We start from the raw sequence: 144179 nt of genomic DNA on the forward strand, positions 1-144179 counted from the left end.
GTGTAGGGTCACATATGAGGGAGTGGGAGTATTGAGAGTGACAGTAGGTTACACTGGGAAGACATCAGGTGACGTACAAAATGTTATGGGTATTATTTGCTATAATATTTGTGGCCTATTCTTGAATTCATCATGCATCAAGAAACACTTTTTCACTGTGAGGGTGATCAAGCACTGGTACAGGTTGCCCAGAGAGGTTGTCGAGTCTCCATCCTTGGAGATATTCAAAAGCCATCTGGACATGGTCCTGGGCAACTTGCTCTAGGTGGCACTGCTTGAGCAGGGGAGTTGAACAAGATGACCTCCAGAGGTCCTTTCCAACCTCAACCATTCTGTGATTCTGTGATCTCTGGTGTAGGCTGGCAAAGCTTCATCTCTGAAATATGTCTTATTGACTCTCCTTATGAAAACCTAGCCACTTCATGAACCCACTTCATGACTCATTGTGCAGTCTTCAGATTAACATTTCACTCAGTGAAGACAGACTATGTAAGAGCCTTCTGAACCACTTTAATGAAAGTTCTTAAATTGGTCTGAAGTAATGCACATGGATATGTATTTCTTTTATGCTAGGAGTGACATCTTGCCTTGGACAAAGGGCCAGCCTAAGAGTTTGTGCATCACTGAAACCTCATTTAAAACTTCAAGATAGGACTTGAACAAAACTTGAATATTAGTGGGTAATAAATGGCATGCACCATCAGGAAATATGTTCTAGTTTTAGACTTCAAGTGCTTTATTTAAAATATCCTGTTTACTTTAAAAAAATACCAGATCTGGAAGAAAAATATATCTCTATGTGCAATGTTTGACTATATTCAACTGTGGGATACCAATTTGGTATTAAACATACTAAAGGAACAAAACCGAACTAAAATAAAGCAAACAAAAATCCAGACAGCAGTGGGTATTGTTCATTGTCTCTTTAAAACAGCAAAATATATTCCATAGTCCACATGTGTTTTTCTACTTTTTCTACTGAAGTACCATACCTATGTGTTTTAGCTGCAGCTAGGAAGCTGGTATCACTTTCAAACATTGAGGGTCACATGTGTGGTGGTGCATTCCCCCCCCTCTGCCTTGCCTTGCACCTGGGCTGCTCTACAACCTGAGTAATTCAGTTGCCTGACAAGCCTTGGCCTCCAAACAAAGAGTTTGGTGGTTGAGAGCCCCTCAACCATACCAGCCTTACCACCTTGTAACCCTTTAGTATCAACCGGACTGCTCATGCAGTGATTTATAGATTGGAGCCACAGGCTAGGGCCCTGGGATGCATTTGAACCAGTCACCACCAAATGAAAAAGGCTTCTTGTGAAAAAGCACTCTTGTGTAGCTAAGGAGGGGAATGGCACCGACTGTATCAAGAACATGGTGACCAAAACAAGGTAAGGAACAAGAACAGGGCTAATCAATTACCTCCTGACAATGCCGGAATGACCGGTAGCAGTGCTACTAGAAACTTGAGAAATCACCTGCCTGGATTGTGGTCAGGATGGAAACTCACTGATGCCTAAAGTCAGTCATCTCCCAATCCTATAAATAGCGGTCCCCAGCGAGACCCTTTGAGCTCCTCTGGACTGCAGCGGACTGTGACCAGTACCTCCCTCTGAGTGGGATGCCTCTCAGAGTTCGTGAACCCTCAAGTTCGCGATCAACTCAGAGGCCGGCACAAACCTGTGCTGAAACCCCTGTTGAAGCTCAACTCTTCACCCATTGACAGATGCAAAGCATTTTATATGAGTATTTCACTGAATTCAAGGGGAACTTTTAATAGGTACCTTTGTACATATATATATATTTCTCTATATATCTATCTCTTTCCTTGCATCTCTTTATATGTCTCTATCTCTATATCTACACCTGTGTGTATGCGTGATTAAGAGAATCTTAGTAAGTTTTTAGATTGATTATGCTGCTAAGCTTTATTTAGGAAATAGTACAATTTAATACTGTGATTTACCTCAATACTGTTAGTGAATTTAATTGCTGCTATTTTGTATTAGACTGTTGCCATCCTAAAATTACACCAAGCACAAAATCATAGACTATATCACCACACCAGAATCCCCGATACTCTCTTCCTTTATTCATAAACTGTTGACCAAGTCTGGGACTAGGAGTGGATTCAGACACACCTAGACTCCTCTCTGAGGAGTTTAGAGAGCAAGGGGGTCTACCCTGAACCTCGTGACTCAATGGGAGGGCATTCCTTTACTTTCCTTACCTAATCTTAGTCATAAACCGTTGACAAAGTCTGGAACTAGGGGTGGATTTCGGTCCACTCTGAACCTCATGACTCAACAGGAGGGTCTCCCTTACTTTATCTTCTCAATCTACTCATAAGTCACTCAATCTACTCATAAGTCCTGAGGAGGAAGGAGCAGCAGAAACAACATGTGATAAACTGACCACAATCCCCATTCCCCGTCCCCCTGCACCACTTGGGGGAAGGAGGTAGAGAAAATCGGGAGTGAAGTTGAGCCTGGGAAGAAGGGAGGGGTGGGGGGAAGGTGTTTTAAGATTTGGTCTTACTCCTCATTATACTCCTCTGATTTTGATTGGCAATAAATTAAATTAATTTCCCCAAGTCAAGTCTGTTGTGCCCGTGACGGTAATTGGTGAATGATCTCTCCGTCCTTATCTCAACCCACAAGCTTTTTGTTATATTTTCTCTCCCCTGTCCAGCTGAGGAGGGGAGTGACAGAGACGCTTTGGTGGGCACCTGGCTTCTAGCCAAGGTCAACCCACCACAGACTCCAACAAGGCAAGTTACAGTGTGAACACTGACCATGGAGCTGGGAACCTGCAGCTTTTTCAGACACATCCATGAGGTTAAAGCATCTTTTCTTGTCTGACTTCCATCTCAGATGAAGCAGCATATGCTTGCAAGTACATGAGGGCAGAGGTCTGCATCCCTTAAAGAGTTTAGTGCAAGACCATTTTCTTCCAAAGGCAACCTCTTGTCCTTAGGGTTTTAATGTGTGAAACATCTCCCATCACAATACAGTTTGATTTTAACTGTTCACCTTTTATCATATCATGTTCTAGCTGTGTATTCTTTTACAGAGCAATACAAAATAGAGGACTACCTCAGCAGGCTATTTCAAATATATCTGTAATCCTACCTGTATGTAAGCACTTTCTTCTTTGACACAATACGTTCATTTCACCTTTTACTTTTCAAATCCACAGGCAATTTTCCAGGTATGTATGTATCCATTTTTTCTTAAAATAAGAAAGTGCTAAAAAGCACATATAATGCATTTTGTATACTGTCATGCATTTCTCAGAGTAATGCATTTAACCTGCTGTGCTTGTGAGACAAGTCATTGTTTTACCTTTATGTCTGGGAACCACTACCAGTCTATTCTGCAACCAGTTAGCAAGTCCCCTTGGAAAGCCCCTTTCACACTCCAGAGACCAGATGCTCTTGTTGGTAACTGAAATAAAGGCATATCCCAAAGCTATGTATTGCAGCGGGAGAAGTCAGAAGCTGGCTTCCTCCAGTGGGCACCATGTGGCAAGTCTTGAGGGTATCTATAAATAGAATGCAGATTATTAGGGTGGGGGTCATATAGGACATGGCCACAGAGGAGTGGACATTATTTCTAGGTAGACACTATCTCATGGAAACTGCCAGGCTCAACAAAGAAACACCAAAGTCATAGCTGGGCTCAAACAAATGGGTGTTCCCGAAGAGCAACATTGTACACATGAATACCTTGCCAACTTTAGAACTGCTACTAGTCCTTCTGCATCTATGCCATTGCATTTGTTTTATTAGCAGTGTCAGCTCTAGTGAAGAATGAGCACCACTGCTCTTTATCAGTGTGTCATCTCAGCCACCTGACCTGGCCGTAAAAATGCTTGTCTGCAGTCTACAACCTTCAGTGTAATGGCAGCTCAGAAAAATAGTCTATTTTGGATGCAACATCCAAGCACATCACACCATGTTAGTTAAGGCTCTCAATGCTGTATTTATGCAGAGGAACTATTCATATTAAAAACACTAGGTGCTATAGGCAGATATAACATTATATAACATTAACCAGCACCTACAACAACAGGGTTTCAATCTTTGTGGATTCCTCTAGGCAAATAAGACATGTTAATTAGAATGAGTCTAGTATGCCCTGAAGCAAAGTACATATTCTAAGAAAACAGGATTGATGTATTGGTTCATCCAGGCAAGTACTCTGTGTTTCTGAGGAGCAGGCAGGGAATTTGAGCAGTCAGTACTGGAAGGAGCTGCACACAGAGGAAGTATCTTCTCAGTCAGGGACCTGAGGTTATCTTAAAAACCAGACTGTAAAAGTTTATATCCTTTCCTAGGTCACAGTGAGATTTCTCCCACATCACTTTAGCCATATAAACAAAGATGCTTGGTGTAAACCAGTGCCTGGCTTCTGTCAGTAAAGTGAGAGGAACATCTTAGAGAGGCTGATTTATCTCAGACTGCTCTATCCCATTTTAGGGGAGGATAAAACACTTTTAGGAGGTGACTTAATTTCTCTCTTGAGTGGGTCTCTGAGTACTGGGGAGCAGACATCTAACTTTTATGTGGTAATCAAGAGGAATCAAGCCTTTGTTTTGGTAATTGTAGATGTTTTCTGATACCATTGCTCCCTGGAGTTGCTTGAGCCTGGTCAAAATTAGTTACCCAAAGCCCTTTGAACTTCTGAAGCCTTCAGAGTATGGGTTTTAGCAGATTGTCCAGAACAGTGCTTTTCTGGGGTAGGTCGTATATCCATGGGTCTTGAATATGTGCAGAAAACCTATGTTTGAAGTATCTTATTAAGTGAACTGCTTTCAAACAAAAAAAAAAGGTAACAAGAATATTTAGGTTGCCAGTTGGGGGGGGGAGGATATGGCTCAAATTTTGCTGCAGTGCTACAGCGAGATGCATGACACTGGACTCTTGGCCTTGGACAGTGGAGCTGCTTTTTTCATCCAGCATCAAGGTTGCAGCTGGAGCCCTGATGCTGGATTTCCCAGATGAGCTCACCAGTCACCTGCAGCTCTTCATAGCACGGCCACCGTGCTTCAAGGCTGAGACCCTAGGAGAGCCTCGGGGAGTGGGAGATGGCCAAGCCAGCAGTGAGGCGCTGGGGGAGCAAGGTACATTGGATGACCAAACCAGCAGGGTAAGACAGCAGGAGGGCACAGGGGAAGGGTGTGTGTGTCAGGTACGCGGGACCTGCGCCGCCGGCGGCCCCTAGGGACATTGTTCGCACCCCGCGTCCTTTCTACTTCCGGGAGCCGCCGCGGGGAGGATTTGCAGCAGATGACATCAGCTGTGGATGCTGGAAAAGTGGCAGTGCGGGGATGCGCTGGCTCCCCCCCCTTCTTCTTCTCCTCCTCCTTGCCGGGTCCCTGCCCTGCACCGTCTCCGTATAAAAGCGCCTCCGCCTCCCCGCCCGCCCTCACTCCCTGCCTCCTGCGGAGCTGCCGCCGAGCGGTCCTTCCCCCAGCGCCCCGGAGCAGGGCTGGGCGCCCGTCATGGCCACCATGGTGGTGGTGGAAGTGGATTCGGAGCCCTCCTGTAGCATCCCCAACCCCACCTCCCTCTCGCCCAGCCTTTCGCACCGCTTCCTGGACAGCAATTTTTACCTGCTGGTGGTCATCGGCGAGGTGGTGACCGAGGAGCACCTGCGGCGGGCTATCGCCAACATCGAGCGAGGTGAGGCGGCGGGGAGCGGGGCCGCCGCAGGCAGCGCCGCAGCCCCCCGGAGCCCCCACCCCGCCGACGCCTTCCCCTCGAAAGCTGCGGAGGGCAGGCAACCGCTCCCCATTTTCTTCCCCTCACGCGCGGGGCGAGCGAGGGCGCTGCATGGGTTCGGCCGGCGGGGCGGGGGGCCGGCCGCCCCTTGCTCATGGTCGGGGCGACACACACACACACGGCACAGACACATGAGCTGCGAAGTCGTGGTCTCTGGTTTCTTTTTATTTCACGAGGGGCTCGTCGTCCCGTCTGCGCGCACGCCCCTCCCTCCCCACCGGACTCGGAGCCCCTCCGTCGGGTGCGAGCCCCTGCTGCTGTCCGCGGAGATCCGCAGTCGGCTCGGCGCGTACTGCGCCCCGCTGTCCGTTCCCAGGAGCGCCTGCCCCGCCGCTAGCAGCGGGCGAAGGGGGCAAGCCCCCTCCTCACCATTGTTGGGGCGGAGGGGCTGCGACAGGAGCCAAGCACTCGTAGCGCTGCCGAGACCGTCTGCCCGGAGACAGTGGCGGGTGGGCGTGGCGCAGTCCGCACTGCGGTCCCTATGGCAGCCTGGAGCGGACAAAGGGCGTCCGCGCCGCCGAAAAAAACCCCGCGTCTGGAGCTGGGGCGGCTGTTCGGCGTTTCCCTCGGTTCCCCAGTGAACCCCTGTCCCCCACCACGAAACCAAACCAACGGGATTCGGGGCATTTTCCTTCTCAGTGGCAAAGACTCCCTGAGCAGGAATGCAGCTGTGCTTATTGTGTCTAACTTTCGGCAACAAGACTTTTCTCTTGGCTGGAGAATTTTTCAGGACCTAAGCTTTATATGCACATATATATTTCAATAAAGATATGTGTAATAAGGCTGAGTGATCAGCCTCATTATGTCCAGCTACGCGATGCTATGACTCACTGTTTATTTGTCCTTTTCTTAAGACAGCAATACAGGAAAGTATCGCAAATGAAATGTCAGTTTTATAAGTTCTCGATGTGGTTTCTGATACAATAGATTGCACTGTACATGGAGAGGGGGAAAAAGCCCCGTTGCCATAGTAGTGGCATGAAGCACAAAGAAAATTATTGGTGGACCCTATAGTTTGTTAAACTCAACTGATACATGATTTTGTAACGTATTTTTGTTCTGAGGTGGTGAAAGCAGAAATATCAGAAACCTGCCATTGTTAGAAGGGAGAATGAGACCTTGGAAAGGGGAATTGGTAGCAGCCTTGCCATGTAGGTGTGGTTCAGCAGTCTAGCTAGGACTTCACTTGTCTCTATTGTTTTCTCAACTATTGTTGCTTTAGTTGGCTATTTCTCTTGATTCTTTTTTCATGACTGTTTGTGGTAAAGGGCTGCCTCATCACAGCTAACCAGCTTCACCACGACCTGTTCATCTTTATTGATACCATTGTCTCTGAGGGAGAAATACTGAGGCAGATGCTTTGTCATTCAGAGCCTCTTCAGCATTGCACTTTCCTAATGCTATCTAATTTTTTGTTGTCAGAAGTGTCTGCATTTAATTAAATTATTAAAATTTATAGAGCAAATGGATAAAGCTTATGCCCTCTATTTGATGTCATCTTTCCTCTGAAGAAATGCTCTTGTCTCTTCTTGAAGCTTCTATTGTACAGTTGCTGCTGCATAGCTCTGTTGCTGCTACCTCTTGCCACTAAGCATAACACCCACTTACAGTTTTAGATGTTCAGAGGGAATGCTTTGGCCCTTTTATTCATCATTTTGGATTAGAAGTCACCTCACTGCTCCTGGTGTCAGATGATCTGATTGGGATTTTGCCTCGTAGGAAAAAACCTTGATCAAATTTTGAGGTGCATTGTTCTGGATGAGTATGCTGGGAGTCTGAAGCTCTATATGTGAGGAAAATATGGGCTTGACTAATCTCTTACTAATTTGAAAGTATGCTGTAGTCTGGAAAAAACAGCTTCTTTCAACCTTTATTCTCAACAGAGCCTTAAATGCGTTTAGGGTTCTTGATAACTCTGCCTCACTGTCTTCTCTGATACATCTCCTAAGTACCATCACTGAAAAGTGAGGATTCATGTGCTGAATTGCAGCACAACATGTCAAAGAAAACATCTGCTGATAACACATCAGTGGTGTGATGCTATACAACCTGGTGGAATGCAGAGTCACTTCTTAATATATCATGAAGAGGGAATGGTGTAGCAAGCTGCATTTTCAATAATTACATTTAGGATGTCACTGCTAAGGGGGAAATCCTTCAACCCACCATACACCAAAAAAGGAGGGCGTGAAGAGAAAGATTTTTCCACTGATTTGGCAGATGCCACTGAGTGTGCCCCGTCTGCTGTCTGATAAGTCCTGTGTCTAGAGGCATTGCACTCCTAAGCCTGCAGAAAGAAAGAAATAGCTTCAGTTCAGTCATACTTCCAGTAGTTACTTCCATGCTGTTAATAATGTACATCACTGGATTGACCTTGGTTTTTAGTTCCAGAATTACCTCCATTCTACCCAAACCTGATTCGGTTATATAATGTATATAATACTTTATACTACGTTATAATGTATATGTATAATTTTTGCATCCAGAATGCTGAATCATGCAGCTTCTAGGACTACTGTGTGCATGGTATGTCTAGGCTTTTTTTTTTTTTTTTTTTTTTTTGTTATTTCACATTGAGCCCTGTATTTTGGACATTGCCTGGCTCAGCAGGCTGACTATGTCTAATCAGAATCTTATCCCTATTGCAAATTTGGATTCACGACAAAAGCAGCTAGGGATGGATCGTGGACAGATCCTGTCATTAGCAGCATCACTGAATCATAGTCCACATTGCTTATTTGACCTCCAGAAAGCTTTGTAGTCTCCCCACACAAGCTTGCTGTCTGAGGCCAGCAAGCTGTTTATCTTCTAGCTTCTTGAAGTTCAGCACTCATTCATTCAGCATACTTCAGATTTGTGATCAATGTCAGTTCACTAGTGATAGTTTTCATATGAGCTATACGTGTGGTATTATATAATCTTTACTTTCTTCCTCTCAAATATTCCAACACCTGGAAAACGTTAAAGACTGCTGAGCTGTATTTGTCTGCCAAAACTATACTCCAAAAATGCACCATATGACCAAGAGATTTTTGAGAAATGAAAATAAGGAGACTTACAGAAGAGACTCCCTGCTTATGCCTCTGAACAATGATGCATAATTCAAGAAGTGGAGGTGGCTGGCTATAGTTCAGTTATTTTTCCCTTGAGTGGTTATGAAATACACAGATGATACTGTATTTCCAAATTTATTTAGTTTCAAATGGCAACTACTTAATAGCTGGTAGCATATCCCAGTAAGAAGCATGCTCCTACCTTGACTGGGATGCTGACAAGGAAAAGCCCTGGATGAATTCTCCCTGAAGAGGCTTCAGGCTGTTGAAATGCAGATGAGCCAAGTCCCTCCCACTGTAAGAGCAGATCAGGTTCGAGACCACCTGAGGAACCTGAACATGCACAAGTCCATGGGACCTGACGAGATGCATCCCAGAGTCCTGAGGGAATTGGCTGATGTAGTTGCCAAGCCACTCCCCATGATATTTGAAAAGTCCTGGCAGTCAGGTGAAGTCCCTGGAGACTGGAAAAAGGGAAACATTGCACCCATTTTTAAGAAGGGGAGCAAGGAGGACCCTGGGAACTACCGATCCGTCAGCCTCACCTCTGTGCCTGGGAAGATCATGGAACAGATCCTCCTAGCAGCTATGTTAAGGCACATGGAGAACAGGGAGGTGATTTGAGACAGCCAGCATGGCTTCATCAAGGGCAAGTCCTGCTTGACCAACCTAATGGCCTTCTATGATGGAGTGACCATATCATTGGACAAGGCAAGAGCTACGGATGTCGTCTATCTGGACTTCTGTAAGGCCTTTGACACGGTCCCCCACAACATCCTTCTCTCTACATCGGAGAGATATGGATTTGATGGGTGGACTGTTCAGTGGATGAGGAATGGGTTGGATGGTCACATCCAGAGGGTAGTGCTCAATGGCTCGATGTCCACATGGACACTGGTGATGAGTGGTGTCCCTCAGGGGTCCGTACTGGGACCAGTCCTGTTTCATATCTTCATCAATGACATAGTGGGACCGAGTGCACCCTCAGCAAGTTTGCAGATGACACCAAGGTGAGTGATGCAGTTGACATGCCTGAGGGGTGGGATGCCATCCAGAGGGACCTGGACAAGATTGAGGAATGGGCCTGTTTGAACCTCATGAGGTTCAACAAGGCCAAGTGCAGGGTCCTGCACCTGGGTCGGGGCAACCCCTGGTATCAGTACAGGCTGGGGGATGAAGGGATTGAGAGCAGCCCTGCCGAGAAGGACTTGGTGGATGAGAAGCTGGACATGAACCAGTAACGTGCACTTGCAGCCCAGAAGGCCAACCGTATCCTGGGCTGCATTCAAGGAAGCGTGGCCAGCAGGTCAAGGGAGGGGATTCTGCCCCTCTGCTCTGCTCTGATGAGACCCCACCTGGAGTCCAGTGTCCAGCTCTGGAACCCTCAGCACAGGAAAGACACGGACCTGTTGGAGACGGTTCAGAGGAGGGCCACCAAAATGATCAGAGGGATGGAGAACCTCTCCTATGAGGACAGGCTGAGAGAGTTGGGGTTGTTCATCCTGGAGAAGAGAAGGCTCCGGGGAGACCTTACTGCAGCCTTCCAGTACTTAAAGGGGGCTTATGAGAAAGATGGGGACAAACATTTTAGTGTGGCCTTTTGCAATAGGACAAGGGGTAATGGTTTTAAACTAAAAGAGGGTAGATTTAGGCTAGATATAAAGAAGAAATTTTTCACAATGAGTGTGGTGAAACACAGGCACAGGTTGCCCAGAGAGGTGGTAGATGCCCCATCCCTGGAAACATCCCAGGTCCCTTCCAACCCAAAGATTCTATGATTCTGTAATGTTGGTGTTCAAAATCGCAGCAATGCCTGGACTTTTTATGATCATTTATGTGTCACGTTGTTGCGTTAAGAGGCAGAGCAATTTGGCAGAAACTAAACCCCCTTGCTTTCCAGTCGATCCTCAGATATCGGAGGGACTGGGGGCGGCTGAGCTTAGGTTCTGAGTGATGCCCAAAGTCAGCGTTAGTAGTCCGGTCGCGCCCAACACCTTTGTTGGACTATCACGGGTCCGGATGCACTACTAACATCACACTACCTGCTCAGCTGGACACCTCCTGAACTAACACGGCCGCACTCAGAGGTACGGTCGCGTTCAGGGACCACACACGGCTGAGTCAATCAATAGTGCGATTTATTGAACACACGGCTGAGTCAATCAATAGTGCGATTTATTGAAGCAACAGATATACAGGTTCTTTGGATTGCCGGTGATAAATTCACTACCTATAAAGCACGTGCAAATGCTAAAACTACGAGGGACACTACTTGGCTATAAACGCGTTAAAAGATGTAAAGTGACTCTATATAGAGATTTCTAAGTTTCCCGGGAAGGCACTTGGTATGACCAAGGGTTCAAATCTTACCCAACGGCGTCCCGATGGGGGGGAAGAGAGGCTCAGCCCGTCGACTGATCCCAGAAGTTGGAGTGGTACATGACGATGGTATCTTCCCTAACATCCAGCTCTTAAAACATTATTTTATAGTGGTTTACTTCGCAGGTGGAGCTTGAGTGACTCTAGTCATACATACCTTTATCAGGATTGGTGCAGAATTCTCTCGCTTCGCGTTTAAAGGTACAGACTAGGAAAAATTCAGTGCGCACACTCATTGAGGAGGGGTCGCACCTTGGGGGGGTGGTAGCTTTTGAGAGGGGTGTGCGTTTTAGTATTATAATGATATTATAATTAGCAAAGTTCACTCTAAGTACAGCACTTCATCAAAGTTGACAGGTCTTTGGCCCAGGACATTGTAAGCGCAGCTTATCAATGTACATCCTGTGCATCCCTAAACTCCCCTGTTCACAGAGCGTGGCTGCGAGGTCTCCACTCCGCTCCAGCCTCCATGTAATCTCTCCCAGAGTCAGCACACCAGGCGCCCCTGATGTTGCCAACATCCAAGGCTGTTCAGGGAGTCTCCATGGCACAGACCCATTGTACGAGTGCTACGTTCCACCTGGTTTCAAGGCTGTTCTTAGAGGGTAAATTTCCAAAGTACCCCTCAGCGATTACTCCACATTATCCACCCTGTGACTATAGTCACTCAAGCTTCACGATTCTTTTCTTTTAGAATAGATGGGAAGTGTCACATACACTCTTGCTATGAGGATCATCGAGTGCATAGATATTTTCTGGGGATATGGACAAACGTTTCAACATAATCCAAAGTCCAAAATGCAAAACAATTGTTAAAATAAAACACGATGCGGTGAGCATTAATAAGACAACAACAGGGTGAAGCATCTCGTTGAAGATTCCTGTTGTGGTAGGTGACCATCCAAACAAAGTGTCCCACCAGTGGTGTCCTCCATCCCTTCTTACTCTTTCCAACACTTGATGTATTCTCTCTACATCGTGATGGACAGTAATCAGAGTCTTTTGTCCATTTTCCCGAACCTGTTTCAACAACCGCTTCAGGTCTTCATGTTGTAATAGTTTTCTCACCAGGGTAAGATTCATTCCTACAGGGACAGGTAGCAGATCTCGAAATAGAATATAATTTGATTGTACTAGTTGGTAAGATGTAACAGGAGCTGAATAGATAAAGTCACATCCTACAATTTTAGTAAAGTTACAAACGCAAATATTTGAGCGATTGTTAGTATCCACAGTAACATTATCTACAAACACAAAATCACAAGGGGTTCTCATACAAGCACACCCTTTTCCAATATATACAAGCACAGTTTCAAGGGTTTCATTGGGATGTATTTCAAAATGACAAATGTTTCGTTCAGTGTCAAGACAAATGTCTTGGCCTTTGATGATGTTACTTTCACAAATGAATCCCTGTTGTCCCCGTACCACACATGCAGCAACGTCAATAGTTTGCCATCTGTTTTCATTTCGTTGGGCCCATACTCTATGCTCTATAGGATAGAGTATAGTTCCGTTGTGATTTAATCCTAACGCAATGATTGGGTATATGGTATATACCGAAGCATTGCGTATTGTTAAGACAAAAGCAGTGGCTTTGCCATCACTAGGGTTGTAGGTAAAATTGACCAAATACCACCATGATTGGAATTTTCTCTCAAATGTAGTTGCATTATCCCAAACTACCTTTCGAATTTCAGAGGGTAAGATGCCCTCTTCACCTTCTCTTATAATTGCTGCCACCACAGATTGCATCCATAGTTGAGCTTGGATGCAACTGAGAGCTAGAGAAATATTATTTTGGGCTGCACCAAGTGCATCCACAATCAATTGGTGATCCTTTTCGTTTGTTTCTCCCCACTGAGGTAACAAATCTGACACAAGCCATTGGTTAGTTCCCAGTGCTACTAGAGAAGACCGCAATGGGTGTCCTAATTTGCTTAAATCACTTGTTGTTGTGCTCAGTTTATTTATGAGTACTTCAGCCTCTATACTGTTTAAGACTCCCAATCCTGTCCCTATAATACCGGTTGCGTCTCTCCTTGTCCGTCTTGAAGAGATGAGGGTTTGCCCATGTAACCAGGCTAACCACCCTGCATGGGATATATTTAGGAATGGTGAACAGGTTGGTTTAATCGTAGAGATGTTAATTTGCATCAACATCTCCACCTGTTTGAGGGAGTATGACGGATTAAACAGCACTTGTTGCTGACCTGTATATTTGATTATGTAAGGGCCTGTGTTGAAGATGAAGGGAGTTAGACCAATGGGAGGCCGAGTTGGTACATTTTTAGATGTTTGCGGGGGTAAAGGTTTCTTATCCTTTGATGTTGCTGTATCAATCATAAATTCAAATATTAATTCCGTGCCTTCGGAACCCCAAAGGCAGTATACAATTATGGGTTTGGTCAGAGTAAAATTGTACCAACAATCCGAATTTGGTTCGGTTATTTTGTAACACTCAGTGTTGTAGTTCTTTGGTCTGGTAGAGTCGGTATGATATGCTTTGATTTCGGTTGGCCTATGGTAATTAGGTCCGTTAGTTACTCGGCAGCTGATTTGTATTGCCTGTCCTGAAATGGCTTGAAGTTCAGCCATCTGAAGAGAGTCATTCCAACTCCATTCATCCTTCGAAAACACTTCATCTCCATGTATAACTAGAGTAGAGAGATTTAAGTTCCTTTTGTTTTGTAGTGTTCCAACACTTCCACTATATCGTGACAATGCATGGTCCCAAGGGTCATTGCGAGATGTCATAGTGACAATGGCTCTGTATTTCAGGGTGTCAAATGGGGTGTATGGAGTTAGGCCTGGTGGTGTATCTGGGTTAGGTTCAATTATGTCTATTTTGAACCGAAACAACAACCCTGTACAATGTGGTTGTGATGGCCCTAAACCTGTACAGTGTTGTTGCCACTTACAAGTCACAATAGTGGGTTCCACCAGGGTAAAGTTATACCAACAATCCCATTTGTCAGCGACACAAAACTTTGAGGCTACTGGGTTTCCATATATTGCCATTAATGTGGCTTTCTCATGGGTTGATCCATTAATCATCCTACACCCTATCTGGATTCCTTCTCCTGCTTTTCCCTTCAGGATTGGAAGCCATCCGTTATCCCAGCTCCACTCATGTCTTGAAAATACCTCGGCCCCATGCATAACAACAGTAGCTAAGCTTAATTTTTCTTTGACGGCACGTGTTCCTATGACTCCAGTGTGTCCGATATAGGCTTGGGACCACGGCCATCCTGGATCTTTCCAGCTATACATCAAAGGAAGTTGTATTAAAGTCAGAACTAAGCACCACATTTTTCACCAAAGTGGTTCACTTTGCAACCACAGACATCTGCCTCAATTCAGAGCCTTCTTTTCCTGGATTCCTGTGAACACAAAAAGAAATAAACGTGCTCGGTTGTATTCAACCGGCAAGGTTAGAAAGAGGGTGAGATCCACCGGGTACTAATCCGGTGTACTTTTCCTGAGCAATCTTTGGCTTCCTGAATTGGGGATGGTTTGTTTGGCAGAGCCTGGAACAACAGGGTACTATCTATGTCTTTTTGTAGTTTAGATATTTTAATATTACCTTCAGTAATTGGCATAATTTCATTAATGCACTCTAGGTATGCATACCATTTACGAACTGTGGGTTTCTGAGCAATACCAGCAGGTGGTATTGTCCCTTTACGTACTATGTCCAGGAGGCGGAAGGGTCCTCGAATAATCACGCTTTGTTCTCTCCTTATTTGTTCTGTTTGTTTCACTGCTCGCACTACCGACAGTAAACCCTTCTCAAGATCTGAATATCTCCTTTCAGTATCGCTGAAAGAGTGAGATGTAAATTCTAGTGGCCTTTCCGGTCCTTCTGGCCCCTTTTGCCATAGGTTACAATGAGAGCCATGTTCACTGAACCCCCATTCCACATAAATAGGGTCAGTTGGATGTATGGGACCAAGTTGTTGGAATAACCTCAGCTCCTTAATTAGCAACTCTAATGCACTCGTATGTTGTTCAGTCCATTCCCATGATTTTCCTTTTTTGAGCAAACTATATAAAGGACGCGCAATAATAGCAAAACCTGGAATGTGTTTGCGCCAATAACTTAGGGTTCCCAAAACTTGTTGTAATTCCTTTACGCTAGATGGCCTTTGTCCATGCTCTATTTTTTCCAGGGTATCCTGAGGAATAGAAGCAGCTCCATTAACCCACCAGACTCCCAGGAATTTAACTTCCTGTGCAGGTCCCTGACACTTTGTGTCTGGAATTTCTAATCCTAAATCAAGCAGTGTTTTCCGAATGATTTCCATGGTGTCTCTTACACTCTCTTGGCTTTTTCCCCCTATCAGAATGTCATCGATGTACTGATATACTGTGCTATCAGATGAAACAGGAATTTCTGCTAAAATTTTAGCCAAAGCATTGTGGGCAATTGTGGGGGAATGTTTGTATCCTTGTGGAAGCCTGTTAAAAGTGTATTGGATCCCTTTCCATGTGAAAGCAAACTGTGCTTTGTCCTGTTCAAGGAGAGGGATCATGAAAAACATATCTTTGACATCCAAGGCAGCCATCCAAGGATGGGCAACGCCTTGTATCAATGTCACTATTTCTGCCATGTTAGGAACTGCAGCAGTCAAAGGTGCCATATTAGCATTTAACTGGCGGTAATCTACCGTAAAACGCCACTGCCCGGTCGGTTTCTTTACTGGCCACACCGGTGAATTGTATGGCGAATGAGTTCGTTTAATGATGCCTCTTTCTTCTAATTCTGTTACCACCCCGTCAATTCCCATAAGTGCTGCTGCTGGCAAAGGATATTGCTGAACATTAGTGATTTTAGAGGGGGGTAAGGGTATAGATGTTTGTAACAGGCTCAGTTTCACAGTGCCGGGATCCTTTTTATTTCTCGCAAAACTCCACACAGTCCCATCTGGGAGTTTCCACATCCGCCCACGCAATATGTCAAATCCTAAAATATTAGTGTATGCAGCACCAACTAGTACTTCTGCCCGAGTTAATTTACGTTCCTCTGGCAGCCAGAGTGAAATTCTCGCAGTGGGGCCCTCCTTTTCCACACCATCGATTCCGGTGAATTTAACCCTGCGTCGTCCAGGTTTTATGCCCAGGGTTTGTGCTGTTTCATGGGTGATTACTGACATTTGGGCCCCGGTGTCGATGAGAAAGTTTACCAATATTTTCCGGGGTCCAACGGGAATGGCAATTATAGGGTCAGAGTGTTCATTAGAGAGCCATTGAATTGCTAAGACCCGCCGAGCAGGGTGGCTCACTGCCCTCCCCGGGGATAGAAGTTTTTTTGCTGGACTTCTGCCCTGTCAGTTGGATTACATACTGGTGCAGAAGGTACGCTTTCTTTATGGTTTGGGGGTTTCCCAGTGTCCTGGTTTCAGCCAGGATAGAGCTGGTTTTCCTCACAGAAGCTAGTGTGAGACTGTGTTTTGGATTTGGGATGAGGAACTGTTGATAATGTGCTGATGTTTTGGGTTGTTGCTGAGCCGTCAAGGACAGTCCAGCTTCTTGTGCTGGCCTGCCAGCGAGCAGGCTGGGGGTGCACGGGGAGCTGGGAGGGGACACAGCCGGGACAGCTGACCCAGACTGGCCAAAGAGATATTCCCTACCATACGACGTCATGCCCAGTACATAAACTGGAGTTGGCCGGGGGGGCGGAAATCGCTGCTCGGGGACGGGCTGTCGATCACGGGGTGGTGAGCAATTTCTGTATTGGGCATCACTTGTTCTTATACATTCCTTTGTTGGTATTATCATTATTGTTCCCTTCTTTCTTTCTGTCCTATTAAACCGTGTTTATCTCAACCCACGAGGTTTTTCCTAATTCTCTCCCCCGTCCCGCTGTGGGAGGGAGAGTGAGCGAGCGGCTGCGTGGTGCTTAGCTGCCGGCTGGGGCTAAACCACGACAGTCCTTTTTGGCGCCCAACGTGGGGCCCGAGGCTTGAGATAATAACGGTTGCAGGTCACAATATCAGTTTGATTTGCATCATGCTCTCGTCTTTGCTGTACATGTTAAGGATCGGTGTTGGTTTCTGCGGGCTGCTGTACTCTGCAATGATTAGTAATGTCTCGCCTGTGAATTTTGTTTTTAGAGCAGTGACCTTGAGCTTAATGTGGTATCATCTGAGCTCTGTACTAAAGCCGTTACTGTATTTTGGCTACAGTCTTGTGGAGACGATTAGCAATTATACTTCTGCCTCTGAAAGGTTTTTTATGGAGGAAATGCAGAATGGTACCTTTGATACCCTCTATCATAACATTTCCTCCTTCATCACAAGCACGGAAGAGGGAAGAGAGCGAGTCATCGCTTGAAGAGGAGGAAGAGGAAGAACTTATAAAAGAGACGGTAACTACCCGATCTCTATCCCTGAGTGAATTGCGAGATATGCGAAAGGATTTCAGCCGTCGTCCAGGTGAGCACATTGTCACCTGGCTGCTCCAATGCTGGGATAATGGGGCCAGTAGCCTGGAATTAGAGGGTAGGGAAGCCAAGCAGCTGGGATCCCTTTCTAGGGAAGGGGGCATTGACAAAGCAATTGGAAAAGGTGCACAAGTCCTCAGCCTCTGGAGACGACTCCTGTCGGGTGTGAAGGAAAGGTATCCCTTCAAGGAAGATGTTCTATGTCACCCAGGCAAGTGGACCACCATGGAGAAAGGTATCCAGTACCTGAGGGAGCTAGCGGTGCTGGAAGTGATTTATGGTGACTTGGACAATGGACAATCATCCAAAGATCCAGATGAAGTCAATTGCACGCGACCTATGTGGCGGAAGTTTGTACGGAGTGCACCATCATCATATGCCAACTCATTAGCAGTAATGGCCTGGAAGGACGGAGAGAGACCAACGGTGGATGAATTGGCTGGCCAACTCCGGCAATACGAAGAAAGTCTCTCTTCCTCCCTACGGGCCTGCGTCTCTGCTATAGAGAAACTGTCCCGAGAGTTCCGGCAATTCAAAGAGGATATGCCCTACCCTCCACCCATACGGACCAGTGTCTCAGCCATTAGGAGTAAGCGCTCTTCTGTTCAAGAGAGAAGATATAGAGGATACACACCACGAGCCACCCTGTGGTTTCAATTGCGTGACTACGGAGAGGACATGAGGAGGTGGGATGGAAAACCTACCTCGACCCTAGAGGCACGAGTACGCGAGCTGCAAGGAAAAACAATTACAAAAGGGGGTTCAGGTTCCTCGAGGAAAATCGTCGCTCCACTTTCCAGTGGGCAGCTTCCCAGAAAGAATAGAAGAGCTGATCTCACCTCTGATCCTCTTGAAGGGACTTCTGATTCCTATTTACAAGAAGTGGGTAACGAGTACTATGAGCAGGATTAGAGGGGCCCTGCCTCCAGCCAGGCGGAGGAGAGGGACAACCGAGTTTATTGCACTGTGTGGATTAGATGGCCTGGCACGTCAGACCCACAGGAATATAAGGCTTTAGTGGACACCGGTGCACAATGTACCCTGATGCCATCAAGCCATACAGGGGCAGAACCCATCTGTATTTCTGGAGTGACAGGGGGATCCCAACAGCTGACTGTACTGGAGGCTGAAGTGAGCCTAACTGGGAATGAGTGGCAGAAGCACCCCATTGTGACTGGCCCGGAGGCTCCGTGCATCCTGGGCATAGACTACCTCAGCAGAGGGTATTTCAAGGATCCAAAAGGGTACCGGTGGGCTTTTGGTATAGCTGCCTTGGAGACGGAAGAAATTAAACAGCTGTCCACCTTGCCTGGTCTCTCAGAGGACCCTTCTGTGGTGGGGTTGCTCAGGGTCAAAGAAACACAAGCATTTCTGGGTGTTGTGGGTTTCTGGAGAATGCATATTCCAAATTACAGTCTGATTGTAAGCCCTCTTTATCAAGTGACCCGGAAGAAGAACGATTTTAAATGGGGCCCTGAGCAACGACAAGCCTTCGAACAAATCAAACAGGAGATAGTTCATGCCGTAGCCCTCGGGCCAGTACAGGCAGGACAAGATGTTAAAAATGTGCTCTACACGGCAGCCGGGGAGAATGGCCCTACCTGGAGTCTCTGGCAGAAGGCACCAGGAGAGACTCGAGGTCGACCTCTAGGGTTTTGGAGTCGAGGATATAGGGGATCTGAGTCCCGCTATACTCCAACTGAAAAGGAGATATTGGCGGCATATGAAGGAGTTCGAGCTGCCTCAGAAGTGGTTGGTACTGAAGCACAGCTCCTCCTGGCACCCCGACTGCCGGTGCTGGACTGGATGTTCAAAGGGAGGGTCCCCTCTACACATCATGCGACTGATGCTACGTGGAGTAAGTGGGTCGCGCTTATTACACAGCGGGCTCGAATAGGAAATCTTAATCGCCCGGGAATCTTGGAAGTGATCATGGACTGGCCAGAAGGCAAAGATTTTGGAATATCACCGGAAGAGGAGGTGGCGCGTGCTGAAGAGGCTCCACCATATAATGAACTGCCAGAGAACGAAAGGCAATATGCCCTGTTTACTGATGGGTCCTGTCGTATTGTAGGCAAACATCGAAGGTGGAAAGCTGCTGTATGGAGCCCTATACGACGAGTTGCAGAAGTGGCTGAAGGACAAGGTGAATCAAGTCAGTTTGCGGAGGTGAAAGCCATCCAGCTGGCTTTAGATATTGCTGAACGAGAAAAATGGCCAGTACTCTATCTTTATACTGACTCATGGATGGTAGCAAATGCTCTATGGGGGTGGCTGCAGCAATGGAAGCAGAGCAACTGGCAACGCAGAGGCAAGCCCATCTGGGCTGCTGAATTGTGGCAAGATATTGCTGCCCGACTAGAGAATCTCGTCATAAAAGTACGTCACGTAGATGCTCACGTACCCAAGAGTCGGGCCACCGAAGAACATCAAAACAACCATCAGGTGGATCAGGCTGCTAAGATTGAAGTGGCTCAGGTGGATCTGGACTGGCAACATAAGGGTGAATTATTTATAGCTCGGTGGGCCCATGACACCTCAGGCCATCAGGGAAGAGATGCAACATATAGATGGGCTCGGGATCGAGGGGTGGACCTGACCATGGATGCTATTGCACAGGTTATCCATGAATGTGAAACGTGTGCTGCGATCAAACAAGCCAAGCGGTTAAAGCCTCTCTGGTATGAAGGACGATGGTTGAAATATAAATATGGGGAGGCCTGGCAGATTGACTATATCACACTTCCACAAACTCGCCAAGGCAAGCGCTATGTGCTTACCATGGTGGAAGCAACCACCGGATGGCTGGAAACATACCCTGTGCCCCATGCCACCGCCCGGAACACTATCCTGGGCCTTGAAAAGCAAGTCTTATGGCGACATGGCACCCCCGAAAGAATTGAGTCAGACAATGGGACTCATTTCCGAAACAACCTCATAGACACCTGGGCCAAAGAGCACGGCATTGAGTGGGTGTATCATATCCCCTATCATGCACCAGCTTCCGGAAAAATTGAACGATACAACGGACTGTTAAAGACTACACTGAGAGCAATGGGTGATGGGACATTCAAAAATTGGGATAAACATTTAGCCAAAGCCACCTGGTTAGTCAACACTAGGGGATCTACTAATAGAGCCGGCCCTGCCCAATCAAAACTTCTACGTACTGTAGAAGGGGATAAAGTCCCTGTGGTGCATGTGAGAAACATGCTGGGGAAGACAGTCTGGGTTACTCCTGCATTAGGAAAAGGCAAACCCATTCGTGGGATTGCCTTTGCCCAGGGACCTGGGTGCACTTGGTGGGTAATGCGGAAGGATGGGGAAGTCCGATGTGTACCTCAAGGAAACTTGATTTTGGGTGAAAACAGTCAATGATTTGAATTGTATTATGTTAATTGTTCAGTATGACATTACTACTATGGCTGCTATCTACCATATCAATGGTATTATAGTAAGAATCACCCAGACTGATGAAGAATGAGCTTCACTGAAACCAAGCAACGTGCAGCAGTGATGAAACCAGAACTGGCTTCAGCAGCTTGCGCCCAACAAATCCCTCGAGATCGACACCTTCGACCTGCAGATCATGGACATGGACCGTGCCAGATGACAATCCAACACCACATACCATCTCCCCTGCCCTGAGAGACTGCTATGATGGATGAAGCCCAGAGTCATGGACTGACTGAACTCCATAGACATTTTAAGTGATGGCCCATGGACTAAGAGAGTGATATCTGTGTGTATATATTAAAGGACAGGAAGAGTAATAATGAATAATTGGAATGTATTGAAAAGTATAGGACCTGGGCATGACGTAAATGGTATGGAATAAGGGGTGGATACTGTCCTGGTTTCAGCCAGGATAGAGCTGGTTTTCCTCACAGAAGCTAGTGTGAGACTGTGTTTTGGATTTGGGATGAGGAACTGTTGATAATGTGCTGATGTTTTGGGTTGTTGCTGAGCCGTCAAGGACAGTCCAGCTTCTTGTGCTGGCCTGCCAGCGAGCAGGCTGGGGGTGCACGGGGAGCTGGGAGGGGACACAGCCGGGACAGCTGACCCAGACTGGCCAAAGAGATATTCCCTACCATACGACGTCATGCCCAGTACATAAACTGGAGTTGGCCGGGGGGGCGGAAATCGCTGCTCGGGGACGGGCTGTCGATCACGGGGTGGTGAGCAATTTCTGTATTGGGCATCACTTGTTCTTATACATTCCTTTGTTGGTATTATCATTATTGTTCCCTTCTTTCTTTCTGTCCTATTAAACCGTGTTTATCTCAACCCACGAGGTTTTTCCTAATTCTCTCCCCCGTCCCGCTGTGGGAGGGAGAGTGAGCGAGCGGCTGCGTGGTGCTTAGCTGCCGGCTGGGGCTAAACCACGACACCCAGGAAGGCATTTCTCCCCTGTTGGGTTATTCCTCTTACCCAGGGATTGGACTAATGTACGGAGATCCTCTATAGAGGCGCCCCGCAAGATTTGTCGGGGTACACCCAAATCTATGGCTTTATGCCACAATTCACCCCGTTCTTTACTAGATTTAAATCTCTCTTTGAATTTAGGGTATTTGGGGTTTTGAATGTGGACTTGGCGTACTCGCCGAGCATGATCTGAGGACTTTGTACTGGACGAACCGACCCAGCCCATTCGGCGTCCGTACCTGTCTATGTCTTGTACAAATTCACTCCAGGTGGGTATGGGGGTGTGCCGATTTCGTCCACGACTGCGATTAGCCTTTATACTAGCAGCTTGTATGCGATCCTGGGTATTTGCTACAAACATCTTGAGACAATCAGGGAGGCCACGAATAAGAGAGGTTAATCGGGCTGGATCAATAGGGGCTAGCATCGGGGATTTCCTTAATTCATCTCTCTCATATATTGCCTGAATGCAGGCTGCTTTCTGTACTGCTGTGGCCAGATCGGAATAGCTGGTGGTTTTAATTTCCAGTGGTTCTCCTCTCTCCTGGGGATCTATGCCACCTGCCCAGTATGCAGCTCGTGCAGTTAAGGAGTAACTATGGTCTCCTGGCCTAACAGTTAAAAATACTCCTGGTCCCCAAAAGCCTCCTGCTTCTTCCTCACTTAACATAATTCGGTCTCCTCCTTCAAGAGAAACTCGCCACACATACTCGACTTCTGATTCTCCTGACCGCCTCGAGAATTTCTCTTGTATTTTTATCAGCTCTGCTGGTGACCACGGGATCGTTCGCACAGTAGTGCGGACTTCGTCATTGTCATCAACAACAGTCTCAGTTTTAACCAAAAGTCTCAAAGAAATCAATTGAGATTCAGAATCGGAGGTCTCTTCCTCCTCGTCATCATCACTATCAAACCTAATATCGCCATCCCAATTTTCAGGGTTTGTACTACGCATTAATCTACGAACCTGCCTAACTGGAGCAGAAGGTTGCATTTTATCTAACAGACGATTAACCCTTTCCAGCAATTGTTCTTTAATTTCTAGCATTTGTTTTAGATGATCGTTCTCACTTACAAGTTTATCAACTCTGATTCCCAGTTTTTTTCCTGTCTCCCTCTCAAAGGCTAATGATGACTTTAACACCTCATTTTCCGATTTTAAGGCAGTATATTCTGCATCGGAAACTAGTTTGGGAGCAGGAGTTTCTTTAGCTTCTTGCTGAGCACAAGACAAACAGGCTCCCAACACCGCACAAATCACATCTTTACCCTTTTTTGCTCCAGTCTTTTGCGCAGCCTGACACTGCTCAATACATTCTACCACTTTCTTTTCATCTTTCCAAAACTTTTGAGCCCACTCCTTCCCAGCCTGGGAAGGGGCACATTTGTGGTTTTGCAGCAATTTATCCATGGCAATCCTGTCCGTGACGCCAATTTTTTCTGTTGCGTTAAGAGGCAGAGCAATTTGGCAGAAACTAAACCCCCTTGCTTTCCAGTCGATCCTCAGATATCGGAGGGACTGGGGGCGGCTGAGCTTAGGTTCTGAGTGATGCCCAAAGTCAGCGTTAGTAGTCCGGTCGCGCCCAACACCTTTGTTGGACTATCACGGGTCCGGATGCACTACTAACATCACACTACCTGCTCAGCCGGACACCTCCTGAACTAACACGGCCGCACTCAGAGGTACGGTCGCGTTCAGGGACCACACACGGCTGAGTCAATCAATAGTGCAATTTATTGAACACACGGCTGAGTCAATCAATAGTGCGATTTATTGAAGCAACAGATATACAGGTTCTTTGGATTGCCGGTGATAAATTCACTACCTATAAAGCACGTGCAAATGCTAAAACTACGAGGGACACTACTTGGCTATAAACGCGTTAAAAGATGTAAAGTGACTCTATATAGAGATTTCTAAGTTTCCCGGGAAGGCACTTGGTATGACCAAGGGTTCAAATCTTACCCAACGGCGTCCCGATGGGGGGGAAGAGAGGCTCAGCCCGTCGACTGATCCCAGAAGTTGGAGTGGTACATGACGATGGTATCTTCCCTAACATCCAGCTCTTAAAACATTATTTTATAGTGGTTTACTTCGCAGGTGGAGCTTGAGTGACTCTAGTCATACATACCTTTATCAGGATTGGTGCAGAATTCTCTCGCTTCGCGTTTAAAGGTACAGACTAGGAAAAATTCAGTGCGCACACTCATTGAGGAGGGGTCGCACCTTGGGGGGGTGGTAGCTTTTGAGAGGGGTGTGCGTTTTAGTATTATAATGATATTATAATTAGCAAAGTTCACTCTAAGTACAGCACTTCATCAAAGTTGACAGGTCTTTGGCCCAGGACATTGTAAGCGCAGCTTATCAATGTACATCCTGTGTATCCCTAAACTCCCCTGTTCACAGAGTGTGGCTGCGATGTCTCCACTCCGCTCCACCCTCCATGTAATCTCTCCCAGAGTCAGCACACCAGGCGCCCCTGATGTTGCCAACATCCAAGGCTGTTCAGGGAGTCTCCATGGCACAGACCCGTTGTACATGAGTGCTACGTTCCACCTGGTTTCAAGGCTGTTCTTAGAGGGTAAATTTCCAAAGTACCCCTCAGCAATTACTCCACGCACGTGTCTCACTTTCTAAGTAGCTGGGGGGAAAAATGGTAGGGAATAGAGATGTTATGTTTATTTTTTAAAAGAAAAAAGATCAAGCGTAGCATTTTAAAATCTCAGCACTACAATTTTGGTATTTCATAAATAAAAGATTACTTACATTTTAATTTAAAATATGGAATGCCTCAAAGCTTTTGAATGAATAAGTCAGCAATTTAATACTTTGTATTTAAATATTAATTTGCAACATGCTAGGTGATGCTGTCTCTTTTTTTTTTTCTCGAGGGTGCAAATACAATGGTCTTGCAATAGGGCTGATGTATCCCCTGAATGATTCACTCTTTTCAGTTTTATAAATCAGTTTATTGGTATTTTAAAGTCAATTCTGGGTCATCAATAACTTCTTGTAATGTGGCTGCTAGGATGTGGGAACCAGCATTCCTAAAGCTGGGACCTTAAAGGATTGTTACCTTTTGGAAAGGCAGATTCAAGACGTGGTTTAGGGAACATGGTGGCGCTGGATTGATGGTTGGACTTGATGATCTTGAAGGTCCTTTCCAACCTTAGTGATTCTGTGATTCTGTGATTTCCTCTTGCTTGTGACTGATGCCTGTGCAGAGTGCTGCTTCTGAGCACTCAGCACTTTGCAAAGGATAGCTGCGTGGCTTGAAAGGAAGAGGCTGGTTTTGGAATTTAGAAATATGCAAATAGCAGGAATGTAAATGGAGAAATAATCAATTAAAACATCCAGTGCTCATATATCAAGCTAGATGTGTTTTGCATTTTGAATTTTAGGAATCCGATCATGGGACACAAACTTGATTGAATGCAACTTGGATCAAGAACTGAAACTTTTTGTGTCTCGTCATTCAGCTCGATTCTCTCCTGAAATTCGAGGTGAGTTTTTGGAAGTGTTTGACAAAGTTTTGTTTTGTGTGGGTTTTTTTTATATTAATAAATATACACAGGTATTCGATGGTCCACTTTCATTTGTGATTTTTTACAATGAATACTTTTTTTTTTCTTTTAAAATGTGGCTTGAAAATTATAATTTGTTTTAACTTTCTGAGAACAGGAAATGTCTGAAACTTTAATCAGTCTTTTAGGTTAGCTTCATGTATCTCATCGTGATTACTTTGGCAGTAGATGTTAGTTTTAGGGTCCCATTAAAATTAAGTGAAACTCACTTTTTGACTGAACAGTTTGTTCATGTAGCACCAATCCAGTAGTCCTGGAGACTGAAGCTGTTTCTCACTGTGGTAGGTAGAGCACATACAGAAAATAACCTGAAAGGTTAGGTCTACAGTTTGATAGAGCCAGAAATGGTGTCACAGCTGTTGTATGAGTGTGGCTCAAGCCCCATCTTTGTTCCCAAAAGGCTTGGACTTTTATCTTTCCTGGTATGAAAAAACTGAGGGGTGGAGGGTCTACCTTGACTCACAGGAACTTTCTTTGGTCTGTATAAAGAAATTAGAATTTTACAGGGCTCATGAGACTAAATCTTCTCTTCTGCTGCCTTTTTAAGCCTGTCCTTCCTTTAGAGGATTCATAAAGTAAATAAAAAACCCAACATTTTTGTGAAGTGTAAAATGTTATTTTATTCTAAGTGCATGGGAATCAAGTGTTTGGTAAGTTTTCCAACATCTCATTACTTTAACACAAATGCTGAGTGAGTATGTGTGAAACTAATCTTGGTTTTCGTATAAAAAGCTTTCTTCAAGGAGTATAGGTTGCTTTCATTGGTGAAATTATTGTGGCCATGTGCACATTGACTTGTACAACCTAGTATCGATGAATGTTATAAATTCTGGCTTCAGTAACATCTCTTAAGTATGGTGAAAAGGGCTATGAAATGTATCGTACTATTGCATCACATTCCTAAAGTCAGTCGCTATACACTGTTGTCAAAGAGAACCTGATGTCTTGCTAGCATGACATCACTGACCTGATGGTCTTGAATAATGTACCAAAATGTCTTATGTTACTAATTCTTCCTCTTGCAGCATAGATTACAGCAGATTTTGCCATATCTCTCCATATCTATAGAGAGTAAAACATTGCCAGATTTAAGAAAAAAATATACCTCTCTGATTCTTCCCTTGGTTTGAAAAACAACAGAACCAATACAAGAATACTCAGTGTGAAGATTTAGTGTCAAGGCATATAGTTCCTGAATTACATAGAAGTAAACTCAGGCCTAGAATACATATCTTTCGTTTCAATTTAAATGTCATGAAGCCAGTTCAACTTCTCAGTGACATCAGTTGCCTTGTTTTACAGAGAGGGTATTCTGATAAGTGAAATTAGCAGAATTTATCTTTAAGGAATGCAATATACAGTGCACCTCATTTTTAACATGCATGTGTTTTAAAATAAAACTTCAGGGAAAAAAAAAGATCTTGTGCTTCTTGTTTAGCAAAAATATTCCAGTGTGTCTAGGTTTTTTTTTGCTGTCTTGTTTAGATGATACCTCTTGATAGCATTGCATGAATTAAAATAAAGCAAATACTCTGCTTTCATATGATAAATGAAATAAGATTGTACACCTCTTTTTTTCAACAGAACAATTATAGAATCCTCTAGGAATTTTTCTCTAGGAATTGTATTTTTGGTTGTTTTTTTCTTGTTTGTCTAGACTTGCCTATTTAGTCTGTCATTGTGTTAAATTGCAGCTTAATTGCATGTGACTGGAATTCATCAACATCTCTATGACAAGCAGTGATGAATGTGTTTTTCAGCACTGTTCAATCTTTAAACAATAAGCTGCCAAAATCTATATTGAAAGAGAAATTTTATTTCTCAAATTTTGTGGAGAAGCCTGCTGACACCTTCAGAATCCCACTGCACAGATCAGAGGACAATATTTTAGTCTCTCTAGTCTGTTTGTGGTTCTCTGATGTTGAATCTACATGAGGCTCCTTTGAGTCTTCTCTACTGTTTGATAGGAAGGAGGGTTTTTTCTTGCCATTTGTTAATAAAATTTCAGAATGTTTGATTTATAGATCTATACTTGTGTTGCCTTCCTAGAGAAAGCTGTTTTGGAATTAGCATTGCTACTTGTCACAGGGGAGAAGTATTAAGTGCCTTGTGACTTGCATAAAGGGATCTTCACAGGTTGCCCAGAGAGGTTGTAGCTGGAAACATTCAAGGTCAGGTTGGACGGGGCTCTGAGCAACCTGATCTAGTTGCAGATGTCCCTGCTCACTGCAGGGGGGTTGGACTAGATGGCCTTAAAAGGTCCCTTCCAATGCCAACCATTCTATGATTCTATGATTTCTGTTCAACAAATGTTGAATTTTGAGTGTTTAACCAGGGTAACTGGCAACATTTATACTAAAGAGGATTGTAAGTACATATTCTCTTATGGTCCCAAACTCAGAAATTCTCTGGAATTTGGGTAACTAGGTGACCTCTTGTCCAAGGAAAATATTCATCCAAGATGATGGGGTAGTCTATGGGATTTAATTCAATAGCCTTTTTTTCAATCTTTTGAGACTGAACTTTTTGTGTGACTCAAACGTAGGGACAGTTTACACTTGAGGAAGAGTAGGGTCATTTAGTATGTCTGCACAGCTCTTACTATAGTGAGGTCTGAATATTATCTGAAGACTTTTTGATTATAATGTTTATTATGGTAATTGCAGTGCCAATTCAGTACATGCTTGTATGCTTCTCAAAGCAGCTTGAGTATACATGCAGCAGCAATGTAAAGGGTAGGAGACTTTCTCCAAAAGGAAGCTTTGAGGAAACAGGGCCAACCCTGTCCCCATGCCATATGCCTGCACTGTCGAAGGAGAGACATGCAAGAGAATGTCTGTCAAAGGATTTGTGTGTTTTCACTTGAGGTCTAATCCTTCTCCATGTGTAGTGAATAGCAATGTACATATTGATATTGCAGGGAACATGACCGGATCCCAACACTCTTTTTGTGCTCTTATCAAGGGAATGGATTGTCACAGTGGTATTTGTGCATCATATATTCAGCTGCTGGGCAATTTATGGATGATTTATGATTCCCTGAAAAATAGGATTCAGAATGGAAATGCCAGCAGATCTTTTCTGATACCTTGTAAAGCAGCTGAGTTAGCAGACTCCTTAATAGTAACAAATCTTGCAGAGATGTTGTTGTCAGGTGCTGGTGAAAAATGAGTAACAGAGCTTATTGCCAAGATAACAGGCAACATGACTTAAAATGGGTATTCCAGTGCTTGCCTCTGTTTTCTCTGTCATGTACTGATAACTTCCATTTTATGCTAACTTCACAAGGACAAAAAATTCAAACAATAAGTTGTAACGTGTACGTGCTGGAAAAGGAACTGTGTATCTGGAAGTGAGGCAGAGCAAGGGGAGAGTCTTGGAAAGAGCTCTGTTGAAATTGCAGCTGTTGCTACCAATCTTAATTAAAAAAAAAGTTTCAGCTGCATAAAGCTAAATATCCTGCTTCACAAAAGACAGAGTAAAAGGATTTTGTGTGTGGATGAAGCCATTGAAGGCCCTTCTGCAAGACTTCCACACCTGCTGTTTTGTCCCTCAGCTTCCACCTGGGGACACTTGACTGTTTCATTGGTGTGTATTCAAGTACTTGTATAGATTAAAATCTGTTTTATTTCAATAGCTGTGCAGTAGCTACTCACCCCAAATCTTCTAGGTAATACTGCTCAAGCAATGCACTGTGGCTATGTTGTATTTTGTCCTGTTGTTATGAAGAACATGTATCTGTGGAAGGCACATTTCCTATCTGAGCAGTACCAGAAGGTCTCCTGTTGCCCATAAGTCAGGGGTCGGTGACTGCACTGGCTTAAGTGAGTCCTTCTTCACCTGTGCTCAAGAATTTATTTTCACCAGCCTGCATGTGGCCAGGGAGGACCTTGGCAGAGTGCAAGATGTGTTTGGTGTCCCCTTGGTAGCTGCTTGCCTCAGCAGCAGCAGTGGGCTTGCCTCCTTTGGGCTTCCTAGAGAAGGCTGTCGTTCTTTGAAACTATCATTATCCCAAAAAGCCTTAATAGGTTTATTTCTGAAAATTACCATTTCAAAAGTTACAATTAAGGTTTGTTAGTGTCTGGGAATTTTGGTCATCAATACCCATAATTCCATAGTTTGCCAAAATGGTGTGTAGTCCTATTGCTTTTGTCAAAGCGGATCTACATCCAGTTAATATCATGCATAAAGGGCATGGTTTTAGTGCTATTTTACTGAAAATTACAGTTAATCAAAATTTGTCAAGTAAGAGAACGTAGGTACTTGAGCAAAACTTATCACTTACAATGAAAGACACAAAAAAAGAGCTAAGAAGTCAAGGTCAGATTGCTCAACCAGTATCTGAGCACCATCACTAAGAGCCTAGGAATTAATTCAGCTTAAAAACTCAAGTAGTCCGATATGTACATTTATGGGCAACCATAAATATTATTCTGCAGCTATTAGAGACTATGATAGCTGGAATAGCTATTGAGTGGAGTCATTTATCAGCAGTCCTGGCTAACCAGGGAGGTCCCAGACGACTGGAGACTTGCCAATGTGATGCCCATCTACAAGAAGTGCTGGAAGGAGGATCCCAGGAACTACAGGCCTGTCAGCCTGACCTCCGTACCAGGGAAGATCATGGAGAGGTTCATCCTGAGGGTGCTCACAGGGCATGTGCAGGACAACCAAGGGATCAGGCCCAGACAGCACGGGTTCATGGAAGGCAGGTCCTGCTTGACCAACCTGATCTCCTTCTATGACAACTGGATGAGGGAAAGGCTGTGGATGTTGTCTCCCTGGACTTTAGTAAAGCCTTTGACAGCGTCTCCCACAGCATTCTCCTGGAGAAACTGGCAGCTCGTGGCTTGGACAGGTGTACCTTCACTGGGTAAAGAACTGGCTGGATGGCCAAGCCCAGAGAGTTGTGGTGAACGGAGTTAAATCCAGTCGGCGGCCGGTCACAAGCGGTGTTCCCCAGGGCTCGGTTCTGGGGCCGGTCTTGTTTAATATCTTTATTGATGATCTGGATGAGGGGATCGAGTGCTCCCTCAGTAAGTTTGCAGATGACACCAAGCTGGGTGGGAATGTTGATCTGCTGGAGGGTAGGAGGGCTCTGCAGAGGGATCTGGGCAGGCTGGATCAATGGGCAGAGGTCAGCTGTATGAGGTTTAATAAGGCCAAGTGCTGGGTCCTGCACTTTGGCCACAACAACCCCATGCAACGCTACAGGCTTGGGCAGGAGTAGCTGGAGAGCAGCCTGGCGGAAAGGGACCTGGGGGTGCTGGTTGACAGCCGGCTGAACATGAGCTGGCAGTGTGCCCAGGTGGCCAAGAAGGCCAGCAGCATCCTGGTCTGTATCAGCAATAGTGTGGCCAGCAGGAGTAGGGAAGTGATTGTGCCCCTGTACTCGGCACTGGTGAGGCCGCACCTTGAGTACTGTGTTCACTTTTGGGCCCCTCACTACAAGAAGGACGTTGAGTTCTTGGAGCGTGTCCAGAGAAGAGCAATGAAGCTGGTGAAGGGTCTAGAGAACAAGAATTCTATGAGGAGCGGCTGAGGGAACTAGGGTGGTTTAGTCTGGAGAAAAGGATGCTGAGGGGAGACCTTATCGCTCTCTACAACTACCTGAAAGGAGGTTGTAGTGAGGTGGGTGTTGGTCTCTTTTCCCGGGTAACAAGAGACAGGATAAGAGAAAACAGCCTCAAGTTGCGCCAGGGGAGGTTTAGATTGGATATTAGGAAAAATTTCCTCACGGCAAGGATTGTTAAGCATTGGAACAGACTGCCCAGGGAAGTGGTTGAGTCCCTGGAGGTATTTAAAAGATGTGTGTACGGGGTGCTTAGGGGCATGGTTTAGTGGTGGACTTGGTAGTGTTAGGTTAATGGTTGGGCTCAATGATCTTAAGGCTCTTTTCTGACCGAAATGATTCTGTGATTGTATGATTCTATGATTTTAGCTCATTATATGTTGAGAGAGGTTAATTTTAGTTGGCTACTAGACTTTTTTTATATCTTAAAGTATTTCTGTCTTGGCAGAAAGAAAATGGAGACAGAATAGGACTTGAATAAGGAATTGAGCTGACAGATGCTTCTGCGGCTGTGGTTGGTGTCCCTGCAGGGCATTGCTGCGAGTGGTGCAAGGTTACAGTGGTGGTTCAGCAGCACCAAGGCAGGGGAGCATGTGTGTCCTTGCAAGGACAATTGGCAGGGCAGCACATGTGGCACTCTTATCTACTTGCGAGCTTTTTTTTTTGGGGGGGGGATGCTAGGATTTTTGGTGGCCTATACATTTGGATACATGAATTGTCAAAGCTGTACTTTCTTATTACTAATCAAAATTACAGAGATGTGATAATAAATGACTTTTTTTTTCCAGCTAATGAATTGTTGCACTTCTGTGACAATCATTCCGGCACTGGCTTCCATTTCTGCTTTTTTAGGAATGATCTCAAAGAAAATTAGCATGAATTTACGTTACTGCCAAAACACCAGTACCTGCTGCTGCGAAGCTGTTAGCGTGAATCAGCAAAATGACTCAGAGGTTATTTTTAAATGTCTTGTATCACAAGTACATACAATGAGTTCAGTTTTCTTAGAATAGTCCATATTTTATGGGAACAGGTTTTTGACCTGTGTGAGGCAGTTATCAGAGGCATGGGATTAAGTTAGTGGTGAGTAACAGTAGAATTTTAACTCCATTATGAAATTTGAATCCCCATTCTTCTTTATTTGAAGGATAACACAGCATACCTAATTGTATATCAATGAGGGTTATTTTTTAAGGGCTATTTTACAAATATTTCACAGAATCACAGAATCACTAAGGTTGGAAAGGACCTTCAAGATCATCGAGTCCAACCATTAACTCAACGCCACCATGTCCCCTAAACCATGTCCTGAAGCGCCACATCCACACGTTTTTTGAACACTTCCAGAGATGGCGACTCCACCACCTCCCTGGGCAGCCTGTTCCAATGCCTGACCACCCTCTCAGTGAAGAAATTTTTCCTAATATCCAATCTAAACCTCCCCTGGCGCAACTTGAGGCTATTTCCTCTCGTCCTATCGCTGGTTACTTGGGAGAAGAGACCAGCGCCCTCGTCGCCACAACCCCCTTTCAGGTAGTTGTAGAGAGCGATAAGGTCTCCCCTCAGCCTCCTCTTCTCCAGACTAAACAACCCCAGTTCCCTCAGCCGCTCCTCAGAAGACTTGTGCTCCAGATCCCTCACCAGCCTTGTTGCCCTTCTCTGAACATGCTCCAGCACCTCAGCATCCTTGTCGTAGTGAGGGGCCCAAAAGTGAACACAGTATTCAAGGTGCGGCCTCACCAGTGCCGAGTACAGGGGCACAATCACTTCCCTACTCCTGCTGGCCACACTATTTCTGATACAGGCCAGGATGCTGTTGGCCTTCTTGGCCACCTGGGCACACTGCTGGCTCATATTCAGCCGGCTGTCAACCAGCACCCCCAGGTCCTTTTCCGCCAGGCAGCTCTCCAGCCACTCCTCCCCAAGCCTGTAGCGTTGCATGGGGTTGTTGTGACCCAAGTGCAGGACCCGGCACTTGGCCTTATTAAACCTCATACAGTTGACCTCTGCCCATTGATCCAGCATGTCCAGATCCCTATGCAGAGCCCCCCTACCCTCCAGCAGATCAACACTCCCACCCAACTTGGCGTCATCTGCAAACTTACTGAGGGAGCACTCGATCCCCTCATCCAGATCATCTATAAAGATATTGAACAAGGCCGGCCCCAGAACCGAGCCCTGGGGAACACCGCTTGTGACCGGCCGCCAGCCGGATTTAACGCCATTCACCACAACTCTCTGGGCTCGGCCGTCCAGCCAGTTCTTTACCCAGCGAAGAGTAAACCCGTCCAAGCCATGAGCAGCCAGTTTCTCCAGGAGAATGCTGTGGGAGACGCTGTCAAAGGCTTTACTAAAGTCCAGGGAGACAACATCCACAGTCTTTCCCTCATCCACTAGGCGGGTCACCCGATCATAGAAGGAGATCAGGTTGGTCAAGCAGGACCTGCCTTTCATGAACCCATGCTGGCTGGGCCTGAGCCCTTGGTTGTCCTGCAGGTGCCCTGTGAGCACTCTCAAGACGAACCGCTCCATGATCTTCCCTGGTACGGAGGTCAGGCTGACAGCCCTGTAGTTCCTGGGATCCCCCTTCCAGCACTTCTTGTAGATGGGCATCATACTGACAAGTCTCCAGTCTTCTGGGACCTCCCCTGTTAACCAGGACTGCTGATAAATGATGGAGAGTGGCTCGGCAAGCTCCTCCGCCAGCTCTCTCAGTACTCTTGGGTGGATCCCATCAGGCCCCATAGACTTGTGGGTGTCCACGTGGCTTAACAGGTCCTTGACTGCTTCCTCCTGGATTATGGGTGGGTTATTGTGCTCTCCATCCCCATCTTCCAGCTCAGGGGGCTGAATACCCTGTGGATACCTGGAGTGGCTATTAAAGACTGAGGCAAAGAAGGCATTAAGTACCTCAGCCTTGTCCTCATCCTTGGAGACAATGTTCCCCGCCATATCCAGTAGGGGATGGAGATTCTCCTTGCCTCTCTTTTTGTTGTTAATATATTTGTAGAAGCACTTCTTGTTATCCTTTACAACTCTGGCCAGACTGAGCTCTAGCTGGGCTTTTGCCTTTCTAATTTTGTCCCTGCTTGACCTAACGAGATCCTTGTACTCTTCGTGAGTTGCCTGCCCCTTCTTGCAGAGGTGATAAACTCTCCTCTTTTCCCTGAATCCCAGCAAAATCTCCCTGTTCAGCCAGGCCGGTCGCCTTCCCCGCCAGCTCTTCTTATGGCACATGGGGACCGCCTGCTCCTGCGCCTTTAAGATTTCCTTCCTGAAGACTGTCCAGCCTTCCTGGACCCCTTTGTCCTTCAGGACTGTCTCCCAAGGGACTCTCTCAACCAGTGACCTGAACAGGCCAAAGTCTGCCCTCCGGAAGTCCATGGTAGCAGTTTTGCTGACCCCTCTCCTTACTTCCCTCACAACTGAGAATTCTATCATGTCATGGTCACTAAGCCCAAGACGGCCTCCGACCACCACATCTCCCACCAGTCCTTCTCTATTTGTAAACAGCAGGTCCAGCAAGGCACCTCCCCTGGTGGGCTCACTCACCAGCTGTGTCAGGAAGTTATCCTCCACACACTCCAGGAACCTCCTAGACTGTTTCCTCTCTGCCGTGTTATACTTCCAGCAGATGTCCGGTAGGTTGAAGTCCCCTACAAGAACAAGGGCCAGCGAATGTGAGACTTCTGCCAGTCGCTTACAGAATGTCTCATCCGTCTCTTCGTCCTGGTTGGGTGGTCTGTAACAGACTCCCAGCAAGATATCTGCCTCATTGTCCTTCCCCCTCATCCTTACCCACAAGCACTCTACTTGGTCTTCACAATCATTGATTTCTATGCAATCAAAACACTCCCTAACATACAGGGCCACCCCACCGCCTCTCCTTCCTTGCCTATCCCTTCGGAAGAGCTTATAGCCATCCATTGCAGCACTCCAGTCATAAGAGTCATCCCACCATGTTTCTGTGATGGCAACTACATCATAGCTGCCCTGCTGCACAATGGCTTCCAGCTCCTCCTGTTTGGTGCCCATGCTGCGTGCATTGGTGTAGATGCACCTGAGTTGGGCTATCGATTTCAACTTATTATACTTCTTAATTTGTCCCTTACAAGACTCCTCAGTCTTTCTTTGCTAACATTTTCTCGATGTTGGATGTCTGAAACTGAAGATGTAAACAATATTTTATTTTGACCCTTGCCTAGTATCATTTACAGGTGACCTACCTCTCATCTCTTCCATCATGAATTTATAATAAATGTGTAACTAGAACATAATTGCCATTTTTTTCATCTAGTTTCTGGTTTTCATGGGCAACATTTTTCTCAGATGTCTGTTTTTCTTTCTAAGTTTTATCTTTTTTAATTTTCTGAACTTTTTGTTACTTTCTGGTAGTGTTTATCAATGACTTGAGAGAAATATTAAATGTTTGTAATTGGACTTTATCATGAGAAAAGACTTGATCCAAAGGCCACTGAAATAACTGGACTGGGCTTTGGATAAAGCCTTAAAATTGGAGGAAATATTATCTAGCATTTTTAAGGTAGAACAAGGACCAAATTTTCACATAAAGAGGGGGAAAGGGAAAAATTTAACTTCTATTTCTTGCCAGATAAAAATCATGCTTTATTCACAGTGATTTGCCTGCCATTGTATTCAGTAATAGGACCAGACCCAGCCTTTGCTGGAAAGAAGAGTTTAGATGCTCCTTGTCTCTAGACTGAGTGCAATGGGGAGCATGTGTTCGTCCCTGTTGACAAATGTAGCATGAGAGATGCCACTGTAACTGCTGCCATCAGCCTCACAACAGCATGGGATATTGGATATTAGGAAAAATTTCTTCATCGAGAGGGTGGTCAGTCATTGGAACAGGCTGCCCAGGGAGGTGGTGGAGTCGCCATCTCTGGAAGTGTTCAAAAAACGTGTGGATGTGGCGCTTCAGGACATGGTTTAGGGGGCATGGTGGCGCTGGATTAATGGTTGGACTTGATGATCTTGAAGGTCCTTTCCAACCTAGTGATTCTGTGATTCTGTGAAATGTAAGGACATGACTTTTCTGGTTCCTGGCTGTTCTACTGGTTGGAATTAGTCTGTTTATGATTCAAAACCAGTTGCTGATACAAGACAAAATTAAGTTAAAATTATATAAAAATAATAACTAAGCATTGTATTCAGAAATGAATTTGTGTGAATTTCAGTATTATTTTGATGTTGCAACTTTATGCACTTTGGTACTTGAGAGCTTGTCTATAATGGTGAGATGAGTCATGCTCCTGTGTCCCTATGTTCCTGTCTGCTGCATAGTTGTATGTGGGAGATTCTGCCTATCAGAACTGTGGGAAGCTTAGGGTTTTATTTAAAAAACAAACCAACCCACAAAAAAAAAACCCTAAACAAAAAAAACCCTCCAAGGAGGTAAACCAAGTTCTTAGTGGTATAATCTTGGGCTGTGTAATCTCTGAGTTACTCTAATGAGCTATGGAGACTTTCACCTGGAAGTCAGCTCCCCCTTGCCAAGCTAGGCAGCCTTTGGAAGCTGTCACAATTTTATGGCAGTTCTGTAGCTCTTCTGGTGAAAAGACTGATCCCAGCTTCAGCTCCCATGTCTTGAGTAATAAATAAGCTTTTCTAAGTCATTTAAGTTCTTTGTGGTGGATTGACCCTGGCCAAGCACCTGCACAGCTGCTCGCATCCCCCCCCCCGAGAGACTAGAAAGAGCAAAAGCAAGAAAACTCATGGGTCAAGAGCTCAGATTCTAAAAGGTCTTTAGACTTGGAAGATTTAAATATTTTTCAATACTAATTAGGTTTTTGTACATTTAACATTTCCTAACAACTTTGTAAGTTTTAATCTTTCTGTCCACTTTTTCAATAATTGCATTACAGAATGCCATTCTTCTTATATTTCAATCTACTATATATATAAAAGCTTGAAATGGTCTTTTGTTTGTTTTTTATTGTGCCCTACAATGTGAATTGCTGGATCAAATGAAAATCAAACCACCTTTCAACAGAACACATGGAAGACACATAAGTCACCAAAAAGAAATCCAAATGGAGATGTTGTATTATTTAAGTGACTCTTTAGGAGTAAGGATAGGATCCTTTGATCACAGCACTGTCTCAAGTGCATAGTTTGGCTGCACTGATTGTATTCCTGAAGAGTCCCTAGTGGGAATAGTTGCTCTGCACCTAACAACCCTCTTAAACCTATTAAAGCCTGTAATTACAACAGGAATTAGTTGTGGATGCCCCATCCCTGGAAGTGTTCAAGGCCAGGCTGGATGGGGCTTTGAGCAACCTGGTCTAGTGGAAGGTGTCCCTGCCCATGGCAGGGGGGTTGGAACTAGATGATCTTTAAGGTCCCTTCCAACCCAAACCATTCTATGATTCTCTGATAATTACAATTTGTAAGGGATTATCATGTGGAAGGAGATTTTGCTGACATTCTCATTTCATGTTGAGCAGGAGGATCTGTTTCTATTAATCTGTTAAGAGGAACTGTTGCCTTGCTACAGTGGGGGAAACTCACTGAATGGGCTGTGCTAATGGGTGTGGGTACTCCACAACCATTTATTGACAGTAATCACAGGAAAGAGGACATGCAAAGCATTCCAATTTCCTTAAACAGTATAGACTTCAGTCCATTGAACAGTATAATACAATCATGCTTCAGAGCCGTACTTAGCAAAAAAGGTGTAATTTTGACCTCTGGATTGTCTTATGGCCTGTGCGTTCCCTCTGTAATTAAAATAGTTTAAACTAAAAGCAAATTCCAGGCCAAGGAAACAGTTTCTTGCAGAGAATCTGGAAGAAACTTGGATATTTACTTTGTTTTACAGTTGTCTACTTTTTTTAGTTTCCACAGCATGTTACAGATTTGCAGAGCTGATGTCAGCTGAGGGGAACTGCTCCGGAGCGGGCCTGACACGCAGCAGAGCAGCACATCCTAGTGTACAGGGGGTTTCCTGAGGCAGGGAAACGCCAGGGCAGCAGAGAGACCCGGCAGGAGCTGGCAGCTCTCCTGGGAGACGCTGACAAAGCCTGGGCGTTGCCAGAGCAATGGTGGCCCACCCCCACACCTGTAAAAAGAAGCCTGGGGAACGCTAGAGACCAGAGTGGGCGAACAGAGCATGGTGTGTCAGACAGGGCGTGGTGCAGTAGTTTGCACGGTAGTTTGCGCGGAAGGGCACGCAGGAAGGGTGCGCAAGAAGCGCGTAGTTCCCCTACGAGCTCAAGAGGTGAGTTCAGTTGGTGGTCATCACCCTCTCAGGAGGAGCTTAGCTATGGTAGCCACCCAGCAGAAAGCCCTGTCCTCTGCACTTGCCAGAATGGGTGTGGCAACCCAGACAGAGCTCCCACAGAAACATACAGCCACCCAGGTCTCAGGCTGCAGAGAGTGCCAGAGCCTCTCACTGGTAACCGATGGAACCATGCTCTGCTCTCCCTGAGACAGAAACAGGAACAGCCACCAGAAAAAACCCAAGATCAAGGGGGTCCTGTATCCTCCCCCTGCCAGGCTGAAGGCAGCTTAAAGGAAAGGAGTAAATGGAGGCAAGTCCATGCTCGGGGTGGCAGGCGAACCCCCTCCTTGCCCACCTTGCCTCCCCAAGTGCCTCTATACAACAGGTATGAGGCTCCAGATGTGGAAGGTGAATCCATGGATGATGTGGGCAACAGTCCAGCTACACCAGAGGTGTTGCCAAGGTCAGAAAGGCAGAAAGGCCTCCACCCCACATCACGACCACCCCCCATGAGGAAGATGACAGGTTATAGTTGTAGGTGACCAGGACAGGGATGCAAAGAATAAGAAGGGCTTCTACAGGTGTGTCAGCCAGAAAAGGAAGGTCAAAGAAAGCGTACCCCCCTTGATGAGCAAGACTGGCAAACTGGTAACAAGGGATGAGAAGGCTGAGGTACTCAATGACGTCTATGCCTCAGTCTTCACTGGCAGTGTCTCTTCCCACACCTCTCGAGCAGATAGACTGCAACACGGGAACTGGAGGAGCAAAGTCCCTCCCACTGTAAGAGAAGATGAGGTTTGAGACCACCTGTCCTGGTTTCAGCCAGAATAGAGTTGGTTTTCTTCACATAAGCTAGTGTGAGGCTGTGTTTTGGATTTGGGATGAGAAAATGTTGATAACGTTTGGACAGCTGACCCAGGCTGGCCAAAGAGATATTTCCTACCATACAACGTCATGCCCAGTACATAAACTGGAGTTAGCCGGAGGGCGGGAATCGCTGCTCGGGGATGGGCTGTCGATCGCCGGGTGGTGAGCAATTACTGTATTGGGCATCACTTGTTCTTGTACATTCCTTTGTTGGTATTATTATTGTTGTTATCATTGTTGTTTCCTTCTCTCTTGCTGTCCTGTTAAACTTTTTATCTCAACCCATGAGTTTTTTCCTCAATTCTCTCCCCCGTCCCACTGGGGGAGGGGGAGTGAGCGAGCGGCTGCGTGCTGCTTAGTTGCCGGCTGGGGCTAAACCGCGACAGTCCTTTTTGGCGCCCAACGTGGGGCATAAGGCTTGAGATAATAATGGTTGCAGGTCATGATATCAGTTTATTTGATTTGCATCACGCTCTCGTCTTTGCCGTACATGTTAAGGATCGGTGTTGGTTTCTGCAGGCTGCTGTACTCTGCAATGATTAGTAATGTCTCGCCTGTGAGATTTGTTTTTAGGACACTGACCTTGAGCTTAATGTGGTATCTGAGCTCTGTACTAAAGCCGTTACTGTATTTTGGCTACTATCTTGTGGAGACAATTAGCAATTGCACTTCTTCCTCTGAAAGGCTTTTTATGGAGGAAATGCAGAATGGTACCTTTGCTACCCTCTATCATAATGTTTCCTCCTTCATCACAATAATTTTTCAGTATTTTGAACACCCTTGGTTAGTTAAAATACCTCTATTGCTACTTCTGGGGAACACTGTTTCGGTTTTGTCTAAGGTTAGCAAGCAATTTAAGAATATCACCCGGAGATCTGCCCCAAGGCTGGATAGTTATGACTGGCAGGGTGTGTGGAACAGCATGGGCAAATGCCTGGGGCAGTGGGCACCTCCGGTGTTTTGGAACTTCACTCCTGAACAAGTGCAGAATCCTGATAAACTAGCAGAATATTTGGAAGAAGTATGCTGTCAGCCTGGCAGTTCCAAGGAGACACAAATCATTGCAATGTGCTGGGGCCTGGCCCATGCCTACCGAACCCTATTTAACACTATGCAAAGGGGACAGAGGCTCTCTGGATCTGATGGCAATGTGACAGGCATTGCGACTACTCCAACCCCCGCGATGGGCACTGCGACTACTCCAACCCCTGCAACGGGCACTGTAGCTACTCAGACTGTTGCAGCTGAACCAGAGAACCAGCCCATCCCGGTATCAGTTGCCCCTGTACAAAAGAAGAAATCTTGGAAGCGGAAGTCAGCTCGTTTAGTAAGGGACGAGAAAGATTCTTCTAAGAAGGAGTCAGAGGAAGAGAGTGAGGAGGCAGAGTGCTCCGAAGCAGGGACATCACAAGGATGGAAGAGGGAAGAGAGCGAGTCATTGCTTGAAGAGGAGGAAGAACTCATAAAAGAGACAGTAACTACCCGATCTCTATCCCTGAGTGAATTGCGAGATATGCAAAAGGATTTCAGCCGTCGTCCAGGTGAGCACATTGTCACCTGGCTGCTCCGATGCTGGGATAATGGGGCCAGTAGCCTGGAATTAGAGGGTAGGGAAGCCAAGCAGCTGGGATCCCTTTCTAGGGAAGGGGGCATTGACAAAGCAATTGGAAAAGGTGCACGAGTCCGGGGCCTCTGGAGAGGACTCCTGTCGGGTGTGAAGGAAAGGTATCCCTTCAAGGAAGAGGTTCTATGTCACCCAGGCAAGTGGACCACCATGGAGAAAGGTATCCAGTACCTGAGGGAGCTAGCTGTGCTGGAAGTGATTTATGGTTACTTGGACAATGGACAGTCATCCAAAGACCCAGATGAAGTCAATTGCACGCGACCTATGTGGCGGAAGTTTGTACGGAGTGCACCATCATCATATGCCAACTCATTAGCAGTAATGGCCTGGAAAGACGGAGAGAGACCAACGGTGGATGAATTGACTGGCCAACTCCAGCAATACGAAGAAAGTCTCTCTTCCTCCCTACGGGCCTGCGTCTCTGCTGTAGAGAAACTGTCCCGGGAGTTCCGGCAATTCAAAGAGGATATGCCCTACCCTCCACCCGTACGGACCAGTATCTCAGCCATTAGGAGTAAGCATTTTTATGCTCAGGAGAGAGGGTATAGAGGATACACACCACGAGCCACCCTGTGGTTTCAATTGCGTGACCACAGAGAGGACATGAGGAGGTGGGATGGAAAACCTACCTCGACCCTAGAGGCACGAGTACGCGAGCTGCAAGGAAAAACAATTACAAAAGGGGGTTTGGGTTCCTCCAGAAAAATCGTCGCTCCGATTTCCAGTGGGCAGTTTCCCAGGCAGAATAGAAGGGCTGATCTTATCTCTGATCCTCTTGAAGGGACTTCTGATTCATACTTACAAGAAGTGGGTAACGAGTACTATGACCAGGACTAGAGGGGCCCTGCCTCCAGCCAGACGGAGGAGAGGGACAACCGAGTTTATTGGACTGTGTGGATTAGATGGCCTGGCACATCAGACCCACAGGAATATAAGGCTCTAGTCGACACCGGTGCACAATGTACCCTGATGCCATCAAGCCATATAGGGGCAGAACCCATCTGTATTTCCGGAGTGACAGGGGGATCCCAACAGCTGACTGTACTGGAGGCTGAAGTGAGCCTAACTGGGAATGAGTGGCAGAAGCACCCCATTGTGACTGGCCCAGAGACTCCATGCATCCTGGGAATAGACTGACTCAGGAGAGGGTATTTCAAGGATCCAAAAGGGTACCGGTGGGCTTTTGGTATAGCTGCCTTGGAGACGGAAGAAATTAAACAGCTGTCCACCTTGCCTGGTCTCTCAGAGGACCCTTCTGTGGTGGGGTTGCTCAGGGTCAAAGAACAACAGGTGCCGATCGCTACCACAACAGTGCACCGGCGGCAATATCGCACCAACAGACTCCCTGATCCCCATCCATGAGCTGATTCGTCGGCTGGAGAGCCAAGGAGTGATTAGCAAGACTCGCTCACCCTTTAACAGCCCCATATGGCCAGTGCGAAAGTCTAATGGAGAGTGGAGACTGACAGTAGACTATCGTGGCCTGAATGAAGTCACACCGCCACTGAGTGCTGCCGTGCCAGACATGCTAAAACTTCAATATGAACTGGAGTCAAAGGCAGCCAAGGGGTACGCCACCATTGATATTGCTAACGCGTTTTTCTCAGTCCCTTTGGCGGCAGAGTGCAGGCCACAGTTTGCTTTCACTTGGAGGGGTGTCCAATACACCTGGAATCGACTTCCCCAGGGGTGGAAACACAGCCCTTACCATTTGTCATGGGCTGATCCAGACTGCACTGGAACAGGGTGAAGCTCCAGAGCATCTGCAATACATTGATGACATCATCGTATGGGGTAACACAGCAGAAGAAATTTTTGAGAAAGGGAAGGAAATAATTCAAATCCTTCTGAAAGCCAGTTTTGCCATAAAACAAAGTAAGGTCAAAGGACCTGCACAAGAGATCCAGTTTTTAGGAATAAAATGGCAAGATGGACATTGTCAGATCCCAATGGATGTGATCAACAAAATAACAGCTATGTCTCCCACCAACTAGCAAAAAAGAAACACAAGCATTTTTGGGCATTGTGGGTTTCTGGAGAATGCACATTCCAAATTACAGTCTGATTGTAAGCCCTCTTTATCAAGTGACCCGGAAGAAGAACGATTTTAAATGGGGCCCTGAGCAACGACAAGCCTTCGAACAAATCAAACAGGAGATAGTTCATGCTGTAGCCCTCGGGCCAGTCCGGGCAGGACAAGATGTTAAAAATGTGCTCTAGACGGCAGCCCGGGAGAATGGCCCTACCTGGAGTCTCTGGCAGAAGGCACCAGGAGAGACTCGAGGTCGACCTCTAGGGTTTTGGAGTCGAGGATATAGGGGATCTGAGTCCCGCTATACTCCAACTGAAAAGGAGATATTGGTAGCATATGAAGGAGTTTGAGCTGCCTCAGAAGTGGTTGGTACTGAAGCACAGCTCCTCCTGGCACCCCGACTGCCGGTGCTGGGCTGGATGTTCAAAGGGAGGGTCCCCTCTACACATCATGCGACTGATGCTACGTGGAGTAAGTGGGTCGCGCTTATCACACAGCGGACTCGAATAGGAAACCCCAATTGCCCAGGCATCTTGGAATTGATCATGGACTGGTCAGAAGGCAAAGGTTTTGGAATATCACCAGAAGAGGGGGTGGCGCATGCTGAAGAGGCTCCACCATATAATGAACTGACAGAGAACGAAAGGCAATATGCCCTGTTTACTGATGGGTCCTGTCGTATTGTAGGCAAACATCGGAGGTGGAAAGCTGCTGTATGGAGCCCTATACGACGAGTTGCAGAAGCTGCTGAAGGACAAGGTGAATCAAGTCAGTTTGCGGAGGTGAAAGCCATCCAGCTGGATTTAGATATTGCTGAATGAGAAAAATGGCCAGTACTTTATCTCTGTACTGACTCATGGATGGTGGCAAATGCTCTATGGGGGTGGCTGCAGCAATGGAAGCAGAGCAACTGGCAGTGCAGAGGCAAGCCCATCTGGGCTGCTGAATTGTGGCAAGATATTGCTGCCCGACTAGAGAATCTCGTCATAAAAGTACGCCATGTAGATGCTCACGTACCCAAGAGTCAGGCCGCTGAGGAACATCAAAACAACCATCAGGTGGATCAGGCTGCTAAGATTGAAGTGGCTCAGGTGGATCTGGACTGGCAACATAAGGGTGAATTATTTATAGCTCGGTGGGCCCATGACACCTCAGGCCATCAGGGAAGAGATGCAACATATAGATGGGCTCGGGATCGAGGGGTGGACCTGACCACGGACGCTATTGCACAGATTATCCATGAATGTGAAATGTGCGCTGCGATCAAACAAGCCAAGCAGTTAAAGCCCCTCTGGTATGAAGGACGATGGTTGAAATATAAATATGGGGAGATGTGGCAGATTGACTATATCACACTCCCACAAACTCGCCAAGGCAAGCACTATGTGCTTACCATGGTGGAAGCAACCACCGGATGGCTGGAAACATACCCTGTGCCCCATGCCACCGCCCGGAACACTATCCTGGGCCTTGAAAAGCAAGTCTTATGGCGACATGGCACCCCCGAAAGAATTGAGTCGGACAACGGGACTCATTTCCAAAACAGCCTCATAGACACCTGGGCCAAAGAGCACGGCATTGAGTGTGTGTATCACATCCCCTATCATGCACCAGCTTCCGGAAAAATTGAACGATACAACGGACTGTTAAAGACTACACTGAGAGCAATGGGTGATGGGACATTCAAACATTGGGACAAACATTTAGCAAAATCCACCTGGTTAGTCAACACTAGGGGATCTACTAATAGAGCCAACCCTGCCCAATCAAAACTTTTACGTACTGTAGAAGGGGATAAAGTCCCTGCGGGGCACGTGAGAAATATGCTGGGGAAGACAGTCTGGGTTACTCCTGCCTCAGGCAAAGGCAAACCCGTTCGTGGGATTGCCTTTGCCCAGGGACCTGGGTGCACTTGGTGGATAATGCGGAAGGATGGGGAAGTCCGATGTGTACCTCAAGGAGACTTGATTTTGGGTGAAAATAGTCAATGATTTGAATTGTATTATGTTAATTGCTACACAATACAGTATGACATTACTACGATGGCTGCTGTCTACCATATCAATGGTATTACAGTAAGAATCACCCAGACTGATGAAGAATGAGCTTCACTGAAACCAAGCAACGTGCAGCGGTGATGGAACCAGGACTGGCTTCAGCAGCTTGCGCCCAACAGTTCCCTCGAGACCGACATCTTCGACCTGCAGATCATGGACATGGACCGTGCCAGATGACAATCCAACACCACATACCATCTCCCCTGCCCTGAGAGACTGCTATGATGGATGAAGTCCAGAGTCATGGACTGAATGAACTCCACAGACATTTTAAAGTGATGGCCCATGGACTAAGAGAATGGTATCTGTGTGTATATATTAAAAGACAGGAAGAGTAATACTGAATAATTGGAATGTATAGAAAAGTACAGGACCTGGGCATGACGTAAATGCTATGGAATAAGGGGTGGATACTGTCCTGGTTTCAGCCAGGATAGAGCTGGTTTTCTTCACAGAAGCTAGTGTGAGGCTGTGTTTTGGATTTGGGATGAGGAACTGTTGATAATGTGCTGATGTTTTGTGTTGTTGCTGAGCAGTCAAGGACAGTCCAGCTTCTTGTGCTGGCCTGCCAGCGAGCAGGCTGGGGGTGCACGGGGAGCTGGGAGGGGACACAGCCGGGACAGCTGACCCAGGCTGGCCAAAGAGATATTCCCTACCATACGACGTCATGCCCAGTACATAAACTGGAGTTGGCCGGGGGGGGAAATCGCTGCTCAGGGACGGGCTGTCGATCGCCAGGTGGTGAGCAATTGCTGTATTGGGCATCACTTGTTCTTGTACATTCCTTTGTTGGTATTATCATTGTTGTTTCCTTCTTTCTTTCTGTCCTATTAACTGTGTTTATCTCAACCCATGAGGTTTTTTTTTCCTAATTCTCTCCCCCGTCCCACTGCGGGAGGGGGAGTGAGCGACCGGCTGCGTGGTGCTTAGTTGCCGGCTGGGGCTAAACTACGACACTCCCTTTCTTGGAACTATGCTGCAGCTAACAACAAGATTTTTACTTTTTTGAAGTGATGAGTTTAGAAAAATATGTGGTCAGGGATGTCTTTGCTCCCAAATGATGTTTTATAGTTGTCTACTACTACTGGCTTCCCTCTGCTGTTTGATATGTTGGAAGCTACTTCTGGCACTTCCAACTTTTTTTTTTGGTCTTCCTTTTGAGCAGATTGCTGTTGCTCTGTCAGTGATTGTTACTTTAATTTAGGCAGTGATCAGATTAGATTTAGAGCAAAGTCCTTTCTGAAACCCACCAAATATTACTCCATATCTTTTACTTCCAAAGATGGGACACTCTCAGAGAATATTGGTTCAATATTAGGCCAACTGTTTTTCATTAGATAGCCTAGGTATCCTGGTTGTTGGCTAGGTGTGGACTGGACACAATGAAAAATCTCAATAATTGCAAAAAAAAAAAGTTTTCAAACCAGCAGAGATATAGCTTGAGTGGATCTGCCTTTCTGCCCCGCCGTAGTGCTATGACAACAGTTATTGCTGTGTAAGTGGAGTTAATAGGACAGATATTCTCCGCCAAGGTGACTATTTGTGATCAAATCACAAATTGGTTGTGTAATGCTCAGAATCAGGGTTGCTATAGCTGACAGCACAATAACAAACAGTTTCACTGCTGAGTTTGATGCTTTTGCAGATTTTAGTGTCAAAGGCTTAGACACTAAATATTCTCACCAAATATTTAAAGAAATCTTGAGAGTTAATTTTTGAGATTCTGTGAAATAAGAGGCATCATAGGAAAGTAAAAGGAATCTCAGTCTTGCAGCTCTATTAATATTTTCTCTTTATCTCTGTTGTCTTTTAAATTGTTACTGTTTTCAAACATTATCCTTTTCTGGTACAAAATTATTTTGTAATAATATTAATCAGGTTCAAAACTCATTCCCAACAAAGTTTTTACATAAAATTCAGCATCATATAATGGAGTTACAACTACTTGATTTAAAAAAAAGGTGAAATGAGCAATTTAAAAAAAAAGACAAACACCAAAACCCAACAAACAACCCACATCAACCCACATAATTTTCTTACCCTTTCCCTTTTTTGGAAATAGCCTGCCATGGAATTATGTTCACTTGTGCTTTTTTGCCAGTAGATGGCATTCTCAATGCCCATACTCAATTGCTGTGCAGTAAACAAACACATACTAAAACCAGTATGAATACTTCTCTACTGTTTTTAGGTCATAGTACTTAACATGATACATAGGTTTCTATTTTGCTCTGAGATCTTGCTTGGAGTTTAAATTTCAGACAGTTCAGATCTGTTGACTTGGAAGGATGAATCCTTCAATGTGAAATGAGCTCAGGAAACTTCAGATCTCTTTCCCACAGAAGCAGAATACAGCTCAGGCAGGGAGAGAGCTCTCACAGTTTGAAGACCACAGATAGTGATTATGTATGAAAATGCTTAACATTACATAAACTCTGCAGAGCCAGTAGGGAAAAAAGCAAGACCATTATACATATGGCTATATTTGTGCATAAATTAATGCATGCTGTAGATATATCTGAGGAAACACTTGTAAAATCAGCCTTACAGATCATGCATTCTCTTCGTCATTTCAGCGAAGCCACCGAGGTAAAGGGCTCTGGAGCGGAGGATCGCGCCAGGGGACCCTTCCTGAAGTGGCAAACCCGCGGCAAAACGGCGAAGGCAAAAGCACAGGGAGAGGGAGGGTGCCCCAGCCCCCCCCCCGACCCCAAGCCGGCAGACCGGGCTCCTGATGAGGGGACAAGAGCAGCAGCAGCCAAAGCCCCTCACGTCCAAGAGCAGCCCCAGGGAGCGCGGTGGCCAGGACGCGGCGTGTCAGTTCGCGCAGGCAGGGCAGGTGTGCAGGCAGGGCGCAGTTCCCTCCCGGCTCTAGAGACTCTCTCAATGAATGCTCATTGGCCTCCCAGAAGAGGCCCAGCCATGGTCTCCACTTGGCTGAAAACCGTGGCCAGAAGGAATGTGGCGACTTGGACCGAGCTCCCACTCAAGCACGCAGCTGTCCAGGTGTCCGGCTGCAGGGAGTGCCTGAGCCTGTCACTTGTGCCAGAGACCAGCGGAGACACCACCTGCGTGCGGTGCGACCAGGTGAGCAACCTGCTCAGCCTGGGGGCAGAGCTGAAAGAGGGAGCGGAGAGGCTGAGGAGCATCAGGGAGTGTGAGAGGGAGATGGATTGGTGAAGCCACACCCGGCCATCCCTGAGGCAGGGGCAGCTGGTGGAGGCTCCACAAGCAGCAGGGGATCCCCTGCCCTCTTGCCACCAGGCAGAAGGAGGAGACCTAAGAGATGGGGGAGAATGGAAGCAGGTCCCTGCTCGGGGTGGCAGATGAATCCCCTCCTGGCCTCCCTCACCGTCCCAGCTGCCCTTACACAACAGATATGGGGCTCTGGAACTTGAGGGCCAAGCACGTGAGGACCTTGATGAAAGTCCATCCAGGGGGGTGCCTAGGGTGAGTCAGTCAGCCCCACGCATTATGACTGCCTCCGTTACGGAAAAAAGGAGGGTAATTGTCGTAGGTGCCTCCCTTCTGAGGGCTACAGAGGGCCCAATATGCTGACCAGACCCAACCCACAGGGAAGTCTGCTGCCTCCCTGGGGCCCGGGTGAGAGATGTCACCAGGAAACTCCCTGGTCTGGTTCGGCCCACTGATTACTACCCTCTGTTGGTTATGCAGGTTGGCAGCGACGAGGTTGTGCAAAGAAGTCTAAAAGCGATTAAAAGGGACTTCAGAGCACTGGGGCGACTGGTTGATGGAGCGGGAGCACAGGTAGTGTTTTTGTCAATCCCTTCAGTGACAGGGAGGAACACTGAAAGGAACAGGAAAACACCTGGTTAACACGTGGCTGAGAGGCTGGTGCCATTGGCGGAATTTTGTTTTTTTTGACCATGGAATGGTTTACATGGCACTGGGCCTGCTGGCAGCAGATGGACTTCAACTATCTCCAGCGGGGAAAAGGATTCTCGCTTATGAGTTGGCGGGGCTCATTGAGAGGTCTTTAAACTAGATTTGAAGGGGGGAAGGGAATAAAACCAGGTTCACTAGAGATGAGCCTAGGGGTGGCATGCCGATGTTGGGAGTGAAATCGATAGCCCAGCTCAAGTGCATCTACACCAGTGCACGCAGCACAGGCACCAAACAGGAGGAGCTGGAAGCCATTGTGCAGCGGGACAGCTATGATGTAGTTGCCATCACAGAAACATGGTGGGATGACTCTCATGACAGGAGTGCTGCAATGGATGGCTATAAGCTCTTCCGAAGGGATAGGCAGGGAAGGAGAGGTGGTGGGGTGGCTCTGTATGTTAGGGAGTGTTTTGATTGTATAAAGCTCAACGATTGAGATGACAAAGTCGAGTGCTTATGGGTAAGGATGAGGGGGAAGGCCAATGAGGCAGATATCCTGCTGGGAGTCTGTTATAGACCACCCAACAAGGACGAAGAGGCAGATGAAGCATTCGACAAGCGGCTGGCAGAAGTCTCACTATCACTAGCCCTTGTTCTTGTGGGAAACTTCTACTTACCGGACGTCGGCTGGAATTACAACACAGCAGAGAGGAAACAGTCTAGGAGGTTCCTGGAGTGTGTGGAGGATAACTTCCTGACACAGCTGGTGAGTGAGCCCACCAGGGGGGGTGTCTTGCTTGACCTGCTGTTTAAAAACAGAGAAGGACTGGTGGGAGATGTGGTGGTCGGAGGCCGTCTTGGGCTTAGTGACCATGACATGATAGAATTCTCGATTTGTGGTCAAGTAAGGGCAGAGGGCAGACTTTGGCCTATTCAGCACACTGGTTGAGAGAGTCCCTTGGGAGATAGTCCTGAAGGACAAAGGGGTCCATGAAGGCTGGACATTCTTCAAGAAGAAAGTCTTGAAGGAGCAGAATAAACTCCCCATAATCCAGGAGGAAGCAGTTAAGGACCTGCTATGCCACCTGGACACCAACAAGTCCTGATGGGATCCACCTGAGAGTACTGAGAGAGCTGGCAGAGGAGCTTGCCAAGCCACTCTCCATCATTTATCAGCAGTCCTGGTTAACAGGGGAAGTCCCAGAAGACTGGAGGCTTGTCAGTGTGATGCCCATCTACAAGAAGTGCTGGAAGGAGGATCCCAGGAACTACAGGGCTGTCAGCCTGACCTCGATACAGGGGAAGATGATGTAGAGGTTCATCTTGAGCATGCTCACAGGGCATGTGCAGGACAACCAAGGGATCAGGCCCAGCCAGCATGGGTTCATGAAAGGCAGGTCCTGCTTGACCAACCTGATCTCCTTCCATGACCAGGTGACCCGCCTAGTGGATGAGGGAAAGGCTGTGGATATTGTCTGCCTGGACTTTAGTAAAGCCTTTGACAGCGTCTCCCACAGCATTCTCCTGGAGAAACTGGCGGCTCGTGGCTTAGGTTTACTCTTAGCTGGGTAAAGAACTGGCTGGACAGCCGAGCCCAGAGAGTTGTAGTGAATGGCGTTAAATCCGGCTGGTGGCCGGTCACAAGCGGTGTTCCCCAGGGCTTGGTTTTGGGGCTGGTCTTGTTCAATATCTTTATTGATGACCTGGATGAGGGAATCGAGTGCTCCCTCAGTAAGTTTGCAGATGACACCAAGTTGGGTGGGAGTGTTGATCTGCTGGAGGGTAGGAGGGCTCTGCAGAGGGATCTGGACATGCTGGATCGATGGGCAGAGGCCAACTGTATGAGGTTTAACAAGGCCAAGTGCTGGGTCCTGCACTTTGGTCACAACAACCCCATGCAACGCTACAGGCTTGGGGAGGAGTGGCTGGAAAGCTGCTTGGCGGAAAAGGACGTGGGGGTTTTTGGTCGACGGCTGGCTGAGTATGAGCCAGCAGTGTGCCCAGGTGGGCAAGAAGGCCAAGGGCATCCTGGCTTGTATCAGCAATAGCGTGGCCAGCAGGAGTAGGGAAGTGATCATGCCCATGTACTCGGCACTGGTGAGGCTGCACCTCGCATACTATGTTCTCTTTTGGGTCTCTCACTACAAGAAGGACAGTGAGGTGCTCGAGTGTGTCCAGGGAAGGGCAACGAAGCTGGTGAGGGGTGTGTAGCACAAGTCTTATGAGGAGCGGCTGAGGGAACTGGGCTTGTTCAGTCTGGAGAAGAGGAGGCTGAGGGGAGACCTCATCGCTCTTTACAACTACCTGAAAAGGGGTTGTGGCAATGTGGGTGTTGGTCTCTTCTCCCAAGTAACCAGCGATAGAACGAGAGGAAATGGCATCAAGTTGTGCCAGGGGAGGTTTAGACTAGATATTAGAAAAAAATTCTTTACTGAGAGAGTGGTCAAGCATTGGAACAGGCTGCCCAGGGAGGTGGTGGAGTCACCATTACTGGAGGTGTTAAAAAAAATTGTATACGTGGCACTTTGGGACATGGTTTAGTGGGCATGGTGGTGTTGGGTTGATGGTTGGACTTGATGATCTTAAATGTGTTTTCCAACCTTTATGATTCTGTGGTTCTGTATTGTCAGAATGACTCTAACAGACCTGAGCTTCCCCTGTTTTGAAGTTGCCGTATAATCACACCAAGATGTATAGTAGTGCCTCCTGTCCCTTGCTGAATTTAGAGTACAGCATGAAATAGAAGACCTGAGACCTAAGCATCTAGCCTCTGACTCACTTGTGAAGTTTAGTATATCTCCTTGTTTTCCTCTGTCTCAATCTGTGGTATGACTGTCTTTTGGGAATATAGGAATACAGTAGCATGTAATTTGACAAAGCATTTCAGTATTGTCTACTTAAAAATACTTGTTCATACGAGTTAAATCCCACTGTGGCCTTTTGCCTTTCTTAGGTATGGAAAAAAAAAATCATTACTTTCTAAGTGACTGTAGAACACATGATATATTCTAAATCAAGAGACCTAAAGTTTTTCTTAACTTTGCCCCTCAGCTACATAAAGACTGTCTGTGACTGTCAAACTCAGATGTTGTGGACAGGCCTTGATCTGGATTATTCAGTTTCAGAGATGTAGTGACATTTAATTTTTTTTCCTCTTGCTGCAGTTTTTCATCAAGGACTGCTCTGCCAAGTGTGCCAGTAGGGAATCTGATGTCAGTGATTTATGCAGCGTGGTCTTCATTAGAATTCAAAATGAGGCCACCAACTCTCTTCAAATAAGCTGGCAGCCAGATGTTAGAAAGTAATCACTACAGGGATCACTCAACTGATTTGAAAATAACACAAAAGGTGAAAAGCTGAGATTAGCCATTCGCCAATTTGTATAACTCATTCAGATTTCTGAGTTGTATTAAAAAAAAAGATAAGAAAAAAGTGAGGACCATTTTATGAAACTGAACACCTATATACATCTGCATGGGCAAAACCTTTTGATATACCCCATTATCTATTAGGGCAAAGTTAGAGTGCTGTTGAAGAATTGCAATTTTCTAGATCCTGTCTACAGATAGTTTGAGGGAATTGGTTGTAGTTTGTAACAAGGTTCCACATAAAATGAAATGCAGCACTGCTGAGTTGCTGTGGCACCTTTTGAAATAAATCCCAGCAATTCTCTCGGATGGTTTCCTTGCTAGTTTGGGTGGTGCTGGAGTTGGCTATTAATCAGCTGACTTCCATTAGACCTAAACCCCTGTAGGAAGCTGAGTGTGCACAGCATAAGACAAGCTGGGGAAATATTGTCTGCCATCTCTATCAAAGCTTCATGTCAAGTGTGACTGATATGCTTTTAAGTGCTGCCACGTGTCTGTGGAAATGTGTGCTTTATGATTACTAAAACCTTTTTGCCAGTTCTAAATCCAGAAATACTTACAGGGTAAAAGATAAAATGCCATGGGGAGATGAAATAAATGACATTTTGATTACTCCTCAGAGCTTGGCTTAGTGACTGACACAACCTTCAAATCCTGGGGGAAGAGATGTGGCAAGGAGTAGTCTTTGGCACCTCTGCTATGGCATCCCTGCCTTTGCACAGATGCTTATCTCATGGTGGAGGATTAATTGGAAGACTTTAAGGATGAAGTTGTGGAAGAAAATTGAAATTCCATCTGTATTGTTTATGATCTGGTGGAATTCATTAGCATGCAGACAGAGTTTGAGCGCCTCTCTTCCAAGACACCTGTGACTTCCAGGCATTTTCACACTCTGGCAGATCTGTTGTGCCTTATGGGCTTGGCCTGCATTTTCATATTAGCATAGTTTAATTAGGCAAGGAGTGATTGCTGTGTCTCCAGAATGATCTACTGATATGATAGATCATTATTTATTACAATGATTCTTTCAAGTAAATGTCTGTTCTGTTAGACAGGTTTGCTCATTCAGAGGCCCTAAAGCCATTTAGGAAACAATTCAATCCTCTCTGGTGTGGAACAGAATATTAAAAAGAATTAACACTGACAGACCATGTATTCTCACTAGTTTCCACTATGTTCCTATGCCTTGTTATTCTAATCTGATATGTAGGTTTGATAGAAAGAGTTGTGTTCAGACACTGCTTCCCATTCCTTGCAGCAGCATAAGTGTAAGGGGGGGAAGTAAAATGGGTCAAAACATTGGCTAAAAATGATCAAGCCCAAACAGATATATGCAGCTCTAGAGGAATATACAACTGTTGTGCTGAGAAGAACTTTTGATAGCTTAATTCCATAAATTTATCCTGGTTATCCAAATTTGAAGTGAATGGTGTGTGTGAAGTGGTCCAGTCTTCTAAACACTCATGTGAGTAGCCAGGTTTACAGTGACTGTCCAGTAAATGTCATATAAGGAGAAATTGCATGATCAGGTCATTATTGATGGGGTTTTTTTTCCTGATTTTTTTTTCCCCAAATTAATTTTAGTGTTCTGTGCAAGGGAAGCAGTTTTCCTGTGAGGGAACATGTTGGAACAGTATGCAAAATCTGCTCGTTTGTGAGGATTCACAAAGGACCTAAAGTAGAAGCCATAAATCAAAAACTTTTCAACAGAGAAAGGCAAGGTGAAAGACTTTCTGATGTCAACTAATATGAAATTATTTTATTTGTATAGAAAACAAACATTTTCCTTTCTAAGTTTTGTGCAGTTTGGATTCATTTACATGGCTGAGTTTGCTACTCGTATTATGTATATTCCTTATATATTACTTTATTTTATATGTTTATAATACTATATATTCATATTTCAAAATTTGCACTTTTCAGGTTATGTGTCTTATGAACTACACAGTAATGTAACTTTGTAGTGATGTAGCCATCTGAAAAAATGCAGTAAAGACCACACTCGCCAAGTTAAAAAGTATGCTCAAACTGGCAAATACAGCTGATTTGACTAGTCTGCCATATGTGAACCTGCCTTTTCTTTGCTGGAATCTTCAAATATAAACTGAATTTGTAGCAAGAAAAGTCTTGTATCTGAAATGGCTTCTGTTGGAAATCAGTCAGAATTTTGCTCTTGTGATTCCAGTGAAGGCAGGAGCAGCCCCAACATTATTTATTATTCCTGTTCTCCATAGGAAAGCACTTTTTTTCTTAAGTTAAGAAAGAATCTTCTTGTGCATTTGTACTACTTAGAACTATCATCAGGTGTAGGTCAGTTGGTTAACATCTAATAAAAGTTCTCATTTTAGTGTGATTCCCTTAGAAAATTGTGTGCCAGACTATAGTCACTCAAGCTTCACGATTCTGTTCCTTTAGAATGGATGGGGAGTGTCACATACACTCTTGCTATGAGGATCATCGATCACACAGATATTTCGTGGGGATATGGACAAACGTCCAAAGTCTAAAATGCAAAGCAATTGTTAAAATAAAACACGATGCGGTGAGCATTAATAAGACAACAACAGGGTGAAGCATCTCGTTGAAGATTCCTGTTGTGGTAGGTGACCATCCAAACAAAGTGTCCCACCAGTGGTGTCCTCCATCCCTTTTTACTCTTTCCAACACTTGATGTATTCTCTCTACATCATGATGGACAGTAATCAGAGTCTTTTGTCCATTTTCCCGAACTTGTTTCAACAACCGCTTCAGGTCTTCATGTTGTAGTAGTTTTCTCACCAGGGTAAGATTCATTAGCAGATCTCAAAATAGAATATAATTTGATTGTACTAGTTGGTAAGATGTAACAGGAGCTGAATAGATAAAGTCACATCCTACAATTTTAGTAAAGTTACAAACACAAATATTTGAGCGATTGTTAGTATCCACAGTAACATTATCTACAAACACAAAATCACAAGGGGTTCTCATACAAGCACACCCTTTTCCAATATATACAAGCACAGTTTCAAGGGTTTCATTGGGATGTATTTCAAAATGACAAATGTTTCGTTCAGTGTCAAGACAAATGTCTTGGCCTTTGATAATATTACTTTCACAAATGAATCCCTGTTGTACCCGTACCACACATGCAGCAACATCAATAGTTTGCCATCTGTTTTCATTCCGTTGAGCCCATACTCTATGCTCTATAGGATAGAGTATAGTTCCGTTGTGATTTAATCCTAACGCAATGATTGGGTATATGGTATATACCGAAGCATTGCGTATCATCAGCACAAAAGCTGTGGCTTTGTCATCAGTAGGGCTGTAAGTGAAGTTAACTAGGTACCACCAGGATTGGAATTCTTTCTCAAATGTAGTTGCATTATCCCAAACTACCTTTCGAATTTCAGAGGGTAAGATGCCCTCTTCACCTTCTCTTATAATTGCTGCCACCACAGATTGCATCCATAGTTGAGCTTGGATGCAACTAAGAGCTAGAGAAATATTATTTTGGGCTGCACCAAGTGCATCCACAATCAATTGGTGGTCCTTTTCGTTTGTTTCTCCCCACTGAGGTGACAAATCTGACACAAGCCATTGGTTAGTTCCCAGTGCTACTAGAGAAGACCGCAATGGGTGTCCTAATTTGCTTAAATCACTTGTTGTTGTGCTCAGTTTATTTATGAGTATTTCAGCCTCTATACTGTTTAAGACTCTCAATCCTGTCCCTATAATACCGGTTGCATCTCTCCTTGTCCGTCTTGAAGAGATGAGGGTTCGCCCATGTAACCAGGCTAACCATCCTGCATGGGATATATTTAGGAATGGTGAACAGGTTGGTTTAATTGTAGAGATATTTGTTTGCATTGATAATTCCACTCGCTTGAGGGAATATGATGGATCGAACAACACTTCTTGTTGACCTGTGTATTCTTCTCAATTGGTACAGATGCTTTATCAATCATAAATTCAAATAACAAAAATTGGCACAGATGTTTTATCAATCACAAATTCAAATAACAAGTTTGTATCTTTGTGACAGTATACAATTACAGGTTTAACAAAGGTAAAGTTGTACCAACAATCTGAATTTGGTTTAATTATTTTGTAACACTCGGTGTCACAGTTCTTTGGTTTGGTAGAGTCAGTATGATATGCTTTAATTTCGGTTGGCCTATGGTAATTAGATCCATTAGTTACTCGGCAGCTGATTTGTATTGCCTGTCCTGAAATGGCTTGAAGTTCAGCCATCTGAAGAGAGTCATTCCAACTCCATTCATACTTTGAAAACACTTCATCTCCATGTATAACTAGAGTAGAGAGATTTAAGTTCCTTTTGTTTTGTAGTGTTCCAACACTTCCACGATGTCGTGGCAATGAATGGTCCCAAGGGTCATTACGAGATGTCATGGTGACAATGGGTATGTTCCTAGCTCCATATTTCAGGGTGTCAAATGGGGTGTATGGAGTTAGGCCTGGTGGTGTATCTGGGTTAGGTTCAATTATGTCTATTTTGAACCGAAACAACAACCCTGTACAATGTGGTTGTGACGGCCCTAAACCTGTACAGTGTTGTTGCCACGTACAAGTCACAATAGTGGGTTCCACCAGGGTAAAGTTATACCAACAATCCCATTTGTCAGCGACACAAGACTTTGTGACTACTGGGTTTCCGTATATTGCCATTAATGTGGCTTTCTCATGGGTTGATCCGTTAATCATCCTACACCCTATCTGGATTCCTTCTCCTGCTTTTCCCTTCAGGAGTGGAAGCCATCCGTTATCCCAGCTCCACTCATGTCTTGAAAACACCTTGGCCCCATGCATGACTACAGTAGCTAAAGTTAAATTTTCTGGAATGATCTGTGTTCTCACAATTTCATTATACTTGACATATGTTTGGGACAACGGTTATTTTAGGTATCTATCTCGAATTACAAGTTGAGTGAGACAGCTTACAATCAGACTGTAATTTGGAATATGTCTTCTCCAAAAACCCAGAACACCGAGGAAAGCTTGTGTTTCTTTTTTGCTAGTTGGTGGAGACATAGCTGTTATTTTGTTGATCACATCCGTTGGGGTCTGACGAAGTTCATCTTGCCATTTTGTTCCTAAAAACTGCATGTCCTGTGCAGGCCCCTTGACCTTTGTTTTATGGCAAAACCGGCTTTCAGAAGGATTTGAATTATTTTCTTCCCTTTCTCGAAAATTTCTTCTGCTGTGTTGCCCCATACGATGATGTCATCAATGTATTGCAGATGCTCTGGAGCTTCACCCTGTTCCAGTGCAGTCTGGATCAGCCCATGGCAAATGGTAGGGCTGTGTTTCCACCCCTGGGGCAGTCGATTCCAGGTGTATTGGACACCCCTCCAAGTGAAAGCAAACTGTGGCCTGCACTCCGCCGCCAAAGGGACTGAGAAAAACGCGTTAGCAATATCACTGGTGCCGTACCCCTTGGCTGCCTTTGACTCCAGTTCATATTGAAGTTCTAGCATGTCCGGCACGGCAGCACTCAGTGGCGGTGTGACTTCTTTCAGGCCACAATAGTCTACTGTCAGTCTCCAGCCAAAGAATAACAGGACTAAATGTCTTTTTACTAGTGCGTGCAGTATGAGGAATAAGCAAGAGGAGCTAGAAGCTTTGGCCCTGTCCTATAGCTATTGGCATAAGAAAAATTTTGTGGGATGAGTCCTCTGACTGGTATGTCATGACAGATGGTTTTAGGCTCTTTAGGAGGGATAGGCAGGGCAGCTGAGGTGGGAGGGTGGTGCTGTATGTAAGGGAGGGGTTGAATTTTATGGTGCTTACAGTTGGCGACGACACGGTTGAGAGCCTCTGAGTAAGGATGAAGGGGAGAGCAAATAAAGCGGATGTTGTTGTGGGCGTCTACTATCGACCAGCCAGCCAGGATGACGACAGCGGTGAATTATTCTACAAGGAATTATGGGATATCTGTAGATCAGCTACCCTTGTCCTTATGCGTGATTTTAACTTCCCAGACATCAACTGGGAATATTATACAGCAGACACAAAAAAGTCCACGAAATTCCTGAAGCGCATCAAAGATAACTTCTTGGTGCAGGTACTAAGGGAGCCGAATAGGAAAAGTTCCCTCCTGGATTTATTATTTGTAAACGGAGAGGGACTTGTGGGTGAAGTGGTGATTGGTGGCTGCCTTGGTCACAGTGACCATGAAGTAGTTGAGTTTCAAATCATTGTTGATATTAGAAAAACTGCCAGCAAAACTTCAACCCTGGGTATGGGGAGAACAGACTTCGGGCTGCTGAAGGAGCTAGTTAAGTAAGGCCCCCTGGGAATCTGCTTTTGAAGGTATTGGGGTCCATGAATGCTGGTTGCTTTTTAAGAAGCCATCTCTTAAGAGCGCAGGAGCAGGCAATTCCAAAGTGTCCAAAGTCAAGCAAGTGGGGCAGAAGGCTGACTTGGCTGAGCAGGGATTTTCTAGAACTTAGACGGAAAAGTGTATGGACTTTGGAAGCAAGGAGAGGGAACACGGGAGGACTATAGAGATGCTGTTTGCCATGGTAGGAAGAAAATTCATGTGGCCAAAGCTTGATTAGAGTTCAAGCTGGCCAGCACTGTGAAGGACAACAAAAAGGGCTTTTAAAAATATGTTAACAGCAAAAGGAGGATCAGAGATAACACTGGTCTGTTACTTGATGATTGGTCACCTCACAGATAGGGACGTAGACAAAGCGGAAATGCTTAATGCCTTCTTTGCCTCTGTTTTTAACACTGATGATGGGCTCTGGGACCCCCGGAGCCCTGTGTTGGAAGATCGTGACTGGGGGGGATGATAAACTCCCAGCTGACCCTGAACTTGTTTGAGACTTGCTGCTCCAGCTGGATGTGCATAAATCTATGGGGCCTGATGGGATTCATCCCAGGATACTGATAGAACTGGCCAATGTCATCACGGGATCTCTCTCCACTATTTTTCAATTGTCTTGTGAGTCTGGAGAGGTTCCAGTCAACTGGAAGCTGGCAAATGTTATCCCAATTTTCAAGAAGGGTAAGAAAGGAAGACCCTGGTAATTAATTACAAGTCTATCAGTCTCACTTCAGTGCCTGGTAAAATCACAGAATCATTAAGGTTGGAAAAGACCTTTAAGATCATCAAGTCCAACCATCAACCCAACACCACCATGCCCACTAAACCATGTCCCGATGTGCCACGTCTACATGTTTTTTGAATACTTCCAGTGATGGTGACTCCATCACCTCCCTGGGCAGCCTGTTCCAATGCCTGACCACTCTCTCAGTAAAGAAATTTTTCCTAATATCCAATCTAAACCTCCCCTGGCGCAACTTGAGGCCATTTCCTCTTGTCCTATCACTAGTTACTTGGGAGAAGAGACTGACACCCACGTCACCACAACCCCCTTTCAGGTAGTTGTAGAGAGCGATAAGGTCTCCCCTCAGCCTCCTCTTCTCCAGACTAAACAACCCCAATTTTTCACAAATTATGGAGAAGGTTATTCTGGGAGTTATTGAGAAACTCTTGAGAGACAATGCAGTCATTGGTCATAGCTAACATGGGTTCACGAGGGGAAAGTCCTGCTTAACCAAATTCATTTCCTTTTATGACAAGGTCACCCATCTAGTTGACCAAGGGAAGCCAGGAGATGTGGGATTTTTGGGGATTTTAGCAAGGCTTTTGATACTGTCTCTCACAGTATCCATCTGGACAAAATGTCCAGCACACAGCTAGACAAGTCCATAATACGTTGGGTGAGCAACTGGCTGATGGGTCGGGCTCAGAGAGTTATAGTTAATGGGGTTACATCAGGCTGGCGGCCAGTCACCGGTGGGGTTCCCCAGGGCTCAAGTTTAGGGCCAGCGCTCTTTAATGTTTTTATAAATCATTTGGATTCAGGAATCAAATGTATGTTAAGTTTGATGACGATGCTAAAATAGGAGGAGCTGTGGACTCCCTCGAGGGTAGAGAGGCCTGACAGAGAGATCTGGATAGACTAGAGAGCTGGGCAATCACCAACTGTATGAAATTTAACAAGAGCAAGTGCCAGATTCTCCACCTGGGGCAGGGTAATCCTGGGTATATATAAAAACTGGGGGAGGAGAGGCTGGAGAGCAGCCCCGCAGAAAGAGATCTGGGGGGTTGGGTTGATGGCAAGTCGAATATGAGTCAACAGTGTGCCCTGGCAGCCAAAAGGGACAACCATGTCCTGGAGTGCATCAAGCACAGCATAGCTAGCTGGTCGAGGGAGGTGATTGTCCCACTCTGCACTGCACTGGTGCGGCCCCACCTCAAGTACCGCGTGCAGTCTTGGGCACCTCAATATAAGAAGGACATCAAACTGTTGGAGTGTGTCCAGAGGAGGGCAACCAAGGTGGTGAAAGGTCTCAAGGGCAAGACTTATGAGGAGCGGCTGAGGTCACTTGGCTTGTTCAGCTTGGAGAAGAGAAGGCCAAGGGGTGACCTCAATTGCAGTCTACAATTTCCTCAAGGGGGCCAGAGGAGGGGGAGGTACTGATGTCTGGTCACTAGTGATAGGACACGAGGAAATGGAATGAAGCTGCATCAGGGGAAGGTCAGCTTGGACATTAGGAAAAGGTTCTTCACTGAGAGGGTGGTTGGTCACTGGAACAGGCTCCCCAGGGAAGTGGTCATGGCACCAAGCCTGTCAGAGTTCAAGGAGCATCTGGATGACGCTCTTAGTCATATGATTTAGTGTTAGGTAGTTCTGCAAGGAGCAGGGAGTTGGACTCTGTGATCTTTATGGGTCCCTTCCAACTCAAGATATTCTATGATTCTATGATCCTGTATGAGAGAGGATGAATAATTTATGTCTGAGTTCACAAGAACCAACCCACAGTTAACTTATTCTTGAAGCCATAGGAAAATTCAGGTTGTGGTGCATGGTGAATGTATTAATTCACTGAAAAGCTGTCAATGCAAAGTTTACTTGGGATTACCAGTTAGCAAGTTAAAATATTTTTGATGGTGTGTAAAAACCTTTATTTTCATCTTGTAAAACATATTTTCTAGACTTATTTTTAATTACTCCATCTCTCTAGGTAGCTTATCCAACTGCCACTGAAGTCAGTGGAAAAAGTTCTGTTGTTTGAAGACCAGTTGGATCAGCCCTCACTCTGTGTAACTTAGGATGTTTCTTCCATTTCCAGCATCTGTGATAGGTGGTGCATGAGAAATATAGACAGTAGAATTACCTCCGTACATAAGAACAATATCTTATATTCCGTAGTAGTTCTTTTATTTTTATTACAAATCATGCACAATAGCCAGGACTGGAATGAAGACTTGGTGCACAGCAATTTATAAAATACAAGTATTTCCAAAATGTTCATTAAACAACTTTACAAACATACATACAAAGAGTAAACAGATGTTGCCTTATTTGAAATGCAGATGTGGAGCAAAATGTATGACAACTTCTTCAACAGTACCCAGTAAATTATCACAAAAACCGGCAAATATATTAGCCAGGGAGATACTAGTAGGAATACTAGGTGGAATACAAACTACTTCTAGGTAGGAATTTGGTTGTGACACACAAACTATTCTGCAAGATGCCAAGGGATGCTTTGTGGAGAGGACCTTGGGTTTCCGTCTAGCTGAATCACCACAGCTGCAAATGCATCCTGATATCTACAAAGAGATGAGATGAGTCACTGCAGGATCTAGCTATCCTTTGAACATTCCTCATTGACTGGAAGGCAGAATAGTAACCTCGATTCTGCAACTGCTTTGCAATGATTTGTCTAGGCCTACCTCGACTCTGAAGAGGTGGAAAAAAAGGAAAAAGTTGTGGGAGGACTAATGCCTAACTATTCACGCTGAGGGTACACTGCGTAACCCAGAGGTCCATTAAGAAACAAAGTAGTCTTGTTATTAGTGTCCCAGCCATCAGTTTAAGAGGTCTGATGTCATAGTCACAGGCTCAGTATGGCCATTTCAAATCCCAGTGCTCCCCCAGTGCCCCACTACCCCAGGGAACAGTTTTTTTGCCAGAAATGTTCTTTGGTATTAAGAGGCAATGATGTATATTCTTTGGAGGTACAGCACAGCAGTGATGTGCTGTTTGGAAGTAGGGGGGAGAACAAACAGAATTAAATGACACTCAAGGCTGTTATGAGAAGCGTGACAATGCTGTCTTTACAGTAGGAGTGGCCAGAGTGCTTAGTCATGGTAAAGATGGGAGAGCACTCCTTTATTCTGCTCCCTGCAAAAGATCTGCCCACTTGTGGATGTGCTAGCACAGTAGGAAAACCTTGCAGGTGTGCTACCATGTACAAACTTGACTGTCTTAATGCTACTGAACTTTTGGACTTGACTTTCTTCATTTACTCTGTAGACATCCATTCTTAGACAGCACACAGCATTACACCATCGTGTCTGAATCTGGAAAATGTTTTTCTTCTGATTTTTCCAGTGGTTTTCTTCAAGCTGTATTGGGTTTGCATGGCAAGGTTTTGGTAGCAGTGGGGGTTGCAGGAGTGGCTTCTGTGAGAAGCTGCTAGAAGCTTCCCCTGTGTCCAACAGAGCCAACGCCAGCCGGCTCCAAGATGGACTCGCTGCTGGCCAAGGCCGAGCCCATCAGTGGTAGTGCCTCTGGGATAACATAGTTAAGAAGGGGAAAAAAACAGTAGGCAGCATTTGCAGCTGGAGAGAGGACTGAGAACATGTGAAACAGCTCTGCAGACACCAAGGTCAGTGCAGAAGGAGGGGCAGGAGGTGCTCCAGGCGCCGGAGCAGAGATTCCCCTGCAGCCTGTGGTGAAGCCCATGGTGAGGCAGGCTGTGCCCCTGCAGCCCATGGAGCTCCACGGGGGAGCAGATATTCACCTGCAGCCTATGGAGGACCTCACGCCGGAGCAGGGGGATGCCCAAAGGAGGCTGTGACCCCGTGGGCAGTCCATGCTGGAGCAGGCTCCTGGCAGGGCCTGTGGACCCGTGGGTGACCCAGGCTGGAGCAGCCTGTTCCTGAAGGACGGCACCCGTGGGGGGACCCAGGCTGGAGCAGCTCGTGAAGAACTGCAGCCTGTGGGAAGGACTCACGTTGGAGAAGTTCATGGAGTACTGTCTCCCGTGGGAGGGACCCCACGCTGGAGCAGGGCAGAGGGTGAGGAGTCCTCCCCCTGAGGAGGAAGGATAGGCAGAAACAACATGTGATGAACTGACCACAACCCCCATTCCCCGTCCCCCTGCGCCACTTGGGGGAAGGAGGTAGAGAAAATCGGGAGTGAAGTTGAGCCTGGGAAGAAGGGAGGGGTGGGGGGAAGGTGTTTTAAGATTTGGTCTTATTCCTCATTATCCTGCTCTGATTTTGATTGGCAATAAATTAAATTAATTTCCCCCAAGTCAAGTCTGTTTTGCCTGTGACAGTAGTTGCTCAATGACCTCTCCCTGTCCTTATCTTGACCCACAAGCTTTTTGTTATATTTTCTCTCCCCTGTCCAGCTGAGAAGGGGGAGTGATAGAGCAGCTTTGGTGGGCACCTGGCTTCTAGCCAAGGTCAACCCACCACAAAGCCATTTTGGAATGGGCCTCCTTTTGTGTGTGTGCCTCTCTAAGGGCACACTATTAAAGCTTATGAATATACTCAGGGCGTCTTGCCAAATGCTATAAAATTCCCATTTTTGCAGCTCTAGATTCTGCAGAACTTTTTTGGGGATACCCTGCAGTATTTTTTGAGACTAGCTAGATCAAAATTAAGATGTTGGTTATTGGTGAATGATTTATACTTACAATATTTCAATAAAACTGTCCTTACTCTATCTACTGAATTCACCACACTCCCTTGTTTTCAGCTATGTGAGAGCTGAGATTTCTTTTCCCCCTGTTAATTGGATTTTCTTCATATCACCTTCTTTTACAAAACTCCCAAATTTTCTTACTCTCATATCCCCCAGTTGTTTTCTCCAGGGAAAGAGCATGAAGATAATTTCAACAGTATGACCCTTGGGGCTACAGCTAAGAGCCTCCAGACTTGAGGACTCCTGGAGCATGTTTCCAGGGGCAATCAGTGCACAGAGATAATGGCAAAGCCTGGAGCCTGCTGGGGAGAGGAGCCAGAGACATGGAGGGACCACCTTTATAAATGAGAACGTGGGCTGGCTCTCTTTAAAAATCCAAACTGTTCTAGATCCCCTGTTTTAAACAGAACCTTTACATCTCTAGAATCTACCCAATATTGCTCAAGAGCTATCACTTTAGATAAATTATCAGGGTGAATCGTTATGAAATCCCCAGGTGGAATATGGATACAACACATTTTTAAATCATACAAGATAAAAATACTGTACATTTCTTTCTTCAGTGTTTCCACTTTAACTGGAGCCCTCATTTCTCGATGTCCATAACAACACATCAGCGCTTTTAATAATATTCTGCCAATACATCTCTAGATTTCAGTTTTGACACATTTGTAAGTGCATCTTCCTCTCTAATTATCTTTAAAGTCTTATCTTGGCAATCCATTGCTGGAGGCTACTTGGTGTCAATTGCAAAAAGTAATTAGAAAGATGAAATTTGTTTAAAAAGTTGGTGAGCACCATTCTTCCTGCTTGTACCCTAAAGCATTGCAACTGGATGCAAGCCAGAGGAATTAATTCTAATCCTTAGCCTAATGTGAATGAGTCTCTTAAGTTTAAATTTTGTAAATTTCTAGATTTCAGATAGAGAAATGGAGGTTGCCAATGTTTAATTTTTTTCACAACATGATGAAATTTGTATGATGAAATCTGCTTTAATTACTCAGTTGGTGCCTGAAAATGGTTGATTAGTGATTGGTGGCCTTTCTGTTCAAATCTGCAATAAAACTGTGATTTGTGGTCTAGGTCACTAGCTGGTGTAAGTCGGCATGACTCTGCTGATTGGTATGCACTAAGTTAACCTAGTTAAAAGTATCTCCATATATATTTAATAATAGTATGGATAGCCTCTATAGGCAAGACAATATTGACTGGCAAAAGACACATCTCGTATGGTTTTCAGTGTACTCGTTTCTCTTTTACAGATGTCTGTTTTTATTTTCTGAGATTGCTGCAGCCCTGCAGCAATTTTACTTTTGGAAAGTACTAGGTGAAGCTGATCATGTGATAACTCAAGACGACCAGCCTGTGTGAAGATTGCACTGGAAAACATCATAATATGTTAATTCCTAACTAAACACCTTTGTATTTGAATCCATGATTCCTCAAAAAAAAATTAAAGTAACTGTGTAGTTAAAAATGAATTAAAAATGCTCTATTGTTTAGTTACAAATATTCAAAATGAAAATAAAAACACTTGTTCTCAGTGAGGCAGAAAGTGTTAGGGAATAGATTCATAGCAGCTTATAGATTAATCTCCTAAGCAGAGACTGGTCTGTGCATGTGTTGTGGAAGCAGTGTTCCAGTTACAAGGCACCAGGTGGTCACCTATAGTTGATATAAGAAGCAAACACTGCCAAAAATGATATTAGTACTGTGTAATGAGATTAACTCCCCATAGTACTTGCAATATCCTTGGTTTTTCCTAAAGGAAATAAATAATAAAGAGTTTGATCTTTCATTGTTATATGCACATAACTCTCATTAGCATTAATAGGAGTTAAACATGCACATAAAGGGAAGAATAAACCTTAAAGTTTATGTAATCATGGTATGCTAAAGGTTTCCAACAATTTCACAAAGGACCAGACCGAAATTGTACAACTACTTCCACTGGGTGACATTAAGTATTTTCAGAGATTTGTATTTTTGAGGCATAAAGGGTGATTAGAGGTTCCTAAATAACAATGAAGATTTAGGAAAAGGTAAGAAAATTCAGCTGCAAGACACAGAACCTGATGCAGAGCTCATATTTAATCAAATGTATTTCCTTTCCATGACAGGGTGAGCCTTTGCCTTCCTTCATTTTAAGGTAACTAGTTTTGATGTGTACTGAGCATTGCAGTGGACTTCCTGGGAGTTTGGTGAACATTTATCTCATTAGACATGACACAGTTCTCCGCAGCAGTTCTTGTATGTGTAGGAGGAAACTATTTCACTAGGTGAAAATTCTGTGCCCTCCTGTAAAAGCTTGTTGTGCCTGTGTAAGCAGAAAGTATCCAGCAGCAACAGTAGTCCTCTGTTCCTCAGCTCAGAGGATGTCTGAACTATTTCTAGGGGTATCTGCTTCTTCCTAGGGCGAAGACTGGGAATAAGAAAGGATATGAGAAATGATAACTCAAACACTTGAAGATGAAAGTAGGTGTTTTCAGAACTAGGTGTGTTCCTCACTTTTTCCATACTGAAGTTGCTGCAGGGAGAGTGTACAGGGTCAGAAAATAAAAAAAATAAATCCAAACTAGACTCTTGATTGGCCTCTGGAGTCTGCCCACTTTTATCATATGGATCACCAGCTTTTGCCTTCACATGTAAAGAATCAGAAGATGAAGGTGTTTTGAGGCTTTCAGGTGAGTCTCTCTCCTGGCAGAGCAAGATTTCTTGCCTTCAGGTGGAATAGTTGCTCTGCTCTTTCAGACCAGGAAAGCTTTTGCTGCTAGAATAGGACAGCATATTCAAGTTCAGAAATTGATTAGTAACACTGTTTATCTTCATGACTATATATAAAGCAACATAAAAGCTTTGGGCAAGTTCTCCCATGGAGCTGAGAATCTGGATGGTTTCCAGGGGAAAAGCTTAAACCCAATTCTCATTAAAGGCTTATAAACAAAGCATCTTGTTAGGTTTTGCAGTGATTGCATAGACTCAGGGATATTCCACAGCTGGTAAATTAGTTGATAGCAAGAATACATTTGACAGAATGAGAAGTTTCTAAAGCACACAAAAGTAAACCCAAGTATTCAAAAATATAACTTCTTCACTGTAACATGGCTATTATAATTGTGTGATTTGTTCAGGAAACAGCAATAGAGCTGTGATGTTACTGGTGAAAGAACTTCACAAAACCAGAAAGTCCATTCAAAGAGCACCATTAAGTAAATTATGTTTAAGGGGGTACTTTGGCAAACAACCTGAGATTTTTATTGTACTTAATAAATGTTAGAGTACAAGTATCAGGGGTAGGTTATAAATTGTGGGGGTTTTTTCCAAGAAAATTTACTGATTGCCGGACTGTAGGAAGATTTAACCATAAATAATTTTATATACTGCAAAGTTTAGTGTCTAATGTGGAGTGCAAGGTTTGCTGCAACAGCCCTTAGTACTTGTGAACAGATCTGTCATTCATTATTCATGGACTACTAAACCAATGAAATTCTCTGAATTGAACTAGGAGCTTTGGCTTTGGCTTCAGTTGCCATAGTGATGAAGGTCCATTAGTAAGTAGGCTGTGGCAATTTGGAAATGTTAACAGAGACTTTCTGAAATTATCAAAAATCAGAGACTTCTCCCTGAAAGGAGGGAGTAAAAGACTACAAATGTATTCAGAAAGAGATGTCTGGGAAAAGGAAAGGCAGACTTAAATTATTTTTTTGGGGACATATTCATTTCAGTATTTATCCCTTTGCTGCACATTTTGCATTTATATACTTTGCCCTGATGCTGTTGTGCTCCATTTTCCATATGAAGGTGGGAGTTTCAGTGACATGCAAGGAAGCATCTGCACAGAGTGTTGCAGAGAAAAGGAAAAATTCTGAAGAAACCTCCCTTCCATGGCAGTTGATGGTGAGGGCAGAATGGCACAGCCTGACACTGCAGCGCAGGGAGGTAAATTGGGAGGATGTTAAAAGGAGGTTTTAGCAATGACAGCATTAGAAGAGAGATAAAGTACATTTAACAGATTTTATTATTTTTTTTTAATTCAGGAAGGATCTTAGGTGCTTGCTTAAATTTCATTAAGGAAAAGAATGATGATGACTTTTTCTGTCTTGTTTACAAAAGCAGATATTTATAACCTGAGAATCTTTTCCAGTCCTCATTGAGCTCAGTGGCAATTTTCCTATGGAGTTCACTTGGATTTGAGTTAGACACTGTTATTTAATGCAGAATGGTACAATTGTGCTTTGTTATAAGAAGTCAGTAATATAAATCTGATGTTTCTTTTCCATAAAAATCAGTCCTTGGAAAAAGTCCCAAGCACTTTTACCTTGATGCACAAATTCCATGGGCCACAATGCCTCCAGAGATAAATCTGCTCCAGCGTGGCCTTACCCATAGTTCCAGTCCCTCCAGGAATGTACCTGCACTGTCGAGGGCTTCTCCATGGCCACATGCTTTGAGGTGCTCCAGCATGACCTCATGCACAGCCACAAACGCTTCGAGATGTACCTTCTCCAGCGTGGACTTATCCTTGTGCCACAATCCCATCAGAGTTATACCTGCTGCGGCACAGACACAACCATGGCCACAGATGCTTCGAGATATACCTGCTGTGGCATGGGCTTACGCACGGCCACAGACGCTTCGGGGTGTCCTGCTCCTGCATGGACTCACCCACAGGTCACAGTCCCTTTGACTTGAGTTCACACTGGAGTTCCAGCCTGTCCAGTACAGCAGCACAGAAACAGCAGCGATGCCCCGGCCATCTGCCAGCCCGGGTGCATCGCCTTTGCTGTTATCAAAATCTTCCCAGGCACAGCAGAGTCAGATGATGAGCAGCACAGCAGCACAGCAGCAGCGAAAGCAAAAAGCAGCCACTAACGAGCACTGGACTCTAATATATGCAGGGAAGGCAAACCCATGGCAAGCACAGGGGCCTGGCAATTAGTAGCTAAACAGTAATGAGAGTCATAAATTCTATCATCTAGCACATTCCAATCAAACCTGTCATTATCTCAAACCCTTCGAGCCTCATGTTGGGTGCCAGAAAGGGACTGTCATGGCTTAAGCCCAGCTGGCAACTAAGCATCTGTCGTGGTTTAGCCCCAGCCGGCAACTAAGCACCACGCAGCCGCTCGCTTGCTCCCCGCTCCCCCAGTGGGACAGGGGAGAGAATTGGGAAAAACTCGTGGGTTGAGATAAACACAGTTTAATAGGACAGCAAGAGAGGAGGGAACAACAATGATAGCAACAATAATAATACCGCAAAGGAATGTACAAGAACAAGTGATGCCCAATACAGCAATTGCTCACCACCCGGCGATCGATAGCCCGTCCCCAAACAGCGACTCCTGCCCCCCGGCCAACTCCAGTTTATGTACTGGGCATGACATTATATGGTAGGGAATATCTCTTTGGCCAGTCTGGGTCAGCTGTCCTGGCTGTGTCCCCTCCCAGCTTCTTGTGCACCTCCTCACTGGCAGAGCATGAGAATCTGAAAAGTCCCTGACTTAGTATAAGCACTACAACTACTTAGCCACAACTAAAACTTCACTGTGTTATCAACATCATTCTCACACCAACTCCAAAGCACAGCACTATACCAGCTATCGGGAAGAAAAAAACCAACTCCATCCCATCCGAAACCAGGACAGCACCACACAGCCACTTCATCACTCCCCCCTGGAAGGATGGTGGAGGGAATCTGAAGAGTAAAAGTGAGAAAATTCATGGATTCAGATAAAGATAGTTTAACAGAGAAAGCAAAAGCCGCACACGCAAGCAAAGCAAAGTAAGGAAATTATTCACCACTCCCCATGGGCAGGCAGGTGTTCAGCCATCTCCAGGAAAGCAGGGCTCCATTATGCATAAATGGTTACTTGGGAAGACAAACGCCATAACTCCGAACATCCCCTCCTTCCTTCTTCATCAGACTTGTGCTCCAGACCCCTCACCAGCTTCGTTGCCCTTCTCTGGACATGCTCCAGCAACTCACTGTCCTTCTTTTAGTGAGGGGCCCAACACTGAACACAGGATTCGAGGTGCAGCCTCACCAGTGCCGAGTACAGGAGCGCAATCACTGCCCTACTCCTGCTGGCCACACTATTGCTGATACAGGCCAGGATGCTGTTGGCCTCCTTGGCCACCTGGGCACACTGCCGGCTCATATTCAGCTGGCTGTCAACCAGCACCCCCAGGTCCTTTTCCGCCAGGCAGTTCTCCAGCCACTCCTCCCCAAGCCTGTAGGGTTGCACGGGGTTGTTGTGACCCAAGTTCAGGCCCCAGCACTTAGCCTTGATGTTGTGCAGTTATCTTTCTTTTCCCTGGTTACTAATGCTCCCAAATGCAGGCTCAAAAGGAGGACTTTCAATGACCTTCAGGCGTGATTAGTCAGCTCTGCATCACTGCAGTCTCCTGTCGTGATGCGTGTTGGCTGCCAATATCTATGCAGTACTAGGGCAATGTGCTGTGCAGTTGAAAACTAGAACTCCAGATCCATGAAGCAGTTTTGCAGTGTATGATCTGCCATTGCCATTTTCTATGCATTTAATATTTAAGGACACGAGAGAGATTAGAGTGAGACAATGGAAGGATTACAGCCTAAAAATATAGGGCTGACCGTAGTACATGTGCCATTAATTTATTAACTTGCTGTTAACAGATTTTTAAGATTATTACTTATAATGGAGATGTGTAACTCAAGACAACTGCTTACAGATAATCTTTCATTTGACTACCTGTCTGCCTCAAGTTTATGAAATACAAAAACTAAGAGAGGAAAAGATTCAATTGATTTGCTTACACTAGATAGTCCCGGACAAATTTCTCACTAACTCCAGTGGGTGCTGGTTTCTGTTTTCTGTTGCCGTTTGTAGCTAGAGTTTCAATGTCTAGAGTGATAAAATTATTATTTCTTAAATAATATAGTTATCTTAATAGCCAGGTGAATGGTTTATGGAATTTCAGCTGTGGAAAGTAGTTGAAGGTGACTTAGGGAATCCTTCCATAAAAAAAATCCATTATGCATAGCTTTTTAAGTAGTCAGTATTTTCTAATGCACAACATAGTGATGTACCAAGCAGAACCAAAAGGCACTGTTCAGACTACATCATCATCTTCTGTCTAGCCTTCTATTTTCAGGGCTCTGGTATTACCTGGAGGTATAAACCCAAATGAGATCTGACAGATAAGGACTTATCCAAGAACTAAAATGAAATTATATGCAACTAGTCTTATTTCATTAAATAAATGTGAGCTTAAAAATCCTAAAATACAGTATGATGCAGGACATTGCCTCTCAGGACTTGTAGTTAATAAATTGTTGCAAGTCAGCCTGGAGGCAGTGAATCTATCTTCTGTGACATAAATGGAGTTATGCCTGTGTTATACACTCCCTGTCATGTCCAGCTAGTTACGAGACTGACTGATTAGCCTTTGCACACCCTGGCATCACCTGCAGGGCTTTCAGAGCATGCCTGGAAGGGGCTTTCTGAAGTTCTGCTCTCATAGTCCAGTACCTGGACATTATGCGGCGATTTCTCCTTCAAGTCTGCAAATCATTTTCTTCTCACTTGCAGACAGAGAACTCCAAATTTTTACGACTTCAGAATTTTTCTTTGGCAACTGTAAAACCCACTACCTTGCTTAATGCTGTAAGCTTACCTATTTCTCCAGCTTGCAGTTTAGGTCAGCAGGAAACTTAAAGTGCTTTGGTGGCCTTGTCTCAATGGAGAAAGTAAAGAGGATGGAGTGCTCTATATAATTTATGCAATGTTTCTTCAGATAATTGATATTTGCTGTAAAGGGGGATCTTGATCCTTTCTCCTTGCTCTGGAATCATTGTTGCAATATAGTGCCTCCAGTTTGACAGTAAGGAGGTTTGGGGGCTGGTCACAATTGCAGCATTATTTGACAATTTATGTCCATTGATCATTGTGTTGAAAACAAGGAAAAATAGATTTATTCAGTTAGTATAAGAAATAGCAACCATCAGATGACCAGTCATCCAGAACTCCGAATACCCCTACGAACAACCATGCTGAACACAAGGTTAACACATCCTTTTTGGAAGCCAATTTTGAAATCCATCCTAGAAAAAGAAGGTGAAACAACAAGGAGTTTGAAGTTATTTAAAATGTAAGGGTTTGTTGTGGGTTAACCTTGGCTGGCCTCCAAGTTCCCACCAAGCTACTCTATCACCCCCCTCCTCAGCAGGACAGGGTGGGAGAAAATAAGATAGAAAAAACTCCTGGGTTGAGATAAAGGCAGTTTAATAAAGAAAACCAAAGGCCATGCACAAAAGCAAAGGAAACAAAAAAAAAAAGATTAATTCTCTACTTCCCATAATCAGGCAATGTCCAGCCACTTCCTGGGAAGTAGGACCTCAGTACATGTAGCAGTTCCTTCAGGAGACAAACGTTGTAAATAACGAATGCCCCCCCCTCCTTTCTCTTAGCTTTTCACAGAATCACAGAATCACAGAATGGTAGGGGTTGGAAGGGACCTCTGAAGATCATCTGGTCCAACTCCCCTGCCAAGGCAGGATCACCTAGGGCAGGTAACTATTTGTCCTGGTTTCAGCCAGGATAGAGCTGGTTTTCTTCACAGAAGCTAGTGTGAGACTGTGTTTTGGATTTGGGATGAGGAACTGTTGATAATGTGCTGATGTTTTGGGTTGTTGCTGAGCAGTCAAGGACAGTCCAGCTTCTTGTGCTGGCCTGCCAGCGAGCAGGCTGGGGGTGCACGGGAAGCTGGGAGGGGACACAGCCGGGACAGCTGACCCAGACTGGCCAAAGAGATATTCCCTACCATCCGACGTCATGCCCAGTACATAAACTGGAGTTGGCCGGGGGGCGGAAATCGCTGCTTGAGGACGGGCTGTCAATCGCCGGGTGGTGAGCAATTGCTGTATTGGGCATCACTTGTTCTTGTACATTCCTTTGTTGGTATTATCATTGTTGTTTCCTTCTTTCTTTCTGTCCTATTAAACCGTGTTTATCTCAACCCATGAGTTTTTTTCCTAATTCTCTCCCCCGTCCCACTGCGGGAGGGGGAGTGAGCGAGCGGCTGCGTGGTGCTTAGTTGCCGGCTGGGGCTAAACCATGACATGCTTAATACCTGAGTTTATTAACAATAAATTATTGCTGAGCTGATGTCATATGGTATGGAATATCCCTTTGGTCAGTTTGGGTCAGCTGTCCTGGCTGTGTCCCCTCCCAACCTCTTGCCCACCCCCAGCCTACTGGTCTTTGGGGCAGGAGGGTTGCAGAGCCAGCCTGGATGCTGTGCCAGCACTGCCCAGCAGTAGCCAAAACACTGGTGTGTTATCAACACCTTTCTAGCTACCAGTACAAAGCACAGCACTGAGGGCTGCTATGGGGAAAGTTAACTCCATCTCAGCCAGACCCAATACACATAAACTGCCTGAGATTAGAAGATTATTCTGGAGGACCCCAACTTTCCTTTGGCAGCCAAGCACATTTCAAACCCTCGCCAAAATAAAAACAAAGGCCTGTTGGGAATGGACATTTTGATGCTCCCCTAATGCATTTCACTATTGACCTTTCAGTCTTTTAAAAGCATTTCTGTCCTTTTCTTCATACCTTTACTGCTCATGCAACTCACAGCCCTCCTTAGTGGATCCTAGGTGCTTGCACAGAGCGTTTCAGAAGCACAAAGGGGACTGGGTGAATTCCAGAACTCATCAGTGTTGGGCAGCGGGGACGTGACAGCAGCACCGGGACATCACATGTTACAAAACAGAGGCAAAAACCCATTTTGCTTTTATTTCAACAATTCACTAAACCCTAACCACTCATGTTCTTATGACGCCTCCATTGTTTCCCAGCAACTTAAAGGATGCTCTCACTTTAAGAAATGCATATTCGGCATGCATCTTGTGTTCAGAGCAGAGCAGGGCGAGCTCTGCACCAGTGCCCCGGACAATGGGAAGGGTTTAGCATGCCTGCCAGGAGGAGAATGGAATAGGTATGAGACTGCTTGTGTATGTAAGCCGTTGCTGCAGATATGCCCCTAACAAAAGTCTCTTCACACCCAGACTTGTGATTCAAAGAAATTCAAACTTAAGAAATTTAAACTCAATAACATCAAAGTGTCATTAAGCAGACATCTTTATTGCAGCGCCGGACGCATGGGGGATATCTCCTCCTAACATGCGTGCGCTGAAACAAAAGTTCATCCTTTATATACCTTAAAGACGTGAATACTCACACATTTTCCAAGAAATCACCGCCTCCCTGCTTATCTATTACATTTACGTAATGCTGGCGTTGCAAAACTACACTACGCGTGCGCGGGGGTCTCGGGTGGCCCTCGGGGGTCGTTTGGGGAGTTAACCCCCTCCTCCTTTTTCCCTTTTATGGTCACGGGTCTCCTGAGGATAGTTCCTTCTCCTTGGATGTTTGCTCCTTCTGTTGTCCAGCCAAGCGGCTCCTTCTTATCACCCTTGTTAGAGCATTCCTGCCAGTCTGTCCCTACGCTCAAGGTTAAGATATCTTCTCTGTTCTCCTTAATCTCTCAGTCTGCTCTTAACTCTTCTTTGTTTTAATTTTCATGAGGCCTGCTTTCCTCCTGATTAACCATTTACACATAGGTACAATGTTAGCACTGAGGCAAATACAGCCTAAGGACTATGAGAATGAGCTGTTAAACATAATCACACAGTTATTAGGCTAAAGAATTCTATAGTAAAGTTAAACTAATCATGTAATCAATAACCTTCCAGAAAGTACATATATTAAATTTGCAAAACTTCCAGTTGATTAGTGACACATGCTAAAACCTTATAATTGTTTTGGATCCTTGTTTCACTTGGAGCTAAGCAAGCCCTACCTGAGAGCGACATTTAGGAGACTGTGCAGTTTCCCAGGGTTTTAGGTGGAAGCTGACACTGGATTATGTTATTTGTGGAGAGCAACCACAGGTAAAGTCAATCTTCTGCCTGCTGTCCCCCACCCCACCGGTAACGCTCTGCAAGTGTGCAGTGGCAAGGCCATGTGCAGTTGCTTGCATCAGGGGCCACCGCTGGATATCTTCGCTCCTCTGGGTGCAGCAGAACGGAAACCCTGTGGCAGCTTCCCCTAAATGGGCACAGCCTTCAGAACGGCAAAGAGCTGAAACATGGAAAAAGGGTAATGAGGTCAGTGGAACAGGCCTTCGCTTATTTAACCTGGCTACTGAGCTGGTGCTTATGCTCTCCTACTAGCTATTGACAACTCATATAAGTTCTAATGGCCTTGGCACCAGTCAGAAAAACAACAGCATCTTTACTGAACTTGAAGGCTTGAAGGGCTTTGAGATTCTGGGATAGGTATGTACGGAACATGTTTCTGAAAAAATAAAAATTAAAAATAAAAAAATAATCAACAACCACAGTGAAGAAGTTGACAGTGGCATTTATGTGTGGTCCATACAACTGAGAGTTAAGGTTACATCCCAGTTGTCGTGGTTTAGCCCCAGCCACCAACTATGCACCACGCAGCCGCTCGCTCACTCCCCCACGGTGGCACAGGGGAGAGAATTGGAAGAGTAAAAGTGAGGAAACTCATGGTTTGAGATAAAGACAGTTTAATAAGTAAAGCAAAAGCCGCGCACGCAAGCAAAGCAAAACAAGGAATTTGTCCACCACTCCCCATGGGCAGGCAGGGGTTCAGCCATCTCCAGGGAAGCAGGGCTCCATCACGCGTAATGGTTTCTTGGGAAGACAGATGCCATAACTCCGAACGTCCCTCCACACCTTCCTTCTTCTTTGTCCCAGCTTTATATACTGAGCATGACGTTGTATGGTATGGAATATCTCTTTGGCCAGCCTGGGTCAGCTGTCCCAGCTGTGTCCCCTCCCAGCTTCCAGTGCATCCCCAGCCTGCTCACTGCAGGCCAGCATGAGAAGCTGGACTGTCCTTGAGTACTTAGCAACAACTCAAAACATCAGCACCTTATCAACATTTTCTCATCCCAAATCCAAAACATAGCCTCACGCTAGCTTCTATGAAGAAAATTAACTCTACCCTGGCTGAAACCAGGACATTATCCACCCCTTATTCCATACCATTTACGTTATGCTCAGGTACCACACTATCCAATATAACCTCATTAACCACCACCCCCCTTCCCATCCTTTAATATAATACACAGATTATCATCCCCTTAGTCCATAGACTTCCCTCCAAAATGTCCGTGAAATGTCTGCTGAGTTCATTTAGTCCATGACTTTGGGCTCCATCCCTTATGGTGGTCACTCAGGACAGGTGAGGTGGGGTGTTGCATGGAGTTACTGGGCACCAAAGCCAGCTCAGGTCAGGTCACTGCTGCACTGGCACTGCTTCTTGTAAGGCTTGTCCTCCATTTGATCAGGTGGTTCCTGCTATAGTAGTTCCTATAACATGCAACTCAAATCATGGGTTACAACAGTTTAAAGGTACTTCCATTACAATCTCCACCCCTGGGCCCTTTGAACTGGACCATAGGGTTTAACATTGTCATGAACTCCTCCCCTTGCCCCTGCTCCAGCTTGGACTTATCCACAGACTGCAGTCCCTTCTGTGAGCCACAGTCTCCCCAGGGGTATATCTGCTGCGGCATAGACTTATCCACAGTTGCAGTCACTTCGAGGTGCACCTGCTCCAAAATGGCTGTCTCCACAGGCCACACTACCTCCAGAGATAAATCTGCTCCAACGTGGCCTTACCCATAGTTCCAGTTCCTCCAGCAATATACCTGCACTGTTGAGGGCTTCTCCATGGCCACACACTTTGAGCTGCTCCAAGCATGACCTCATGCACAACCAATAATGCTTCAAGGTGCACCTGCTGCAACATAGACTTATCCACAGCCACAGACGCTTCGAGATGTACCTTCTCCAGCGTGGACTGATCCTTGGGCCACAATCCCATCAGAGGTATACCTGCTGCGGCACAGACATAACCATGGCCACAGATGCTTCGAGATATACCTGCTCCTGGCATGGGCTTATGCACAGCCACAGACGCTTCGGGGTGTCTTGCTCCCACATGGACTCACCCACAGGTCACAGTCCCTTCGACTCAAGTTCACAGTGGAGTTCCAGCCTATTCAGTACAGCAGCACAGGAAAAAAAACCAGCAATACCCCGGCCATCTGCCAGCCCAGGTGCAAGGCCATTGCTGTTATCAGAATCTTCCCAGGCACAGCAGAGTCAGATGACCAGCAGTACAGCAGCAGCGAAAGCAAAAAGCAGCCACTAACGAGCACTGGACTCTAATATATGCAAGGACAAGCACAGGGGCCTGGCAATTAATGGCTAAACAGCAATAACAGCTATAAATTTTATCATCTAGCACATTCCAATCAAACTTGTCATTATCTCAAACCCTTCGAGCCCCACGTTGGGCGCCAAAAAGGACTGTCGTGGTTTAGCCCCAGCCAGCAACTACGCACCATGCAGCCGCTCGCTCACTCCCCCACGGTGGCACGGGGGAGAGAATCGGAAGAGTAAAAGTGAGGAAACTCATGGTTTGAGATAAAGACAGTTTAATAAGTAAAGCAAAAGCCGCGCATGCAAGCAAAGCAAAACAAGGAATTTGTCCACCACTCCCCATGGGCAGGCAGGGGTTCAGCCATCTCCAGGGAAGCAGGGCTCCATCACGCGTAATGGTTTCTTGGGAAGACAGATGCCATAACTCCGAACGTCCCTCCACACCTTCCTTCTTCTTCGTCCCAGCTTTATATACTGAGCATGACGTTATATGGTATGGAATATCTCTTTGGCCAGCCTGGGTCAGCTGTCCCAGCTGTGTCCCCTCCCAGCTCCCCGTGCACCCCCAGCCTGCTCGCTGCAGGCCAGCATGAGAAGCTGGACTGTCCTTGACTACTTAGCAACAACCCAAAACATCAGCACCTTATCAACATTTTCTCATCCCAAATCCAAAACATAGCCTCATGCTAGCTTCTATGAAGAAAATTAACTCTACCCTGGCTGAAACCAGGACACCAGTAAAACATGCAATTCATATTTAGCAGTTTATTGGAGGCTCAGAGCAACACCATTTCATCAAGGTTAAGCTGGGGTGGGGAGACGGAGGAGCATGTGTGTGTCACTTGATTCCACGCCCTTGCTAAGAGATATACAAAATTTAGATGCCCATCATTAGGGATATGAAAGGAAGAGGAAAAACTGAAAATTAAAAGAGAACACTGCTCAACCATTTGTTGATCACACACCATTGTTCAGGCAACACCATCTGGTATGAGATACCATGGAGGTCTACCATAAGTAATCACGATTCCTATACTGGAGTATTCCCCCATTGCAATGCATTTATTTTTATGGCTTCAATATGGCACCATGTTGAAACAAAAAAAGTGAACTAAAAAAATGTATGGAGCCCTCAGGACTCTTCTAGCTTTTTACGTGAGTTCTCATTTGCCTCAGCAGGTTATCATCTCAGACAATGGTCTGATCTAAAACAAACACCACCAAAAAAAAGCCCCACTAAAGCCCCATAATAGACAATTATGATCTAATCTGCCTTAAAGGGACATGTATTCTTACCTCTCAGATCCTGAGATGCAGCCTCGAGGAAGAAGGGCAGTCTGGTAGAGACCTAGACAAGTCACCTAGATGGGCCCATTGGCAAAGAAGGATTGAGATCTCAGAAGCAGACAGGATTTCCGAAATGTGTAAACTGCATGTTTATGAGGAAAATTCATCCTCGGAGCTCAGCTGTGCTATTAGGGCCAATGCTAGTCTTCCATTAGAAAATCATGCAGGTTGTTTGAATTTCCCCTTCAATCTTCAGAGAGAAGGTATTCTCCCTTCGCCCTTTCTGCCAGAATCATCACATCACACCACATCATCTGCTTCCTCTGCAGATTGGTTATTTTGAATTTAATTTGTGTGGGAATGGCATTGATGGGGAGTGAGTGAGTGCTGGTGTCCATCCGGGGTGGCGGGAAGGGCTGATGGGAACCCCTCTGTTGAGTAGCTTGTTGCCTACAGCATACATCCCCATGTGCTGGTGTTGCACAAGCATACCCAGTAAGGAGAAGAGTGTCAGTAGTGATCCTTGGTGAAACAAGACTTGAAGCAGGGCTTGCTTGCTTTCCCTTGCATTTGTAAATGCAAACATTTACATTTTTTTTGCACAAGATTAACTGCAACATAATCACCATAAATAGTGGGCCCCATGATCATGCTTCTTGATTGGCCTAAAAAAATCAACTGTGTAAGTTAGAAACCTGTTGAGTCACTTCTCTAGAAAATGTTACTGACACCATCCCGATCTCAATAATTCTACCATAAATGTAATCACTATTTGTCTGAGTAGGTAAGCAATGGGATTCTATGGCCGTGGGAACTAGGATGATGCATGTGGAAATCACCCTTTAAGCAACTGTCACATGGTGTTTACTTCTTTTCTCTATTGGACTGATTCTGAATCAAGCAGCTGCCAAGAGTCTTTATTCATATCTGGTTTTAATTTGAAGCGTTACTTAATAAAATCAAGGATGACCAGATACTTAGATTTCTTACAAACAGGGTAAATATTTATTTCCAGAAGTCTTTAGATAGGATTTTGACCTACTTTCCAGAAACTAGAAGTGGGTAAAATCTAGCTACCCAACCACTTCTGTGCAACCTGGAAGTTTCTTCCTTTCTTCCTCTGACACGTCACAAAAATATTCTGTCCAATGTGTAGGTATGCTGTAAAAATCTGGTAGAGTTAATTTAAAGCAACCCCAGATCTTCTACACAAGTCTCAGATTCTCCCACTTCATCTGGAGTTTAATGTCGCATTCTCTTGCCAGTTTGTGAAATACGGTTGCTGCTTTCTGCTCCCACACAGTGATACTTCATTACTGTTTGATAAAACTCTTCCCATGGGAGACTTTCCTTCATTCCAGCTGAGCAGCTGAGTATCAACCTGATCAGTAAGTCTGTGTTGCTCTTACAAAATCGTCAACAGTTTTAATAAATGAGGGCTTTTTGTTTGTTTGTTTCTCAAGCAGTTGACATAGGACCATGTTACTGATACCATCAAGTAGAGACCTTTCTGTAGTTTTACATGGGCTGGAAGCCCCCGTAGTGACTCACACCCTACCAGTGCTGGGTCCCCACCCTGTAAGATAAGCAGTAACACTTGTTGATGCCAGGGAGTCGAAGAGGGAGGAAGTCACACATGCAGCACTAGACAGGCACGTGTACATGGTGCAGACCACTACACTTGCCTCTGGAAATCAATCTCAAATTGCATGAAACCATGCAACCACTGGAGCTGGGTGTTTGGCCCACAGGAGCATAGGATGTAAGTAACCACCATTGGTGCTGGTCAACGAGAGTTGCAACTCCACAGGTCAAATCCCTCCCAGCTACACAGATACATGACTTGGAGCAGCTTCAGTAAAGTCCAAAGTTGATGCTTTGAGTCATGTGAACACTATGCATCTTTGTCTAACTGTGCATGTGGATAATTGCATTTCATTTCTATGTTTAATGCATTAATATCTAATCATATATGATGATTAGTGTGTGACAGGGAGCATATATGTGCTGTGCAGGATGGTGCTGGTGGTGGTGGTGAGCTGGGACATCCCTGGGCTCCTTTGTTTGTCTCACAAATTGTGCTTGTTAGCCATGATGGTGTTGTGGTTTAACCCCAGCTGGCAACTAAGCCCCACGCAGACACTCGCTCACTCCCCATTCGGTGGGATGGGGGAGAGAATCAGAAGTATAAAAGTGAGAAAACTCATGGGCTGAGATAAAGACAGTTTAATAGGGAAAGCAAAAGCCGCGCACACAAGCAAAGCAAAACAGGGAATTCATTCACCACTCCCCATGGGCAGGCAGGTGTTCAGCCATCTCCAGGAAAGCAGGGCTCCATCACGCGTAATGGTTTCTTGGGAAGACAGATGCCATAACTCCAAACATCATCCCCTTCCTCCTTCTTCCCCAGCTTTATATGCTGAGCATGACGTTGTATGGTAGGGAATATCCCTTTGGTCAGCTGGGGTCAGCTGTCCCAGCTGTGTCCCCTCCCAACTTCTCGTGCACTCCCAGCCTCCTCGCTGGTGGGGTGGGATGAGAAGCAAAAAAGGCCTTGATGCTGTGTAAGCGCTGCTCAGCAATAACTAAAACATCCTCGTATTATCAACATTGATTCCAGCACAAATCCAAAGCATAGCCCCATACTAGCTACTATGAAGAAAATTAACTCTACCCCAGCCAAAACCAGCACAGATGGGCAGTGTCAGCATACGGCCCAAGTATTCATTTTGCTTCTTGCAGGGGAAATTTGCAACCCATGCTGACTTTCCTCCTGCTGTGGCTAAGCCACCATTAGTTCCTGGAAAAGCTCATTTAAAACCACCTAGGCATGTTACAGGACTGTGTAACCTCAACTGTATCTGTGGTGTAGATACATCCATGAAAATCCAGGGCTCAGCTGGTGACAGTTACTCCGGACCCTGATCCACATCAGCGCAGTAAGACCAAGGTGAGTAACAGGGAAGGGACAGGGCCCAGTGCTGTTGCCAGTTTGTTTTCATTACCTTGATTTTTCTGGAGTGGTGTTTCTGGCCTATAGGACCATGTCATGGGTATTTCTGAAGTCATGAGCCAGCACAGCAGTTGCCCTGGCTGGTGTGCGCTGCCCTGTGTAACCAGAGGACTGTCACACAGTGGAACGTATAACTAGCTCCTCAGGGAAAACACTGGTTTAAACCATGCTGGTTGAATTTAATGTCGTCTTGGGTTTTTTTTTCTCCCTGTGCTTGCAGGTCAGAAGATTCTTCACCACAGAAGTGATGTTTTAGAAACTGTAGTCCTGATCAATCCCTCAGATGAAGCAGTTAGTACTGAGGTAAGTCAGTCAGAAATACTTTATTTTTATGTGTCATAAAAGCTCCATTAAGTGGACAGGTTGAGAGCAGCTCCTAACTGTGGATGAAAGGACATGTTAGGAGCAAATATCATCAAAAGCATCAGCCATCCCTTGATTTTCTTCCTGGTTTCCTGGACTCCTGATGAAGCGTCAAAGGCATAGGACAGAAACACACCACTTATCCTAGCACTCATTTCCTCATAACACACCAAATTCCCTTCTTGATGAAGTGAAGGCAGCTATGGTGAAACTGCATCTGCTTTTGTTCTGCTCCTTCGTTGTTTGGTAGCTCTGGGTGCCTATTTTACATATGAAAAAGTGCCTGAAAAGAAACCAGGTACCCTGAGATAAATTTATGTCTTTGAGAAGAATAACCATCTATGTGGTGGTGACCCTAGGTTGATCTATGTGATCTGTCCTTCAAAAAGCACGTGACATGAATAATGGACTCTGGAGAATGCCCCAGAAGAGGACTGTCAATTCCCCATGAACTCGCTAGAGTAGAGTCAAAAAACTGAGCATGTAGCTCAAAGACAAAACTGACAAACTTAGCTAGTGAGACTGAAGGTTGTAAAAAACAGGGAATTATCCCTATACATTGATAGCCAGTGCTGCAAAGCACCAACATAGTACAAGTTCTTTTGGGAAATGAAGTGGGTCTGCTTGCAGTACTTTGTAAAAAATCTATTTGTTATTAATCTTAAGTGGTATTAAACACAAACAGGAGGAAACACATGAAAACAAATTAAATTTCTGGAGTTTTAAAAGTTTAAAAAAGTAAGTAAGTAACTAGTTAATGGCAGCTCATGCACTAAAAAATTATCTGTGAAAATCTCTTAGATTGTGTTAGAGGTACTTAGTAAGGAACAAGGGTGTCAGCTGGGTAGCAGCTCTTAGGGTTGTCTTTAATACACTCAGACTTTCAGAGTAAAAAGCTATAAAGGATGGGGGAGGGGAAGAGCTGAAGGAACTCACAGAAGTAGGGAAATACTGCTTCTGTCACTGTTGCTTCTCATTGCTTTGATGGATGACCACATGGAAGAACATGGTCTGAGGCCAATTAATGCCTTCTGATCCCTGGCTTTATTCCTTTGGATCTGGATTGGTTTAGAATCTGTTTGGCTAGGTTACTGTTAATTTCCTCTAGCTAGACGGTGAGAGGCAATCTTTTCTTTGCTTTAATCTTGCCAGACTGGTCACAGCCAGAAGTTACAAACTGAGATTTACCTTGGCTGGCTAAGTGAGACTCTCACTGGACATACATAAGCCAGAACAAGATGATAAGAAAGAGGCAGAAGAATTAAATCGGAGGTTGAAATGGATATGTTTTGCCCATTATGGCAAATAGAAAGAGATTTCCAGGTTGCATGTGGGGAGACAGTGATACACCATGGGGCTCTGACTCACCAGAAGAGGAAACTGAATCTGTCAGTTCAGGAAAAACAAAGGCAAAAGATATTAAAACAAATTCCTGCTAATCTGTCTGGTAATAGGCATACTGGTAGTAGTCTGAGCATAGTTCTGCTGAAGATGAGGCCTCGGCATTGCCAGAGCAATGGTGGCCCACCCCCACGCCTATAAAAAGAAGCCTGGAGAGCGCTAGAGACCAGAGGGGGCAAACAGAGCGTGGCACGTCAGCCAGGGCGTGGCGCAGTAGTTCGCATGGTAGTTCATGCGGAAGGGCACGCAGGAAGGGCACACAAGAAGTGCATAGTCGCCCCACCAGCTCAAGAGGTGAGTTCAGTTGGTGGTCATCACCCTCTCAGGAGGAGCTTAGCTATGGTAGCCACCCAGCAGAAAGCCCTGTCCTCTGCACTTGCCAGAATGGATGTGGCAACCCAGACAGAGCTCCCACAGAAACATGCAGCCACCCAGGTCTCAGGCTGCAGAGAGTGCCAGAGCCTCTCACTGGTAACGGATGGCAGTAGTGGGAACAGCTGTGTGAGGTGTGACCAGGTGGATGATCTGCTCAGCCTGGTGGCAGAGCTCCAAGAGGAAGTAAAAAGCTTAAGGAGCATCAGGGAGTTCGAGAAAGAGATGGACTCGTGGAACCATGCTCTGCCCTCCCTGAGTCAGAAGCAGGAACAGCCATCAGAAAAAACTCAAGATCAAGGGGGTCCTGTATCACACACCCTGCCCCCCACCACCAGGCTGAAGGCAGTAGCTTAAAGGGAAGGAGTGAATGGAGGCAAGTCCATGCTCGGGGCGGCAGGTGAACCCCCTCCTTGCCCACCTTGCCTCCCCAGGTGCCTCTGTACAACAGATATAGGGCTCTGGATGTGGAAGGACAGTCCATAGATGATGTGGGCGACAGTCCAGCTACACCAGAGGTGTTGCCAAGGTCAGAAAGTCCTACTGCCCACATCACGACCACCCCCACAAGGAAAAAAGATGGATTATAGTTGTAGGCATCTCCCTTCTGAGGGGAACAGAGGGTCCAATATGCCACACAAATCCTCCTCTTAGGGAAATCTGCTGCCTCCCTGGGGACTGGGTTAAGGACATCACTAGAAACTTCCTAGCCTGGTGAAGCCTTCAAACTATTACCCACTCCTGCTCTTCCATGTGGGTGGCGATGAAGCTGCAACACATAGTCCAAGGGCAATCAAAAGAGACTTCAGGGCCTTGGGATGGTTGGTAAGGGAATTTGGAGCACAGGTTATTTATTTCCTCTCTCCTTCCAGTTGGGGGCAGAGACATAGGAAGAAACAGATGGGCCCAGTCTATTAATACATGGCTCCATGACTGGTGTCACCACCACAATTTCATGTGTTTTGATAATGGGATGGCCTACAGGGCACCTGGCTTGCTGACATCAAATGGGATTAACCTTTCTCAAAGAGGGAAGAAGGTCTTTGCTCGCAAGCTAGTAGGGCTTATTGACAGGGCTTTAAAACAGACTTGAAGAGGGAGGGGGATAATATCAGTCTTACCCATGGCAAGCTGTGGGATGACATGCCAAGGTTAGAGGGACGGGGTGCTAATGAGGCCCCTCAGCCTGTTGCAACAGTGGAAGACCTCAAAGGAACTAAGGGGAGTTCCTCTAAGAGGGTGACATGAATGACAGTCTGGATGAAGTGCCTCTACACGAGTGCACACAGCATGGGCAACGAACAGGAGGAGTGGAAGCCCACCATGCTGTTAAAAAGGTACGACCTGGTTGCCATTGCTGAAACTTGGTGGGACAAATCCCATGACTGGAGCGCAGCTATGGATGGCTACAGGCTGTTCAGAAGGGACAGGAGAGGAAGGAAGGGCAGAGGCGTTGCCCTCTACGTCAAGAAATGGATAGAGGGCTAAGGGCAGTATCTGAGGAATAGCCATGAGCAGGTCAAAAGCTTATGGGTAAGAATCGAGGACCAAGGCAAAAAGGGAACTGTCGTGGTTTAGCCCCAGCCGGCAACTAAGCACCACGCAGCTGCTCACTCACTCCCCCTCCCCCAGTGGGACGGGGGAGAGAATTGGGAAAAAACTCGTGGGTTGAGATAAAAACAGTTTAATAGGACAGCAAGAGAGAAGGAAACAGCAATGATAACAACAATAATAATACCGACAAAGGAATGTACAAGAACAAGTGATGCCCAATACAGCAATTGCTCAGCACCCGGTGATCGATAGCCCGTCCCCCAACAGTGATTCCCGCCCCCGGCTAACTCCAGTTTATGTACTGGGCATGATGTTGTATGGTAGGGAATATCTCTTTGGCCAGTCTGGGTCAGCTGTCCTGGCTGTGTCCCCTCCCAGCTCCCCGTGCACCCCCAGCCTTCTTGCTAGCAGGCCAGCACACATTTCACATTCATGGATAACCTGTGCAATAGTGTCCATGGTCAAGTCCACCCCTCGATCCTGAGCCCATCTGTATGTTGCATCTCTTCCCTGAAGGCCTGAGGTGTCCTGGGCCCACCGAGCTATAAATAGTTCACCCTTATGTGGCCAGTCAGTGGCAATATCTTGCCACAATTCAGCAGCCCAGATGGGCTTGCCTCTGCATTGCCAGTTTCTCTGCTTCCATTGCTGTAGCCACCCCCATAGAGCATTTGCCACCATCCATGAGTCAGTATAGAGTATTGGCCATTTTTCTTGTTCAGCAATACCTAAAGCCAGCTGGATGGCTTTCACCTCCGCAAACTGACTTGATTCACCTTGTCCTTCGGCAGCTTCTGCGACTCGTCATATAGGGTTCCATACAGCAGCTTTCCACCTTCGATGTTTGCCTACAATATGTCAGGACCCATCAGTAAACAGGGCATATTGCCTTTCGTTCTCTGGCAGTTTATTACATGGTGGAGCCTCTTCAGCACGCGCCACCTCCTCTTCTGGTGATATTCCAAAATCTTTGCCTTCTGGCCAGTCCATGATCAATTCCAAGATGCCTGGGCGATTAAGGTTTCCTATTCAAGCCTGCTGTGTGATGTGTGACCCACTTACTCCACGTAGCATTGGTTGCATGATGAGTAGAGGGGATCCTCCCTTTGAACATCCAGCCCAGCACCGGCAGTCGGGGTGCCAGGAGGAGCTGTGCTTCAGTACCAACCACTTCTGAGGCAGCTCGAACTCCTTCATATGCTGCCAATATCTCCTTTTCTGTTGGAGTATAGCGGGACTCAGATCCCCTATATCCTCGACTCCAAAACCCTAGAGGTCGACCTCGAGTCTCTCCTGGTGCCTTCTGCCAGAGACTCCAGGTAGGGCCATTCTCCCCGGCTGCCGTGTAGAGCACATTTTTAACATCTTGTCCTGCCCGGACTGGCCCAAGGGCTACGGCATGAACTATCTCCTGTTTGATTTGTTCGAAGGCTTGTCGTTGCTCAGGGCCCCATTTAAAATCGTTCTTCTTCCGGGTCACTTGATAAAGAGGGCTTACAATCAGACTGTAATTTGGAATATGCATTCTCCAGAAACCCACAATGCCCAGAAATGCTTGTGTTTCTTTTTTGCTAGTTGGTGGGAGACATAGCTGTTATTTTGTTGATCACATCCATTGGGAACTGACGATGTCCATCTTGCCATTTTATTCCTAAAAATTGGATGTCCTGTGCAGGTCCTTTGACCTTACTATGTTTTATGGCAAAACCGGCTTTCAGAAGGATTTGAATTATTTTCTTCCCTTTCTCGAAAACTTCTTCGGATGTGTTGCCCCATACGATGATGTCATCAATGTATTGCAGATGCTCTGGAGCTTCACCCTGTTCCAGTGCAGTCTGGATCAGCCCATGGCAAATGGTAGGGCTGTGTTTCCACCCCTGGGGCAGTCGATTCCAGGTGTATTGGACACCCCTCCAAGTGAAAGCAAACTGTGGCCTGCACTCTGCTGCCAAAGGGATTGAGAAAAACGCGTTAGCAATATCAATGGTGCCGTACCCCTTGGCTGCCTTTGACTCCAGTTCATATTGAAGTTCTAGCATGTCCGGCACGGCAGCGCTCAGTGGCGGCGTGACTTCATTCAGGCCACGATAGTCTACTGTCAGTCTCCACTCTCCATTAGACTTTCGCGCTGGCCATATGGGGCTGTTAAAGGGTGAGCGAGTCTTGCTGATCACTCCTTGGCTCTCCAGCTGAAGAATCAGCTCATGGATGGGGATCAGGGAGTCTCTGTTGGTGCGATATTGCCGCCAGTGCACTGTTGTGGCAGCGATCGGCACCTGTTGTTCTTTGACCCTGAGCAACCCCACCACAGAAGGGTCCTCTGAGAGACCAGGCAAGGTGGACAGCTGCTTAATTTCTTCCGTCTCCAAGGCAGGTACACCAAAAGCCCACCGGTACCCTTTTGGATCCTTGAAATACCCTCTCCTGAGTCAGTCTATGCCCAGGATGCACGGAGCCTCTGGGCCAGTCACAATGGGGTGCTTCTGCCACTCACTCCCAGTTAGGCACACTTCGGCCTCCAGTACAGTCAGCTGCTGGGATCCCCCCATCACTCCAGAAATACAGATGGGTTCTGCCCCTGTATGGCTTGATGGCATCAGGGTACATTGTGCACCGGTGTCCACTGGAGCCTTATATTCCTGTGGGTCTGAAGTGACAGGCCATGTAATCCACACAGTCCAATAAACTCGGTTGTCCCTCTCCTCCGTCTGGCTGGAGGCAGGGCCCATCTAGTCCTGGTCATAGTACTCGTTACCCACTTCTTGTAAATATGAATCAGAAGTCCCTTCAAGAGGATCAGAGATAAGATCAGCCCTTCTATTCTTTCTGGGGAATTGCCCACTGGAAAGTGGAGCAACGATTTTTCTGGAGGAACCCGAACCCCCTTTTATAATTTTTTTTCCTTGCAGCTCGCATACTCGTGCCTCTAGGGTTGAGGTAGGTTTTCCATCCCACCTCCTCATGTCCTCTCCGTAGTCACGCAATTGAAACCACAGGGTGGCTCGCGGTGTGTATCCTCTATGTCTTCTCTCTTGAACAGAAGAGCGCTTACTCCTAATGGCTGAGACACTGGTCCGTACGGGTGGAGGGTAGGGCATATCCTCTTTGAATTGCCGGAACTCCCGGGACAGTTTCTCTACAGCAGAGACACAGGCCCATAGGGAGGAAGAGAGACTTTCTTCGTATTGCCGGAGTTGACCAGCCAATTCATCCACCGTTGGTCTCTCTCCGTCTTTCCAGGCCGTTACTGCTAATGAGTTGGCATATGATGATGGTGCACTCCGTACAAACTTCCGCCACATAGGTCACGTGCAATTGACTTCATCTGGGTCTTTGGGTGATTGTCCATTGTCCAAGTCACCATAAATCACTTCCAGCACATCTAGCTCCCTCAGGTACTGGATCCCTTTCTCCATGGTGGTCCACTTGCCTGGGTGACATAGAACATCTTCCTTGAAGGGATACCTTTCCTTCACACCCGACAGGAGTCGCCTCCAGAGGCTGAGGACTTGTCCCCCTTTTCCAATAGCTTTGTCAATGCTTCCTTCCCTAGAAAGGAATCCCAGCTGATTGGCTTCCCTACCCTCTAATTCCAGGCTACTGGCCCCATTATCCCAGCATCGGAGCAGCCAGGTGACAATGTGCTCACACGGACGACGGCTGAAATCCTTTCGCATATCTCGCAATTCACTCAGGGATAGAGATCGGGTAGTTACCGTCTCTTTTATGAGTTCTTCCTCTTCCTCCTCTTCAAGCAATGACTCGCTCTCTTCCCTCTTCCATCCTTGTGATGGCCCTGCTTCAGAGCACTCTGCCTCCTCACTCTCTTCCTCTGGCTCCTTCTTAAAAGAATCTTCCTCCTCCCTTACTAAACGAGCAGACTTCCGCTTCCAAGATTTCTTCTTTTGTACATGGGCGACTGATACGGGGACGGGCTGGTTCTCTGGTTCAGCTGCAAAGTTTGAGTAGCTACAGTGCCCGTTGCAGGGGCTGGAGTAGTTGCAGTGCCTGCCACATTGCCATCAGACCCAGAGAGCCTCTCTCCCCTTTGCACAGTGTTAAATAGAGCTCGGTAGGCATGGGCCAGGCCCCAGCACATTGCAGTGATTTGTGTCTCCTTGGAGCTGCCAGGCTGACAGCATACTTCTTCCAAATATTCTGCTAGTTTATCAGGATTCTGCACTTGTTCGGGAGTGAAGTTCCAAAACACCGGAGGTGCCCACCGCCCCAGGCATTTGCCCATGCTGTTCCACACACCCTGCCATTCATAACTATCCAGCCTTGGGGCAGATCTCCGGGTGATATTCTTAAATTGCTTGCTGACCTTAGACAAAACCGAAGCAGTGTTCCCCAGAAGTAGCAATAGAGGTATTTTAACTAACCAAGGGCGTTCAAAATACTGAAAAATTATTGTGATGAAGGAGGAAACATTATGATAGAGGGTAGCAAAGGTACCATTCTGCATTTCCTCCATAAAAAGCCTTTCAGAGGCAGAAGTGCAATTGCTAATTGTCTCCACAAGATAGTAGCCGAAATACAGTAACGGCTTTAGTACAGAGCTCAGATACCACATTAAGCTCAAGGTCAGTGTCCTAAAAACAAATCTCGCAGGCGAGACATTACTAATCATTGCAGAGTACAGCAGCCTGCAGAAACCAACACCGATCCTTAACATGTACGGCAAAGATGAGAGCATCATGCAAATCAAATAAACTGATATCATGACCTGCAACCGTTATTATCTCAAGCCTCGAGCCCCACGTTGGGTGCCAAAAAGGACTGTCGTGGTTTAGCCCCAGCTGGCAACTAAGCACCACGCAGTCGCTCACTCACTCCTCCTCCTGCAGTGGGATGGGGGAGAGAATCAGGAAAAACTCGTGGGTTGAGATAAAAACAGTTTAATAGGACAGGAAGAGAGAAGGAAACAGCAATGATAACAACAATAATAATACCGACAAAGGAATGTACAAGAACAAGTGATGCCCAATACAGCAATTGCTCAGCACCCGGTGATCAATAACCCATCCCTGAGCAGTGATTCCCACCCCCCGGCTAACTCCAGTTTATCTACTGGGCATGATGTCATATGGTAGGGAATATCTCTTTGGCCAGCCTGGGTCAGCTGTCCTGGTCGTGTCCCCTCCCAGCTCCCCGTGCACCCCAGCCTTCTTGCTAGCAGGCCAGCACGTGAAGCTGGACTGTCCTTGACTGCTCAGCAACAACTCAAAACATCAGCACGTTATCAGCATTTTCTCATCCCAAATCCAAAACACAGCCTCACACTAGCTTCTGTGAAGAAATCCAACTTTATCCTGGCTGAAAGCAGGGCAGGAACCTTGTGGTTGGTGTCTACTAGAAGCCGCCCAATCCAGGGGAGCCTATTGATGAAGGCTTCACACTCCAGCTACAGGAGACATTGCTCTCACAGGCTCTCGTCCTGCTGGGGGACGTAAACCACCACGGCATCTGCATGGTGAGCTGTAGGTGATTCAAAAACTCAAAGAAATTTAAACTCAACAACATCAAAGTGTCATTAAGCAGACATCTTTATTGCAGCGCCGGACGCATGGGGGATATCTCCTCCTAACATGCGTGCACTGAAACAAAAGTTCATCCTTTATATACCTTAAAGACATGAATATTCACACATTTTCCGAGAAATCACCGCCTCCCTGCTTATCTACTACATTTACGTAATGCTGGCGTTGCAAAACTACACTACGCGTGCGCGGGGGTCTCGGGTGGCCCTCGGGGGTCGTTTGGGGAGGTAGCCCCCTCCTCCTTTTTCCCTTTTACGGTCACAGGTCTCCTGAGGATAGTTTCTTCTCCTTGGATGTTTGCCCCTTCTGTTGTCTAGCCAAGCGGTTCCTTCTTATCATCCTTGTTTGAGCACTCCTGCCAGTCTGTCCCTACGCTCAAGGTTAAGATATCTTCTCTGTTCTCTTTAATCTCTCAGTCCTTGCTCTTAACTCTTCTTTGTTTTAATTTTCATGAGGCCTGCTTTCCTCCTGATTAACTGTTTACACATAGGTACAATGTTAGCATTGAGGCAAATACAGCCTAAGGACTATGAGAATAGGCCGTTAAACATAATCACACAGTTATTAGGCTAAAGAATTCTATACTGAAGTTAAACTAATCATGTAATCAATAACCTTCCATATATTAAGAAATTTGCAAAACTTCCAGTTGATTAGTGACACATGCTAAAACCTTATAATTGTTTTAGATCCTTGTTTCATTCCCCCTTTTCTATTATCCTTGCAAATTCTTTCGCAATCCCTCATAACATACCGTTATCATTTGTCTATCGATTAAAATACCTCCCTGTTGCGACTTCATGTTTGATCTTATTCTTTTTCCAGGTAACTTAATCATCCACATTCTTTTGACAACACCATACTGAACATCAAATCATACAAGTACATAAAACAAATAAGCTATCGACTAATACGAGTACAAACAGCTCTTTCATCCATTTAAAATTTGGTAACCAAGAGGTTAATTTGCTCCAGACTTCTTCAAATCCCCAAGAGGTGTCATCTAAAGTTATTCTTATCATGACTGACTCTGTAGTAGGGGTTATTAAATAGAGAGATGTTAACCAGTACTGGAACTCCTATTAGAGATAATGTCTGGCTAGAATCTCTAGGTATTGGCAATCACTCTTGTTTAGAATTTCCTAATATTATTATGTATTTCTGTAGATTATTTTCGCCTAACTGGGTGAGATCTTCCCCTTGGTATTGGGATCGGTACGGCCGCCCCAACAGAATTCCAAATGGACTTAAATTCTCTTTAGTTCTCGGTTTTACCCTGATTCATAACAGGGCTAGTGGGAGCGCTTGGTACCAATGTAGATTCGCTTCTTGACTGATTTTAGCTAGCTATTGTTTAATTAAGTGGTTCATTTTCTCAGCTTGTCCACTTGCCTGTGGCCGATATGGGGTGTGTAGTTGCCAGTTTGTTCCTAAAATTTTACCAACTTGTTGCACTATTTGCGCACAAAAATGAGTACCCCTATCAGAAGATATTACTGCTGGTATTCCAAATCTGGGAATAATTTCTTTTAAAAGTACTCATGTCACTTCCCTAGCCTTATTAGTCCTACAAGGGAAAGCTGCTGGCCAGCCCAAAAAGGTATCTGGTAATACTAACAAATACCGAAACCCCCCTTTTCTTGGGAGTTCAGAAAAGTCTATTTGCCAATTTTGACCTGGAACTTTCCCTTTATCAATACTTCCAAATTTTACAAGATTTTCTACCTTTGGATCATTCTTTAAGCCTATTTCACATTTATTAACCATGGTTTTTACAGTTTAAAACAAATTCCTGGCTACTATTTGCTTCATAAGGGAATTATACAAGGCTTCAGTTCTCCAATGAGTCTTGTCGTGTTCTGCTTTTACCAGTTTCTATACTATTCTAAAGGGAACTATTATTCTGTTACCTTTTAATTTTGCCCAACCTGATGATTCAACTTCTGCTTCCAAATCTTTAATTAATCTAAGATCCTTCTCATCATAATCAACCAAGTCTGGTAGTGGCAAAGCTTTTTCAGGAATCAAACTTAATACCTCACCTTGTTCCGCAGCTCTCTTTGCCTCATAATCTGCCGATTTATTCCCCCCTTCCTGAGCAGCGTCACCCTTTTGGTGCCCCTTGCGGTGCATAATTGCAACCACCAAAGGCGACTGTACCGCATCCAAAAGTCTTAGGAACATGTCAGCATGCTTAATATGTTTTCCTGGGGCCGTCAAAAGTCCCCGTTCTTTCCAGATAGCCCCATGGGCATGAACTACACCCAAGGCGTATTTTGAATTTGTCCAGGTATTCACTCACAGTCCTTCAACAAGCTCTAATGCTCTCACCAAGGCAATTAATTCGGCTCGTTGTGCAGATGTACCCTTAGGGAGTGACTTTGCTTCCACCACTTGGTCTGTGGTGGTCACAGCATACCCCGCCATTCGAGCTCCATCCTTTACAAAACTACTCCCGTCAGTGTACCGAGTGTGTTCAGCTGCCTCCAGCAGCTCCTCCTTCAGGTCAGGCCTGCTTACGTACACGGTCTCGATGGTTTCTGTGCAGTCATGCACAACAGTCTCCATTTCCTGCTTATCACTGTAGAAAAGAAGCAGGGTTTATAACGGTAGATGTGACAATTTCTACATCATCCTGTTCCATCAGGACTGCTTGATATTTCAGGAACCTTGATGGCGAGAGCTAATGTCCTCCTTTTCGTTCCAAAATGGAAGTTACAGCATGGGAAGTGTGCACAATCATCTTTTGCCCCAAAGTGAATGTTCAGGCTTCTTGAATAATCAAAACAACAGCGGCCACTGCCCGAAGGCATCCTGGCCATCCTTGTCTGACTTCATCCAGTTGTTTGGTAAAGTACGCTGCTGCTCCCTTGTGAGGACCCAGCCTCTGGGCTAGAATTCCCAAAGCCACTCCTTGCCTTTCATAGGAGAACAGCCAGAAGGGCTTCGTTATATCAGGCAGGCCCAGAGTTGGAGCCCTCATTAGCTGCAATTTCAGTTCTTTGAATGCCCTCTTCGCTTCATCAGCCCATATTAATTGTGTCTGGCTATTTTTCAGTAGTTCATACAGATGTTTAACCAGGAGTCCATAATTATAGATCCATAACTGGCACCAACCTGTCATTCCCAAAAAGGTTCGAAGCTCTTTTACCATGGTCGGTTCTGGAGTCCTGCGAATAGCTTCTTTTCGGTCATTCCTGAGCTGTCTCTGTCCCTTAGAAATCACAAATCCCAGGTATATTGCTTCTTTCTTCAAGATCTGGGCATCTCTGTAATGAGACTCGGTAACCACTTAGTCCAAGAAAATCCAACAAACTCACAGTCCATTCTTTACATTCTTCACCCTTTTCTGTGGCTATCAAAATATCATACTGCAAAAGAATCCCATTTCCCAGAGGTCTTTCCCAGGCCTCTAATTCTTTAGCTAATTGATTTCCAAAGATCGTGGGGCTGTTTTTAAATCCTTGGGGTAGCACTGTCCAGGTTAGCTGGGTTTTTCGTCCTGAATCAGGGTTTTCCTATTCAAAGGTGAATAAATTGCAGCTTTCAGGGGCCAAGGTGAGGCAAAAGAATGCATCTTTCAGGTCTAATACTGTGAACCTAAGGACTATGAGAACAGGCCGTTAAACATAATCACACAGTTATTAGGGTAAAGTATTCTATAGTAAAGTTAAACTAATCATGTAATCAATAACCTTCCATATATTAAGAGATTTGCAAAACTTCCAGTTGATTAGTGACACATGCTAAAACCTTATAATTGTTTTAGATCCTTGTTTCATAGGCAATCCAGGAGACTCCTGGAATGCACTCAGGATAACTTCTTAAGCCATGTAATAGACAGCCCTGCCAGAGGGGATGCCATACTGGACCTGTTGGTCACCAATCCAATTGATCTAATGGGTGACGTCAAGACTGGAGGCAGCTTGGGCTGCAGTGACCATGCACTGGTGGAGTTCGCAGTCCTGAGGGATATGGGGCATGTGAAGAGTAAAGTCAGGACCCTGAATTTTAGGAAAACAACCTTCCAGCTCTTCAGGGTGTTAGTCAATAGGACCCCCTGGGAAACTGCCCTCAGGGACAAGGGAGCAGAACAGAGCTGGCAGATCTTTAAGGATGCTTTCCATAGAGCACAAGAGGTCTTAATGCCCAGCTGTAAGAAATCAGGCAAGGAAGGCAAGAGACCAGCATGGCTGAGTGGAGACCTGCTGGGCAAACTAAAGGGCAAGAAGGAAATGCACAGGCACTGGAAGCAGGGACAGGTGTCCTGGGATGAGTACAGGGACGCTGCCCGGTTGTGTAGGGATGGGGTCAGGAAGGCCAAGGTGCGACTGGAGCTGAACTTGGAAAGGGATGCAAAGAATAATAAGAAGGGCTTCTACAGGTATGTCAGCCAGAAAAGGAAGGTCAAAGTGTACCCCCCTTGATGAGCAAGACTGGCAGACTGGTAACAACAGGTGAGGAGAAGGCTGAGGTACTCAAAAACTTTTTTGCCTCAGTGTTCACTCGCAATCTCTCTTCTCACACCTCCCAAATGGATGGGCAGCAAGACTGGGACTGGAGGAGCCAAGTCCCTCCCACTGTAAGAGAAAATCAGGTTCGAGACCACCTGAGGAACCTGAACATGCACAAGTCTATGGGACCTGATGAGATGCATCCCAGAGTCCTGAGGGAATGGGCTGATGTAGTTGCCAAGCCACTGTCCATGATATTTGAAAAGTCCTGGCAGTCAGGTGAAGTCCCTGGAGACTGGAAAAAGGGAAACATTGCACCCATCTTAAAAAAAGGTAGCAAGGAGGACCCTGGGAACTACTGATCTGTCAGCCTCACCTCTGTGCCTGGGAAGATCATGGAACAGACCTTCCTAGAAGCTATGCCAAGGCACATGGAGGACAGGGAGGTGATTTGAGACAACCAGCACGGCTTCATCAAGGGCAGGTCCTGCCTGACCAACCTAGTGGCCTTCTATGATGGAGGGACCACATCAGTGGACAAGGCAAGAGCTACGGATGTCGTCTATGAGGAAGGAGGATCCTGGGAACTACAGGCCTGTCAGCCTGACCTCTGTACCGGGGAAGATCATGGAGCAGTTCATGTTGAGGGTGCTCACAGGGCATGTGCAGGACAACCAAGGGATCAGGCCCAGACAGCATGGGTTCATGAAAGGCAGGTCCTGCTTGACCGACCTGATCTCCTTCTATGACCAGGTGACCCATCTAGTGGATGAGGGAAAGGCTGTGCATGTTGTCTCCCTGGACTTTAGTAAAGCCTTTGACAGCATCTCCCACAGCATTCTCCTGGAGAAACTGGTGGCTCATGGCTTAGACAGGTTCACTCTTTGCTGGGTAAGGAACTGGCTGGACAGCCAAGCCCAAAGAGTTGTGGTGAATGGCGTTAAATCCGGCTGGCGGCCGGTCACAAGCGGTGTTCCCCAGGGCTTGGTTCTGGGGCCGGTCTTGTTCAATACCTTTATTGATGACCTCGATGAGGGAATCGAGTGCTCCCTCAGTAAGTTTGCAGATGACACCAAGTTGGGTGGGAGTGTTGATCTGCTGGAGGGTAGGAGGGCTCTGCAGAGGGATCTGGACAGGCTGGATCGATGGGCAGAGGTCAACTGTATGAGGTTTAATAAGGCCAAGTGCCGGGTCCTGCACTTGGGTCACAACAACCCCATGCAACGCTACAGGCTTGGGGAGGAGTGGCTGGAGAGCTGCCCAGCAGAAAAGGACCTGGGGGTGCTGGTTGACAGCCGGCTGAATATGAGCCAGCAGTGTGCCCAGGTGGCCAAGAAGGCCAACAGCATCCTGGCCTGTATCAGCAATAGCGTGGCCAGCAGGAGTAGGGAAGTGATCGTGCCCCTGCACTCGGCACTGGTGAGGCCGCACCTTGAATACTGTGTTCAGTTTTGGGCCCCTCACGACAAGAAGGACGTTGAGGTGTTCGAGCGTGTCCAAAGAAGGGCAACAAAGCTGGTGAGGAGTCTGGAGCACAAGTCTTCTGAGGAGCGGCAGAGGGAACTGGGGTTGTTCAGTCTGGAGAAGAGGAGGCTGAGGGGAGCCCTTATCGCTCTCTACAACTACCTGAAAGGGGGTTGTGGCGACGTGGGTGTTGGTCTCTTCTCCCAAGTAACTAGTGATAGGACGAGAGGAAATGGCCTCACGTTGCACCAGGGGAGGTTTAGATTGGATATTAGGAAAAATTTCTTCACCGAGAGTGTGGTCAAGCATTGGAACAGGCTGCCCAGTGAGGTGGTGGAGTCACCATCTCTGGAAGTGTTCAAAAAACATGTGGATGTGGCGCTTCAGGACATGGTTTAGGGGACACGGTGGCACTGGATTAATGATTGGATTCTATGATCTTGAAGGTCCTTTCCAACCTTAGTGATTCTGTGATTCTGTGATTCTATCTGGACTTCTGTAAGTCCTTTGACACGGTCCCCCACAACATCCTTCTCTCTAAATTGGAGAGAGATGGATTTGATGGATGGACTGTTGGGTGGATGAGGAATTGGATAGATGGACACATCCAGAGGGTAGTGGTCAACAGCACAGTGTCCAAATGGAGATTGGTGACAAGGGGTGTCTCTCAGGGGTCCATATTGGGACCAGTCCTGTTTCATATCTTCATCAATGACATAGTGGGATCGAGGGCACCCTCAGCAAGTTTGCAGATGGCACCAAGCTGAGTGGTGCGGTTGACATGCCTGAGGGACGGGATGCCATCCAGAGGGACCTGGACAAGCTCGAGGAATGGGCCTGTGTGAACCTCATGAGGTTCAACAAGGCCAAGTGCAGGGTCCTGCACCTGGGTCGGGGCAACCCCCAGTATCTATACAGGCTGGGGGATGAAAGGATTGAGAGCAGTCCTGCCAAGAAGGACTTGGGTGTACTGGTGGGTGAAAAGCTGGACATGAGCCAGCAATGTGCCCTCACAGCCCAGAAGGCCAACCGTGTCCTGGGCTGTATCAAAAGAAGTGTGACCAGCAGGTCGAGGGAGGTGATTCTGCCCCTCTACTCCACTCTGGTGAGACCCCCCTGGAGTACTGCGCCCAGCTCTGGAGCCCTCAGAAGAGGAAAGACATGGGCCTGTTGGAGCGGGTCTAGAGGAGGCCACCAAAATGCTCAGAGATGGAACACCTCTCCTATGAGGACAGGCTGAGAGAGTTGGGGTTGTTCAGCCTGGAGAAGAGAAGGCTCCAGGGAGACCTTATTCCAGTCTTTCTGTACTTAAAGGGGGCTTATAAGAAAGATGGGGACAGACTTTTTAGCAGGGACTGCAGTGATAGGACAAGGGGTAATGGCTCGTTTTGGTACATGGTTTAGTGGGCATGGTGGTGTTGGGTTAACGGTTGGACTTGATGATCTTGAAGGTATTTTCCAACCTTAATGATTCTGTGTTTCTGTGATCCTGTAATGGTTGCAAACTAAAAGAGGGCAGTTTTTGACTAGATAGAAAGAAGACATTTTTTATGAGGGTGGTAAAACACTGGCCCAGGTTGCCCAGAGAGGTGGTAGATGCCCCATCCCTGGAAACATTGCAGGTCAGGTTGGATGGGACTCTAAGCAACTTGGTCTCATTGAAGATGTCCCTGCTCATTGCAAGGGGGGTTGGACTAGATGACCTTTAATGGTCCCTTCCAACCCAAACTATTCTATGATTCTATGATTCTATGTTTCAATTTGGGACTTCAACCAAGGGCAAAGCTGAACAAGATCATAACCTTGCACTATTTCTGTAGTGTTCTTGAAATCAGCAGGCAAAATTCTGGTAGTCCCTAGGAAGTCTTGATTATACCCTGACACAGAATTTATGTGTCTCTTGATGTTCTTTCATGTGTATCATACATTATACTCTATGTCACAAGCATTTATTTACTTTTTTTTTTCCTGTCATAGTTTTCTAGCTCTGCAGAACCTATTTAACCCTCAATTAATAAAATAGATTGAAGGGGAATTATGTGACAGATGCATATCAGTGATTCACAAGCCAGGAAATAATTTTGCTGTTGGAAAACCTGGTGAGTTTATACATAAGTTGGCAGACTGCCCAGATCTGCTGCCAGCAATGAGAGAAAACATAGAAGAGGAAGCCAGTTCTTTTGTGGTTTTAATACAACTAAACCAGACACAATTTCAGCTACACATCAGCCAGCCAGCTGCACTTATCTATATTTTCGTCTGAAATAAATATGAATACATTTGATCCAGCAAGGTTATTGCTGAATTTATAATAATTTAGTGCAATTAGTGACAGACCAGCATTAGTCCTGGATTTAATTAAAGGAACTTTCTGCTGCTCAAAGTCAAGGCCACTTATTTAATAAAATAACAATGAAGATGTGGTAGAGTTGGGATCTTCTTTCATATAGATACTCTTCAGTGTCTCTTTTCTACTTTTACTGAAAACATGAGTTGTTTAGCAGAGATTTAGGTCAAACTTTCCTGGCTCAGCCTCCCTGGTGTGAGCGGGAATTATTTAGAACAACTGATTGCTTAACAATCAATATGAAAATTTGAAAGAATGGCTTGCTAGACCAGCTGAGGTGATTACATCATCTCCATGGAGATGGAATTTGGATGCAATATCTAAATGTGGAGTTGTTCCAGATGGACTCTGCTCATTTAGTTTAATACGTGGATAGTCTTATTCTGGTTTAACTTAATTCTCCCCGAACAGAGGAATTAGTGCACTTGAAATTAATATCTTACCTTAATTTGAACTGATTTTTCAGTGTTGGACAAGACTTTTGAAATATTTGCTGGTTTGAGTCTGGCTGAGATGGAGTTAATTTTCCCCATAGCAGCCCTCACAGTGCTGTGCTGTGTGTTTGTAGCTAGAAAGGTGTTGATAACACATCAATGTGTTGGCTAGTGCTGGGCAGTGCTCCCACAGCATCCAGGCTGTCTCTCCAACATTCCCCCCTCACTCCTCACGGGCTGGGAGTGGGCAAGAGGTTGGGAGGGGACAGAGCCAGGACAGCTGACCCAAACTGGCCAAAGGGATATTCCATACCATATGACGTTGTGCTCAGCAACAAAAGCTAAGAGAAAGGAGGAGGGGGGCATTCACTATTAAGGTGCTTGTCTTCTGAAGCAACTGCTATGTGTACTGAGGTCCTACTTCCCAGGAAGTGGCTGGACATTGCCTGCTGATGGGAAGTAGAGAATTAATCTTTTTTTGTTTTCCTTTGCATGGAAATGGCCTTTGCTTTTCTTTATTAAAATGCCTGTATCTTGACCCATGAGTTTTTCATCTAATTTTCTCCCTATACTGCTGAGGGAGGGGGAGTGATAGAACGGCTTGGTGAGCACCTGGCAGTCAGCCAAGGTCAACAAAGCCCATTTGCAAAAATTTTACTCAACAGTACAGAATCTTACAAAGGTTTTGTTTAGTTTTGTTCTTCAATTTAAGTTGAATTCAGCCAAGAGAAGTATACTGAATACATGTATTTTTTTTAGCATACAAATAAATCTCCCCCTGGGGGGGGAAGCAGGAATTATTACCAGCTGTAGTGAGGGTCAAGTAAAGTAATGAGGATCTACTTTAAAATAGTTAACAGTTATTTCAAAATGCAGAAGTTTATTCCTCAGTAGCAAGCTCCTTTGAGCCATCAGGCATCTACATAATTTATTACTGTGTATTGAAAAAGGTCTTGGGCTAGCACACTTTAAAAAGTTATAGTGTCCATAGTTAGTGACATCATGAGATGCAAATGGTGCATGTGACTGTATCTGAGTGCTTGATTATGATTATGGTGAAACAGAAACATCCTTTAACTTTGTAGATGATTCAACAGGATGACAGTCTAAATATGCCACTTTTATGTGTGATTTGTGGCTGTTACTTTTTTGTGACATTTTTGCAACTTCTGTACCCTGGGAAAAGAAGATCAGCCTTCCAAAAACAGTCCGACACATGTAGTTGTCCCTTATTAGCATGTGGGACACAGTTGTCCAAGGCTGTCCTGATACAGTGTTATTAAAATTCAACAAGAGTTATAAAAGAAATGCATTTGTTCTTTGAAAATATTTTTTCATTCAAATTTTGTTCTCTTCTGCTCCTTGTTTTTTTTTTTCCCCCATGTCATTAGTTTGCTTTATTCATCAGACTTTCTCTTTAATCACTTCTTGTGCCTCCTTTTTTCCCTTTTGCTCCTTTCTTCTTGTCTTTTGTAAACACCACTATAACTTGAAAATGTTTCGACAGTCCTGGGAGACTCTGGTGCAAAATATGTTTTAAATTAGATGAGGTAAGCTGTATTTTCTCAGAGGAATGTACAAACACGTGGTAACTCCCATTATTGAGGTGTTTCTCTCCATTCTAGGTGCGCTTAATGATCACAGATGCTGCAAGACACAAGCTCCTTGTACTAACTGGACAGTGCTTTGAAAACACAGGAGAACTCATTCTTCAGTCAGGGACCTTCTCCTTCCAGAACTTCATTGAGATCTTCACGGATCAAGAGGTGTGTTCAGAAAAGTGTCTTCCATACATTGTCATGTGATGATATAGGTTTTTAGAAGACTAAAAATGACCCTCTGTGTTGTCAGCATTAGCAGTGGCTAACTAATGCTGATGCTCTTTACTCTTCATTATAGGCTTTCTTTCAAGACATTTATTTAATTTACTTTAGTTTTGATGTAAATTGCTTAACAAAGGAATTACATTTTAATTTGGGGAATTAAATTGTAACTTCGAGAAACAGAAAACCAAGGAAAATTTTGACAATGGAAGGTGATAGTGTTGTGTTTAAAATATACAGCTTGTTTATCTAAGATGCACATACAAAGCAGTCAAATTGAATTTGACACCAGGTTCTTGCCTGGTAGCAGCTATGTAATAGGTGACATTAAATAAGACAGAGGCTATCTGTTGGAATGGTTGTAGTTTTTTGCACCACCTACCTGCTTGGCTTCTTTACTGTGGTGTTTAAAATTTTGCTAGTGAAATCTGTATATCTTGTGATTTTTACATACCAAAAATATAAGAATGAAGTATACCGATATTTAATGCTGTTTCTTTCATGACTTGTTATTTTGCTGACTTGCTTAATGTACTGTGTCTGAAAGCTCCCATAGGGCAAGAACACGTATTAAACAAGCTGTCACACTTAATTTGGCTGCTGTTTAAAATATATATTTCAATAAACTATAAGGCTGCATCCCTAGGTATTTAGTTTCCAAAATTAATTAGGAGCATTTCAGTGGAGTGAGATTTGAAAGTTCAGCACTGAAACAGCAAAGTTTGCACGAGCTCCAGTGTGACCTTATTGTATCCATTTGGGGACAGACTTTTTAGCAGGGCCTGTTGCAATAGGACAAGGGGTAATGGTTTTGAACTAAAAGAGGGTAGATTCAGACTAAATATAAGGAAGAAATTTTTCCCAATGAGGGTGATAAAACATTGGCACAGGTCGCCCAGGGAGGTGGTAGATGACCCATCCCTGGGAACATTCCAGGTCAGGTTGGACGGGGCTCTGAGAAACCTGATCTAGTTGAAGATGTCCCTGCTCATTGCAGAGGGACTGGACTAGATGGCCTGTAAAGGTCCCTTCCAACCCAAACTATTCTATGATTCTATGATCCTTTTATCAAAGCCTCTTTGTTCAACATATAGTTTTAGGGTTGGGGAAAGAACTGGATTCCTGATCTCTGAAACGCACGTGATGCCTAAAAGTCACTGTCAGTTCACAGTTACTTTTCTGTGAAATTGCAAACCCTATCTCCTTGCATAACTGTCTAATTAGCGACACATAATTACTTTATGACCATGCAAAACTAGGGGCAAATCCTACCGTTACAGTTAGGAAGTAAAACTGTTGGCTGGAAAGCGGAGCAGTGGTGGTTGGCTATGAGTTACAGACACCGAGAGATTGCCACAGTGGTGGACGTGCAGGGCATACTCCCATGGTCTCTGAGTAAAGCTCACTTGGCTCGTCTCTGCTGCTGGCAGCGTACTCACCAGTGAGCCACCATGGCTGTTTTAAAGTGCTGGCTTCCAGCTTATTGTCTCTGAAACCTTGGGCTCTCACTGCTTCTAAAAGATTTCACAAAAGCAAAGAAAGATCATATTTGCCATACTTCAGCCTGTGTATGTGACATTTTTTAAAGGATCAGATTAATGGGAAAGTTTGCAGTCTACAAATTGGAAAAAAGGTTAGAAAAAATTTCAATCTTTAGTAATACTGATAGACCTTGGGCTGCCCAGTCTTCTGAGTCAGAGAACCATGAGTGCAGGAACAGTGACTTTCCATTTGTGGACACTGAAATTGTAAAGGATTGTCTGTATCAGCTGAATGTTCAGAAGTCCATGGGGCCTGATGGGATTCATCCCAGAGTACTGAAGGAGCTAAGTGGATATTACAGCAGTACCCCTCTCAATCTCTTGGGAGTCTGGGGAGGTCCCTGCTGATTGGAAGCTAGCCAACGTTATTCCAATTTACAAGAAGGGCGTGAGGTAAGACCCAGGAAACTACAGACCTGTTAGTCTAACCTTAGTACCTGGAACAATTATGGAGAAGATCATACTGGGTGCTATTGAAAGGCATTTAAAGAACAATGCAATCATTGGGCACAGTCAACATGGGTTCACAAAGGGAAAGTCCTGTCTAATTTGATCTCCTTCTATGATAAGGTCACCCATCTAGTGGATGGAGGGAAGGCAGTGGATGGAGTTTTTCTGGATTTTAGTAAGGCTTTTGATACTGTCCCTCACAGCATCCTTCTGGACAAGTTGTCCAACTGTGAGACAGGCAGGTACATGGTGCACTGGGTGAAGAACTGGCTGAAGGGCAGGGCTCAAAGGGTTGTAGTGAATGGGGCTACATCTGGCTGCCAACCAGTCACCAGCAGTGTTCCTCAGGGCTCGACTCTAGGGCCAGTCCTGTTCAATATATTTATCAATGATCTGGATGCATGAGTTGAATGCACCGTTAGCAAGATTGCTGATGATACTAAACTGGGAGGTGCTGTTGACTGTCTCGAGGGACAAGAGGGATCTAGATAGATTGGAGCATTGGGCAATCATTAATTAAATTTAACAAGTCAAAATGCCAGATTCTGCACCTGGGACGGAGTAATGCTGGACACAAGTATAAATTGGGAGAGGGGTGGCTGGAGAGCAGCCCTGCAGAAAGGGATCTGGGGGTGCTGGTTGACAGCAGGCTCAATGGGAGTCAGCAGTGTGTCCTGGCAGCCAGGAGAGCAAACTGCATCCTGGGGTGCATCAAACACGGTAGAACCAGACAGTCAAGAGAGGTGATGATCCCGCTGTATTCAGTGTTGGTGCAGCCTCACCTTGAGTACTGTGTGCAGTTCTGGGCCCCACAATTTAAAAAGGATGTTAAGGGAGTTGAATGCATCCAGAGGAGGGCAACAAAGCTGGTGGCAGGGCTGGAAGGCATGTCCTATGAGGAGCAGCTGAGGACTGTGAGTTTGTCTAGTTTGGAGAAAAGGAGGCTGAGGGGTGACCTCATTGACCTCTACAGCTTCCTGAGGAGGGGATGTGCAGAGGGAGGTGCTGATCTCTTCTCCCCGGGATCCAGTGACAGGAGGCATGGGAATGGTTCAAAGCTGCTCCAGGGGAGGTTTAGACTGGACATTCGGAAGCATTTCTTTACTGAGAGGGTGGTCAGACACTGAAACAGGCTTCCTAGAGAGGTGGTCGATGCCCCAAGCCTGTCAGTGTTTAAGAGGCCTTTGGACAATGCCCTTAATAACACGCTTTAACTTTTGGTCAGCCCTGAATTGGTCAGGCAGTTGGACTAGATGATCATTGTAGGTCCCTTCCAACAGAAATAGTCTAGTCTGGTCTGGTCTGTTCTGTTCTGTTCTATTCTATTCTAAGACAGGGCTAGAAAAAAGTGGTTAGTGGTTTGTTAACTAGTGATTAGAAGAAAGAATTCCTGTGCTGTCCTGACCCACAAGCATGTATGGTTTGATGAGTATCGTAGTAAAGTTGGTATTTCTGCTTTCTGTCCATTTTTATTTCACTGGACCGAACCTGAACTATGGTCATGGGATGTGCTTACAAATAAGTAAATACTCTGAGGGATAATCTTATGATGTCCTATTCAGAAATCTATCTCTAGCTTGCAGAACTCCTTGCAGGCAATGCCTAAAAGTGTTGTTTTCAACTTCTCCTGTGCCAGAAGATTGAATATGTCCCATTCCATTGCCTCTGCAACAACAGCTAGCAGAAGAAAACCTTTCTTTTTTACCTTTGTGGTCCAGGGTATGAAATAATCTTGTGTTTTCTCTGGGCAGCCAACTTGTTTGCCTTCACCAGCTGTAACACCTTTAAAACTTGAGGGTTCCTCAACAGATGTATCTCAGTGCTTGAAAAGATGATAAGATTCACAGATACATGTCTTGGCTCCCAGAGTGGCTTTGAATCCAGAGAAGAGAATGAGCAGTTTCATCTCTGTGTTATCAAATAGCGTAAGCAATGGAACTGTCAATAACCTTTGTGTCCCCATTTGAAATGCAAATCTATTAAAGCCTTTTCTAGAGCATTCCTGAACTCGCTATTCCTAACAGATATGATCTATTTCTGGAATATTGTTTCTCTAATGTTTCATTGGCCTGCGCTACCAGTGGCTTAACACTTTCTGCATTATGTGTGCCAACTTTTAGGAGCAAAGAAAGTAAAAATTTAGGGGTATGAAACAGCAATCCAAATATAGTATAATATAAACTGGATAGGACTAACCCCAAACCTTGGCCTAGTATGTTCATTAACCCAGTATCTTACCGCGTGATTTTTTATCTAGCCAGAAAATTTGCCCTACATGAGAAATGGTCTGTACTCAAGTTATCTCTTTATGTATGCAACAGACTTGGATTTATTCTTCCAGAGGAAGTGATCATTTACTACTTTTGTCTCTCCCAAATAATGTGTTTTTAACCCTGACCAGAGACACTGCATAAAGTGGTATGCTCGAGATCCTCAATCTATTTCAGAGTTGTTGTCTGTGCTGCCCCTCTTTTCTTATTTCTGTGGTAAACAACAGGAATGGTTCTCCTATTTTCCTTATCTTTCATCCTTTTCTGCCTTTACTCCTTTTATTTTCTTTTTCTTTGTTTTATTCTTTGCTCTTTTTCGGACAAAGCCATGTCTGACATAGGGGTGAGATTTATTTATACTCCTATCAAACGGTTTGAATACAAAGTAAGGCCAACAAAGATAGAATATATGTATTTTCTGCTTTATTTAGGTATTGGCTGGATTATTTTTGTTTAGATAACAGCCACTGTATCTTTGTTGCATTTTATTTTTGGTAAATGCTGAAAATAAATTATGTAACGCAAAGAAAGGAAGTGAGACATACACACACAGAGACCCACAGAGATCTACTGCAATCAAACATCATTATTTTTTTAAATATTCATTTCTTCTGCTGATTCAGCTTGTGGTCCAAGACTTTCAAATTATTCAGCTGTAGCCTAATCTATATAATCTTTATGAAAAATGTTCCTATAGCTTGAATTAACAATTGAGTCTCTGCAAAGAAGGTTGTGGTATTTTCAAATATACTGTGTGGGCATGTTTTGCACTGACATTTTATGTCTGAATCAATTCTTTAAAGTTTACATAATTGAATGGTCTCTTTGTTAAGAGCAAATAGAAAAGAAATGGTCTACGTTTAACCTAATTACTGTAAAGTCAAATGAAAGTATCTGGAACTGGGAGAAGGTATAAAATATATCATAATTTTTCATGTCTGTGTACTAATCTGGAACCACCAAATATTGTTTTTTAGTTCAGACTGGAACAGAACAATAGCTCTTCATACTATGGCATAGAACTTCTTTTTTTCTGTGCCTTTATTTCAGTAGCTGGTGTTGGTACTAGCATGTTATCTGTCGTGGTTTAGCCCCAGCCGGCAACTAAGCACCACGCAGCCGCTCACTCACTCCCCCTCCCACAGTGGGACGGGGGAGAGAATTGGGAAAAAACCTCGTGGGTTGAGATAAACACGGTTTAATAGGACAGAAAGAAAGAAGGAAACAACAATGATAATACCAACAAAGGAATGTACAAGAACGAGTGATGCCCAATACAGCAATTGCTCACCACCCAGTGATCGACAGCCCATCCCCAAGCAGCGATGTCTGCCCCCCGGCCAACTCCAGTTTATGTACTGGGCATGACGTCGGATGGTAGGGAATATCTCTTTGGCCAGTCTGGGTCAGCTGTCCTGGCTGTGTCCCCTCCCAGCTCCCCGTGCACCCCCAGCCTTCTTGCTGGCAGGCCAGCACGAGAAGCTGGACTGTCCTTGACTGCTCAGCAACAACCCAAAACATCAGCACATTATCAACAGTTTCTCATCCCAAATCCAAAACACAGCCTCACACTAGCTTCTGTGAATAAAACCAACTCTATCCTGGCTGAAACCAGGACATTATCAAACACTGTCAGAACTAATGGAGTTATTCAAGATTTTCACTTTTGTGGTCCATGAGTTTAAAATCAAAATAATGACAAGAGCATTTGTAACCTTAACACTTTTTTCTGGCTCTTTCCTTAGCCCTGAGTTTATATTTTTATTTATAAAACTATATATATAAATAAAGCATGATAAACATATAATATCTTGCATAATATTATATAATATGTATTTTTATATATATTTGTCACGGTTTAACCCCATCTGGCAACTAAGCTCCACACAGCTGCTCGTTCACTCCCCCACGGTGGGACGGGGGAGAGAATCAGAAGGGTAAAAGTTAAATAACTCACGGTTTGAGATAAAGACAGTTTAATAAGTAAAGCAAAAGCCGCGCACGCAAGCAAAGCAAAACAGGGAATTCATTCACCACTCCCCATGGGCAGGCAGGTGTTCAGCCATCTCCAGGGAAGCAGGGCTCCATCACACGTAATGGTTTCTTGGGAAGACAAACACCATCACTCTGAATGCCGCCCCCCTTCCTTCTTCTTCCCCCAGCTTTATATGCTGAGCATGACATATGGTATGGAATATCCCTTTGGTCAGTTGGGGTCAGCTGTCCCAGCTGTGTCCCCTCCCAATGTCTTGTGCACCCCCAGCCTCCTTGCTGGTGGGGTGGGGTGAGAAGCAGAAAAGGCCTTGACGCTGTGTCAGCACTGCTCAGCAATAACTAAAACATCCCTGTGTTATCAACACTGTTTTCAGCACAAATCCAAAACACAGCCCCATACCAGCTACTATGAAGAAATTAACTCTATCCCAGCCAAAACCATCTCAACAGAACATATATAAATATATGTACCTCACAATCTCACAAATACAAAACTTGCAACTGTTTGGATTTTTGGTGCAATAAAACATTTCTTAGTGTTCTGAAAAACAGGAGCCAGCCTACATAAAGAACTGTAGTAATGATAGCATCGTGGAATACTTCCTGTATGAGGAGGGAGTGAGGAAGGCAGCTGCCCCGGGAGGATGCTGGCCACCTCTGGGCTGCAGTTATTCTCTGCCTGTTTAAGAGGATGTGCCATTTCTCTTAGATATTTGGCTGGCTCTGCTGAATGGGCCAGGGCAGCAAGGAGACTCATGAGCCAATGGCAGAGATAGTGGCAGCTCTGGCAGCATTAGTCTCATAGTCCTCATCCTCTCTAAATATAAAAGCTTGTATTGTCCTCCTATAAAGGGTGGAGCAGGGAAGGGGGAACCTTGGGGTACTTTCCTCCTTTGGTCAATGAGGAAGGGACCTTTCCTCATAAGCTATTTAAAAAAATACAGTAGTAAACTAATTGTGCTAACAGGTTCCTTTAGCTCCTAGGATGGGTACTCAACAGTGCAGAGGTAAATGAAAAAGGTTTTATCTATCTGATCAGGAAATATTATGTTCTGACATTAATTGTCATTAAAAAATGAATTTACATGCATCTTCTCATGTTTTTGTTTTACAACCCTAGATTGGTGAATTATTGAGCACCACGCACCCTGCCAACAAAGCCAGCTTAACTCTTTTCTGCCCTGAGGAAGGAGACTGGAAAAATTCCAACCTTGACAGACACAACCTTCAAGACTTTATTAACATTAAACTCAACTCAGCTTCCATATTGCCCAAAATGGAAGGACTCTCTGAATTCACAGAGTATCTGTCAGAATCAGTAGAAGTGCCATCACCCTTTGACATTTTGGAACCTCCAACTTCAGGAGGCTTCTTGAAACTCTCCAAACCCTGCTGTTATATTTTCCCAGGTGGAAGAGGGGACTCTGCATTGTTTGCAGTGAATGGATTCAACATGCTTATCAATGGAGGATCCGAAAGAAAATCTTGCTTTTGGAAACTTATCCGGCACTTGGACAGGGTAGACTCCATTCTACTCACTCACATCGGAGATGATAACCTGCCAGGAATCAATAGCATGCTTCAGCGAAAGATAGCTGAATTAGAAGAGGAACAGTCCCAAGGGTCTACTACCAATAGTGACTGGATGAAAAATCTGATCTCACCTGATTTAGGAGTTGTATTCCTTAATGTACCTGAGAACCTGAAGAACCTGAATCCTAACTTTAGAGTAAAAAGGAGTGTAGAAGAAGCTTGTTTTACTCTCCAATATTTAAATAAGTTGTCTATAAAACCAGAACCTCTTTTCAGAAATGTAGGAAATACCATTGACTCCATCATTTTATTTCAGAAAATGGGAGTTGGCAAACTTGAGATGTATGTGCTTAATCCTGTCAAAAATAGCAAAGAGATGCAATATTTTATGCAACAGTGGAGTGGTACTAGCAAAGATAAAGCTGAATTCCTGCTACCAAATAGCCAAGAACTAGACATTCCGTTATCCTATTTCACCTCTGTCTCATCCCTAATTGTGTGGCATCCAGCTAATCCTGCAGAAAAAATAATCCGAGTTCTGTTTCCTGGAAACAGTACCCAATATACTATTCTAGAAGGACTAGAAAAACTCAAACACTTAGACTTCCTTAAACAACCAATGGTTACACAAAAAGACCTAAGTGGGAACATTGCTAGTCCAGCTGTGAAACAAGGAAAGTTGAAACAACAAACAGACAGCAAGGAGAGTCTGAAGCCTGCTGCAAAGACACCAAGCAAGCCTGTCAGAAAGGAATCCAAAGAAGAAACACTAGAGCCTGCAAAGCCTACTCCAGCACTGGAAAAGCTTCAGAAATTGGAAAGCAAAGACAAAGTTCCAGTTAAAAAAAAGAAACCAGCAAAAGTGGAGACCAAACCTATAGTGGCAGAAAAAGATGTAACAAGTAAAGAAGAGCAATTAGTAAAATCTGAAACTCCTGAAAAACAAGCTACAGATGTAAAACCAAAAGTGGCAAAGGAGAAGCTAGTGAAAAAGGAAGTCAAAGCAAAACCTGAAGAAAAGAAAGAGGAAAAAGAAAAAGCAAAGAAAGAGGTTTCTAAAAAAGAGAAAACACCCATCAAAAAAGAGGAAAAACCCAAAAAAGAAGAGATCAAGCAAGAAGTTAAAAAAGAGGTGAAAAAGGAAGAGAAGAAGGAAACTAAGGAAGTAAAGAAAGAAGCTCCACCAAAGGAAGTTAAAAAAGAAGGTAAAAATGAAGAGAAGAAGGAAATTAAGAAGGAAGAAAAAGAAGCCAAAAAGGACATCAAAAAGGTTCCTAAAGAAACAAAGAAGACAGCTGCTCCTTTGACTGAAGTCAAAAAGCCAGCAGCAAAGCCTAAACCACAAAAGAAGGAGGAACCTGCTAAAAAAGAAGCACTACCTGCTGGAAAGCCAAAGGAAAAAGGAAAAATTAAGACTGTGAAGAAGGAGATCAAAGTCAGTGGAGTGCAAGCTGCCCTTGCAGCAGTTGGAGCCACTGCTCCAACTGTAGCAGCTGCAGAAATTACAACTAGTGGAAAAGAACTTGAAGTGGAGAGATCCCTTATGTCTTCACCAGAGGATTTAACAAAGGATTTTGAGGAATTAAAAGCTGAAGAAGTAGAAATAATAAAAGAAACAAAACCTCAAGTTGCACTTATAGAGGATGAACTGAAAATAACTGGCACAGAACAAAAAGAGGCCTTTGAAGTCCAAAAAGTAAAATTAGATAATGAAGGACCTGCTGAGTCCTCTGATGAAGGCATAGCTACCACAGAGGCTGAGGGTGAATGTAAACAAACACCTGAAGAATTGGAACCTGTGGAAAAGCACAGAGTTGATGACAATGAAAAGTTTGAAGATGAGGGAACTAGCTTGGAAGAATCATATGAAGCAGGAGATTATGAGGAAAAGGCAGAGGCAGAAGCAGATGAACGAGGTGAAGATGAGGAAGTAAAGACACCACTGGACACCACAAAACCATATATGGAGGAAGCAAGAAAAATGGAACAGAGTTCAGAAGAAATAATGGTTGAAGCAGATGCTAACATTAAAGCGGAAAAATATGTTGAAAAGGCAGATGATGAGGCAACAGATGAATGGGTTGAAGAAGACAGGGAAGAAGCAGTAGAAAAGGCAGAAACTGAAGAGACTGAAGAAGAGGAGGAAGACAAAGCAGAAGACATCAGACATGAAGAGGAGACTGAAAAAAGAGAAGCTGAAGAAGATTATGTGATGACTGTGGTAGACAAAGCTGCAGAAGCTGGTGAAGTTGAAGATAAATATGGCCTACTCATAATTACACCAACAAAACGCTCAGAGCCTCAGTCTCCAGCAGTTGAACTGGCCTCTTCTATCCATGATGAAACATTACCTGGTGGTTCAGAAAGTGAAGTCACTGTTTCTGATGAAGAAGATAGAGAAGATCAGCCTGAAGAATTCACTGCTACTTCAGGTTATACACAGTCTATCATTGAAATATCCAGTGAACCAACTCCAATGGATGAAATGTCTACGCCCCGGGATGTCATGAGTGATGAAACTAACAATGAGGAAAGCGAGTCACTTTCTCAAGAGTATATGAACATTACCAAGTATGAGACATCACTGTACTCTCAAGAATTTGCTAGACCTAGGCTTTCTCCACTTCTGGATGCTTTTAATGGATTATCAGAAGGATCCAAAACAGAGGCCACAGAAGGTAAAGACTATAATGCCTCAGCTTCCACCATCTCACCACCTTCATTAGAGGAAGACAAATTCTGCAAATCTGCGTCTCAATGTGTATATTGGCAAAAAGGAAGTGAAATCCAAGGCAATGCTAAATTAGAAATCAAAGAAACCTATCCAGAAGATGGTGGAAAACGTAGTCCAGCCAAGAGTCCAGCTGAGAGTTTGTCCCCTCTGTCATCTGTTGCCAAAACACCATTGAGTGAACGTAGTGTGAACTTTTCACTCACTCCCAATGAGATTAAGGTCTCGTCTGAGCCTGTCCCCATTGCCGCATTGCCTGATGTACATCAAGAATTTGCTGAAGAGCACTGTGCAAGCCCTGAAGAGAAAACGTTAGAAGTAGCGTCTCCCTCACAGTCTGCTGCTGGTAGTGCTGGTCACACACCTTATTATCAGTCTCCCACTGATGAAAAATCCAGTCAGCTTCCCTCTGGAACCAGTGAAAAGTCAACAGAAGTTCCTGTTAGCTTTGAACTCAGTGAAGTCAACGATGAGTCTGCAAAACCCAGAATAAGCCCTATGGATGAGCCTGTGCCAGATTCAGAATCTCCTATTGAAAAGGTTCTTTCACCTCTACGGAGTCCACCACTGATAGGTTTAGAGACCACTTATGATACATTTTTGAGTGCTGATGTAAAGTCTCCCACCAGAGATTATGTAAATCCTTCTGAGGGGAAACCTGAAAAAGAAAAATCACCTGTTCAGATGAGCCCAGTTTCTGAAACCAGCTCTGTGGGACTTTTCCAAGAAAAACAAGATGAAAAAAGCATGGAGTTTATGGTAATTAAGGAAGGCTTCAGCCTAGAAAGGAAAATGGAGGATACAGAATGCAGCAGCTCTCAGTCTTCACTGATCTTGGATGAGCGGAAGTTAGCAGGTGATCTCTCACCTACTCAAATAGATATGGGTCAGTTCAGTTCCTTAAAAGAAGACACCAAAATGTCAATCTCTGAAGGCACTGTTTCTGACAAGTCTGCAACTCCAGTTGATGAGGTTGTAGCAGAAGACACCTATTCCCATATAGAAGGAGTAGCTTCTGTCTCTACAGCATCTGTTGCTACTAGTTCATTTCCAGAACCAACTACTGATGATGTATCTCCTTCTTTGCATGCTGAGGTTGGATCCCCCCACTCTACTGAAGTTGATGATTCCCTTTCAGTGTCAGTTGTACAAACACCAACAACGTTTCAGGAAACAGACATGTCTCCATCTAAGGAAGAGTGCCCAAGGCCCATGTCAATTTCTCCACCAGATTTCTCACCTAAAACTGCAAAATCAAGAACCCCAGTCCACGATCACAGATCTCCTGAGCAGTCAACTATGTCAGTAGAATTTGGTCAGGAGTCCCCTGAGCAGTCTTTAGCAATGGACTTTAGTAGGCAATCTCCAGACTATCCTACTGTAGGCACTAGTATATACCATATATCTGAAAATGGACCGACAGAAGTAGATTATAGCCCTTCAGATATACAGGAGCCTATTTTTGCACGAAAGATTTCCCCTGTGGAGCAGTCATATTACTCTCAGGAGAAGGATATTTCAGTTTCTCAAATTGAAGCTTCATCCTCAACTTCATCAGCTCATACACCTTCCCAGTTAACTTCGCCACTGCCAGAAGAAACTTTTTCAGGTGGTGTTCCACCCAGAGATATGTCACTACATTCTTCTTTTACCTCAGAAAAGGTGCAGAGCCTAGGAGAAAAGTTGTCACCAAAGTCTGACCTATCTCCATTAACTCCAAGGGAATCTTCTCCTCTGTACTCTTCTAGTTTTCCAGATTCACCTCCCACAATCACAGAAGCAGTGTTAGCTAGTCACACATCTTCGTTGTCGCTGCAAATGTCCTCTGTCAAAGCATTTGGTTACCGGGAACCCCTAACAAAGCACAGTCCAGAACCTTTAATCAGCCCAGAAAAAGAAGATTCAGAGAAAAGCAGCAGGTCACCAGAAGAACTTAGTTATTCTTACAAGGCCACAGAGAAAACTACTAGGTCACCAGAGGATATTAGCTGCTCCTATGAGGCAGTTGCAAAATCTAGATCACCTCAGGCCATAGATTATTCCTATGAGATAACAGGGAAAGCTACTAGGTCACCTGAGGCCACAGATTATTCTTATGAGATGACAGGGAAAACCATAAGATCACCAGGAGTCACAGATTATTCCTACAAGATAACTGGGAAAGCTACCAGATCACCTGAAGCCACAAATTACTCATTCGAGACAACTGGGAAAACCACCTGGCCATCCAAAGCTACTAGCTATTCCTATGAAGCAAGTGCACATTTTACTCCAGGAAAATCATTAGCAGAATCCTGTCAAGATGTTGACTTATGCCTTGTGTCCTCCTGCGAATATAAACATCCTAAAACTGAACTTTCACCCTCATTTATCAACCCAAATCCCCTTGAGTGGTTTGCAAGTGAAGAACAGTCTCAAGATCAAGAGAATCCATTAACTCAGTCTGGGGGATCCCAGCCACCTTCTGTGGGAAAGCAGCAAGGGCGGCAGTGTGACGAAACCCCTCCCACGTCCATGAGCGAGTCTGCCCCATCTCAGACTGATTCGGATGTTCCCCCCGAGACTGAGGAATGCCCTTCCATCACTGCAGATGCTAACATTGACTCAGAAGATGAGTCAGAAACCATTCCAACAGACAAGACAATTACGTACAAACAAATTGACCCACCACCTGTCCCGATACAGGATCATAGCCCTTCCCCTAGGCACCCTGATGTCTCCATGGTTGATCCAGAGACTTTGCCCACCAATCAGAATTTGGGTAAAACTTTGAAGAAGGACCTGAAAGAAAAGACAAAGACAAAAAAGCAGGGCACTAAGACCAAGTCATCTTCTCCTGTTAAAAAAAGTGATTGTAAATCAAAACAAGTGGCTTCACCAAAACCAGCTGTAAAAGAACCTTTAGACAAAATTTCCAAAACAGCTTCTCCAAAAAAGGAGTCTGTGGAGAAGGCAACCAAAAATATTTCTAATCCAGAAGTAAAGTCTCGAGTGGAAGAGAAAGATAAGGACACCAAGAATGCAGCAAATACAACAACGTCCAAGTCAGCAAAGACTGCAACCACAGGTAAAGACAGATAGGAGTTCCCTAATATTAAGATTTTCTTAGTTGTTGCAGTGAAGTTAAGTTGCCTTTATATCAGCTGAGAATGTGATTTATAGCAAATCCCTAAAGAAAGTCCGTGTTTTAAATATAAATGTGGCATGTTAAGGCCACATTTAAATGAATGCAATTCACTGAATTAACTTTTGCAATCTGAGAAACTTGATGTGTCAGTTTGCTCAGATGTAAAGTATTAGAGTACATCACATATAAAGAACTTAATACTAGCTGTCTGAATTGTTAACCAACTAATAGAATTAAAAGTATCACTTTTGTAGGTGAAGTGAAATCAGTAGTAAAGCGGACCACTTTATTCACTGTAAGCACAATGCTCTTAACATAAAATAATGCAATTTAATATTGTGAGAGGCAAAGGTACTATCAGACATTGGATGTTTTTATTATTTTGCTGGATTAGTTTTAAAGAGAGTATTAAAAAAATTGATAACAGTAGTAAGAGCACTTTCAGTGAGCTTGAGCATGTATATCACATAATCCAGTTAAAGTCTTATGCCATCAGTGATGACTAAACATGCAGAAAATTAATGTCATTTTGAATGACTTTTGTGTATTCTAAGTAGTAATAAAATATGAATTAGATTACTGAAGGAGACATTGTGCTAATATGTTGTTTCTGGCAGATCTTGTTAGAGATGATGTTGTTTTGGGGATACTTTGATTTTGCTGTTATCAGGACTGATGTTCTACTGAAAGCTTTTTACAAGGAGCAGGTCTAGGATTCAGTACAGGCAAACCAGCATTCAGCTATCTGTAGCTTCCCCATTTTAAGTGTTCCACTGTTCCTTTCTTACACTATCACTTGCATATCTCTTTTAGTAGATGTTTTTCAAAGCAGCAGTACAGTTCCTCATGCTGTACGTTTCCCTAGCACTTTAGTTTTATATTCTTCTTCCTTGAAGCATACTTCTCAGGTATATGATAAAGCTGAAGACAAGGCTCTATTTGATAATGGCATTTAAGTGTAAAAAGTAATGTCTAATATTTTCTCCAATGTTGGTATCCACAATTCAGAAAGCTGTATCACAGATTTTTTATGATGAAGGATGATAAAAGATTTTGTAACATACCCAATAGTTAAAAACTCTCTAATTCAGGAAGTTTGCAGATGACACCAAGTTGGGTGGGAGTGTTGATCTGCTGGAGGGTAGGAGGGCTCTGCAGAGGGATCTGGACAGGCTGGATCGATGGGCAGAGGTCAACTGTATGAGGTTTAATAAGGCCAAGTGCAGGGTCCTGCACTTCGGCCACAACAACCCCATGCAACGCTACAGGCTTGGGGAGGAGTGGCTGGAGAGCAGCCCGGCGGAAAGGGACCTGGGGGTGCTGGTTGATAGCCGGCTGAACATGAGCCGGCAGTGTGCCCAGGGGGCCAAGGCGGCCAACAGCGTCCTGGCCTGTATCAGGAATAGTGTGGCCAGCAGGAGTAGGGAAGTGATCGTGCCCCTGTACTCAGCACTGGTGAGGCTGCACCTTGAATCCTGTGTTCAGTTTTGGGCCCCTCACTACAAGAAGGGCATTGAGTTGCTGGAGCGTGTCCAGAGAAGGGCAACGAAGCTGGTGAGGGGTCTGGAGCACAAGTCTTCTGAGGAGCGGCTGAGGGAACTGGGATTGTTCAGTCTGGAGAAAAGGAGGCTGAGGGGAGACCTTATCGCTCTCTACAACTACCTGAAAGGGGGTTGCGGCGACGTGGGTGTTGGACTCTTCTCCCAAGTAACCAGCGATAGGATGAGAGGAAATGGCCTCAAGTTGCACCAGGGGAGGTTTAGATTGGATATTAGGAAAAATTTCTTTACTGAGAGAGTGGTCAAGTGTTGGAACAGGCTGCCCAGGGAGGTGGTGGAGTCGCCATCTCTGGAAGTGTTCAAAAAAAGTGTGGATGTGGCACTTCAGGACATGGTTTAGGGGGCATGGTGGTGCTGGATTAATGGTTGGACTTGATGACCTTGAAGGTCCTTTCCAACCTAGTGATTCTGTGATTCTGTGAAATCATATCATATTATGATGCTTATTTGGCATATTGCCCTATGATGAACGGCAGGTCACACTAGACAATTGTATTGGACTTTCCTGGCCTTACAATATGTGATCCTAAACAGAGTGTATTGCTCAGATAATTTAGTTTACCAAACTCCATCCTCTGTAACATGAGAAGGCAAATAATGGTGATCATCTGGATACAATTACTGGTTGAATCCTGACTGTCAGGTCACACCATGATCCAGTGTGTAGGAAAAGCAGCTTTTTCTGGTAGTATTTTTGATGTGTTTAAACTTTGAACTTCCTTTTGACTGAACCTCTTAGAACAGATACTACACTATATATAGCAGCAAAAACATGCTTCCCTCTACTTTTTGTGATAAGTGGCTAGTTTGTGTGTGCAAATAAGGGTCCAGCAGGCAAACAAACACTCGTTCTCAGTTTCCTGAAGTAATTGCTTTAAGAAGTTTATCTGTTCTCCCAAGTTCCTCTTTGCCCCTCTTTCTGCTCGCATGTAGTAGCTTCCTGATGCACCTTGTAAGACAGTCTGAGCATATCAACAGCTACTATGTCTTGGTATGTGCTGATACCCCAAATCTCAGGACCACTTCTGCATGGGTCCCCATGTGATCCTAGCTTTTATAATCATGTGTACCTGAGACTTTCAAAAAGCTGTACTTAACTTGGAAAATAATACTGCCATTTATTGAATGGTAATTCAGTAATCACAGCCCTGTGTAGTAACTGTTGGATAATAGTAGTATATTCCTGGGAAAGGTTTAGTCAAATGTTGGTTATGTGGTAGTGAGTTTTTATTATCTTATATAGTTAGTTACTTTTATTCAATTTTTTTCCTCCCAGTACAATCGTAATTGGCATACAACAAAGCTGGAATGTGTCATTAGATGTAGGAGGGTAATGCCATAATTGTTTCAGGGGACACAGAAGTATAATTGTAGCTATGTAATGCTTAACCAACACTAGCAATTTTAAGAATATAATCTCAGCAGTTATAATGGTAATTAATAAATGCATGTTTTTAACCAGCCTGTGGTATATTCTTTTGTTATTTGATTTCCAAAGGACCTGGGAATAGTAAGTCAACAAAATCTACAGTGGTGCTTCCAGGACCTCCGATGTATTTGGATCTGGTGTACATTCCCAACCACAGCAATAGCAAGAATGTCGATGTTGAGTTTTTCAAGAGGGTGCGGTCATCCTACTATGTGGTGAGCGGGAACGATTCTGCAGCTGAGGAGCCAAGCAGGGCTGTTCTGGATTCCCTGCTGGAGGGCAAGGCCCAGTGGGAGAGTAACATGCAGGTAGGCTCTTCACTAGTATTTCTACCTGGAAATTTAATCTTCTCTGGGCAGCAGAGCACCTCTGGAGTGAGCAGTGGCTGCTGGGGACAGGAGTTCCTGGCCTGGGTACCTTGTTTCACTAGTGATGTGAGAGGACACCCAAGTGAAGCACAGAGCTGCACTATACTCAGCTTCTCCCCCATTTCTGGCTCTTCTGACCTGTCTCTGGAGAACAAAACAGTTGGGAACTGGTTTACAGGGCCATTTGGCTATTTCATTTTGTTGCTATACCATATATGATCCAAGTTTGGAAACCTTGCAGTTTGTAAGTAGGAAAGAAAAGTGAATGTTTCATGGTTTATATGGTAATCACATACACTTGGAAACTTCATGTGCCTTTCCAACATGATAAATAAGTAAACAAAATATTTGTCCATAATCTGAAGAGCTATTGATGCAGACTACAGACTGCTACTTGTCTGGAAAGTTGCATCTCAGCACCTTAGAGAATCAAGGTTTTATTTTGATAAACTGCTTCTTTACAGTAATTTTATCTTATCTACATGTTTGTTTATTTCCTTTTATCCATCCATTTATTTATTTATTGCATAAAGATCCACTCTTTCCAAAAGGGAATCATACTTGTTGGCCAGGACTTCTTACAAAGACATTTTTCTTATGAGTTGTTTCTGTTGTCCATTCCTCAAGAGTTCTCCTGTTTTGTGTTGCAGGTGACCTTAATCCCAACTCATGACTCAGAAGTGATGAGGGAATGGTACCAAGAGACCCATGAGAAACAACAGGATCTCAACATCATGGTTTTGGCAAGCAGCAGCACTGTTGTTATGCAAGATGAATCTTTTCCTGCATGCAAGATTGAACTGTAAGAACAAGATCATGCACCACAAGATTTAACTTTGTTTCCAGAAATTCTTCAGTTTGGAAACACCTTTTCTAAAAATTCAACCCATCTATTTCAACTGCTGAACTGTATACCTGCAAAATGCTATACTGTATTACGGTGATGCAAGTCACTAATATTTTTCAGTCTTTGCTGATTGCTAAGGGAAATAACAGCATTCCCATAGTAGGGTTCAAATTACTGTGATAATACAGATCCAGGTTCATCTCCACTGAACGTTTGGAAACCATGTACTAGCAACCCCAACTAACTTCTGCCAAGTAGAGGCATTTGCCCTCTAAAGAAACACAAAGAGAGAGAAAGAGAGAGGGGTAGGAGGAGAAAGTAATAAATAATTAGATCTTCAGTAGTCTCATGGCAATAGCTGTATCGCTTACTGCAGTTTGTTTATATACTCACATGAAAAGGAGGTTTTAAATTTGTATCAGTCTGAGCTATCACAAAGGAGGTCCTTACTTTACAGAATTAAATTAGCTAGAAAATAAGAAGCAGCAGAATGTGGCTAGGAAGGAACGTACAACCTAAACACTCATTAGCAGTTTTCCACTTTAATTTGAACTCTGCATACTGACATACCATAACAATCGTAGGCCAAATATGCACATAGTCTGAACCCCATTCAGGATTCTAAAACCTTTCTTTCAACATGCAGAATTGTTGGTCTAAGGCATGCTCCCAGTAAAAATCCACTCACTCCAGTTAGAACTGACCAGTCCACATGCTTAAACACCCATGTCCACTGTCAATTAACTGAAGCAAAATACCAAAGCAGTTAGGAGTACATACAGTAGACAATTTGCCTTAGAAAGTGACTTGAATGTACAGAGAAACTTGATGCACTTATTTTTTAATGTTGAGACAGCAAATTTATAAAACATTTGTGTAGGATCATAGTTACACCAGTAAAGATGTGTGAGTGTGCATGTGTGGTACTAGAAACCTATATGACTGGTCAAACATCTTGGTGTTTTTATGTATGTTAGTTCTGTGAACAATTCATTGATGTACTGGGACAGCTCAACAAGGCAAGATGAGCATTTTTTTGAAAGTTTCTTTTGTACTGTGGAAGCAATATTGAAGTGGTGTCCAGTATGAGAGTTGCAAAACTTAGTGAAACATTCAGGATGATGAAACAGGTTACCTGCGAGTCTGTACAGTATTCAACCTTCCTTTGACTTACCTTATTTTATTTGTTTAATTTAAGAGTAAATATGGGAACAAATGTACAGAAACCATTTTTTTTAGTGCTGCGTAAACTTTTAATAGTTTTTTTACAAAAGTTTTCATTTACAGGAAAATGCAAAGAAAAATTTTTCAGGTGAAGGCAATTTTTAAAGTAGTTTTGTAAGATAATAATGTTGTTTAAGGTTCTAGTGAGAATGGATATTGAGGTAAGATTTATTGAAAATAGTCAACTGCCAGTACCTTTTTTGGGGCCGGGGGGAGGTGCACCCTGGTGGTAAAATTAACCTATTGATGATGACAGAAAATGGGATTTGAAATGTTGATTGCCTAATATTTACAAGGGTGTAACCTACATTCTCAATCCTCACAAGATCTTAAAAAAAGATAGAATAAGCAATAATCTAAAATAAGTCCCTTTCCTTTCCTTTCCTTTCCTTTCCTTTCCTTTCCTTTCCTTTCCTTTCCTTTCCTTTCCTTTCCTTTCCTTTCCTTTCCTTTCCTTTCCTTTCCTTTCCTTTCCTTTCCTTTCCTTTCCTTTCCTTTCCTTTCATCCTCCTTCCCCCTTCCCCCTTCCTCTCTCTCTTCCTTTCCCCTTCCTTTCCTTTTCTATACTGCTTGCAGCAGAACAGCATGTAGAACAGTTCCGTCATTTAAGACAGTTTGGATTTTGTAGTCTCAGAAATTTTATCCCAATAAAAAAATCTTGTTACATTGTAGAAGGTTTGCAAATCTGAATTTAAAGAAGGTGTAAAGGCCCCCAAAATGAAGACATGTGCTAGTCTGTATGATTCACCATTATGGCTGGTATTAAGTTTCACAATGTAGGGAAATATGACCTAATTTTATTTTCTTTACTTATAAATTATTTGAATTTTACATTGTTAGGATATTTTTGTTTAATAGGTATATGTTTGCACTCCTGATTTTTATGAGGGTTTTTTTTATACTGATTTAGGGCCCTATAAATGTGTGCCCTCAGTAAGTTTGCAGATGACACCAAGCTGGGTGGGAATGTTGATCTGCTGGAGGGTAGGAGGGCTCTGCAGAGGGATCTGGACAGGCTGGATCGATGGGCAGAGGCCAACTGTATGAGGTTTAATAAGGCCAAGTGCTGGGTCCTGCACGTGGGTCACAACAACCCCATGCAACGCTACAGGCTTGGGGAGGAGTGGCTGGAGAGCTGCCCAGCGGAAAAGGACCTGGGGGTGCTGGTTGACAGCCAGCTGAACATGAGCCGGCAGTGTGCCCAGGTGGCCAAGAAGGCCAACAGCGTCCTGGCCTGTATCAGAAATAGTGTGGCCAGCAGGAGTAGGGAAGTGATTGTGCCCCTGTACTCGGCACTGGTGAGGCCGCACCTTGAATCCTGTGTCCAGTTTTGGGCCCCTCACTACAAAAAGGATGTTGAGGTGCTGGAGCGTGTCCAGAGAAGGGCAACGAAGCTGGTGAGGGGTTGAGCACAAGTCTTCTGAGGAGCGGCTGAGGGAACTGGGGTTGTTTAGTCTGGAGAAAAGGAGGCTGAGGGGGGGGACCTTATCGCTCTCTACAACTACCTGAAAGGGGGTTGTGGCGACGAGGGTGTTGGTCTCTTCTCCCAAGTAACTAGTGATAGGATGAGAGGAAATGGCCTCAAGTTGCGCCAGGGGAGGTTTAGATTGGATATTAGGAAAAATTTCTTCACTGAGAGAGTGGTCAAGTGTTGGAACAGGCTGCCCAGGGAGGTGGTGGAGTCGCCATCTCTGGAAGTGTTCAAAAAACGTGTGGATGTGGCACTTCAGGACATGGTTTAGGGGACATGGTGGCGCTGGATTAATGTTTGGACTTCATGATCTTGAAGGTCTTTTCCAACCTTAATGATTCTGTGATTCTGTGTGATTTAATGCTGTGAATTACTGATTGTCAATTCTTGGGGTTTTTGATTTAGTTTTAATGTCTTTTTTTTAGGTATCTCTAGTAATGCTGTTTTATTTTTTGCTATACCTTTTAAGTCATTAAGAATAACTCAGAATGACTATGGCAGAAAAGGCAGATGGCAATGTATTGTGGAAACAAGTGTGTTTGCTGGGCTCATAAACATTCACTTAAAATTGCTTTTGTAATACATAGTCTTCAAAGTTATAGGCAAAATGTTTGGCAGGATAGTTGTACTATTTCTACAATTCTGCTTTGTCTCCTTTCTTATATAGGTCAAATTTCAAACTTTTTGAGTGGGTGGGAACAGATTTTCTGATTTTCTGACAATATCTGAAATGGTTTGTACCTCTGCTTTGGTAGAAAATCTAAGTACAGCAATGGTCCTGAGACTAATCTCACTTATGCCACTTACTGTTGTGAATCAGGAGCAATTTCACTACAATCAGGGAAGTAACAGTCATTTGGTCCTACTGTAAATGAAACTAGAATCAAGCCTTAAATTTCCCCAAGTAAGTTTGTGATGGCTCAAGCATTTGTTTTACTTTAAAAATAGTAATAATTAGGCAGTTACAGCTGATCTTAAAATGTTAAGATCGGCTTAAAAAAACAAGAATATTAAAAACCCAGTCTGGCTATTCTGAGGTATTGTAATGCCTGTTCCATCCATTCCCTTTTAAATGGTAATCATGCCTGGGTGTAACACAGCAATGAACTCCTCCATTAGCTCCTCTTGCCCTTAATGTCTTTCCTGCCTGTGGAACTAATCTAACTGTGCTAATCATAATACTACACAATTAGTTTACTAACAGTCATCAAAATGTACTGTGTACGTTAATGATGAGTGCTGTTGATCAGCATAGATTTCTAGGAGCATGGTTTGTTATTGATTAATTGTAAAGATTCAATAGGACACTCCATTTAAATGATGGTATTACCCATAATAGCATCCCCAGTCATGATCTTTATGCTATTACTATACCGCTTCATAAAATTCAATGAAGAATTAACTTTAGAGATCACACCCCACTCCTGAACTTGGACATGGCCTCTCTTGCATGCCTTTTCAAAGTCCTGTGGTGGGCCTGACTTCATTGACCTCTACTTTTCACCCCATCTTTCACAGAATTCACTTTTGATTTTTTTATTATCTTACATACTGTGGTGAATGGAGCTAACTGTGTATATGAATGTTTTTTTTTTAATTGTCTATGATAGCTTATGCATTTTAGGAGAGTTCTGGTTCATTTACAAAGATTTAATCAATTTGTTAATTGAATTTTCAATCCATCCCACCACAAGCAAGTCAAAGCTTGTGCTCCAAAGAGCACTTACTGTGCATTTAGGACATTTCTGTCATATGCTTCTCTTTGTTCATCTGTTGCAAGAAGTTCTTGCTCATTAATGATGTTTTGAGAGAAATAGTAATTTTGTTGGTCTGGATTTATTAGAAAAGGAAAAAGTATAATGTTTACACTTGTAAGAAACTGTAAGCTTTCATCTTTTCACTTAATTGAATGAAATACTAAAAGCAACTAGGGGTAAGCATTTCTTAGAATGCAATTATATTATTCACCTGGTTAAAAATGTTTGCTATTTAAAATTTAAAAAAGAAAAAAAGTCTGTTTGTTGTGACTTTACAAAAAATCTAAAAAAATAAGTAACTAAATAAAACAATGGCACATAAATATTGAAAGAAGAAAAAAGCTTCTCTGTACTAGACTAGCTAGGAGCTCTAGATGGCAGAGCTACCTCTTTAAGACTGGGCTGTAATCACAACTGTAAACCAGGAAATCTGAAATATGCTTTCACGCATTTGCATGCAGTCATCATCTTCCAAACTATGGAAAGAAACAGTCTTGTTGCTGGCTGAGAAGCACCTCATACACCTCCTCTCTTGTTCTGAATGGTGTTTGTGTCAGTCTGCAGCTGCGTATGGTATTATGTCCTATAATCCTGCATCACTTCTATTCTATCCAGTCATATCTAATGTAGAAAATTAGTTTCCAGTGAAAGTAATATGTAGTGCATTTATATTTGTGTGCAGTGTCCCCTCTCTTCCATTGAGGATATTTGATGTAAAGGAAACAAACTCAGTTCCACAATAAAATACAAAAGTGGTAAAGTGGTGTTGACATTTCTTGTCTTTGTGTATGTATGTATTTGTAAGTTTTCCTTTTCCTTCAGTCATGATGACCTACTATATGGGCTTTTTCTCAAAAGATCAATGACTATTTAAATGCTAGATAAGAAACAAACTACTTACTTAGAAACTGAAAAATAAATGCTGCAGATTTATCTCTTGTGGTGTAAAACATTACCATGATGCACCATGTTGTGGCTTCTTTTTGTTGTTCTCATTTCTGTATCCCTCAGCAGCATGAGGAAACACCTCATTTTCAGTAAGTACATGTTCAAGGGGTTGTGTCAGAGAAGATACCCAATAAAGCTACATCGCTGAGGTGAGCAGCTCCGGTGCCGTCATGATCTGCAGCGAAGCACTCTAGCGTGGTGCACAGGGGGGTTTCCCGAAATGGGGGAACCTCAGGGGGAGCCGAGAGAGCCACCAGGAGCCCGCAGCTCGTGCGACAGTGGCTGACAAGACCTGGGCGGCGCCAGGAGCAACGGAGGCCAAGCCCCCCCATAAAAGAAGCCCCTGAGGAGCGCTAGTGACTAGGGCAGGCAAACAGGGCGTGGTAGGGCATGCAGAAAGACCGCTGAAGCTCTGCCAGCTCGACCAGGGAGCAATGGTTTCCACCTGGCAGAAAGCTATGGCCTCTCTAAGCTCTGCACCTGCCACAAGTGACGCAGCTTCCCCCTGTGGGATTTCCTTTGTCCTCACACAGCAATCCTATGGGCCCGTATCCGTCTCCAACTTCTAAGGTTTCATTTGTAACTTCCAATGACATTAATAAGAAATATTGTGCTTGACTTGAATTGAGCTGAATGCGGTGAAGTAGAGAAAAATGAAGACCAGATGAGGAGGGGAATCAACTGCTGCAAATCTTATATCTCAAGTATAATCCTGCATATGTTTGCTTCAAGGTTTTTTGAGATGTTGCGGTAGAGTAGCCCAATGCTACTTAAAATATATTAAAATGATTGTGCAAAACAGACCGGGTCAGGTTTCAATCTCAATTATTCATCTGTAATTGCAGAGTGAATCTGTGGATTTGCATGCGTGGGACCACCCATGGTACCTGTGGATAGGGGTAGGCCAGCTTTGTCTGTAGCATTTGGCTTGCTGCTTCCAGAGGCCAAATGAAAGGTCCTTTGTTCAACAGAGCTGCTGAGGAGAATAAATTTTATTTCTACTAGTGTTGTTAATAAACAAATTCAATCAGCTTGTGAAGTATTTCAGATGGCATGGAAAAATGACCCTCTTGGGTCTATCTAAAATGAGGGATCGAATTTGTGGCATCCCAGACCTAAAGGCTGTTTAATACTGATTTCTAGCATTTTATAGTTGGGAGGAAACTGTAGCTTTTCATGGTTCCTAGGATGGGATGAAAAGAGGTGTCCAGGGGTCTCCTGAATAATAGCCATGGTGATACCTCATAGATCCAGCTCGTTCCTAGTGTTACAGCAAAGCTTGGCTTCCTAAAGGATGTCTCTGGGCATGCAGTGCTTCTGCTATATGAGCATTGCCTGTGCCCCTCGTTCAGTGAACAGTTTTTGACCACCACCTACTGCTGTGGTCCCTACCTCTGCCTCCCACAGACATGACCAGTCCAGGCTAGCATGAAGCCCCCAGGGCATCGTCCTCTGTTTCCCTGCATGTGCTTTCCTCAGATTCAGCCTACACCCACCAGAGGCTGTCTTATGAGCAAAGCTGAATGCCCTCGACTTACTGGAGGATTTGCTGGTTTTTGACTGCATGCTCAGTATCGCTTCCACTAGAAATGAAATTATTTTTATTCCTTTAAATATTGAGGAGGACTAAAGAACTAAATCAGCAGGCACTGTAGTCTGCATGAGCTCTGTTTGCTGGTTCTCATGGATCCTTGCCACTTGATGTAGCTGCTTCTCTGCAATTCAACTCCAGTGTTACTGGCCCCAATGTGAATAGCTGGCAAGGCAGGGGCAGAGTGTGATTGCATCTTCTGTCAGCTTCACTGCCAAAACGATTGCATATGCCATGATTTACACATCATACTGCAGCTCGGCCCATCACCTGTGCTTGTGAATTACAGAGAGAAGATAAGTGAAATAGATGGAGCTTATGTCCTAATGCAAACAAAGCTAAATATGCATAACAATTTCTATATATACTGAGGTTATGTCCTGTATACCTGTTAAGGTCCAAAAATTCATTTTGACTGAGCTTTTACAAACCTCATATTATCTCAGCCCAGCTGTGTTGCTTTCATAGCTTAAAGTGTTGAAGGTAAACTGAACCACTGAGCGACTTAAATACTTAATATGAACCCACCCAGAGTGCAAGTCAGTATTTCCAGCAAAAGTTTACAGTTTCCAAAGATGTTGTACAAGGAAACGAATTTACCAGATGTGGGTATCTCTAGGTTTGCTTTAACAACTCAGAGTTGGGCCACCACCACAGTGAATGGCAAATAATCAAAGCATCTATACAGCTTATATACCTTTCCTAACCCATTATCTAAAGTCCAAAGTCTTTGTAAATTTGCACTCAACCTTTCAGTTCTCCAAACTTCATCATTTATTACAGTCCACCACAATCCCCTGTCTCAGCTGAATTCTTCTCCTCTAGTTCCAATTCAGTTTCAGGGCCATCCTCGGGTCATCGTCGTCTTTATTGCTTCTTCCACTAATCTTTGCCTTGGATAATTCTGAGAAAGACCTCAAGATGTTCTATTAAAAACTTAGTTAAAACAAACAGTTTCCATTTCTACAGTCTCTTTATCTAATAAAGCACCTGCATTTTATTAATTAATCATCTTTTGTTTAAACTGTCTCTACTTGATTAGCTTGACTGGGTTTTAAACCAGCCCTGGGTTGGGGCTGTACAAGGAGCAGCCTGAGAGCATACTCCGGGCCTGTTGAAGCAGCTCTGATAGTATTTGGTCAAGATAACTAAAATCTAATATCAATCTAATCTAATTTGTTTTAAACCATAATCTAATCTGTAGTCCTAAAGTTATAAGTTTCTTACACAGATGTAATTATATCAGCAGTTACCATGTGTATTAGAGCAGAATAGGCTTGAGAGTTTCTTTCCCAATTCAATTAAGGGAGGAACTGTCAGGATTATAACAAGATATATTAAAAGCTGAATTTTGTCCTGATAATCTAATTTGCTTGTCAGTGGGGCTCTAATGCTATTTCTGTGCCTGGGGCATCTGCAATTTAGAATGAGTTGGGTGGACTTGAGTTTATCAGAAAGGTTTAAGAGCACCAACAGTTAGTACTATGCAATTGCTAGCTGAGTTCAGTAACAACCTTGTAATTACTGAAAGGTGTATATATTTCTATGGGGAGATTGACTGTGGTGGTACATTTCTTCCCCCTCCTTGCACCTGGAGCTCTCAATAAGCCTTGGCCTTGGAGCAGAGTTTGACTGTTGAGAGCCCCTTGGCCGTGACAAGCACTCCTGTGTAGCTAAGGTAGAGAACAGTACTGACCATCTCAGGACTATCAGTTCTGGGATTAATCCTCCTCTGATAGCCCTGGAACATATATTTGTCCAATTATGAATTGATGAGAATTCTAGCAATTATTAGCAAATGATTTGTGGCAAGGATGGAAATTTACTGATGCCTAAAAGTCAATCATCTCCCAGGCCTATAAATAGTGGTCCCAAGTGAGACCCTTTGAGCTCTCCTGGACCACAGCAGGCTGCGACCAGCACCTGCCTCTGAGTGGATGCCTCTCAGAGTCCGCGAACCCTTAAGTTCGCGATCAACTGAGGCTCAACTGTTCACCTGTTGAGCAACGCAAAGCATTCGATGTGAGTGACTGAATTCGAGGGGGATATTTAAAAGGTACCTTTGTACATATCTATCTCACAGAACCACAGAATCATTAAGGTTGGAAAAGACCTTTAAGATCATCAAGTCCAACCATCAAACAAACACCACCATGCCAACTAAACCATGTCCCGAAGTGCCATATCTACATGTTTTATGAACACCTAAAGTGATGGTGACTCCACCACCTCCCTGGGCAACCTGTTCCAATGCTTGACCACTCTCTCAGTAAAGAAATTTTTCCTAATATCTAATCTAAACCTCCCCTGGCGCAACTTGAGGCCATTTCCTCTCGTCCTATCACTAGTTACTTGGGAGAAGAGACCAACACTCACCTCACCAAAACCGCCTTTCAGGTAGTTGTAGAGAGCGATAAGGTCTCCCCTCAGCCTCCTATTCTCCAGACTGAACAACCCCAGTTCCCTCTGCCGCTCCTCAGAAGACTTGTGCTCCAGACCCCTCACCAGCTTCGTGGCCCTTCTCTGGACATGCTCCAGTACCTCAACGTCCTTCTTGTAGTGAGGGGCCCAAAACTGAACACAGGATTCAAGGTGCGGCCTCACCAGTGCCGAGTACAGGGGCACAATCACTTCCCTACTCCTGCTGGCCACACTATTCCTGATACAGGCCAGGACGCTGTTGGCCTTCTTGGCCACCTGGGCACACTGCCGGCTCATGTTCAGCTGGCTGTCAACCAGCACCCCCAGGTCCTTTTCTGCCAGGCAGCTCTCCAGCCACTCCTCCCCAAGCCTGTAGCGTTGCATGGCATTGTTGTGACCCAAGTGCAGGACCCAGCACTTGACCTTATTAAACCTCATACAGTTGACCTCTGCCCATCGATCCAGCCTGTCCAGATCCCTCTGCAGAGCCTTCCTGCCCTCGAGCAGATCAACACTCCCACCCAGCTTGGTGTCATCTGCAAACTTACTGGGGGAGCACTCCGTACAAACTTCTGCCAAGTGTGTGCACTTGACTTCATCTGGATCTTTGGATAACTGCTCATTGCCCAGGTCATCATAAATCACCTCCAGCACAGCTAATTCCCTCATGTACTGGATACCTCTCTCCATGGTATGGAGGTCCTTCAGAACCTCCTTTAGGGCTCCCTGAAAGTTTGGATTGGCAGCTGAAGGAAAGATGACACTCTTACAGAACAGTAGTGTGGGTTTGTTTGAGGACTGTATTTGGTTTGCGTGGCAAGGTTTTGGTAGTGGGGGGCTATAGGGGTGACTTCTGTGAGAAGCTGCTAGAACCTTCCCCTATGTCCGATAGAGCCAGTGCCAGCTGGGTCCAAGATGGACCCATCGCTGGTCAAGGCCGAGCCAATCAGTAAGAGTGGCAGTGCCTCTGTGGTAACATATTTAAGAAGGGGAGGAGGAACCTGCACAATTGCAGCTGGAGAGAGGAGGGAGAATATGTGAGAGAAACAACTCTGCAGACACCAAGGTCAGTGAAGAAGGAAGGGGAGGAGGTGCTCCAGCTGCCAAAGCAGAGATTGCCCTGCAGCCTGTGATGAAGACCACGGTGAGGCAAACTGGCACCCTGCAGCTCTATGGCGCTCTATGGTGGAGCAGATCTCCACCTGCAGCTCATGGAGGATCCCACACCAGAGCAGGTGGATGCCCGCAGGAGGCTGTGACCCCGTGGAGAGCCTGCACTAGAGCAGGCTCCTGGCAAGAACTACAGCCCGTGGAGAGGAGCTCAAGCCATAGCAGGTTTTCTGGCAGGACTTGTGGACCTATGGAGAGAGAGGAGCCCACGCTGGAGCGGGTTTCCTGGCAGGACTTGTGAGCCCATGGGTGACCCACACCGGAGCAGTCTGTTCCTGAAGGACTGCATCCCGCAGAAGGGACGCACGCTGGAGCAGTTTGTGAAAAACTGTTGCCCGTGGGAAGGACTCATGTTGAAGACGTTTGTGGAGAACTGTCTCCTGTGGCATGGACCCCATGCTAGACCAGGGGAAGAGTGTGAGGAGTCCTCCTCTGAGGAGGAATGAGCAGCAAAGACAACATGTGATGAACTGACCGCAACCTCCACTCCCCATCCTCATGTGCTGCTGGTGGGGAGGAGGTAGAGAACTCGGGAGTAAAGTTAAGGCCAGGAAGAAGGGAGGGGTGGCAGGAAGGTGTTTTATGATTGAGTTTTTATTTTCTCATTATCCTACTCTGATTTTGAGTGGTAATAAAGTAATTTCCCCAAGTCAAGTCTGCTCTGCCCATGACCGTAATGGGTGAGTGACCTCCCTGTCCTTATCTCGAGCCTTTCGTTATATTTTCTCTCCACTGTCCAGTTGAGGAGGGGAGTGATAGAGCGGCTTTGGTGGGCACCTGGCATCCAGCCAGGGTCACAGAATCACAGAATCACTAAGGTTGGAAAGGACCTTCAAGATCATCGAGTCCAACCATTACTCCAGCGCCATCGAGTCCCCTAAACCATGTCCTGAAGTGCCACATCCACACGTTTTTTGAACACTTCCAGAGATGGCGACTCCACCACCTCCCTGGGCAGCCTGTTCCAATGCCTGACCACTCTCTCAGTAAAGAAATTTTTCCTAATATCTAATCTAAACCTCCCCTGGCGCAACTTGAGGCCATTTCCTCTCGTCCTATCACTAGTTACTTGGGAGAAGAGACCAACACTCACCTCACCAAAACCGCCTTTCAGGTAGTTGTAGAGAGCGATAAGGTCTCCCCTCAGCCTCCTCTTCTCCAGACTGAACAACCCCAGTTCCCTCAGCCGCTCCGCATAAGACTTGTGCTCCAGACCCCTCACCAGCTTCGTTGCCCTTCTCTGGACACACTCAAGCACCTCAGCATCCTTCTTGTAGTGAGGGGCCCAAAAGTGAACACAGTATTCAAGGTGCAGCCTCACCAGTGCTGAGTACAGGGGAACGATCACTTCCCTACTCCTGCTGGCCACACTATTCCTGATACAGGCCAGGACGCTGTTGGCCTTCTTGGCCACCTGGGCACACTGCCGGCTCATGTTCAGCCGGCTATCAACCAGCACCCCCAGGTCCCTTTCCGCCAGGCAGCTCTCCAGCCACTCCTCCCCAAGCCTGTAGCGTTGCATGGGGTGGTTGTGGCCGAAGTGCAGGACCCGGCACTTGGCCTTGTTAAACCTCATACAGTTGGTCTCGGCCCATTGATCCAGCATGTCCAGATCCCTCTGCAGAGCCCTCCTACCCTCCAGCAGATCAACACTCCCACCCAACTTGGTGTCATCTGCAAACTTACTGAGGGAGCACTCGATCCCCTCATCCAGGTCATCTATAAAGATATTGAACAAGACCGGCCCCAGAACCGAGCCCTGGGGAACACCGCTTGTGACCGGCCGCCAGCCGGATTTAACGCCGTTCACCACAACTCTCTGGGCTCGGCCATCCAGCCAGTTCCTCACCCAGCGAAGAGTAAACCTGTCTAAGCCATGAGCCGCCAGTTTCTCCAGGAGAATGCTGTGGGAGATGCTGTCAAAGGCTTTACTAAAGTCCAGGTAGACAACGTCCACAGCCTTTCCCTCATCCACTAGGCGGGTCACCTGGTCATAGAAGGAGATCAGGTTGGTCAAGCAGGTCATGCCTTTCATGAACCCATGCTGGCTGGGCCTGATCCCTTGGTTGTCCTGCACATGCCCTGTGAGCACTCTCAAGACGAACTGCTCCATGATCTTCCCCGGTACCAAGGTCAGGCTGACAGGCCTGTAGTTCCCAGGATCCTCCTTCCGGCCTTTCTTGTAGGCGGGCGTCACATTGGCAAGCCTCCAATCTTCTGGGACCTCCCCTGTTAACCAGGACTGCTGATAAATGATGGAGAGTGGCTTGGAAAGCTCCTCCGCCAGCTCCCTCACTACTCTCGGGTGGATCCCATCAGGCCCCATAGACTTGTGGGTGTCCAGGTGGCTTAACGGGTCCTTAACTGTTTCCTCCTGGATTATGGGGAGTTTATTCTGCTCTCCATCCCTGGCTTCCAGCTCAGGGGGCTGAATATCCTGTGGATACCTGGACTGGCTATTAAAGACTGAGGCAAAGAAGGCATTAAGTACCTCAGCCTTGTCCTCGTCCTTGGAGACAATGTTCCCCCCCACATGCAATAAAGGATGGAGATTCTCCTTGCCTCTCTTTTTGTTGTTAATATATTTGTAGAAGCATTTTTTATTATCCTTTACGACTGTGGCCAGACTGAGCTCTAGCTGGGCTTTTGCCTTTCTAATTTTGTCCCTGCTTGTCCTAACGAGATCTTTGTACTCTTCGTGAGTTGCCTTCCCCTTCTTACAGAGGTGATAAACTCTCCTTTTTCTCCTGAGTCCCAGCAAAATCTCCCTGTTCAGCCAGGCCGGTCGCCTTCCCCGCCAGCTCTTCTTACAGCACATGGGGACCGCCTGCTCCTGCGCCTTTAAGATTTCCTTCTTGAAGACTGTCCAGCCTTCCTGGACCCCTTTGTCCTTCAGGACTGTCTCCCAAGGGACTCTCTCAACCAGTGACCTGAACAGGCCAAAGTCTGCCCTCCGGAAGTCCATGGTAGCAGTTTTGCTGACCCCTCTCCTTACTTCCCTCACAACTGAGAATTCTATCATGTCATGGTCGCTAAGCCCAAGACGGCCTCTGACCACCACATCTCTCACCAGTCCTTCTCTGTTTGTAAACAGCAGGTCCAGCAAGGCACCTCCCCTGGTGGGCTCACTCACCAGCTGCGTCAGGAAGTTATCCTCCACACACTCCAGGAACCTCCTAGACTGTTTCCTCTCTGCCGTGTTATACTTCCAACAGATGTCCGGTAGGTTGAAGTCCCCTACAAGAACAAGGGCCAGCGAATGCGAGACTTCTGCCAGTCGCTTATAGAATGTCTTATCTGCCTCTTCATCCTGGTTGCGTGGTCTGTAACAGACTCCCAGCAAGATATCTGCCTCATTGGCCTTCCCCCTCATCCTTACCCATAAGCACTCTACTTGGTCTTCACAATCATTGAGTTCTATGCAATCAAAATACTCGCTAACATACAGAGCCACCCCACCGCCTCTCCTTCCCTGCCTATCCCTTCGGAAGAGCTTATAGCCATCCATTGCAGCACTCCAGTCATGAGACTCATCCCACCATGTTTCTGTGATGGCAACTACATCATAGCTGTCCCGCTGCACAGTGGCTTCCAGCTCCTCCTGTTTGGTGCCCATGCTGTGTGCATTGGTGTAGATGCATTTGAGCTGGGTTATCGATTTCAACTCTGGCATGCCACCCCTAGGCTCATCTCTAGTGAGCCTGGTTTTATCCCCTTCCCCCTTCACATATAAAGCCCTCTCGATGAGGCCTGCCGGCTCATAAGCAAAAATCCTTTTGCCCCTTGGAGTAAGTTGCACTCCATCTGCTGCGAGGAGGCCCGGTGCCGTGTAAACCGCCCCGTGGTCAAAAAACCCAAAATTCTGATGACGGACGGCACCAGCCCCTGAGCCATGCGTTGATCAGGTGTGCTTTCCTGTTCCTTTCAGCGTTCTTCCCTGTCACTGCAGGGATTGATGAAAACACTACCTGTGCTCCCGCTCCATCGACCAGTCGCCCCAGTGCTCTCAAGTCCTTTTTGACTGCCTTTGGGCTTCTTAGTGCAACCTCATCGTTGCCAACCTGCATGACCAACAGAGGGTAGCAATCAGTGGGCCGAACCAGACCAGGGAGTTTCCTGGTGACATCTCTCACCCTGGCCCCAGGGAGACAGCAGACTTCCCTGTGGGTTGTGTCTCGTCGACATATTGGGCCCTCTGTACCCCTCAGAAGGGAGTTGCCTACGACAATTATCCTCCTTTTTTTCTTAACAGAGGACGTCTTGATGCGTGGGGCTGGCTGACTCACCCTAGGCACTCCCTTGGATGGACCTTCATCAGGGTCCTCATGTTCCTGTCCCTCAAGTTCCAGAGCCCCATACCTGTTGTGTAAGGGCAGCTGGGACGGTGAGGGAGGCTGGGAGGGGATTCGCCTGCCGCTCCAAGCAGGGACCTGCTTCCATTTCCCCTCATCTCTTAGGTCCCCTTCTTCTGCCCGGCAGCAAGAGGGCAGGGGATCCCCTGCTGCTTGTGGAGCCTCCACCAGCTGCCCCTGCTTCAGGGATGGCAGGGTGTGGCTCCACCAATCCATCTCCCTCTCACACTCCCTGATGCTCCTCAGCCTCTCCGCTCCCTCTTTCAGCTCTGCCCCCAGGCTGAGCAGGTCGCTCACCTGGTCGCACCGCACGCAGGTGGTGTCTCCGCTGGTCACTGGTACAAGTGACAGGCTCAGGCACTCCCTGCAGCCGGATACTTGGACAGCCACGTGCCTGAGCGGGAGCTCTGTCTGTGTCGCCACATTCTTTCTGGCCATGGTTTTCAGCCGAGTGGCGACCATGGCTGAGCCTCCTCTGGGAGGACGATGGCCACTTGTCAGAGAGCCTCTAGTGCCGGGGTGGGGACTACATCCTGCCCGCACTCCTTCCCTGCACGCTGTGTCTGCGCGAAGTGCCGCGCAAACTGACGCACCACGTCCTTCTGACGCGCCACGTCCTGTTTGCCCACCGTGGTCGCCATGCTCTGGGTCACTCGCGCTCCCTGGGGCTGCTCTTGTAGGTGAGGGGCTTTGGCTGCCACCGCTCTAGTCCCCGCCCATGCTGAGCCAGAGCCGCCACTCATCAGGAATCCGCTCTGCCGACCTGAGCGGGGGGGGCTGGGGCACCCTCTCTCTCCCTCGGCTGCCGCCTTTGCGGTTTGGCCGCTTCAGGAAGGGTCCCCCAGCGCGATCCTTCACTCTGGAGCCATTCACCTTGGTAGCTTCCAACCACTGGAAATCATTGACTACTTTCACCCAAAATCAAATCCCCTTGAGGTACACATCGGACTTCCCCATCCTTCCGCATTACCCACCAAGTGCACCCAGGTCCCTGGGCAAAGGCAATCCCGCAAACGGGTTTGCCCTCGCCTGAGGCAGAAATAACCCAGACTGTTGTCCCCAGCATATTTCTCACGTTCCCCGCAGGGACTTTATCCCCTTCTACAGTACGTAAAAGTTCTGATTGGGCAGGGTCAGCTCTATTAGTAGATCCCCTAGTGTTGACTAATCAGGTGGCTTTGGCTAAATGTTTGTCCCAATGTTTGAATGTCCCAGCACCCATTGCTCTCAGTGTAGTCTTTAACAGTCCGCTGTATCGTTCAATTTTTCTGGAAGCTGGTGCATGATAGGGGATGTGATACACCGACTCAATGCTGTGCTCTTTGGCCCAGGTGTCTGTGAGGTTGTTTCGGAAATGAATCCCGTTGACCGAGTTAATTCTTTCGGGGGTGCCATGTCGCCATAAGACTTGCTTTTCAAGGCCCAGGATAGTGTTCCGGGCGGTGGCATGGGGCACAGGGTATGTTTCCAGCCATCCGGTGGTTGCTTCCACCATGGTAAGCACATAGCGCTTGCCTTGGCGAGTTTGTGGAAGTGTGATATAGTCAATCTGCCAGGCCTCCCCATATTTATATTTCAGCCATCGTCCTTCATACCAGAGGGGCTTTAACCGCTTGGCTTCTTTGATCACAGCGCACGTTTCACATTCATGGATAATCTGTGCAATAGCGTCCGTGGTCAAGTCCACCCCTCAATCCCAAGCCCATCTATAAGTTGCATCTCTTCCCTGATGGCCTGAGGTGTCATGGGCCCACCGAGCTATAAATAGTTCACCCTTATGTTGCCAGTCCAGATGCACCTGAGCCACTTCAATCTTAGCAGCCTGATCCACCTGATGGTTGTTTTGATGTTCCTCAGTGGCCCGACTCTTGGGTATGTGAGCATCTACGTGACGTACTTTTATGACTAGATTCTCTAGTCGGGCAGTGTCCTGGTTTCAGCCAGGATAGAGCTGGTTTTCTTCACAGAAGCTAGTGTGTGACTGTGTTTTGGATTTGGGATGAGGAACTGTTGATAATGTGCTGATGTTTTGGGTTGTTGCTGAGCAGTCAAAGACAGTCCAGCTTCTTGTGCTGGCCTGCCAGCAAGCAGGCTGGGGGTGCACGGGAAGCTGGGAGGGGACACAGCCGGGACAGCTGACCCAGACTGGCCAAAGAGATATTCCCTACCATCCGACGTCATGCCCAGTACATAAACTGGAGTTGGCCGGGGAGCGGAAATCGCTGCTCGGGGACGGGCTATCGATCGCCGGGTGGTGAGCAATTGCTGTATTGGGCATAACTTGTTCTTGTACATTCCTTTGTTGGTATTATCATTATTGTTCCCTTCTTTCTTTCTGTCCTATTAAACCGTGTTTATCTCAACCCATGAGGTTTTTCCTAATTCTCTCCCCCGTCCCACTGTGGGAGGGAGAGTGAGTGAGCGGCTGCGTGGTGCTTAGTTGCCGGCTGGGGCTAAACCACGACAGGCAGCAATATCTTGCCACAATTCAGCAGCCCAGGTGGGCTTCCCTCTGCACTGCCAGTTGCTCTGCTTCCATTGCTGTAGCCACCCCCATAGAGCATTTGCCACCATCCATGAGTCAGTATAGAGATAGAGTATTGGCCATTTTTCTCGTTCAGCAATATCTAAAGCCAGCTGGATGGCTTTCACCTCTGCAAACTGACTTGACTCACCTTGTCCTTCAGCAGCTTCTGTAACTCGTCATATAGGGCTCCATACAGCAGCTTTCCACCTTCGATGTTTGCCTACAATACGACAGGACCCATCAGTAAACAGGGCATATTGCCTTTCGTGCTCTGCGCAGGCCCGTAGGGAGGAAGAGTGACTTTCATTGTCAATGCCCCCTTCCCTAGAAAGGAATCCCAGCTGATTGGCTTCCCTACCCTCTAATTCCAGGCTACTGGCCCCATTATCCCAGCATCGGAGCAGCCAGGTGACAATGTGCTCACCTGGACGACGGCTGAAATCCTTTCGCATATCTCGCAATTCAGTCAGAGATAGAGATCAGGTAGTTACCATGTCTTTTATGAGTTCTTCCTCTTCCTCCTCTTCAAGCGATGACTCGCTCTCTTCCCTCTTCCATCCTCGTGATGGTCCTGCTTCAGAGCACTCTGCCTCCTCACTCTCTTCCTCTGGCTCCTTCTTAGCAGAATCTTCCTCCTCCCTTACTAAACGAGCTAACCTCTGCTTCAAAGATTTCTTCTTTTGCACAGGGGCAACTGATACTGGGACGGGCTGGTTCTCTGGTTCAGCTGCAACAGTCTGAGTGGCTACAGTGCCTGTTGCAGGGGTTGGAGTAGTCACAGTGCCTGTCACATTGCCATCAGATCCAGAGAGCCTCTCTCCCCTTTGCATAGTGTTAAATAGAGCTCGGTAGGCATGGGCCAGGCCCCAGCACATTGCAATGATTTGTGTCTCCTTGGAACTGCCAGGCTGACAGCATACTTCTTCCAAATATTCTGCTAGTTTATCAGGATTCTGCACTTGTTCGGGAGTGAAGTTCCAAAACACCGGAGGTGCCCACCGCCCCAGGCATTTGCCCATGCTGTTCCACACACCCTGCCAGTCATAACTATCCAGCCTTGGGGTAGATCTCCGGGTGATATTCTTAAATTGCTTGCTGACCTTAGACAAAACCGAAACAATGTTCCCCAGAAGTAGCAATAGAGGTATTTTAACTACCCAAGGGTGTTCAAAATACTGAGAAGTTATTGTGATGAAGGAGGAAGCATTATGATAGAGGGTAGCAAAGGTACCATTCTGCATTTCCTCCATAAAAAACCTTTCAGAGGCAGAAGTGCAATTGCTAACTGTCTCCACAAGATAGTAGCCAAAATACAGTAATGTCTTTAGTACAGAGCTCAGATGATACCACATTAAGCTCAAGGTCAGTGCTCTAAAAACAAAACTCACAGGCAAGACATTACTAATCATTGCAGAGTGCAGCAGCCTGCAGAAACCAACACCGAACTTTAACACGTACGGCAAAGAAGAGAGCATCATGCAAATCAAATAAACTGATATTGTGACCTGCAACCGTTATTATCTCAAGCCTCGAGCCTCACGTTGGGTGCCAAAAAGGACTGTCGTGGTTTAGCCCCAGCTGGCAACTAAGCACCACGCAGCGGCTCACTCACTCCCCCTCCCACAGTGGGACGGGGGAGACAATTGGGAAAAACCTCGTGGGTTGAGATAAACACAGTTTAATAGGATAGAAAGAGAGAAAGAAACAACAATGATAACAACAGTAATAATACCGACAAAGGAATGTACAAGAACAAGTGATGCCCAATACAGCAATTGCTCAGCACCCAGTGATCAACAGCCCGTCCCCGAGCAGAGATTTCCACCCCCCGGCTAACTCCAGTTTATGTACTGGGCATGACGTTGTATGGTAGGGAATATCTCTTTGGCCAGTCTGGGTCAGCTGTCCTGGTTGTATCCCCTCCCAGCTCCCCGTGCACCCCCAGCCTGCTCGCTGGCAGGCCAGCACGAGAAGCTGGACTGTCCTTGACTGCTTAGCGACAACCCAAAACATCAGCACGTTATCAACAGTTTCTCATCCCAAATCCAAAACACAGCCTCACACTAGCTTCTGTGAAGAAAACCAGCTCTATCCTGGCTGAAACCAGGACAATATTAAACAGGACTGGTCCCAATACAGACCCCTGAGGCACGCCACTCATCACCGATCTCCATCTGGACATTGAGCCGTTGACCACTACCCTCTGGATGTGCCCATCCAACCAATTCCCCATCCACTGAACAGTCCACGCATCAAATTTAGATCTCTCCAATTTAGAGAGAAGGATGTTGTGGGGGACCGTGTCAAAGGCCGTACAGAAGTACAGATAGATGACGTCCGTGGCTCTTGCCTTGTCCACTGATGTGGTCCCTCCATCATAGAAGGCCACTAGGTTGGTCAGGCAGGACTTGCCCTTGGTGAAGCCATGCTGGCTGTCTCAAATAACCTCCCTGTCCTCCATGTGCCTTAGCATAGCTGCTAGGAGGATCTGTTCCATGATCCTCCCAGGCACAGAGGTGAGGCTGATAGGTCCATAGTTCCCAGGGTCCTCCTTGCTAGCCTTTTTAAAAATGGGTGCAATGTTTCCCTTTTTCCAGTCTCCAGGGACTTCACCTGACTGCCAGGACTTTTCAGATATCATGGAGAGTGGCTTGGCAACTACATCAGCCAATTCCCTCAGGACTCTGGGATGCATCTCATCAGGTCCCATAGACTTGCGCATGTTCAGGTTCCTCAGGTGGTCTCGAACCTGATTTTCTCTTACAGTGGGAGGGACTTTGCTCCTCCACTCCCCTTTTTGCAGTCCATCCCCTCGAGAGGTATGGGAAGAGAGATTGCCAGTGAAGACTGAGGCATAGACGCCATTGAGTACCTCAGCCTTCTCATCCCTTGTTTCCAGTTTGCCAGTCTTGCTCATCAAGGGGGGTATGCTTTCTTTGACCTTCCTTTTCTGGCAGACATACCTGTAGAAGCCCTTCTTTGCATCCCTTGCCAAGTTCAGCTCCAGCCATGCCTTGGCCTTCCTGACCCCATCCCTACACAACCGGGCAGCGTCCCTGTACTGATCCCAGGATACCTGTCCCTGCTTCCACTGCCTGTGCATTTCCTTCTCGCCCTTTAGTTTGACCAGCAGGTCTCCACTCAGCCATGCTGGTCTCTTGCCTTCCTTGCCTGATTTATTATACCTGCAGCTCGAGAGCTCTTTTGCTCTATGGAAAGCATCCTTAAAGATCTGCCAGCTCTGTTCTGCTCCCTTGTCCCCGAGGGCAGTTTCCCAGGGGGTCCTGTTGACTAACTCATTGAAGAGCTGGAAGTTTGCTTTGGAAAACTTCTGCAGCTGGAAATTATGCAGAGCCAGCGGATTGGCTGCGACACCACTGATCTTGCATAAGAATTCAACAACAGGAAATTGGTAAGTCATCTGATACGAATTGCGCACGGAATGAACCATATCCTTACTTAGAATTAGAGTGCAACCAAGGGATAATTATTTTTGCTCTTTGTGTCTGTTTTTCCTGTTAATAGTGGTTTGGAAGCCTACATTTTAATATGATAGCCTTTCTTATAAGCCTGTGGTGGATTATATGTATTCATTCCATAGTTCATCCATAGCAACAGTTCAAACTAATACAGCAGCAGCAAAGCACAACTGTTGGATATGCGCTAAAAGCTGATCCTCTGCCAGAAATCAACTCTCCTGGGTTTCTGTCCCATTGAATTATCAACAGTACAAGGATGGGCATATACGTTAATGAATTTTCAGTAAAAAAAGGAAGGATACTGCCCTTCTGCCAAGAAGGGTTTATCACTAGTTTGAAAGGAGACCCCTGGGTATGCTTGGAGAGCAAACCTATTGACAAGCTTACTCACTTTGTAAGGGCTGGGAATTGAAAATGCCAGTATATCTTTAAAATGCCAATATACCTTTAAAATTAATAAAATTGATGGAAATAGACAGTTCAGATCTTGGGACCATATAGATGAAAAGAGGATTCTTATGCCTGGAATGTTCTATAGATCTGTTCCTATGCCTAAAGGCAATTGGTATTCCTTCACAGATTCTTCCAAAACCTTACTATATACTACATCCACTGAGTATGAAAGGGAAATTCTCCACAAGGCCTTACATAAAACCTATTATAAGATGACATCATGCTGTAGAGTTGTTCCTGGATGGAGTTTATCAGGCCTTGCAGACTGCGAGACAATGTGGATATTTGCAGATAGATTATCTTGGTATTCTGTAGGAAACCATAATCAAACCAAAGATAATTATAAATTTTTGGTTTCTACTATGGGCCTATAGGATCCTGATTGCTCTGAGTCATATAATCTGGGTCTGAATCTTACTGGTTTACCTAAACAACCAAATCCAGCACATGCTAACTCTTTTACAGGAAATAATATACATGATTCAGATATGTTTGAAGATTATATTTTATATAACTGCCAGGGCAATATTGGATAGGTGGAGAATACAGGTCCTAGGATTTATCTCTCTTAAAAATACTTCTGTGCTTTTACAGTTGAAATGACTGGTCTTGAATATAAATGCCATTAATAATCTCGTGATTGAATAGAGAGTATCATAGGCTGAGGAAAATATGGAGAATGATGGGGTGAGCTGTTGCTATAATGATTCTGATAAGATACTCTAGTGCCTTTCTTTGTCCCCATGCAACCACAATAAAGTCTAATTTAAAACCAACACTTCCATTAATTATATCTTTTCCTGGTATCCTGGCATAGAAAAACATATTGAGAGAAATTAAGAACTGTACAATATACTAGATTTCTTGATTTGAGGAGATTTTCGAATCTCAGCAATTTCTAAGTGTGTCAGGCTAAAACTTGCTGCATTAAATCTCAACAAAGGTTAAGTACTGCCGGAATCTTTACTCATCTCTCTGAAAATTGATTAACTAAAAGGCTGTAAAAAATGGCATATGTAAGTAAAGCACTGTTTTGATTGTTGCCATTTTACTAGCCCAGCTGTGCCCATCATTACTTCAACTAATTCTCCACCTGCTTGCAAGCTGGTACACAATTTATCAACTAGATCAATTTGAAAAAGAAATGTTTGTGAAAGTCTGTTTGTAATTGGAAATTACTGAAATGACCATTGTACCTGGTTCACTGTGCAGAGTGAGAGAGAGATCCCCTACTAAAAAGTGACAGAAAATCAGTTCCTAGCAGAAAGCTAGTACCTGCTAGCTGCATATTAGACATGCGTTTAGAACCTTCTGGGTACCAAATAGTACTTATGTCATGGGCTTTCTTTAACCAGGGCTATCTGTAAGATTATGTGATTTTAGGGACTAAATTGCTTCCAAGCTACTTAGATGCTTCATTTCTAAAGATAAATAAATGCCTTCAGACCCTTTAGAAAACCTCCATCTCTTAGCCACCAAAACATGCCATCATTAAAATCAGGTGTATTCCCTCATCCTCTCCACAAGACAGCTCCCTCAGCACAGTAAGGGCATCAATGCCAGGGCAAAGCACATAGCCATTATTTGTATTAACATCTTCCCAAGCTTGGCAAAATAAAGAGATAAGCAGTGCAGCCAGCAAACTCTGTGACCTGCACAGAAGCTTACCACTTAATAACAATTATAGCTATAGCATGCTCAAATCCAAACTGCTGTTGTCCCGAGCCCCATCTTGGGCACCAAAAAGGACTGTGGTGGGTTGACCTTGCCTGGCCACCAGGTGCCCACCAAGCCACTCTATCAGTCACCCTCCTCAGCAGGACAAGGGGGAGAAAATAAGATGAAAAAAAGTCATGGGTCAAGATAAAGGCAGTTTAATAAAGAAAAGCAAATGCCATGCGTGGAAGCAAAGGAAACAGAAAAAAAAGATTTCTTCTCTACTTGCCATCAGCAGGCAATGTCCAGCCACTTCCTGGGAAGTAGGACCTCAGTACATGTAGCATTTCCCTTGGGAGACAAACGCGTTAAGAATGAATGTCCCCCCCTCCGCCTCCTTTCTCTTAGCTTTTATTGCTGAGCATGACATTGTATGATATGGGATATCCCTTTGGTCAGTTTGGGTCAGCTGTCCTCTCTCTGTCCCCTCCCAACCTCTTGCCCACCCCACTCTTGCCTACTGGCCTTTTGGGGGGGGGTGGAGAGACAGCCTTGATGCTGTGGGGGCACTGCTCAGCAGTAGCCAACTGTCACGGTTTAACCCCAGCTGGCAACTAAGCACCACGCAGTCATTTGCTCACTCCCCCATGGTAGGATGGGAGAGAGAATCAGGAGGATAAAAATGAGAAAACACATGGGTTGAGATGAAGACAGTTTAATAGGGAAAGCAAAAGCTGCGCACACAAGCAAAGCAAAACAAGGAATCCATTCCCCACTCCCCATGGGCAGGCAGGTGTTCAGCCATCTCCAGGGAAGCAGGGCTCCATCATGCGTAATGGTTTCTTGGCATGACAGACGCCATAACTCCGAACGTCCCTCCACCCCTTCCTTCTTCTCCATCCCAGCTTTATGTACTGAGCTTGACGTCATATGGTAGGGAATATCTCTTTGGCCAGTCTGGGTCAGCTGTCCTGGCTGTGTCCCCTCCCAGCTTCCCATGCACCCCCAGCCTGCTTGCTGGCAGGGCAGCATGAAAAGTTGGACTGTCCTTGACTGCTCAGCAACAACTCAAAACATCAGCACGTTATCAACATTATTTTAATCCCAAATCCAGAACACAGCCTCACACTAGCTTCTATGAAGAAAATTAACTCTATCCCAGATGAAACCAGGACACGAATGCATAGGTGTGTTATCAACACCTTTCTAGCTACCAATATAAAGCACAGCACTATGAGGGCTGCTATGGGGAAAGTTAACTCCATCCCAGCCAGACCCGATACGCAGTGCTAAGATTAAACTATGACAGCACACCTCTTTCACATTGTATTTAAAAGGAACACTTTATGGGTATGCATAAAAAATGCTGTCAACGAAAGCCAATAATGACTTCTTATTCTAAGAGCATGAAAAAAACAACCTATAACTAACTGGACATAACTATTACAGTATTTGCAAACAGCAACTTTTTAATAGTGTCTAATATACAGCCTAAATTTAACCTGAGACAAAATTAACATAATTTTGTCAGAGACCTAATTCATTGAGAACTGGAGTCCACATTGTAACAATATTGCATTTTCCATTTATTCTACTCAAATTCTTTATGCTTCGCAAAGTATCTCCCAGAAATACATCACACACTAGTTTTAAACTAGTGTAATGATACACCCACTGACACAACCCTTGACACTTTTCTGTTTGGTCACAGTTGAACTTGCACAGATTACAAGTGATGTATTTCTCTGGCTTGAGTATCAAAAACTGGAATACAAAAGCATCTGAGTCAAACCACTTACTCTGCAAAGTTGTTCAGTTTTACACCAAATGCAACCTAAGCAAAAAGAAGGTGCTGGCAAGATAGTGCTGCAGGAATACAAATACTGAATGGGTCTTACTAGTCAATTTAAGCAAGGGAAAAAACAAACTTTACTTTTGCTGCCAAACACTTCAGAAACTGGATTTGCACAGT

The 144179-nt window shown here is 45.2% G+C and overlaps 1 protein-coding gene across 1 annotated transcript; it reads left to right on the forward strand.

Annotated features, from left to right (window-relative positions):
• Window positions 1–5499: 5499 nt before the first annotated feature.
• Window positions 5500–119117, forward strand: LOC309415110 (microtubule-associated protein 1B-like; the record flags this gene model as incomplete). The annotated part of the gene is made up of 7 exons (XM_082012556.1): window positions 5500–5680; window positions 25484–25585; window positions 81777–81859; window positions 101111–101251; window positions 108685–114895; window positions 118013–118251; window positions 118962–119117. The coding sequence occupies 7 exons, from the start codon at window positions 5500–5502 to the stop codon at window positions 119115–119117; spliced, it is 7113 nt and encodes a 2370-aa protein (XP_081868682.1).
• Window positions 119118–144179: the final 25062 nt, after the last annotated feature.

Source organism: Phaethon aethereus (assembly GCF_964289735.1).
Source record: "Phaethon aethereus genome assembly, chromosome: W".
Classification (NCBI taxonomy): Eukaryota; Metazoa; Chordata; class Aves; order Phaethontiformes; family Phaethontidae; genus Phaethon; species Phaethon aethereus.